This window comes from Solanum dulcamara, chromosome 11, assembly GCF_947179165.1.
Source record: "Solanum dulcamara chromosome 11, daSolDulc1.2, whole genome shotgun sequence".
NCBI lineage: Eukaryota > Viridiplantae > Streptophyta > Magnoliopsida > Solanales > Solanaceae > Solanum > Solanum dulcamara.
In genome coordinates, this window is record NC_077247.1 from 53655256 (window position 1) to 53765743 (window position 110488).

The following is a 110488-nucleotide window of genomic DNA, read 5'->3' on the forward strand; positions in this document are numbered from 1 at the left end:
ACAAAAACAAAAGCAGGTTTCTCCTGATGTACTACAATTTCCCTTTTCAACATTTGATCCTGCGAAAATTTATGATAAATTTATCATTTTTACTGGCTAATTACCATCAAATACTTTTACTTGATAAATTGAAAAAAACAAAACAATAACAAATACTTTTACTTGCTCTAGACAATGTTGGAAATATGTTGTAGACCGTTTTTTGTCTTTAACATGCCAGACAATTGAATTATTAAAGTGTGCATTCCATATGACTATATATGGTTCTTTTGGAGCAATACCTATTGAGAATTGCTTTTGCAATATAGTTTAGTTTTAAGCGGAGTCTTTGTTTAAATTTAAATTTAGTTGGATATATAAAATTAGTTGAGATAATTTAGATGTTTAAATTTTAAAATATGCAGATTTTTTTGTTTAAATTGACTATTTAAAGATCAATTTATGCTTACTAAAATTATATTTTGAGAGACGACAATTTCTATCACTTTTAAGTTTTAATATTGCGAGAAAGATTGAACATGCAAGAAATATAATACCAGCTTAAAGTTATCACCAAAGGTTTTGAGCCTTGGTGTGGAGGTTATCATGTCTATTCAATCAAAAAAAGGGTGCAAAGTTAGAATAGAACATTGACCAATTATCTTTAACATAGAAATGAATTACATGTAGACTTCAACTGATCACAAATATTTTTTCCCCACATTTTTCACATTTCTTTTTAGAAGTAAGAAATTATCATTTACCTAGTTGAATTAAACCTTTTTATAACGTCCTCTTGTGAAAATTGATGTTTGAGAAGAGTAGAAAGTTTCTATTGAACTAGAAGATGCCAATTTGGGTTAATAGTCCGCCACTATATATTTGTTTGGATTAGGTCAATTGTACTGACACTTCAACTTTTAGAATAATGGCCTACTTGCTCTCAGTCTATTTAATGAAATTGCAAAGGTCTTCAAGTCATACATAAATCTGGAACAATTGGAAGGATCTAATAATGCTCCTTCCAATTTATTATTTTGACAGTATTACAACATATTGCGAATTTTCACATTAGTTTTGTGTCTAAGAGTTCCACATCATCAGATAAAAAAAGGATGGGTGAACTTTTTAATAATATGACTTGGACATTCTGTGATTCTCTCCTGAGTTAATTTTTGGGGTTCAATTATACTCAAGGTTTATTTTTTACATAATATCAAAGTAAATGTCTAGTCATGGACGTGAGGTGGATTATTGAAATATTCTACATCGGATGAAAAAGGGTTAAAAAATCTTCTTAATATGACTTGAACAATCCATAACTTTTGTAGGATAGTTAGACTCAAGATCCACAACGTTATATTCTGCCAATGGATTTAAGTATAATGGAGGATAATGGATATTGAAAAACAAGACAACTTAATGAAAGGGGGTATAATTAGGGTTTTGTAGTATTAGGAGTAGGATTATATGCACTAGCATTTCATATTTAATATTATAGGAGTAGCATCTTTTCCTTTTAGGGTTATTGTTTTCTTCTTTTTAACAAAGCTGGATTACTAGGTTAATTAGTCTTATTTCTTTATAAAGCAAAAAATATATATACATATATATAGGAATCATCTCCAAACCCAAGGCAAGATAATGGAGTGGTCCCCTAGCTAGCTCCATTCCATAGGGTCAACCTAAAGTTTCTCAACACTTGAGTACAAGAATGATTGTTATTTGGATTGGAAGATCTGCCAAGAATTTTTTTTTTTTAAAAAAAAGAGTATTATGTAAATAAATGTGTACTCTTCAAAAGGAAATGAAAGAACATGCAGCAGCTTAGCCAGAACTGAAAATTCCATTGTTTGTGTTTTTTTCCAAATATTCTCGATGAAGCATAAGGTGATTTCATGGAGGACCCATGTTTTTTTTTTCTTTCTGTGGTGGGGTCAAATTTAATAAGTTGAATATGATAACATTGGAGCTTACTGTATATACGTGGAATCATGTGTACAAGGATGTGAAGGGTTTGCAATAATAACGTTGTTATATATGAACAAAGTTCCAAATATACACAGTTATATATATATACATCAAATTTTAGATCCAATGGTTCTAATAACTATTGCTAGTCGATACCTTGTACTGGCCGATAGGGTTATATAAAAAAAGGATAGCAATAGGCTATATCAGACTAGCAATGTACAGGAAACAGTGAACTCACATGACCCTATATACATACATATATACTCCTTTAATTATTATAAAAGCTTTTAGTTCTAGGCTTATTCTTACTCTGGTTTATTAAATTTGAAAAAATTGAGGGCGACAAAATTAGTTCATGGAACATTTAAAGTGTATAAGTTTGAACGAATTATTGACCTGTTAGCTGGTTTATTAACTCAATCCATCTAGTTAAAATATTTAAATAAAAAAAGATTCTTGTGTGGTATGTTATACATAACTATATAAAAAAGAATAAATTATTTGTTTGTTAATTAAACAAATTTCATTGTTTGTTTAGTTGAGTGTCTATCGAAAATTGCTTTTCTACCTTTTCAAAATAAGGCTAAGATCTGCGTATATTTTATCTTTTTCGAACTCTACACGTGGAATTACAATGTGCTTTTTGTTGTTGTTGATAATCAAACAAATTGTAAGGAAAATAAAAAATCAAAATTTGATATGAGTTGGATGGATTAGGTTATGTGACTCATTCCTTAGCTCATCTTGACCTAACTCATTTCATCTTAAATAACTTTGGACAAGATAAAGCAAATAAGCAATAACTTATTAATTTGATTCATCTCATTTTACTCATTCAAATCCAATTCAAACCGTCAATTTGTCACCAAGTAAAAGATAAACATGATATCTACATGTAGTATATAGTTTCTCTTTCCAATATTTGTTTCTTTTTTTTGGTAATTCCAATATTTGTTTAAACTGCTAGGGATGTTGGCACATGGGGGCGGGGGGGGGGGGGGGTCTTGAAGAAGACAGAGGGATTTATGGGGTGAAATTGGCTTATTCCTTTTTCAAAAGCCAGATTAATAATGCTCACTAGAAAAGTCAACAAGTGAATGGTTCTTTGAAAAATTGGTTAAAAAAAGTTCGAGGTAGATAATTCTTTTTATTTTCTCTTTTTACTCTGGCCATTGAAATAAATGTCTACTGACTAGTGTAAGTGTACTAAAGGGAATAATTGGAAAGAAAAAAAAAGAAACTCCACTTGTAATGTAGTTGGTAAAGAGAGTTGCACTTATTCTCCATCAGTTATTTTTTTTTTCTTTGTTAGAACTAATGGTTATATAAAACATATCAAATCAAAAAAAATCTCTTTGATAACTTTTTTGACAAACGACATTATTATAGAAGGATGTTTGACTGTATATAAATATTAGTAGCAAGAAAACAATTTAGTTGATATAGAATTTTAAGTAAGGTTGGTGTAACGTCTACTCTGAGATAATCTAATGTATATTGTTTTAAGCAAGGTAGGTCTTTGTGAAATGTGGAGAGTTGATGCAAAATATGGTTATCATCCCTAATGGTTCAACTTTGGCAAGCATCATTATCTAGTTGAATTGCTCTCAAATTATATCTGATTGGTGAAACTTAGCTCAGACTCTTTTATTATCGTATTATTCAATTATCCGTAAAGTTTTGTTCAACCTTCTAAGGTGTTGACTCTGTTAGAGCACTTATCTAGGGAAACAACACAAGCACAGTAGGATTCCTGCAGGTAAGTAGCTATTGGAGAGTGCATATGTTTTGAAATATTTAACCAGAAAAGAACTGAACTGTCTTTCCTTTCATATTGGACATAAAATAATAATACATGCCACACTGGAGTCTCTTCACAGATCAATACGTTACGCAATGGAACTATATTGCTATAAATCAACCTAGACATGGGGAAGATGTAGCTATGAAACATTAGACGAATAAAAAAATGCACAGATTTGAGCAAGATGTATATAGTGCACCTTGAGAATCGTCCTTGTAAGATTTCGAGACAAGTGAAAAAACAGCATCGAGGAGGAAATGTTGACAGAAAAGCTTACCTTAATCTAACCCCAAATATAGGGCATAGTTTATACGCAACAAGTCTGGAAGTAATATACAACTCAATCCTATAGGAGAATAAGGACAGAAGAAAAAAAGCTCTCTAAAAGTTTACAGCGTTCCAAGTCTTTTTCTCTGCTTACGAGTCCATTTGGCCTAACCGAAGCCCTTCCCCGATGAATGTGACTGAAATCCCATTGAGGTAGATCTTTTTCTGCACGAAGTCAGGGATCTCATGGCTTACGCCACCCTATAAACTCTTCAGTATGTTTCACTTGTCACCATTGACCAGAAGCTGCTCTAGGTTTTCCCTTTGTAGAATTTAGATACTGCGAGACAAAGAGCACTCCCATTACAATTATAAGGCAGCCAACGAGTGTGCTAAAGAAGAGTGCACCAGGTTGCCTAGTTTGAACAAAACCATAAACTCCACTTGAAGTGACAAGGATAAGATCAGTTAATCCATCATTTGAAAAGTCTTCGGACACCAAAGCATGAGTGGGAGGTGCAGGGAGATCAATAGTAGTCAACAGACTCCCTCCAGGAGATAATACTACAGCTTCTTGGTCTCCTGCTGCAAGGATCAATTCTTGACTGTCATGCACACGTAGAGGAAATGCCTTCAGCGTTGGGACTACTTTACCAGCTTCCATCATCCCCGCTGGCGATTGAAGGTTTGACCATGTGGCTCCCGTCAATACCTGCCAATTCCACAGAGCACCATGTCCATGCAAGCCCGGTGAATATGATGTTACCTGAAAAGAGTACGACAAGTAATCAGCAGTCAATTATTGAATAAAAATGAATGTGCCCAAACATCTCAGGGAAGATAAGAAATTAAGTATGTCCTTGGCATGATAACTCATTTCTTTCAGGATTCAAACTACTCACTGTGAAGAAACAATTGTGTGTTCCTGTCAAAACTAAACTCTTTTTCCTCAGTTAAGAGAATACCTCGCCACGATTTGTCAAGAATATAACATCTCCATGGCTTCCCTTACGATGTCGATGGCCATCATTTCTGGGGATGAGAATAGGCGTTGCTACCTCTAGTGAACTTGCATCAAAAGTGTGACCAAATCCTCTGGAAAATTCACCATGCTGGAATAAGTTAAAAGGAGAATGACGACAAATAGAAGCATTGAAAAGCTGTTCTCGCACTGGAACACCAGAGGTGGCAACAGCCCAACAGGGACGCAGCACCTCCATTGATCCACTAACAACAGTCTGTTCAGCACCATTGGCCCCCACAACCTGCAGAAGACCAAAATTAGAGAAGAAAAGAAAGGACATATTTTTGGATTTAGACTAATATGCTTGTTCATGGAAAGTGCTCGTATTAGAATGCTGATTGATTTCTTAGAATAACAGTACTACAGAGGCACCAATTTTTTCCCTTCATCATTCATGTAGAGTCAAAATACCTTACATAGCATTCTAATCTGCTAGTTCTTTGGTCTCTGAAAATATGGGAGAGATTGATTTCTCTCCTAATATTGGTTCTTATCTTTCACTTTCAGTTTTAACATTCAGTTTCCTCAGATATGTATTGCTCACTCATTTTTGTTCTTTTTTGCGATCAAAAATAAAATACACACATCATTCATGAAGACTGATAAGTTCAAGAGAAAAGAGTGCTCTCCAAAATTATCTCATCCTTGGCGCATATTTTATACTCTTCCTCAATAAACCTCTGCTATAAAGCTTATTTCCCCGAGTTCAGTTTTATGCAGTTATTTGGGGTCCCAAGATTTTTTGTTACTTCATCCATCTTATGCTTGTTTTCATCTAGCATTCATCACATGTTTTTCCGGTTTATGGAGCAATCTATTTGCTACTTTATTCTAAGATTCATTATCCATGTTTATTCCCATTTAAGCAAAGGCTCTTATATCAAAGCTAATAGACATTATCCAGTATTCTATATTAAAGCCCAAATGTGATAATCGATACTCGGACAATGTAGTTCATTTCAATCTGAAAAAAAATAAAGTAACTTCAAGACAATGCTTGACAAACATTACCATATTTTCACACCTTGAATTGAAACAATCATTTCAACTGGAAATGGACAAAGAAGAACGTGATACATCACAAGTTGTATGTTACCTGGACATGGTCCAACACTCCATCGCCATTAATATCTGCATGAAGCCCGCCTTCTAGGAGGTGAAGCTGGTGAAATCATGACTTCACATTAGACCATGAGCTAACAGACAAGAAGATGGAGGGTGAAAAGGATCTAGAGTTCCCTCTTAAAGAATCTCCTGGTTTAAGAAAGTGTGGAAAATCTTTTTTCACATGTTAATCATATTTGGCATATTCTATGGAAAAGCAAGATATTGCAGTATGCTTAGCAATTATTAGACAGCTACTATCTGAGATCCCGTTTACTCAGACAATGCAATCAAGAACTTTTATCAACCAGAATGTTGTACATATACACAGCAATACTTGAATCACCATAGTACACGGCGTCAGATATGTGATATGTGGCAGTTCATACCTTGCACACAGTACGTCCAGTTGCTATATGAACAGCTTCAATCCCTTCCTTCTCATGAGCCACGACAACGTTAGGGACCCACCAAAGCTGGGTATAATTGGTAATAGTAGGTATATAGGTCGAAGGCTGCACGAAGAAAAAGCTGAGAATGTGATAATGTGATCGAGTGCTGATATGTTTTGAGGAACGCAGTATAGTCAAAATATTCTCAATTTAACCAATTAAGTCTAGCTTATTATCTATGAATGATTCGAACTTCCAATTAATTGCCAGCGGGAAACAGTTGCTCTATTAGACGGTTCCATAGAAATACAGTTTCCATCACAAAACAGGCACTGTTTCAGTGAGCAATATTGTATAAACTTAGAAAAGATATTACAGTCTAAATGGAGATGAAGATCCGGATTTCATTGTTCATTTCTTGATGCAGTAAAGAAATGAACCACAATAATTTTATGATAACAGAAGCATACATGGAAAGTAGATTACAGATTTTAGAGGGCTAGTAGAAACAGTTTTGTTTCAGAATTTCCTTTCCAGATTTTAGCGCTCTCTCGCTAATCTTTAGCAACCACTACCTGGCCTACAAGTGCTTAATCCAGTTTTTGTATAATCTCGCCTCTACTGACCATCTCTATATGCCAAAAACAATACACAATACAAGACATTCTGGAGAAAAAAAAGGTGAGAGTGAAGAGAACTAAAAAACTGCTAAAAATTAACAGTAAACCATCACCTTTTTGGGCTTTGCCGATTTTGCATAAGTTACTGCCTTTCCAATAACATTTGAGATTCTTTTGGTAGTGTCCTTCCCAGGAGGATGCTTTTCCTCAGGCTTCTGGAAAGGGTAAGTAATGGACTTCCCAGGTACTTTCTTAACCGCCTTCCTTTTGTGTCGCCTGAAGTGTGCCAACTTTAACCTGGTGTCTTCTCGCCGATCCTGGTCCAAAAGAATTTGCCGTATTTATTAACACAACCACCAACATACATCGCAACGACTAGCAGAATGGAACAATAAGATGACATACTCACCCAGTTATGTGGCATAACTCCAAGAATAGATTCTCTAAATTCCCGACATTCGAACTAGTATTGCAAACAATTCAAGTTAGCTTAGAGATGAATATGTTTATAGAGTTGAATAAAACATTGTTCAACAAACAAGGCAGAAATAGTAGGGAAAGATAACATTTGTTGGTCCTTGAAAGTTCTAAGTTCTAACATTCACTTCCACATAACATTGTTGGTCTCATAACTATTCTATAAAAATTGGCTTCACATTGTTAGGTAACTAAGTCCCAACAATCACTTTGATATAACATTGTAGGTCTCACGATTACTCTATGGAACTTGCTTTTTGATGTTGTTAGGTATCTGTTTATTGCTACACTCTCTTAGGGCTCCTTTGTAGCAATCATTTGTTAAATTTTCACCTGTCATGTCACTCTCCTAAAAGACTAAGCTTAGATAATCTGCATAGTTTGTTTTTAAGCACTACAATCTTGAGTAATTTCTCTTCACTGTTATTGTGATTATGAAAACTAAATTTGTAGTGTAAATGCAGATTGTCTTACTTCTACTTTTTTTAAACACAAACTCTAAAATGCCACTTCAAATTTTGATTTATTTCCAATCTCTCCCATTAGGTTCATTACCTAACGCAGTATCATACGCGAATATAATACACACCATGAAATCTCATCTATATAGATACTGGTTCATTCATTCATAAATAGGTAAAAAGTACGGCTCAAAGTAGATCTCTCTTATGAAAGATTCTTTTGGCTATCGACTGCATCAACTTAATATGGAGAAAGAAATAACAAACAGAGTGGCTTCTTCTACAAGGTGACATCCCCATTTGGGGGATTTGGCAACTACATTTATTCATTTAACTTATATAATCAAGATTTTCTTTTATCAAGAAACTATTGTGGTATGATATATCTTATTTTTAAATAAAACAATGAGCTTGCCTAATATCTCACAAAAATTGAAAAAAATATACATTGGATGTCCCCGAAGGGACCCGATCTAGGGACCCGAGGATAGATCTTTTCAAATATAAGCCATAGAGCAAAAAAATTGTCAATAGATGCTCAAGGCATTCAAAATTGAGTTAGTATGTTGCCATACCTCCCCAGGATGACGACTGTTCAAAGCATGAGCATCAAGCTTGTAATTATGTTGTGGAATCAGAAGAGATTCATCAGAAGATGGCGACTGAATGTTCTGTAATATCAGGAGGAAAAAAAAGAAATGGAAGATCATTAATAGATTAAATATCTAAAAGATTTCTCTCAAGTTTAGTCATACCCAAACTGACCAAGTTCACATCACAAACTCTAAGCTAGAAAAAACACTAGTAAGTTCAAGTTGTATCGGCATGTGTAAGATTTTCGCAAATAATTAATCTAGCCAGCTCTGACAAGATATTCAATTCCAAATTGACATTAACTCAATGGTGCCCTTTTTCAACAAATAGCAGACCAGCAATGATGCAATTACAAATTGTAACATTGGTCTATGGTACAGATAACACTAGGATACACATACTTAACGAAATATTAGACCTGAAAGGTATTCTAGAACTAACAGAAAACAACAAGTCACAAAAGATAAATAAGGGACACTACTATATCATCTTTATTCCTTGGGGAAAAAAAAATAACATGAAACAGAAAAGGCTCCTATAATGATTTATGGGAAGGAGAGTTAGTGGGAAACCTCTATCTTCCTGCTCCAACGTAGTTGGCCAGTCCGACCAGCAAGTGCATAAAGTGCAAAATGGCGTAGATCCACAACTCCTGAATTCTCAGACACCTGGATTAAACAAGTACATCAAATTTTAAAACTAAATAAAAAAGACGCCTAGGAATACCTTGTTACCATAAGCATATATAAAAAAAGAAACAAACAAATTCACGAAAAGAAGATAACTATAAAACTGAGTATAACAACCTCTCACAAAGGAACAGATTCTTCATTTTCAGCATTCCCCCAATAAACAAAATCTCCACACACAAAAAAAGGGAATAACAGGCATATTGATTGTAATTTCCCCATCCTCCTTAGTTATGTGGAGGTGCACTAACACATGTGAATCACAACTCATGAGCACTATCATCTTAACAGTCGCATGTTTATAAGTACTTCACAAAGGACCCTGGAAGTCTATTTGGAAGAGTGTGGCACCAACAAAGGTGAAGTGCTTCCAGCCAGGAGAGCCTGTCTGACTCATGAAGCATTACAAAAAAGGGGACTTTGCATTGCTTCAAGGTGCTCATTATGTAAGGAGGCCTTGGAGACGAACAATCACCTTTTTTTCATTGTAGTGTAACAACATAAGTGTGGGCATAATTTATCAATTTGGCTAAGGTGAACTGGTCTATGCCAGAACATACTGGAGACCTTCTACGTTGTTGGATTAGAAGGGAAGAAAGCAAGCGTCAAAAGATATGGTGGAAACAGTACCTGCCTGCATTTGGTGGAACATTTGGAAGGAAAGAAATGAAAAGAATTTTTGAAGGCAAAGAATGTACAATACAGAAGATCAAGAGGAAGGTTATCACTTCTTTATCTTTTTGGTGTAACGAGCAATATATAGAAGAGGAAGTTCAGTTAGTGGACTATATAGGACTTCTGTAATTACTTTCAGTAAGTGTAAATTTTTGGAGGTGGACAAAATACCCTTAATGCTGAGGAATACAAGTTACCAGTTTTAAAAAAAATAAAATAATTCACCAAGGAACTTAATCCAAATCAGTAGAAGTGGCAAAGAATAAGGTCCAAGCTCAGACTTTTTGCACATGGAGAGCTATTAGTATTTCAATGAGAAGCAGGGTTATGTGGACTAGTGAAAGTATCTACAATTTTTTTCTGTGATATTTAATATGACTAAAAAAGGAAATTTACTTCGAAGTTGCAGAAGTACGTACAGGGAAACTACTTTGGCTCCCTTTCAAAAGAGTGCACTGAGCTACTTGCCTATCAACATTACATGCCAGAAATATTTATTTTCCTAAGATTGCTTTCACTTTCGATGTTTCGTTATGAATGGAAATAAATTACACAATCTAACTATTTTTTAAACTCGCCGGAAAACACCGTACTGTGCCTGAACATTCAGAAACCATACTCATTTTAGTATTCCCTTTTCCTTTTCTTTTTTCTTTTTAGTTTTACTCATCATATAGTAGACAACCTTTATATACTTTCTTCTTCTTCCTCCGGCGAACTCATATCGGAAAACGATTTAGTTGACTGAAAACGTTGCGCTCCGTTTACTGTCACTGTGCAACTGCACTGATAGAGGTATAAGAGCTATTAGAGAGAGAAGCAACCACGAGCTGCGACGGCAGCAGCTTCCCATCGACGGCAGCAGCTTCCCATCGACGGCAGCAGCTTCGATAGGCAGCAACGCCTCCGACGACGAGCAACCAGTTCCGCCAAAAATCCCTCCGTCGTCCTCGTCTCCAACACAGCGAGCAACGAGGTTAACAACAATCCCCTTTTCCCCTTTTCCTGTTTATTTTTTCTTTGTTTTGCAGGTGTACAGATCTGTACAACTCCGGCGAGGTTGAAAATCAGTGACCTAGAAGGAGCCAAAAATCCACGCACTGCTGCCAAATCTACTCCAGAAATTCTACCATCGCAAATCAGAGATACAAATCGTGCATCTCTCTCAGATCTGGCCTAGATTTATTGTTTTCGGTGTGAACAGTATTTTCCGGCGTGAACCAGGTTCATTTCGATTGGAGTTGGTACCTCCGATTTTCATATATTTTTTGATCATACACTTATCGTTGCATCTTGCTAACTTTAGACTTGTGAATAATTTACTAGTTCGTGCGTGTTTTCGTGGCTTTGGATAGTGATGGTAGACTAGGGTCATGTTCTCGCTCATGGACGGGGACGAGGGTAAGGAGAGGTAAGTGGGTTAAAGGAGCGTCTAGACTGAGAATAGGTTCTTGGAACATTGGGACGTTAACGGGTAAATCCATAGAACTGGTTAAGATTCTAAAGAAGAGGAAGATTAATATAGCCTGTGTCCAGGAGACAAAATGGGTCGGCTCTAAAGCTAAGGAGGTAGACGGGTATAAGCTTTGGTTTTCTGGTAAATCGAAGTATAGAAATGGGGTAGGCATTTTAATAGACAGTGATTTAAGGGATCAGGTGGTGGAGGTTAGGAGAGTCAATGATAGGATGATGTCGATTAAAATGGTCGTTGAAGGGATCACGTTGAACGTTATTAGTGCTTATGCGCCGCAAGCGGGCTTATGCGAGGAGGATAAGAGGCGCTTTTGGGAGGAGTTGGACGAGTTAGTGGGAGACATACCACCTACTGAGAAGCTTGTCGTAGGAGGGGATTTCAATGGGCACATCGGATCTATTTCGGGAGGGTATGATGATGTGCATGGGGGCTTTGGCTTCGGGGACAGAAATGGAGGAGGAACCGCACTATTGGATTTCGCAAGAGCTTTCGGGTTAGTGATAGCCAACTCGAGTTTTCCAAAGAAGGAGGACCACTTGGTAACCTTCCGTAGTTCAGTGGCTAAAACTCAGATAGATTTTTTACTCCTTAGGAAGGATGATAAGGGTTTGTGCAAAGACTGTAAGGTCATCCCGATCGACAACCTTACAACCCGACATAAGCTCTTAGTGATGGATTTAGGGATAAAGATGACAAGGACGAGGAGGGTCGGGGAAGAACGACCTAGAATCAGATGGGGGAGTTTGACAACGGTTAGTGCCCTTGAGATGGGGGAGAAATTGAAGGATATGGGGGCCTGGGATAGTAGTGGGGATGCGAACGATATGTGGGATAGGACAGCTAGTTTTATTAGGGTTGTAGCAAAGGAAGTGCTAGGAGTCTCGACAGGTAGTCGTAGTCGGCATCGAGGGGACTGGTGGTGGAATGGAGAAGTGCAAGGGAAAGTGGAAGCAAAGAAGGTGGCGTATGTTAAGTTGATGGAGAGCAAGGATGAGGTGGAGAAGTGGACGAATGGAGAACTGTATAAGATAGCGAGGAAGGAGGCGAAGTTGGCGGTTGCAACGGCAAAAATGGCAGCTTTTGAACGTCTTTATGCTGAACTGGAAGAGAAAGGTGGGGAAAGAAAATTATTTAGGCTAGCCAGGGCCCGGGAGAGAAGGGCACGCGATGTAGATCAAGTGAAGTGCATTAAAGACGAAGACGGAAAAGTATTGGCAGAGGAAACCCTTATCAAACAAAGATGGCAGTCATACTTCCATAAACTTTTGAATGACAAAGGGGACAGAGAAATTGTGTTGGGAAATTTAGAACATACAGGAAGGAGTCACGATTTTGGGGGTTGTAGGAGTATCACGGTCGATGAGGTTAAGGATGCTGTTCGTAGGATGCGCTGGGGAAGAGCGACCGGACCTGACGAGATCCCTGAAGAATTTTGGAAGAGTGCGGGCTCGGTAGGTTTGGAATGGCTGACTAGGTTATTTAATGTCATCTTTACGACGGCAATGATGCCCGTAGAATGGAGATCGAGCATCATGATCCCGCTTTACAAAAATAAAGGGGACCGCCAGAGCTGTGACAACTATAGAGGTATTAAGCTTCTAAGCCATACTATGAAAGTGTGGGAAAGAGTGGTAGAGATGAGGGTGAGGAGAGGCGTGTCTATTTCAGAGAACCAGTTCGGATTTATGCCGGGACGTTCAACTACAGAAGCCATCCACCTTATGAGGAGACTAATGGAGCAATATAGGGAGAGGAAGAGAGACTTGCATATGGTGTTCATCGACTTGGAAAAGGCTTACGATAAAGTCCCACGAGAGATACTATGGAGATGTTTGGAGGCTAAAGGTGTACCTGTAGCGTACATAAGGGTGATCAAGGACATGTACGAGGGTGCCAAAACCAGGGTAAGGACAGTAGGAGGGGACTCGGAACACTTCCCAGTTATGATGGGGTTGCATCAAGGATCAGCTCTTAGCCCATTCCTATTTGCTTTGGTGATGGATGGATTGACGCGACAAATTCAAGGCGAGGTGCCATGGTGTATGCTTTTTGCGGACGACATAGTCCTCATCGATGAGACTCGTAGTGGAGTTAACGCTAAACTGGAAGATTGGAGACGCACCTTGGAGTCTAAGGGGTTTAAGCTGAGTAGAACCAAGACAGAGTACCTAGAGTGCAAGTTCAGTGAGACACCTCAAGAGGTTGGCGCGGAAGTTAGGCTAGGGGACCAAGCCATCCAAAAGAGAAGTAGTTTTAAGTACCTTGGTTCTATCATGCAAGACATCGGAGAGATCGACGAGGATGTCACACACCGTATTGGGGCAGGATGGATGAAATGGAGGCTTGCCTCCGGTGTGTTATGTGACAAGAAGGTGCCACCACAACTTAAGGGCAAGTTCTACAAAGTGGTTGTTAGACCAGCTATGTTATATGGGGCAGAGTGTTGGCCAGTTAAGGTCTCCCACGTGCAAAAGATGAAGGTTGCCGAGATGAGAATGTTGAGATGGATGTGTGGGCATACCAGGAGTGACAGGATTAGAAATGAGGCTATTCGAGAAAAGGTAGGAGTGGCCTCGGTAGAAGACAAGATGCGGGAAACGCGACTGAGATGGTTTGGACATGTGAAGAGGAGAGTCCCAGAGGCACCAGTGCGGAGATGTGAGAGGCTGGCCATGGATGGTTTCAGAAGAGGTAGGGGTAGGCCGAAGAAATATTGGGGAGAGGTGATCAGACAGGACATGGCGCATTTACGACTTACCGAGGACATGACCCTGGATAGGAGGGTGTGGAGGACACACATTAGGGTAGAGGGCTAGTACATATTGGTTTTATTCTCCCTTATTCGTAGGCGTATTAACGCACTATGATTTCTTGTACTCTGCTGTATGTTATTTATGGTATTTATGTTATTATCCAATAATAATATGTACTGTTTTTTGTGCTTTGATTATACTATTGTTTGAACCGTTTTCGTTATCTACTTATTTACTCTAATATTCTTGTCTGACCTTGTTCTGTGTTTTTATTGAGCCGAGGGTCTTTCGGAAACAGCCGTCCTACATTGGTAGGAGTCAGGTCTGCGTACACTCTACCCTCCCCAGACCCCACGATGTGGGATTTCACTGGGTTGTTGTTGTTGTATATTTAATATGACTAAGAAAGATAACTACTTTTCTTATTTGATCAGACCAGAAATATTTAAGGGTGAAACCGGAAATACGAAAGAGAGAGTTATTTTACAGGCTTAGATGACAAGAACTGATATAAGTCATTTTCAAGTCAGACTCCTTGAGTGAAAGCCACAACACTAAGTTTTTTGTTTTATATCTTTTCTCGACCTCAATATGCAAGTGAAAAGCACATGTATTCTGCGTTCTATTTCTTTGTTTCCCAAATAACAACATGATTGATACAATGATATTATGTTTCTGTGATAGTTTGGGAACAAAATAAAACACGGCTATATAAAATAGTGACTGTATGATGAGCAAGAAGAAATGTGTATAGCAAACAGCATGAATGTTTACCTCCTTCTCAGCAGCACTTCTTCTATGCTGCTCTGCACTTTTCTCACCCATTACAATCTCTTCAAATGGATCAATATGCATCTGAAAAGGGAAAATATGTAATTTAAGAGAAATTTAGCTCCAGAAGTTTTACTTGCTCAAAGAAAAACTACAAAAGGGGTAAGAGACTAGCTAACAAATGCTACATGTGTCATTGAATCATATGAAGTTTTATTTCCTTCTGAGATTTTTTACTTTGTAAATACTACCATAAGTTGTATTTGAAATGATATTCTTACAGGGTTGATCACTTCTAGAAAACATATAGGGTAATTACAATTACATACATGAGGCTGCATTTCCATCCGTCCGCCAACAATCACCAAGCCTGAATCTCCGTGCTTTACAGTATAATTACTTATGGAAATTGCTATCTCCCTGTGATGAGCATTATGTGGAAAATCCTCCTGTACGAATTAACCAGGAAGAACGAATGGAACGTCAGTTTATCACAAAGTATATCAAAGGTCTCTGTAAGTCAAAATGTGAGAATCTCCATGCATAAAGCACCTGCAAGTTGACCTCCCATAGCTTTTTGAGATTGTGATCGAAACACATCACAGACCAACCTGAGGTAACAACAACTAGGACCTGTTTCCGAGGCTCCCTGTGATTATAGTTCCTATCTATCACACCAGTGGCCATCGCCACTGCTCGTCTTCCTGAGACAATACGAATTTTGTCAGGCAAGAGTGACACCTCCGCAAGCAAACGTGCTTCACTGAAACCTTCATCGACACGCCTAGAATGTGGTTCCAAAACCTAGCCAATACCCATATACCATATGATAAGAAACCAAACGACAGACAAGAAATTTTTCAGCAAAAAGAGTAGATTAAATGCTGCTCCGACATTGTTAAGTCTAGTATACGGTCCAGGCACAAAGAATAAATCAAAGACCTAATGCATGGCAGATTAACACTAATGCATTGGTGCAGTCGCACCCACGGATATTTCCCGAGGGGCAGGGTACAAGAACCTCTACTCTCCTAGTTCCTTCTATTCAAATGTCAGCAGTACTCTTCTATATCATATAAGTGGAAAAGTAGGTAGCCGCAAAGCCTAGTAGGTTTCAACTCGGCCTTTCTATCTTATTAACCAAACCAAATCGTCTATGTATTATATGTATAGGTATTAGGTAAGTCAATGCACTAGTCGGAACCCACCCACTGACAGTAAATCCTTAATCCGTATCTGATCCAAAATGATTGTAATGTAGAAAATTACCTGAATTTTGGCATCATGAGTGGCGACAAGGACCTCTTTCTTTCCATCACCGTTGAGATCGGCAACAATTGGGGGAGGGAGACGCTCAGCCTCGTATTTGATGGGATACTCTTCGAAAAGATGATACCATGCCTCCCTGAACGATAAATCACCTTCGTGCTGGTATTAACCACCAATTGACAATAAAATCAGTTTAAAGTACGATTTTTTCAATTAGGAAAAGTTCTATCAAAGACGTTGGGGTTTTTGAAGATCGGTAATTTTTCTAGCAGTATGAGAATGGGGTTGAATAGAGAAATAAGGATAAGAAAAGAATTACCTGAAGAGAAAAGAAAATAGCGAAAGCAGAAAGCATCAGAATAGCTAAATCGCGTTTCCTCATCTTCTTGTTCTTGCTTATCAACGAACGACTCACAGAGTCGGAAGGAGTGTTCTAGCGTTCTAAGCTTCAATGGAGAACAGAGTTATAACGTTTGACTACGGGTTGATTATTTTTTTCGGGCCAACCCGTTCCTACATTCTGGCCCAGTAAAACTGGGTTGAAAAATTATGATCTTACTACTACCTCACAAACGTGACAACATAGTTATAACTATCACACACATTTTCTATTTGCATCACTCTTCTTTCAAAAGAATTCCTAAATACTTTTTTTCCAAGTTTGACTGTTGTGAACAAATTTTTCTATACTTCCATTTTTGAGTGAAGGTCGATAACAATTTCTCTATCTCATAAAAAATAAAGATAAGATCAATTTGTCGTACATCTTACTCTCTCCAGATGAATATGTTGTTGTTGATGATGTTTAGACTTAAGTAGGTCTTTTCTTGCATCAATTCTTTTAAAAGAAGTTGGTGTATCACAGCATGGGGTATGAATAAGTATGGTGAAAAATAGTGGCTGCGATCAAGGCAGGGAAATGTTCAGTAAAGCGTCTTATAATTCATGTATAAATTGTTAGTACATATTTTCTTATATTAGTGCAAACATTCGTTCGATCTGGCTCACTTTTTTTTTTTTCCATCTTTCCTTTTATTATCATTGGCTGAATAAAGGGGATGGAGTACCATTTTTTTTGCAACTGCTACATTTGCAGATGAGGACAAACTATATAACGATTTTCTAAAGGATGCTTGTTAGTAGCAAAAAAAAAATGATGGGAATATCATAAAAGGATTACCAGCAACTTCTCAAACTTGTTCAAGAAACCCTTTTAATTTCAATTATATTACTGCAATTTCGAGGTTTTTGCCTGAATTGTGAAACATCTCCTGTCAAATGCAGCCAACACGACAGAGCTATGCATCATCTGCATATCATAGCAGGTCCTAATATTTGTTCCTGTCCTAGATATTTCTCCAAGACTGACCATTAGCTCAATGCAAGCTATCAGGTACTTGGTTTATCACTATATGTGTAAATCTAAAAAGAATGCCTACAGGATAACGAATAAAAATTAAGAATTTTAAGATAATCTGGGAGACGTGCCTTGGAGACAAAATCTGTATCGATGCTATGATAAAGCTATCATGCCTATGCATACTCCAACTTTCGGTGTTTGAAAGAATATCAATAAACTGGTGTCATAATTTTGGTGCACAGAGAATGACAAGATGAGGAAAGCTTCCACTTAACTTAAGTGGAATATATTGTTGGAATAAGAAGTTTATGCAAATGGGAGACATTGACTAGCGAGCTTGTCACATAGCAAATCTTAGTAAATGACGTGAAATGGAAGGTAGGGGACCTTACAAATATGCTCCTAAGATAGCAGATTGTCAACTAACAGAGATCATTTGATCAGAATGACTCTGAACTAGGTTAAATAATATCAGCGTGCTTTAGTCACCAACACGAAATATCTTGCGTACCTGAGAAGCATTCTCTTCCACCTTTATTTCACATACTCCAAAGAGTAGAACTTTATTTATCAAGAAAAAGATTGTTCCTATTTTTTAAAATAAAACCAAACTTAGAGGGGAGATGGTTTTTCAATTTTCCTTTAAATGAAAAAAAAAAATTGTAATCGAAGACCAACACAAACCAACTTAATAATTCACTCATCTAATGCGCCTGAGTGTTTGGTGATAGTTACTTGGTGGGGGTGGGGCAGCATAAACAGAAAACATCATACATGAAACTAAATGGTACAATAATTCAGGAGACTGATGAGCCCATGGAATTTGCTGTATAAAATTCACAAGGGAATGGGGGATAAGTAAAACACCATGTATAAAATTCAAAAAAGGAGGGGATGGGAGGTGGGGGAAGAAAAACAAGATATGAAATTGAGGATTTCCTGGAAGAGGCATTGAGAGGCCTAGGGCTATCAATTTGTGATGGTCCAGCTGAATGCATACAATTCACGAAAGGATACGACCCTTTGCTATGCTTTCTGTCCAAGTTGTTTCAAAAGTTTAAGCTTTTTCTGACTTTCCATGCGCGAAGAAAGCTCGGAAGATTTCTTTTTAGTGTCCTCTAATTCTTTCTCAAGCTCCTCTATCTGTGTCAAATATGTCAGATATAAGGTTGCATCACTAGATTAATTTCAACAGCATAACTTAGAAGAAAATTTAAAAGTATCAAACACAGACTCCTCATGGAAGTGCTACATACTGTACGTTTCAACTCGATTTCTCTCTGGATGAATGATTCGCACCTGTAGAGCAAAGATTCAAAATGTTACTAATTGACAGAGGCAATCAGTTTTAGTTGCTAAAGGAGAGGCCAAAAGCTAGAGATAAAGGCTGAGAAGTTTTATATCGTTTAAATCTCCTAAGGCAAATGTAAGTGCAAAACCAAATTCAAGAGACGGTTCAAAACATTAATCATGTACTCATATTGGAATGCCCATCCCACAAGAGGCAGCATGTGGTGGTTATCACTCATCCATAGATCAACAAAATTGAGAGAAAACAGTAGCACGAATTCTGCAGAATCTTTTCCCCTGAAATTCAGTTGTACACTGCAACCCTTTTTAAAAAAAATAGAAGTGGTGTCCAGGCCACCATATGCACACCTCAACTAATAGAAGTGAAGGTAACTCTGTCCACCAAGGCTTTAGACATAAGAGCAGAGTCACCTGCCAGCCATTTTCTGCCTCTATTGGGATACACCTCAAGTCTTCCAAGGTCATTTCAGCTTCATTGATTGCTAGAAAAGACACTTTGTGCCACTAGAACCATTGATTTTCCTGCCCCTCACCACGTTGAAGGCTTCTCTTTTATTCTAATGAAGGGTAAAAAAGATGACTTTTTGCATTACATCATAATCCTTTAATTTCCATCTTAAGTTGTTCACAATTAACCATGTGCAGCTTCTGCGATGTGTTCTCTGATCAAGTTTGACAATACTGGCAGAGTGGGATAAAGATAGTTCATGTTCTGTTCTGCTATATTTAGTAGTTATGATTGTTTACTTTGTCATAGCATCAGGTACAGGGTTCGCCTGGTAAGTCAACCCAGGTCACACCTTACAGTTTTTGGGTCGTGACACGTCGACAGCAAGAATGAGTAGACGAGAGAACCAGAAGATAAGCCTGAAAGGACTAACAAAAAGAAGAAGACACACCAGAAGAAGAAAGTAATTATTTAAAAAAGAAAAATGAAAGATTAGTAACATAACAAGAGAAAAGAAGCCAAAGAAGAACACGACGACAATCCACACTTAGGAGAATCCTACAGTAGCAAAAGAGAGAGAGTTGCAATTATCTTGAGTCTTTAATCCAAGGAAATGGGGAGATCGACAATGATGTCTCACATCGTATAGGCGCAGGGTGGACTAAATGGAGCCTCGTCGCCGGAGTCCTGTGTGACAAGAATGTACACACTAAAACTAAAATGTGAGTTCAACATAGTAGTAGTTAGGCCTACTATGGTGTACATGGCGAAGTGTTGGCTAGTTAAGAACTCTCATGTTTAGAAGTTGAGAGTGGCGGAAATGAGGACAGTGAGATGGATATGTGGGCATTCTAGGAGATATAAAATTAGGAATGAGGATATCCAGGACAAGGTGGGAGTGGCCTCCGTGGTGGACAAGATGAAGAAGTGATGTTGAGAAGGTTCGGGCATGTAAAGAGAAGATGCGCAAACGCCCCAGTGAGGAGGTGTGAGAGGTTGGCACTGGTGGGTTTGATGAGAGGTAGAGGTAGACAGAAGAAGTGTTAGGGAGAGGTGATTGAACAAGACATGGCGCATCTTCAGTTTATGGAAAACATGACCTAAGATAGGAAGATTAGGGTAGAAGATTAGTAGGTAGAGCAACATTGTCTCGCTTTTCTGCGGAATAGTATTGGTGGTAGTTTGGTAAACTGGTACATGTTTCTCCTTTCATATAAGTAGTATTAGCAGTATTCCCGTAGTTTCTTTTCTACTACTACACTTTGAGCATCGCATTATTTTGTTGTTGTTACTGTTGTTTCTTTCTAAATGTTATGTAATGCTTTCTCTAATATTTGTTGTGCCTTCTTTACTTCTGTGTGTTCTTTTTCATATTGCTTTGATATGCATTACTTGAGCTGAGGGTCTTCCAGAAACAACCTCGTGGAGATAGAGGTAAGGTTTGCGTACACTCCACCCTCTTCAGACACACTTGTGGAATTACACTAGGTATGTTGTAGCAGTAACCTTTGGGTAACAAATCTGTGAAATTGCTAAACATTGTCTAAAGGTCATTTTTCTCCTAAGATTTTATCCGAGAGTTCCAGCTTAGCATACATAGGACAGATATTTCAATTTAGCCCAAAAATTCCCTAATTGAAATACAATATGGATGAATATAATCCCATCTTATCCAATATGACAAAAGAATCCCATTATTAACAATTCAATCTGAGGGGATACAGTCCCATCTTATCCTATATGAGGTACCAAATGACTCTCAAGTGTATAAATCCATCATGATTGATGATCAATCATGTAAGGCAAAATGTATGGAGAGCTTTAAAAAAAAACATGTACCTCCTAAAGAGTTGGATATTTTCTTCACAAATCTGATCAATTGACATGCAACTTGAACTGGCTATTTGTGTATCTTTTTGAACAGGCCCCTGCAAATATACCAATAAAGAGATGAAACGGTCAACGCCAGTTTTGTATATACTCTAATAGATTGACACTAACCAATCAGACATTTAATATCTTTAGGAACATGAATGTAGTAACATTAACTTCTCAACAATGTAAAAGCACCATAAACAAAAAAGTGACTCAAACAAACACCGAGAAGAGAAAGAACCAGGTCCTACATTTGCATTCCCTGTCATAAGCTGTACAGCTGGCAATTCCCTGTTGCGGTTCGTTCTTCCACTGTTGCCACTCTGTGCAGAACGGAAATGTGGCCTGTGATGAGCTGCAAGACTTGTAACTGTTTGAAAGTCTGTCGGCGACTGTGTTTGAGCATTAGCCACTTGAACTTGAGGTGGAACAAAAGATTCTCTCTGAAGGTTTTGCAAATGCGGTTCAAGAGGCTTCAATCCTATCAGGTGACAATGACCTTTCCTGTATTACGATCGCAAGAAACACGTCAATATCACAAGTTGAGAAGTACTACTATTTTAATGGTCAACAGAGACAGAATACAGTGATGAAACATTACAATTTGGGAAGTAAATTTCAGACGTGTAGTAGCCTAATAAGTAGGTGGAGACGCGAAGGAGGAGAAAAGTACAGCCAAGGCTTAATCTTGGGCAGGAGCAATGACAATCATGACTGGCCACATGCGCTTTAGCTACTTCATGACTTCAAGCAGGGTTTGACTACGAATGAATTCTAAAGAAAAAGTGACAAAACTACTAGATCTCCATTAGTTTAAACTTTTTAAAATTCTCAGCATGAGCCTATTTGGATATTAGCCAACAAAATGAATTAGAACCACCTGAAGTCAGAAGCGAGGTCAAAATTACATGTTTCAGTTTTCGCTATTTAACATTTTGCAGTCTCTGTTCTACAGAACAAGACATCCTTTGAGAGCCACTTTTGAATTCAAGGCATAATTACCATTGAACTACATCTATTCCCCCTTTCAATAATACTATCATGCGTGCTTGCGCGATGCGCAGATTATTTCAAAGAAAAAAAAGTTAAGAAAAATAATAGAAACATATGTATATTAACCATGTGTGATATATTAGATATTTGTTTTCATTCTTTTGGATCATTCTTATTGCATGATAACATTTTGTATGATAATTAATATATATATATATATATATATATATGTATATGTACTGCACTAGAAATTATATTCACCTGTTAAAGCTTCGTTGATTTATGTTGTACTCAAATGCAAACAAAATACAAGCAGAACCTCTATTCCACAACCCCCATTTCATCCCAAAAAAAGGGGGAAATTACAGCACAGAACATACCAGTAATCCATCACCATTTGCTTTAGTTTATTCTCCAGCTTGAAAAACAGAGAAGATCGTTCAAAATCTTGCTTGTCGTGTGCAGGTTCTATGAAATTTGTTTCCAGAACACCTGAGTAGAGCAATTGAGTACATCATCGCCATCCCATAATGGGTAAAAGTGGGTCTGAATACTTAAAATACATACCAACAACACCATTTCCTTTGGAAGAACCATCTGCAGTAACTTTCCAGAATGGCTAAGAAAATCCAAAAGAACATAATCAGCAATAGGCAATTTCAAGTTACTTAGAAAAAAAAATTATTAAATAATCTCAATGTCCAGCAAAATTAAGTTCAGGCCAACTGCAAGTGTTTGGATGCCCCTACATGCCAGCATACATCACAAAATTTAGTCAGAGCTTCAACGTCTACTCAAATGTTTGTCCTCTTTCTTTTTCTCTTTTTCTGTTGGGAGGGGGAAGGGGTTAAACCAGGCCTAATCCGATAAGCTTTTTGTAAACATCTTCAGGTAAGAGAAACAAGATATTGCTATGTTAAATCTTCAAAAAAGAGAAGATACTGCATATAACATATTTTTTAAGTCACAACATCGCATACCCTGATGAGGCGATTTTTGTGGTAAACATTGAATCCACAAACTGATGATGGAGTATCCTTGACAAACCCAAGACTTGTTTCAACCAAGATCTGCAGTAGAAAAGCTGTTTGAATCCACAAATTTAGATGATAAGCAAATATAGCCACACACCCCACAACCGATTTGCAATTAGTAAGTACCCACAACACAAAATCATATACGAGGAGAACTCATTAATACTATAATGGCAAAACCGCTGTTTGTTCTCATTGTGAACATTTAAATCAATAAACAGTTTACAATCTAAAGTTGGACTTCTAGTCTAATTTGAACATACAGCCCCCTAAGCAGGAAAATAAAGAACCCATATCATTCTGTACCTCCTTTGATGTTCCAACAAGCTGTGGCCTGTACGTGATTACTTTTTTGAGCTTCAATTCATCAAGAATATCATACTGCTCAACGGGCTTCCCTCTTAGTATGATACTGAAATTTGTAAATTTTTTGAGGTATAATATGGATGCGTATGCCTAAGAAGAGATATAAGGAACCATTAAGATATATTAGCAAAATAATATGTTTAGTGGAATTAAGTAAAATTAAGTGGTTACTCTAAGAGAGTATCGTAAGCGGTAGGAAATATGGGATTGCAGTTCACGCCCTTTCTTGTTTGTTTTTGAGGTATTTCCATGATTAGCTTCATCTCTCAACGTTATATCCTGCATGACCAACAAAAGAAAGAATAGGACATCCTTTCAAATAGCAAGGGAAGGATGAGGCAGAAAAAAGGAGGAAATCTACAAAGAGCATTGGGAGCATAACCTGTGATTCCAAAAATATAACACAATACTAAACAGTATTATAAGAGGAATTGTTATCGTTAAGGTTAGAGGAATGAAAGTAAAATTATCGCCCAATGGAATGACATTTAGCTGTTTATCATATGAAGAGAATTATGGGTTTTGTACTACTTTTGGTGTAAAGATAAAAATATAGACGATGTAGAGTCTATTTTTGATCTCTTAGATTACATTTAGAATCTGTACATGCTGCATCCTTTTCATTTTTTGTCTTGTAAATTTAAGGGATAACTTCACAATTTGTGCAGCTTACTGTCACCATTTTATATATGAAATTGTTACCTTCTTCAAACAAAACAAAAAAAAGAACAATGAGTTTCCTCCATTATAAGAGCATTTGACAGACGGAATCATCAAAAACTATTTGTTTATCGAAACATTCTTTTCACCTTTTTTTCCCAATGTTAGGATTAAGGGATCATTTGGTTGGGGAACAAATTATCCTAGAATTATTATCCCACCCTCAATGTAGAAGAAAAATAAAACTACAATCCCGGGATAACTAATCCCGGGATAAGTTATCCCGCTATTTTTCCCAACCAAACATGGGATAAACTCATCCTAAAATTAATCCCAGGATTAGTTATTCCTTGTACCAACGAGCCCTAAGGGAAGCCATAGACAAACTAACCTAAGGTTTGTGCTTCACAGGAGTCTGAAAGCTGAGTCAATGTTTTCAAGAAATAGACATACCTCATCATCGTCATCAAAGTTCAGTTCATAAATGCCTTCATCGTTTAGCCATAGGTTGTAGACAATAATCCTAGTTCCATGTGATTTTGTATCATCAAACTGGAGAACATATAAGAGGAAAGACAGTGCATTCAGTAATAACAAATAAAAATAATTCTGGTAACAATAATTGCAGATGGAATCTATTCTATAGCTGATTTTCTGATGCCCAAGGATGAAATCTATTTCTAAGAAAGAATTTAAATGATTGGGAAATTGCAAGATTTAGTTCTCCATTACAGTCCCTTAGCACCATCATCCTGGATCAACACAAGGATGATTCTGTTATATGAAGGTATCATTCAGGTGAAATCTTCTTTATTAGTTATCTCAGCTCCAATTGGAGTGGAATTTTAATATGCTTTACATAATGATGAAAGCTAAATGTGCTCCATTTTACAGTTTTCCGTTCAACTTTTTTCTCCTCCATCCTTAAAATCTTGAAGTAACTAGTAGGCTACACATGTAACCCAATTTAACAGGAAGTAACACACACTTTTTCAACTCTAACTTTAAAACCATGTCATCTCAAAAATGTGTATACTAAATTTGAGATAGAGGAAGTATATGTTCACTAAAAATTTAGCGGATTCGTGCTTGGTGTGCTTAATGAGTTAATATACATGGAATTTTTAATATTTGATTGTTATATTGTGACCATGGCATGTTCTCATAACAAAAACAAAAATAAAACAAGAAATTCAGATACACATCAAAGCTCAGTCTGCAACAAAGAATTAAATCTATAAAAGTAACTTTCTATAAACAACAATTCATACAAAATAAATGTATAAAATAAAAATGTAGCTTTAAAGTATATGTATCAATTATCCAACCAACCTGTTGCAGAAGATCCATCTTTGTTGCAAAAGGGGACCACTCAAGGATTGTTTTCAAGTTAGTTGACCAATCATCGTGAGAGCCATATACTATTGGTTCAGCCCAATGGTCAGAGATATCAAAATCGATCTGCATTCATTTTCAATTAAAAAAAGAAAAACTGAGAATAGATGTTCATATTCAGAAATACTTTTCAAGCTTCAAGTGCCAAATATTACAATTTTCAACAGAATGTAAAGACTTTTTACCATCGGAACAATCACATCATCTTGCCCTGTTCTCCGAAGAAATGTATAGGACAGAAGGCCAACACTTTGAGTTGCTCGGCTAGACCATAAAAGTGCAGAAAATATCAAATTCATCAACATTCTCAGCACAACATCAATTCTAGCAACATAACTAATTGTATGGTAACACCAGTGAGCAGTAAACTTCAGAAATAGTAGGTGAATTCTTATTTGCCTAAGTCTCGGCACGCAGAGTTACTCAATAGTTGAAATGGTTAAAAATAGCAAATACCCAGTGGAATAGTCCAGATGTTGCACAAATTCCCCCAAGCACCACTATTGTCCAAAAGAATAATGATAATGATAAGCTTGTTCAACCGCTTCTAAAGATTAAAATAGTCGCACAGATTTTGTTTAAAAGTAGTACACTAAAATAAAACGAAAGAAGGAAATGAACTAATCACAAACTTGGCAGTCATGAGAAAGTAGTAAAAAGAGGGCTTCCCTTGTTCCCGAAGGTGAAGCACTTGATAACCTGAAGAGTGCTTTGGCAAATGTGTTTTTCAGAGTTTAAACCCATATATACTTCACTGCATTTAACCAATATACTCTAAAAACAAAAAGTGCCAAAAAAAAAAACACAAGACCCATGGGCTTTAAAAGCAAGAAGCAACTTGTACAATACCCGATTAAATAGACCGTGCATTCTTCTTCCAACTGATGTGCACAGCTTAAAGAAGCTATAGTAAATACCTAATGTGTCAATTCGGTACTAGTAAGATCCAAGTTGTAATTGACATCACTAGTTTTATATCTGATATACAATAGTGAAAGTATTAACAGATAACTAAAAATGAAAATAATCGTATTTTCAGTTTTCAATAAATCAACCATAAAAAAGAAATACCAAAGATTAACTTTTTTGTGTATGAATTAGGTATTTTACATTGATATCTGAGACGTTGTAATTTTTTCGATTAAGTAAATAGTGTATTGATGTTGTGGGAACACACCCACCCCCCACCCCCAATCCACCCCGTAAACAAGAAGTATACCAGTAAATAGAGAAACTACACAACAACATAGTTCTCTATGGAAATTGGAAGGCACCCTGTCATCGGAGAAATTACAAATGTTGTTATAAGGAAAACTTGCATTTTAGACACCAAAATCATAAGAGACGTCACTTCCTTTGTCTCGAATATCTTAGTTCCGTTTACATGTTTACTAATAGAAGAGTTTGAAAGGTGAGTGGTTTGGTGTTCGTTGCGGGGGATTTTTTTTGTAACTAAATGATATAATAAGCTATGTTTTGTTCAAGGGAAATAATATAAACCTTCAGAGTTGGTAATTCACAAAACAGCTCATAAAGTTTCTTTATTGAAACCAATGTGATCTCTTGAAGGACCTAAGGTTCCATAACTACTATATATATACACACAACAACAACATACCCATTGTAATCTCATAAGTAGGTCTGGGAAGGGTAAAGCGTACGCAGACCTTACCTCTACCTCATGAAGAATAGAGAGGTTGCTTCCGAAAGACTTTCAGCACGAGTAACGCACATAAAAGCAGTTTAAAATAGCATAGCATTCAAATAACAATGAGCAATGAAAATAACCAAATAATGCGATAACCGAAGCACAGGAAATAACAAGAAGTATCAAAAATCATAGGATAGACAACTACTAGAAATATGCTACTACAACGGTATGAACGGGGAAACTGGTATAGTACACCAAACTACCACCACGGTTATTCCGCGGAAAGTGAGACAACGCTCAACTACCTATTAACCATCTACACTAATCTGCAACCTCCATAACCTCCTCTCTAAGGCCATGTCATTGGTATGTTGAAGATGCTATACATACACAAACAATATACCCAGTGTAATCCCACAAGTGGAGTAAGGATGTACGTAAACCTTGCCCCAATCGTCAAGATCATATATATATATATATATATATATATATATATATATACCCTAAACCCTATATATATATATAGAGAGAGAGATAAATAGATACATAGATAGATAAAGAGAGAGAGAGATGGGAAGGGAAGATACCCTGAACGAGTTGATCGGCTGAAGACAATTACATCAGCACCTAACCGCATGGTACTCGTCTTGAATCCATTACCATCTAAAATCCAGGTTTAAAAAATAGCTTTAAAAATATCAAGTAGCCTATTCATCAAAAAGAAAAGTCAAGTAGAATAAAATGCCTCAAAACCTCACAGGAGTATAAGTGATTCCCAAGCATCAATGAGCGCAAAAAACTGATTATGGCAGTAACAAAAATTAATACACCAGATGCAATCATTTGAAACGCTAGGAAGATGCTTACATTGTCCAATTGTTGAGTTTGATGTTTTTGAAGAATAACCCAGGCTCATGCATTTGCGAAGGCGTTCTGGATCCATACCACCCCCATCGTCTGCTCAATATGATATAGTACATGTTATGGCAATTGTAACAAGGTAAAAAGTATACTATGATAGTGAGGAAGGTTAAATAACAGCAATACCACACCCTGGAATAGCAATGCAGGAGAGTTGTCCCTTGGGTTAGAGATTCTGTCAACTTTCACGAAAGTTGCACCACTACTTATCTAGCATGCAGATAAAGACAGAGAAAAATTGCCATTAGACAAAAAAAAATTATATAAGTGCAAGAGAGATTGGTTTCAACAAACAATCTTGAATTTTGATCACATTATCTAAGTTGCTTAATAAGAAATTACATGAAAGTGAAAGCACAGAATCTACCAGTGCAAGCCTGACAGAGATTTTTCTTTTTACAAGAAGGCATGGGGGAGAAAGATTTCATCCATATAAATCATAAGAGCTTCAATGTTGAAGGATGGGTAATAATGGCTTCAATGAGATGATATGAGTTTGTCAGCACATAAGCTTCAGTAGAAGGAAACCTCTCCACAGAACTACAGGATAGAAAGATGTGATGGGTTCAGGCTGAAAAAGCTAAATTTATCAGCTAAGTTGTCTCCATGTCATAATGAAGAAGAAAACACATCAAGAGATCTAGGCATTTATACCCTAAATTCAACCAATAAAACAATTTAGGTAGAACCAGCATAACAATTTCTATTGTAGGTCTAAAAGAAGAGGAGAAGTTGTGAAGCAAAAAATTGAAGAGATCTCTAGTCTAGAATAATGGAGGATAGCTACACACATTATTTATTCAAAAAAAATCAACATAAGAATGTTGTAGATCTTTTCTTTACTCAAAGAAGCCATAAGTTCAAGGCCCACTTTTTCATGACTAAACAGTATAAATTGAAGAGGGAATAGCAAGCGATTCCTTAGAATAATACCAATTGCAGCCCCTACTTTGTTGCAAAACAATAATACAGTACATATAGAATGTATCTCACAGCTCTTCCTTGTCAAAAAAGAAAAAATGTGCCTCAGTACTCTCGTCTCTGGCACATTAGACACCAATATAGGGCAATCTCAACTTGATGATGTTGTGTTCGAAACAACGATTGAAGAGAATGCACTTATTGTAAGTGAAACCTTATCCTTCCAAATACCAACTAAATTTATTCTGACCTTGCTAGAACAAAAAAAGAATGAGAAAAAAAATATTACAACTGCAATTACCAAACCGTTGGGAGCCAAACGAGATGACCTTGAGAATTAGAAAGTATAATTGAAGAAACCAAAGGTTAGTGAGAATTATTGTTAAGACATTTAAGTCTCTAAATAATTGAATTTCTATCAAAATGGCAAAGGAAGAAATGAAACAGACTGAAGGTTAGAAAGTCAATAAAGTTGTGAAGGTTTCCAAAACAAACCGGCATCTAACCTAAAGTTCTAACCAAACCTGATCTTCCATTTCATACTTAATAGAGAACAAGGGGGAGAGAAATAAGGGAAAACTTGTGCCGTTCTTGCTCTAATTATTTGATGCCATGGTAAATTAGAAAGTTGTTAATAACAAAATTCATGAAACCCAATCAAGCTTCCCTGTGGAGAGCAACAAAGTCTTGGCTGAAAAGATGATATTGTGATACCTAATATGTCTATCTCTTCAGTGAAACATAGACACAGGAACCATATTCTAATTGCAAAACCTCTACGGATTTTTATTCTCTGAAAAGTACCAAAAGAAATGTATCCACAACAAAGTCCGAGGGCCACAGTCCACTTGGACAACAAGAAGTCAAATGAAAATAATAATAGAAATAAAAAGAGAATGGTTCTCTTGCAAATAGTGACTTCCACCAATCCAGCTGTGAACATCTCTTTAAGACCCATCAAATAAAAAATATAATGTCAGTAAGAACAATTAAAAGCTATTTTTCTCACCAAAAACCAATTCAAAGAAGCCTAAATCTTAAGTAGTATCACAACTAACTTTTTTTATGAGGATACTATTGGCAAATAGGGGAAACCCTGTATACAGCCCCGTATCAAGGACACTATATGGTTAACTCAAGGAACCGTCCAACTATCTTTAAAAGGGGTATGTTATGTTGGCTCCAAAATACACCAAGAAGAAAATGTGCTTTAACTGAACCATTGAGCTTTGTTCGTCCTGCAAAAGTTCTTCTATTGCATTCCTTTCAAACTATCAAGAAGACAGTGTTGGATGATCTTGCGATACACCGATACCTCATTGTCTGTGAAACTCCAGCTCCGTAAGGATGTGGAGATCATTCTTGGCATTATTCAAGCAATACCGAAAGATTAAAGAGCAAGCTCCTGGAAGCAAATTTATGACTGAAGCTTTCAATCCAAATTATTGGTAAGATCCTAATTAAAATGAGAGGACTTGATAACATTTTGGTTAGATTGTGCTCGACGAGGAGGAAATGACATGATTCTATGACTAGAGAATTTCCAATTGAAAGAACTCCCACGTAAGACAGTGAGGAAAAGATGATGGCTTCTGGTGGGAGAAAGTAAGGGTGCATGGGTTAAGTTAACCAAAACAACAAAATTAGCATAACTCTCAAAGACATATGGGTGACAAGCTGTAGTTTCAACAGAAACCATATTTGAAGTAGAATCGATATATTATACATGAAATCCTGAACATTTTCACCTCATAAAACATAATATAACAGAATAATCAACATTACAGTAAAATACCTCATCAACAGCATTATCCAAAAGCTCGGCTATTGCTGCAATGACATTGAAAATATCAGTGGTCATGCAATAGTAAGAGCAGAATGGATTCACACGGAAACATACTTATTAATTAACTATCTTCCATCACCATAAGACTATGACTAATAAGATTGGCACTATGCTCTTCTATCAAAATAATCCAAAGTTTTATAGTAGATCAAAGTGCCACATGTAAATGAACAGCACACAATAATACTTAGACAACCTCGAAAGAATCCTTGGGTAAGTTTTTATATTCTGAAGTAAGGCACAAAAAGTGCCATGCAGGTTTTCTTTAACAATCCCATTAAGACAAGAGTCCCTCATTAACTAGATAGAAAATAGTTCTTATTATAAAGTGCCATGCAGGTTTTCTTTAACAATCCCATTAAGACAAGAGTCCCTCATTAACTAGATAGAAAATAGTTCTTATTTTAAGATAAGTACAACCAACAACAGACAGCATTCGAAGGATAACATGAAAAGAACCTTGCAATATATACAACAAAAAGCATTTGACCTTAACCTGATAAATCCTACTCAACCATAAAGTTTACCTCCAAACGCCCATTTATGAGAAGTAGCATTAGAATGCAGAAACTTGGGATGAACACGCGCATGTTCCAATTCACCTACAGGTAACCAACCAACCAACATTAGGTAAAACAAAACTTACTCGTCACTCATATTGCAAGTAAAATTAACCTCTGAATTGCGAAAAAAAAATTAAATAGAACAACAGAAGATGAGAAATGAACCATGTATAGCAGTTGATTTGATACGACCAACTTCAAAATTGCCAGCTTTCCAGAAACTTCGAGAATCCAGTGGCCTGTAATTAGATTCCGGTGGAACAACGGCGTTGGACTTTTCTATTACCGGTGATTTATTCAGTGAGTTACCACCGTGAGGCATGTCTGGTTTTTTCATTCCGACTACGGGAACGCCGGTATCCTCGTCGTCGCTGCTATTGAGTTCGACGACATCGATTGGAAGTTTCTCTTCCTTAGGCGGCATTGAGTAAGAATTAGATTTGACGGAATTAGTGATCCGTGTCACGAGAAGTACCGATTGGCTTTGATCACTGAGATTTCTTGAGGGTTTTACAAGACTACTGTCAAGTCTGTTTACTGTATCTTTTGGATGCTAAAATCTGTAAAAGACCGTTTGAACGGGAGCCTGCAACTATTTATTTTTTTTTAATTCAGTTTTCAACTTATAAGTTGTTTAATACTCACTTCTTTTTTAAAACCAAGAGCACCGATTAGCTTTGTTCCCAGCTTGGTTATGAATAAATTATTTTGAGATTAATTATTTCAAAATAAATTATTTTATTATATGTGATAATTTATTTATTATTATTAGTATAAATTGTGGCATAAATAATTCAAAAATTATCTAATATTTTTTATTAAAAATATAATAAAATAATTATATATTTTATTTCGAAATTATTATACCTTATACCTAACATTAAACTATTTAATATATAATTTTAGTCTTTGTCCTAAAGTTTAACTAGATAAAAATATAAAATGTAATTTGATAGAAATGTCAAAAATATTTTCTTTTTCCAAACAATACTCATTATAAAATGAATTTTAATAGTGTTTTCTCTTTCGTAATTTGACATTCAAATACCTTTTTTAAAGAATTGATCAGATATAATTTATTACTCTTTCTTTTTCTATTTATATTTCATCATTTTAGATTTCACGTCCCTTAAGAAACAAAATAAGTTTATCATTATAACTAACAAAGGTGAATTCATAACCCCCCCCCCCCCCCCCCCCGTACCCATGAGAACTCGAATTCGAGACCTCTAATTAAGGATGAAGAAATATTTATCACTTCACCACAATCTTTGTTGGTATGTTCTCTTGAAGTTAGTTTTCAATAGATGAACATAAATTATTTTTTAAAAATTAATAAAATTAATCAATGAACACGAATTTAAAATAAAATATACTTCTTTAGTTTTAATTTATTTGACATATACTGGCTTGACAAGTTAAAGAATATAAAAAATAAAATTTAAATTTCATAATCTTAAATTGAAGATATGTCAAATGTATCAAAATATTAATCTTTTGTCTTATTGTATCAAATATGTAACATGGAAAATTAAAATTGGATAATCGCTAAAAGAAAAAAGAGTTATTTTTTTTTGGAGTGAATTAAAAACAAACTTAGGTCAAATAAATTGTAATGTATTTAAAAGTTACAACTTGGCAGGAGGCTTTAGATGTTTGTATGAGGTAAAATCTACCCTTGACAAACGGACACATCAACATATAATACGTGGCTGAATCGAAATCAGAGATACGATGACCCTTCTTGCCTCAACTCGAGCACAGTCCTAACATAACTTGGATCGATATCGCCTCGGTCAAATCATAGCGTCGATCAAACAATACAAAGACTTTTTAGCAAAAGCACAAATAGAAAATAATATAATGTTACGAAATGTTCATAAAATAAAAATAATGATGACTAACATGAAAAGAACTCTATGAGTGTAACGCAAATAAAAGAATCAGAACAATAATGTGAATTGAAGGTCAAAGGTATTGATATTAATATTTATTTAGGGATAAAGTAGTAAATTACTATTGTCTTAATGAGTTATCGTTTTACCCAATAATCTAATATTAAAAAACAGTATTGAACCAATAACCCGATAATTTTTTTTATAAAATCATTAAAAAAAATTGCGCACCTCTGTTTAAAGGTAAATTTTATAAAGAGGTTGTTGGACTTAAAAGGTAAGTTTTCAAAAAATCCATTTTAGTTAAGTAATTTTAGAGAGGTATTTTGTGTTTGGATGTATAAATGTTTCTAAAAAGTATTTGATACTACCTCCGTTGTTGTTTGTGTATCGTCCTTACTAAAAAAATATATTTTTTAATATTTATAATTTCACAAAATTAATACATGAATAGCACTATTTTTCCTATTTTTTATTTTTTTTTTATTATTATTTTTTTTATTTTTCCTATTTTACACTTGAGAGTTATTGGTTTATTATTGATTTAGCTTATTTTAAAATCGAAAATCGATAAACTAAACCGATAATACATAAAACAAAACGGAACCGATCAATGCACACCATTACCTTTAAGCCTTGGTGATGTATTCGTATCGCACAAAGATGGCGAATGCAGTCCTATTTCATTTACCCCACACTAATAAGACGTGTAATATCATTGTCAATCTTCAAAATGCTTCGGAGAGTTGAAAATAAACATAGATTCACAAATTTCTGAATAAGGCAACCATTAGAGCTGCTATTGAATTCATTGATAGGCAAAAGATAACATGACGAATTCAAACATCTTAGTAGCCAGAGAAAAAAAAAGCACAAACGATTCTCATAGTAATGGCTAGCAAAATAAGAGCAACCTAAATTTTTCTTAATTATTGATCCAAGATACTTGCAACTTCCTTTATTAAAAATGATTTATATATAAATCTACACATCCATATTTATCAAGTGAGTTATATCACTAAACTCACGCCCCCAATACCCTGTTATCGTCATGTCCAACCTCTGGAATCACTAGGATTTGCTTAAGCTTTTATTGTTAAAAAAGTATGAGCCCGTTTGAATGGGCTTAAAAAAAGTAGTTTTTATGTATGAAGTGCTTTTAGAACTTTGAAGTGCTGAAAGTTATTTTTATAAATAAGCAGTTGAGTGTTTGGATAAAAGTGCTTATGATGTGAATTTTAGGGTTAAAAGAATAAAAAAAGGTAGTTTGAGAATTTAGTTAAAATATAAGGGATATAAAAGTAATTTCCATGGTCAAAGAAAATGACTTTAAACACTTTGGAAAAAAAAGTTAGGAATCCTAACTTTTCATTTTTGACTGACTTTAAGAACTTTATGGCTTAAAGTCAGCATTAGGCAAACACGTCCAAAAGCTAAAAAGGGGCTTTAAGTTGGTTTTGACCAACTTAAAGTCAATCCAAACGGGCTCTATATATGAAATCACTAGGAAAATTAATTAATCTTCATTCTAAAATATTAAGAAAGTTATGTTATAAAATCAAAGATCTCAAAAAAAAAGGTAAATTTTACCTAAATTTCATAATGATTCTTCAAAATTATACTTTATTTTTACTCTTTTAAAAATTATCCCAAATTCCTTCTTTTTGATCACTTTTGAATACATCACGTACGTCGTGATTCGTACGTGATAAATCATGTAAAGTAATATATCCGAATATAATGGCGTTTCAGAGAATAGAAATTTTTGTATTTTTTAAAATGATAGAAAATTTTAAAAAATATAGTAAAATAAATTATGTATTTAAGTAATATTTTTTTTAAAAAATGAAATTGAAAATTTTGTTTGTTTCCGTCCACGCTTTCCATGGGCCTAGGTGAAAAAAAGTGCGAGTAGGGACATATATGTAAATCTGTAGAATCTTGTTGCTTCCACCCTAAGCTAAGCCCTATATAAGACGGAGAGAGCCAATCCAGATGCGCAGAGCTTTCTTGTTTGGTAAGCTAATTTTTCGCGAAGCCCATAGAAAAAAGAACAACTCAGAGAAATGGCAGAGGAGGGACAGGTCTTTGGCGTCCACACCGTTGATGAATGGAATGAGCATCTCCAGAAGGGCATTGATAACAAAAAACTGGTAACACTTGTCTTTTTTCTTTTGTTATTTTTTGGTTGTTTTATCCTGATTTAGTTTTTTTTCTTTTCTTGTATGATTAATTAATTTCTTCCTTCACCGTTGAATTAGGCGTGGGTTTGTCGAGATCGAGAATTGAAACTGTTTATAAGAAAATTGGGTTCTGATCATATCAACCAATTGCATAACGTTCAGTTTCGTTTTAAAATTAGAAAACATCTTGTTTTTTTTTTAATCACATGTTAATTTCTTGTTCGGTTTGACGGTCTCCATTATGAGGAATCGAAGATTAAAATCTCGATATCGTTTCCCAATTTTTTTAAGTTTATTTTGACAATGTAGGCAATATTCTATCTTTGCGCACACAATAAAAAAAGGGGATAAACCTTTATGTTGCCATGTTTCACATCGAGGGCGTACTGGGATGACAACAAATTTTCTTTCGAAAAAAGAGATTTTACCCGATGAATAAATGACTTTTTTGTAGCAAATCACTAGCTTCATAGTTTCTAAAATCTTGCTGCTCTTAACGCCTGTTCTTGGTTTCTTGATTGATTCGTATGATTATCGTTTGGGTGATGCTCTGTCCATATTCATGGACTGTGATGCTCCAAAAGAACAAAGCAAAGTCGTATTTAATTGATTGATCTAACTATAACAGCTAAAATACTCGAGATCTGTAGCATCGTGTCTAGTTTCTTGCTAAGAATAACGATTTACTACCAATCTGCTTCAGTGAAGCACAGTTTGCTAAATCTTTCATATAAACAAGTGGTATCATGTATTTTTCTTAAAACTGTTTGAGGTTGGTTTGTGACATAGTGTACTAGACACATAGCCCTCTTCTACTACTATATTTTTCTCATATTTTCTAATGCTGCAGATAGTTGTGGACTTCACTGCTTCTTGGTGTGGTCCCTGTAAGTTCATTGCCCCATTCCTTGCAGAGTTGGCCAAGAAGATACCCACTGTTAACTTCCTGAAAGTGGATGTGGATGAATTGAAGGTAAAATTATTGAGTCAAACATTTAATACGTTTGGTGGCATATAACCAAACTCCATTAATGTTACCAAACATTATGAGTATTGATGTCTTATTTATTTGTTACAGTCAGTAGCTACTGATTGGGCCGTGGAGGCAATGCCAACCTTCATGTTCATCAAGGAGGGGAAGATCGTTGATAAGGTGGTAGGAGCCAAAAAAGATGAGCTGCAGCAGACCATTGCCAAGCACATCAGTAGTACCTCATCAGCCTAATTAATATGCTTTATTCTATAGTATATTGCACTTGGTTTATTGACATATATCTTACTATGAGAAAGAGTTGATTTGATTTCTGTTGGATATTGCAAGTTCTTACTATTAAGACATATTATTCTGTAGTTTGAACTGTTTCGTATCTATATAAAAAAGTGATTTCTTGCGTTGAATGATAAACATGTTGATTAGTTATTTCAATAGGTATTATTCCATTTAAATTATTTATGCTGACCGTGTTATAATAACACCCATGTGCACTGGTAGTATTATGAAGTCCAATTAATAAACTTGAAATCGCATCCTGCCATGGTTAGCCACTTGCCTCGAATGACACAAGTCATTCAGATTGGTCGACTTCAATCTTCAAAATAGCACATTCCATGGATAGATCATTAGACACTACTACATTTTGAAAAGGTAAAAATCAACCAAGATTAAGCACTAGTTCTAATTTCTAGACCGAGTTGAATGGTTATTCGTATAATATTGTAGGATGATCCTTAATTAGACAAGGATAATGTTACTTGGAAGTAATGGAGTAAAATCAGATATAGATGGTTCATCATATAGTTAACTCCAACTAATTGGTGACTGAAGTATAATTGATTGAGATTGAAATATATACTGGAGAATTTTGCTTATGAAGAAAGATTTCCTAGAAATTTGAACTGCAATCCAGTTGACGAAAGTTCGGTTCAGTTTGTTGTAAGAAGAGTTGAATAACCCAAGCATAAAGTAATAACATCAGCAATAGCACCATAAGAAATGGATGCAGGGTTCAAACTCATAACCGAACTATGGTATATTATAACAGAAGGAACAACACTTTGGTGAGTCCCTGTACTTCTCTTTTGGCGTTATTAACATGCTTATCTCATATGATGCTAGTTACATGAAAAGGAAAGACAATATGGATGCAAATACACTTTTCCATTGAATTCTTTCTACCAACTGCACAACACAGATGATTATAAAGGGTCATACTAGGATCCATTCCTAATATGAACCTAAGGGATTTGATTTTCCCAGGAAGACAAGCTATCACAGACTAAACAGTACATAACCGACGCTTATCTGGTCCACATTTCCAATTTAAAAGCAGAAAGGAACCAGACTGCACTCTAAGATGGGAATCGCATTTTGGTACTCCCAACGATCTACAAACTCTTGTATAAATATGCTATCTTAACAGAGTCCCCTCCGGCACCCCAAAGTTAATATTACTACCTACTGAATGCATATCAGGAGTTTTCCTCGACAACATTCATCAACCAAACTACGACCTCCTATTTCCTTTGCTTCACAGTTTATTCTTACCTCACTAGCCAGAACCTCATGGGTGTACACTAAGTTATGCAACATTAGATCAACTTTTTCTTTTTTACTCTTCAAATCTGGGTAGGTGTACAATGTGCTTCTACAGACAGCCGCTTCAGTACGTTGGGGCAGGGATCTTCTCCAAAGTTGCTATTTGATATTGTCACAGCACATGTTTGCCGGCCTAGACATTTCTGGAAAAGTTACAAGAACAAAACGTGAGTCGAATGAAATTAAGCGGCCTAGTAAGTGGTTGAACAAAAAGTAAACAATTTATTCTCATCCCTTCAACACTGATAGCAAAACAAAAGGGTACCTTTTCTACAACGACGTGTGAGTTAGGAGCATGGCAAGTTCCTTCCTTGAAGCTCCCACAGGTTCCAAGAGGAGTTCCGAAGCTTGCAAATTTAATGGAGGAAATAGATTGACCAGGAGCGCAGTGAATGTGAACTTTAGGTAGGTGAAACTCTTGGGTTCTGCCATAGTTCTCAATTTGCCAGTTCTTAATGTTTGGATGATATTCAGCAACATTGGAACATACGTTAGTGACTGATCTCTTCACAAGAGAAATTCTTGTGGGATCTCCTCCAAGTTCTTCAAAAAGCACCAATAGATTTTGAGTGGGTTTTAACCAAGACCGAGGAACATGGTACCTGAAAAAACAAAATCTTCAAGTTGCCAGTACAAGGACCTCCAGTTTTCAGTTATTAATGGTGTTGTGTGCAATTATCAGAAAGCAGTGCACAGTTGGGAAGAAGTGGTTTACCATTTTTGAGTTGGTTCCCCACATCCCAGTTGACATTTTGGAGGCCGAAAAGTTCCAGAATAATGACAACCATTGCAATCTCCAGTAGCATATGCAGTCCAATATCTACCGATACTCTGACCATTAATCCATACTTGACCTTTACCCATACTGCTCATGTCCAAAGCCAATGGCTCATCTCTGTCGGGTGTATTGAAGTAAGCCTGCAATTTGATGAGTTGTAAGATATGACTACCATCACTTGCATCTATGGAACTTATCTCCTAATTTCATACCTTATGCCATGTTAAAGGTTGTTGTTTCTGTGCAATTAATGAACCCTGCATCCAGTCAACAGCAGAAATACCATTCGTCGAAACAAGATTCATGGCCTCCCCTTTAAGCCCAACCTGTTAGTTAGTCCAAATCAATATAAAATGTTGCAGTTGAAACAATTGACGATTGATTGAACAATAGTGCTATAAGTTAGCCCACCTGATATGTCCACTTTGCCCAGGACAAGTCCCATTTTCCCTGGTCTAATCCATGAATTGCAACAGGACCTAGTACTCCAGTGCTCCATGTTTCAAAATGTCCACCCATGTTCTTCAGAAAACAAACAGAAATATTAAGAATTTAGAGTACATTGAAAAATGTATATATAATCTCAGGACTGTAAATAGGCGACAAATTGTTGCCTCAACGTATCAGTGATCGTGATGATAATAGCTAGAGTTGCACTGATGAGCTGGTTTCCTATCCCTTCTTTTTCTGAGAAACTTTTTCCTATCCCTTTACTGCTGGGAAAGATGAATTGATGTTATGTTCCTTTCACACAGGTATATAGTAATCAAAGAATGCACAATGGCCTTCTTACACTGCAAGGCAAGCAGCATGAAGCCATATTTGTCTTGTGCGCTTAAGTTTCAAGCCTTTGCCAATCCCAGCAGAAAAAGGGAAAAAACCTTGTCTATCAATTATCATTAACTCTACCGAATGTAGGCATTAACCCATGCTCAATAGTTTTAAGCTATGCATCATTTGAATCCCTCAGAATTACTCCTTTCTTCACTTCCTGGTACCAGCATTTTAGTTTTTCACTAGCATAGTAATCAGTGATACTATGTAACTGATTAGTGATTGTGGGATATATTAGTGATGCTTGACACTTATTGTTGACTTTCATTGAAACTATTGAACTGTAAAATCTTATTTTATCTTCCTCGTGAGTTATTTGAATATTAGTTGATCTCAAGTATGCACGCTATTTGGAAGACCGAAGGTGAGGATTGAACTAACCGGCAGTCCAACAGCCACGCTAAGCAGTGCAATTCTGTTTGAGCCAGCACGAAGATTTACTTTTCCTCTGAATACGAATCTCCTATTCTTCCTTGTCCCAAATGCAGAACCTATAACATGTGTAGGAGCATTCATTGAAATTAGCCAAGTTTAAGCATATATCATAGATAACTTTTGATGAAGTAACGTTGACTGCATTACCTGAGAGCTGACCATTAATAAACACATGCAGAGCATGGCCTGATGTCTCAACTATAAGAGTAGGGAGCTCTCCTCCATGCAAGAAGGACTCAGTTGAACCAATATCAACACTGTGCACAGGAAACATCATACATGTCAAAGGTAGAATTTCAGCTTACAGGTCACAAGTGTTAAATGCAAAGAAGTAGGAGAGGCCCCAAGGTTAAGTAATATGAGAACAGAAAATGACAACTGATCTAAGAAATGCTACTCAAGTGAGCAGAACATTTACTTAATTTCCTAGAGGATCAAAACACATTATTCTCTGTGATGGTACTTTAAGACATCCGCCCTCCACCCGTAACCCCTTCCCATTCTCACCCTTCCCCTCAAGACACGTCTTGCAGGAAAAAGAAATGAGCGATAAAACACTCAAATTGACATTTGCACTGGTAGACAGTCCAATTCCTCGTGAAAAGCACACCTGGTTATGTACCACAAGTAGTCACTTGTATCTCTGGTTACATTTATTTGCTCCAAGAGACCAAAGGACCTAATTGATGAGCTGTCATCTAATGCAGATATATCTTCATTGTAACTCTCCCAAGATAGCATCTCTGAGTTAGTCGGTAGCATTTCCATCTTGGATGTTTGAACTCCGACCTGCACATGGAATTTAAAAGCAGTTAAGTCCTTGCTATCGGAGTTAGTGGGTAGCATAAATGAACTCTAACTTTCGGAAGATGCTAAAGCAGCTCATGTGTACTGTTGAATGTACAGGAAGTTCCCAAGCAGGTGTATTACGTACTTTGGCTGTGTTGAAGACTACATTTCTGCAATCAGGAAGGATGCTAATGGACCAAGGAGGCAAATTATAGTGCATGTTATTGAACATTACTCTAGCAGCAGATTTCCAGTCATTGTTCGACAAGAAAGCTGCACAACCCCCTGTCTCTGAAGAGTACACATATGCCTATAGCAACAGAAAATATTCAATTAGAGACTGATTATAATGAACCATGGCATTAAGAATGCTGATGTTTATGCAGAAACATATACTTGTTGAAGGTTCCCCAAGGATGTGATAGCTGGATCTGCAGAAACTATGGATTTCTCACACATCTTGACAGCTCTATGAAGCTCCTTGAGATGACCATATTTTGGCTGTCTGATCAGACCTGTCAAATGGAAGGGGAGTTAAGAGGACTTTTCTCTTTCAGTTAAGCGGAACTGAATAATAACATAGGCAAATTTTTATGCTACAAAGCTTTTTAAGCGCACACATCAAAGAAGGAAGCTTCGAGAAATCCTTATAGAACAAATATCAGTGAAAGAAACATGGTCTCACTGAAACATTCTACAATTTCAAAGACCATCACAACCCCCTTAATAATACTCAAGACCTGTGAGTATAAATTTACAAGAGAAGCGAAGAGATGAGTACAGAGGAAACGAGATCTCAACACTCACCATACTCATCAATTGGAGCATCATAATCATAGCTAGTAGTGATAAATGGCCCCCCTGCGGTGCGTCCAAAGTTTGTGCCGCCATGGTACTGTTAGGCGAAAAGAGGAAATGTCGTTACTATATGAGACTTCATGCATGCTTTTGATTTATAAAGAAGTACTATGACTTTTCTACATCAGGCATTTGCCAAAGTAATGAAATGGAACTAACCATGTAATAGTTAACAAAAGATCCTCCTCTTTGTATAAATTGGGCAACAGCAAATGCCAAATCCTGAACTGGCCTCTGATGAAGGGGACCACCGAATTCCGAGAACCTTATATTTATTGAGAAAAAACAAGTCAAAAATGACCCGACTTCAAACATAATCAAAAGTTAAAAGGAAGAGACAAGATTACATACCAACCACTCCAAGCTTCGGTCCAAATTGCAGGTTTGTATGGTTTGTTTGGGAAGAAATTATCACAGTAGAAACCATTGCATGTGTTGATCTGTTATCATCAGTAAGAAAAAGTTATTTAAGAGGTTATAGAACTATTTAAGAGCCTTGAGAGTTAATCAGTTGTATAATTTTTGGATTTTTATTAGAAACTGAAGCGAAATAGCAGGAGGATCAAGAAGAGGAAAAACAGATTGGTTCATACTAGTAGGAGTTCAACTAATATACACTTATAGTGTAAAATCACGTCATTTAAAATCTAATTACAGGTAATTTTTATAGCAAGCATGAACTGGCAAGTTGTCATCTAAACTGATAGGTGTATTTAAGTTAAACTAAACTAGAAAATGCTACAGAACAAAGATTACAGTCACGCATGCTACAGAAAATGTTAGAACAATGCCAAATGGAAGCTCTAACAACTGAGTTTTCTTACCACAGGATCTGGGGCATCTTCTTCCTTGCACATCACCCATGGGACGCCTGTGTCCAATCCAACTGCCATATTTGCAGCCCATGTTGCATACTGATGGCCCGGTGCTCCGAGAACCTTGGCTTGAGGTCCATACTCATTCTCAATCTGCAGTAGCAGAGCAAACAGAAAGTTTACATGAGAATTGAACTGGTTTTAGTGGAATTTGGCTTCAGCAAACACAAGAATAGTATAATGAATTAATTGGAATTAAAAATTCTGAAAGATGAACAACCTGGGAGAGTATGATTGGACCACCCTGAGACTCAAAAAGATTATGACTCTTCATCAAGCTAACAATTTTCTCAGCATACCCTTTCATTGCATTCTGCCAATCCATAAAACAAATAAAATTTCATTAACTATTCACCATAAAAACTGATAAATCTTCTTTAAATGGTGATTTTCTTTTTCAATTTTTCTCAGGACAAGGCTGAGACCTTGAAAGGTTCGTTATCTGCTCTGAAGCTAATGCCTGGTACATACTTCAGCCATACTGGAAACCCTCTGTGGAATTGACAGTAAAATTAGTATAAACATGAAATACCTCTTGGTATGAACATGTTTTATAGATCCAGTGAAGAGCTAAAAAAAAAAAAGAAATGTACCCAAAATTCCACTCTGCACAAACATAAGGGCCAATTCTAAGATGAGCATAGAGGCCTGCTTTCTGAATTGTTTTTACAAACCTCACCAGGTCATATCTTCCTTCAAAATTGTACTGAAAACCCCACAAAAACATGGAAAAAAAGATTTAATCTTTGAGCACAAAACATGAGTGAAAACAAGCTAATTTGTACAGAAATAAGAGAGAAATGAACTACATTGCCAGGAGAAGGCTCATGAACATTCCAAAAGACATAAGTCTCAACCACATCCAAACCTCCTTCTTTTGCCTTACTTATCAGATCTTCCCACATCTACAAAACCACATTTTGAAGCTCATTTCATAAACAATTTCACAGTAGAAAAAGAAGAAAAAAACAAGAGCATAAATGGGAAAGAATTGGAGTACCTCAGGGGTACTTCTGGGATAATGTATAGAACCAGAAAAAAGTAATCTTCTTTGCCCATTAATCACAATGGCTTTCCTATCATAGGTAACATCACAGTGAATCAACCCACAACTGATAAACAACACTATACACCATAGCAGAACCCACTTCTGAACTGAGTTAACCTCCATGATTCCACCTACTCTACCTCCCTTTTTTGCTCTTTTATCTTACAAACACATCCAAGAACACAACTTTTCTTTCTGGGTGGAGGGAAATATGAAGCAAGATCAAGAATCTTGGGGAAAAAAAAGGTTTAAAAAAGTGAAAATTTGTGAAGGGTAGGCTTAATTGCAATGTGGGTGCATAGAAAGTCAGTCCACTTTTGCTTTGATGAGCAACCACAGTGCTTCTATCCAAGTAATTGCCTCTTCCTCCACCTCAAAAATATAATGTGCAAGTCTTGGAAGTGATGGAAATACAAGTTTATATAGAGAGACAGTTGTCATGTACAGCTTTAATTTCACTATTGCCGAGGGAAAAAAAAAAGGAGAGAGAAAGTTATCAGTGCGTGACTGTGAGCTCAACACTCAAAAAAAATAAAAATTAATTAGTTATTTATATTTTTTATTTTAATTTATTTATTATATTTTAATATAATATAAATTAAATATATATTAAATATATCAAAATATCATTTAACCCGGAGAGTATTTACGAAAAGCACATGGTACTAAAAGAAGCTGACAAAAAGAAAAAAGGAAACTAAGAATATCATGTGTAAATCTAAGAAGCTTTCCCACTGTTCTCTTTTTTATTTTTTATTGATTGAAAATTGAAAATAAAGTGTAAGGTTTGGAATTGGAGGGAGAGAGTGATTTTGGCGCATTAATGAAATGAGTGCAGGTTTTACGGGGTCATTATTTACTTAGTGCGAAATTGGTGGCTAGATTGTATTTTCATAAATCTTTGTTGAGCCTTTTTTAATGTTTTGCAGATAAGGAGTCGTATTTTACGTATTTGTTACAAATGTTTTTCTTTTTAAAAAAAATCTGTTTTCCTAGCTGTCACTGCTGATGATCAAAATTGTACACCTGGATTTATAGATTTTAGATCCACCGAGCTGACACATGAATATATTTTCAGGTCTCATTTAATTGTGATTAGTTGACATTTAATTAAAAATGAAATTTTTGATCCTTAATCTGACCTAAGGGGAATTATTTTAAATGATTTGAAAATGTTAACTTCTGAATAAGTCTCGTGAATGTATCGATCGGTTCCACTTTATTTTTCTTTGTCAAATTAATTGATGTGAAAGTTTCCTCTTTATCCTCGATAGATTTTGAAAAATAGTTATCTAAAATAATTTTCTTTAGATAATCATTGAGTTTAATTTTTTTCAATATGCCAATAAGATATATAACTTATTATATGATGAAGTAGTAAATATTCTTTTATTTTTAATTAGAAATCTCAAATTTAAATAATTTTGTTAGGAAGCTACCAAGTATCATCCGTGTGTAGTTGTGATTCACCAGAAGCAAAAGCACATAAAATGTGAAAAAGGAAACGACAAATAGAGTTTTAAATAAACGTGAAAGCTTTGGCATACTCTGTGGACAGAAATAGTTACCTATAACTTTTCATATGTACAGAAATTGCTTATTTTTTGAAGCCCTCACCGACACAACAATTACAAGTATAGTAGTAGTACATACAATACAAGAAAGTGATTTGTGTCAAACAAAGAAGATGGTCAAGTGTCCAATCGTAAGATATTAGGCATGATGAATTAATGTCACTTTCCCAACTGATTCAATTCACATGATTCCAAATTATACTGGGGTTACTAGCTTAGCTAGTGGTTTGATGAATTGACTAATTTTAAAATGTTTAATGTTTTTAAAAAAGTAAAAGAAAGTAATTGTTAATTATATATACTCTCTTGGAGTCTTTTGATCTGTTGTTTAATGTTTGGCACATACACTTAAGAAATTCATTTGATTATTCCAAATGGTAAACTTAACTTAGATATTTAATTTAGATAACTCTTAAGTCTTATCTTGAGTAATGAATGCTTTGCTAAAAAAATTGCTGGTTAAAGTAGCAAATTAACAAGAAGGATCGGAGGTACTGTATCCCCCACCCCCACCCCCAAATTAGCAATGTTTATTAGGTAAAAGGCCACTCCCTTCGTTTCATTTTACTTAATTTTTTATACTAAAAAAAGAATTTTTACATTTCTATTTTAACAAATTAAGAAATCATACTATTCTTATCATTAAATAATTATATAAAGTAATAGTAATCACATTCAAATTTCCAAAGAGTAATTAATCAAGTTAAATTAGTAAAATAAACTCTAAAGCGGGTGCACAAAGCATCGGGCTGTTTTTTTTTAGTAAAATAAACTTCCAATCAATACTTTCTTAATTATGGAAATATCAAATCAACATGGATGAAGTAAAATGAAAGGGAAAAAGTAATTAACTAGAGATTATCACAACCACAGTATACCCAGTGTAATTCCACAGGGTGGGGTATGGGAGCATAAAATGTATACAAACCTTATCATTATCTTGGGGAGGTACAGAGGTTGTTTCCGAAAGACTTGCATCAAACCCGCACAAATAAAAAGGAAGACAATGAAAAACATAGTCGATAATAAGGAGAACAGTGTAAAGTCTACAAGGAGGAAGTAATAATAACAATGAAATAATCTAAACACAATACACAAAATACAACAAAAACTACACGGGTATGATTAGTACTATGATAGATACTAATGAACCTACACCTATGCACTCCAAGACAAGACTCCACTCCTACTAGCTTTCTACCCTGATACGCAACCTTCACTCATTCCTATCTAGAGTCATGTCCTCGATAATATAAAGGTGAACCATGTCCTGTCTAATCAATTCTCTCCAATACCTTTTTGGTCTACCTAAAACCAACTTCTCGCATCTCTTCACTGGCGCAACAGCACACCTCCTTTGCATAAGTCCAAACCATCTGAGTCTGGCTTTCTTCATCTCGTCTGCCACAAGATCCACTCCTACCTTCTGTCGGATAACCTCATTCCTAATCTTGTCGCTCCTAATATGTTCACGCATCCTTATCTCTGCAACATGCATTTTCTGAACATGAGATTTCTTGATCGGCCGGCACTCCATCCCATTCAACAAGACCGGTCTAACTACCACTTTGTAAAACTGACCTTTAAATTTATGTGGTACCCTTTTATCACACAGAACCCTAGACGCAAGTCTCTATTTCATCTATGTTGTCCCAATACGATGTGTGACATCTTCATCAATATCCTCACTATCCTGGAGTACAGATCCAAGATATTTAAATCTTTAACTCTTGGGAATAGTTTATGTAGCAAACCTCACTTCCATGTTCACTTCGTCTATCTCCATACTGAATTTGTACTCTAAATACTCTGTCTTGGTCCCGCTCAGCCTGAACCATTTGGACTCAAAAGTTTATCTCCAAACCTCCAGCCTAGCATTAACGTCGTCTCGTGTCTCATCAACCAATACTATGTCATCCGCAACTAACATACACCAAGGAACCTCCTCCTGAATAAACCATGTCAACTCATCCATCACCAGGGCAAATAAGAAAGGGCTAAGAACCGATACCTGAATAGCCCCATCTTAACTGGAAAAGGCTCCGAGTTTCCTCCCACTTTCCTAACTCGAATTTTTGCTCCATCATGCATGTCTTTTATCGCCCTAATATACACCATCGGAACACCTTTAGCCTCCAACTCCAGATGACATCCCTCGAGACTTTGTCATAGGCCTTTTCGAGGTCAATGAACACCATATGAAGGTCTCTCTTCCTTTCCATACACTTCTCCACAAATCTTCGCATAAGGTAGATAGTTTCAGTAGTCAAATGCCACGGCATGAATCCAAATTGATTCTCATAAATGACCACCCCTTTCCTCACCCTCATCTCCACCACTCTCTCCCTAACCTTCATAGTGTGGCTTAACAGTTTGATACCCTATAATTGTTACAGTTCTGAATATCACCCTTATTCTTGTACAATGAAACCATTGTACTCCACCTCCATTCGTCGGATATTTTTGATGTCTTAAAAATAGCATTAAACATCCTAGTCAACCACTCCACACCTACTTTGTCGGCTAGAGATTAAAAATAATAATTCAATAAAAACCACTACAAGAAAAATAAAATTCAACTACAAAATTTATTGCTAATCTGTCACTTAATAACCTATAAATAACATAATTACAAATCCGTAGTTAAAAAGGATTAGTGACGGATTTTTACTATTTTTTGAGTGAATGATAAATGTGCCAAATTCGTAAAATACATGAAGTACTAGAATTCATTCACAAAAATGTTTTGACGGAATTGTGACACCATAACTATAATCCATATTGAAGCAAACTAGCTAGTACGTCTGAAGTTGCCTGTGTTACATTACAGCCAAAGCTTTTTTGGTGTGTCATTTTCATTTAAGAAGAGTAGAACTCAATAACTACTCTTCTTTTACGTTACAGCTTGGCCAATATATATATATATATATATATTTCAATCTCATGGATGGCGTTTTTCGAATGCGTGATATAACGATTCAGTAGTATTGTCAGTGTCTCCCAAAATTATGTCATTTTCTAGTGTCATGGCGTTCGCACCCCGCCCCCACCATCACAGCTAATTGCTTAGCTATGATCACTTCTTACTAATTGAGTGTGAAACTTGCCTACCATTTTGTTTTATTAATCACTAATTAACACATGTCAAGATTCAACAAGAAAATGTCAATTTGTAGAATGAAAAAAATCATGAAATGGTGGGAGCGACTATTTGTTGGACGTTCAAAAGCTATTCTACTTAATTAAAGTTTCCTTCTTGTTTATGTTTTTTTGTTTCGATTTTATAGTCCTAGCCAACCTTTTGAGCGGCCAAAAATACTTTTTTGAAAACAGAAAATCAATTTAGAAATATTTTTAAAAAATTTGGTTAAACACAATCTATTTCTCACAAAAATACTTTTTTTTAAAAAAATAAATTAATTTTAGAAATCCGACCAAATAGATTATTAATCTTTTCTATCTTAATATTAAAGTAAAAGGAGGTCCCACAACTCACAAGGGGAGAACTAAGGTAAATTTGACAGTCAGAAATTAAAGTAATAGCACCACTATATGGTTCCACTTCAATATTCTAGTTTTAAAATCGCTTTATTGGCATATATAATGGAGCAGAATTTTATGTTTATATACTGAAACTTTTACATGAAAACGAATATATCTACATATATATAATATTCTCCAATACCTGAAACATAGCATGAAAATTCGCAACGATTTCTTGATATAATGCTTTTCCTATCATAAATGTCAGTTGTGATAACATTATCAAATACAATATTAAAATGGGTAGTAGGAGTAGCTTTTTCTTGCAATAAGGAGAGCATCCCTAATTACGTATTCTGGCCTAACATATCACTTCATGATATCGGAGTCCATAAAACAAACAAATGAATAGTCAAACTTTATGGGTTCAATTACACAAAGTTTTTTTATTGTATGCTAAGGAATGTCAAAGTTACTATTGAGGATATCAAATGAGTATTTGGGTTGAATTTGGATGATTTACACTTTATGATATAGTCTAGGTCAATAAATAGATCTCATATTTAGACATATAATGAAGTTGAAAAAATTTAATTTATACATGCAACACCAACTAGTTGACATTTAAACTTAGTTGTGAAGTAGATCAGATGTTGTCATGAGTTGTTCTTTAGTGCATTTAAATAGTAGTATCTAGAAAATATAGAGAACGTCTAATATTAGAAAACTCATGAAATTATTAAATATTGGAATATTGAAGTAGGCTTAATTAAGTAACCTTGCAAGTTGAAGTTTTTCTTTATTGTCAAGTTAACCTTAATTAAACTAGACCCTAATTACGAGACTTTTAAGTAATGGTCAATCTCAAAAGAGAAGTAAGATTAGAGTGAAGTTACAACTTATTAGTTGTTACAAGAAATCTATACATGCCTTCTAATTGTCTCAAGACAAAAATGGGTATTTTAAACTTTGTCCTTGGTCAAAAGAAGCTAGGCAAATGGAATTGATTATCAGGGAGGGGCCAATTCTTCTTCTTCTTCTTCTTTTATCCGTCTAATTAATTGTTTGATTAATTTAGAGTGCAAATTGTAAATTAAATTAATAAACATTGGATACTAAGTGGTTGATGCAGTCTTTAGAGAGTCAAAATAATAGGAGTAGTAAGCCTTTTTGTTGCTTTTGTTAGCTTTTCCATTACGCCTTTTAAGCTTTCGACGGCGTGATGAACGGGCAGATTGCAGATTCTGTCTCGCTAATGCTTCTTTGCTTAACACTAATCATATCAATTAATTAATATTAAACTAGCTTCATTTGTAGTCCACCAGTAGCTACAAGCTCATTTTTAGGTATTCTTATAGAATTTGTTCAAAATTTTTATGTTAAGTTGGTACAAGAAATTCAATAATTGTTAGTTATAAAGGAAGTAAAAGAAAGAATCAGTGGGATGAATGTGGCAGAGAAAATGACACTTATTTTCTGAGCGATTAAGCATGGGATTATTACTAATATCATGCTTTTTGGTTAATCATAGGAAACCATTTCCTCAATTATATAAACTTAACTGCTGTGATTAAGATATTTAATAATTAACTATGCTTACATGAAAAAATTGTATGTTGGAGTACATGTTATCATCTAGCTATTAATCTGATGTAAACATGTTTTCTTATCCTGAGAAGAAATGTAGAGTTTGTAAGTCGTGAATCAAATAATTTGTAAAATTTGTATGCTTGAATCAAAGAAAGGCGGATCATTAGCGAGTAGGGTTGTACAGGGCAAATCGATAAATCGCACTAAACCGACAAATCGAACTAAACCGAAAAAAAAAAACCGATTAGTGGTTTGATTTGACTTGGCTTGGTGTTTGAAAAAAAACCCGACCATTATACGATTGATTTGGTTTAAACTAAAAAAAGTCAAACCGAACCCAAACTGACCCGATTATAGATATACTACTTTTAAATTATGTTATACATAAAAATATTTATTAAAATGTAATTTATAAATATTTTTTTAAAATTTTTCATAATTTTTATTTTCTTTCTTATATTTAGATTTGGACTTGAGAAACCCATCTAAATAATATACAAAAAAAGTCCATCTTATAAAGTTATATTATAAAGTTAAAACTTCAAACAGTGTTCTGCCTCATCTTATATGTTCATATTTTGTACTAGAACTCTTTTTAAGAAGCACTGCTCTGTGCTTTTTATTAGATACTATGAAAAATCCGAGAAACTCGAAAAAATCCGAAAAAACCGAGAAAAATTGATATAAAAAAATCCGACTTTTATTGGTTTGGTTTGATTTATAGATTTAATAACCCGACACAAATGGTTTGGTTTGGTTTGTAAAAAATTCGAATCAACCTGGTCCATGTACACCTCTATTAGAGAGTATATAATTTAAAAGAACAAATGTATTGTTTTATTTGTTTTCCTTTTATTGCAAGCGACTATAGGAGATTATTTCCTCCTTAAAAAAAATCGCGTTAGTTCATATTAAGTGAATTGTTGAGGTATGATACATCATTTCTCAAGAAAAATATTTAAGGACAACGTGATTAATGATTATTTTTCACTATTACCATTTTGTTTATAAAAAGTAAAGTAGTTAAGAACATCATTAAATGAAGGATAAATATGAAAAACAAATTAACAATTTTCTTGAACCTTGTAAAATACTTATTTTGAATTATAAAAAAAATTACAACAATTTATTTAATATAAAATAGAGTGAATAATAATTTTGAGCAGTTATTTAGGGATCTTGTTAGCTAGTGACCCAATAGTAATAAGTTAGTTATCAAACATCTTAATTCCCGTAAAGCTCTGCCATAACTAACAATTGGGACCATCCAAAGGTCAAAATTTACGTTTTAATTTGCACATGATCATTAATAGTACTCCTATTAATTAATTTCAGGTTTGCAGCAATGAAGAAATTAATATGTAATTAGCTAGGTCCTATCCTATTATAAAAGACTGTTCCCTGTTTCTACACAACACCAGGACAAAAACGATGAGTAATTAACATAAATGGGTCTGATGAAGGTTTGGTCTAAAATAAAAAAGCAAAAATAAAATAAAAAAGTACATGCTAGAATTCATGAAGACTCTTTTAACTTACACATAAAAGAAAAAGAGACCATTCATCTGATTGGTTCTCGATCGATGACCATCTTACAATTAATAAAATTCAATAGTATCTCATCTCCAAAATAATAATATAAAAATACAGCAAAAAGAGTAACTAATTAAGCAATTAAGCGTGGACGAAAATGGATGGTTTGTCAGTCTTTGTCGAATTGGCAATTGAATTAATACTCACTGTGTTTCTCTTTATTTTGTTTGAGGTTGTGTTTTTTGCAGCAGACAAATGTCCCCTTGCTGCATCATTGTAAATACACCCCCACCCCCCGCTCTCTGTGTATATATACTATAAATATAAATAACTAGTGAAACTATTCGTGCGATTATAAAAAAAATAAAAAATTACTATATTACATTATTTATATGTATAAATTCTACACATGGATAGTTTCTTATTTTAAATAAAGTATTATATAATATTTATACTTAGGTTAGTCTTAGAAAATACAATATAGATCTTTATCTTCAATATGTAAAATAGAAATTCTTTGTTATTTCTTTTAAAAGTACAAATCATTCATATTTACATAATAAAATAAAATAAATATATATATAAAAGTGGTAAAGTAAATAAAATAATTAGAGGTTATATTTGAAACAATAATCTAAAAAGTAATTAGGAGTAAAGCTCTCGTCTATGAAAGTGTGATAGGGCCTGCCTATGCGTGATTGCTGATAAAAGTCTACAAGCCCGAAAAAAAAAAAAAAAGAAGTACGGTAGGTTGTTGACTAGGGTCCACTTATAGAACAAGGGGCACGTGGCAGTCATAATTGGCGCCAATAATTATTAACGCTGTGACCCCTCCTCAGATTTAATTACTGCAACCCAACTTTTCTGTCTGCTTACACTGTCGAAGATGCCCCCATTCTGTTAGCGTCGGTGGGCTGCAGAGCCGTTAATTCTCACCCTTAATTTGGACTTGTATCTCTTTCCCAAGTATCAAGAATATTCTTTCCAAGTAAGTATCGATTATAAGACCACTTTTTACTATCTTTTCGAATCTTCTTTTTTCCTTTTTTTTTTCTTCTTATTTTTATCAAGCTAAATTAAATTAAATCAAATTAATTATATATGTGTTAAATTATAAAAATTACGATTCTTCTCATCTTAATATGATAACAAAAATATATTTTTAATTATTGATTAAGATTTACATAGTTTAAATATTGAAAAACAAAAATTATCACATAAATAGATATATCAGAGTATTAATATTTACATCATTCACCCCCTAACCCCTCTTCTATAAGTATTTATTTTACTATGAATTATTAATTGAAAAATGTTTTGCTGCAAATGAATACGTCGAAGATTAAATGTATTTTTGGCCTTTTTCTTCCTACAACTCCAAACCCATTATCTTTTTCATAACTTGGAGAGGTATTTTTAAAAAAAATTGTTTAGGATAAAAAACCATTATATATGTGAATACTGTAATTAATTTTAGGATTATATGTTAATTTATTTTGGTCGGACTCTCGTGGTTTTGCAAAAGAAAGAGAATCTTATAATCTTTGTGAAGGGTAACGTGGTTAGATTTGGTTCCCTTTGACTTCTGCTTGAGCTGCTCTTTAATTTATTTAAAGGAGGAAAAGAAAAAGTAGTACCGACTTCTTTTTTTATGCTTTCTCATTGCTACTTATTTGGTTTTAATACTATCTTATAATACTTATGATTTTAGGAGTGTTCAAATTCTCTTTTCAGCTCAAGTGGATAAGCATTAACGGATAATAAACATGCATAATTATTTACCGGAATTAGTGACGTGATTGCTTCCTTTCGGTAGGACTAATGACATAATTTCCTTATTCATTAATCATTATGTCTTTATTTATTCTCTAACGTATTACAAAATTAATATGTCTGAATTATTAGTTATCGACCACGGTGCATAGCATTATTCTGTTTTAACGGTAAAACAAGAAATAAGAGGAGTTACTAATTGTGACATTTCAACGGTTATGTTTTTAATCTTTTGATCTTATTGACAATATAACGGTTGATTAATAGTAGTAAGTTTTGACATCTTCAATGATTTATAATTCATAATTGGTGCTATCCACTTCCCGCATTCATCGCATAAACGTTGGTCAGTTTTTTTTTTTCCCCATTAAAGTATAGCAAACCTTTTTTTTTTTTTTGCTTAAAAATGTCACTATAAACTTTGACATAACAAGTGATTTAAGGGATTCTAGAATCTAGGATTTGACAGTTGATGATTTAACCGATCAGATAACATGAGACAGTAGGTTTTGGATTGTTATTACTACTGGTGTTTATTGTATAACTGTTTGGGAATGATGTATTTTTCCTAATTAATTACATATGAAATTGCCACTTACATAAACATCACGAGAACATATTTTGATTCAAGTATTTATGATATGTTTGATTTGGATTTTGATTTACTCATTTTCTACTTGGTTTTATCGACCAAACTCATTGTTTGGTTATTATACATACACTAGCTTTGAGAGTTTAAAAATAATCATTACCTGGTAATTAAATGCCTACCCTTTTTTTCATGATAAACTAATCGTCTTAGTCACTTTTTGGGTAACTTTTAGTCTTGATGATGAACTAAAATCATGTAGACTTAACTATTACACAAATACTAGATAAATTTAATGTCGTAGAACTAGCCATTTTGGTTTAACTAATGAAAAGTGATAAATAACCGTCAAGCTTGGAAATAAATCACTGATTTTATAATTAAAATATTTATCTTGATTCGAAAAAGTTTACTAGTTAAACATATAAATAATTTAAAAAGTGTTTATAAATCAACCAGACTATTTTTTAGACCTACCCAAATACCTTAGTGATCATTTATTTACTTTGATAACTTCAATATCAGCGTTGATCATGTAAACCATATTTATAAGACTTGTATAATTTTTCAACAAGAGGGTTTAATTGAATCCCCTGACCACATGCATGGAGCAAATTAGCAAAATAAGGACAAGTTTAAGTTTTTGCTAAGAACAATTATGATTGACCCTTCATGAGGGCAGTAGTACCAACCAACCAACCAACCAACAATAGGATATCTAATTAATTAGGATATAGCACGCCCCCCCACACAAGATGGTTCCTTCAAATTCACGACTCGTTTATTATGTACTGTAACAGATTTATGCTTCCAATTACTCTATTGCATGTGATTGCTTTGTCAGTCTCCTAAAATTTGGGCCTTACTTGTTTCTTCCTTTTGTTACTAGCACTATTTTTTTCACATAATTTTCAGTCCACGTCTGTATTTAGTTCTTTCACTTTTTACTTTTCTTCTCTCTTTTTTCTCCTCGGCTTCCTCTTTAGCACTTTGGTCCTCTAGCTAATACCATAACTAGCATCTAAAGTAAATACAAGTTTTTGCCACACCTAATGAGAAATTTACATTTTTTCCCTTTTTAAATAATAATATGTAATTGAAGCTCTATGTACTAAACTGTAGGGACGATGCTACATGGTACAAATTAAAGGGACCGGTTTAATTGATTTTTTATACTTTTAGTGTAGAGGTAAAGGAAGATCAGAAATTGCGCGCTTTTAAGTATAGTAAGTGTGACATTCTTTCATTTCAGAGAAAAATAATTCCCTGTATAAAATTTCCAACTCTAAACCGGTTATCCACTATCATGTTTTATTTCTATGATGTTGGAGGATTATTTTCTTGCAGAATTTAAAAGAGAATGTCTCTATAAGAATTAAACATGGCAAGTGAAACAATTACCAAACAAATGCCCCCATACTGTGCAAAGAGAGTTGATGAAACTAGCTAGCAATTTGGCAATATAATGTAAACTTTAGAGGTTAATGAGGAATAGTAAAGAATGGGACCAGCATGGAGATAACGAAATATAAAGTATGGGGACCTTCTCCAGTACGAAAGAGTTATGGGGACTTTGTTTTTCCCTCAGAATTGATTGGTCTATTACCATGCTTCCTATCCTCTTTGCTTCTTCTTTAAGAATTTCTAGAGGCAATCTTATTATTCATAGAATATGTATACTCCAGTAGGATATGTCCAAGTTATTTCATTTTTTAACGTATCTTGGTATCAAATTAAAGATGGTCTGATTATAATTGAAGAACTTATAGTCGAGAAAAATATCACTTGAGTATGTCCAACTTTTGTCCTTTGTCGATGATAGCTGGAACATTGCCAAACGCGCGATTTGTTTAATTTCATTTTTCACTCACATATATAGTTCTACCTAAGTTTTTCGTTCTTACAATATTTTGTCCTAAACTTTTAGTTTTACTTGAAAATCGGTGAGTGCAATTATTTACTTCAATGTTTTTATGCTGATCAAACTAACATATCAAAATTGTGTAATCACATCTAATTACCCTTAAAGACAATTCTTTCCAACTATATATTGCATTTTAAAATTATGATAGCTAATATAACAATAATCGAAAAAATTAAGGAGTAGAAAAAGATGATGCATATCCCAAGACTAGCCAGGCGTTAATTAATTAGTTGAAACATTCATACGTTTATCAGATCTCAATGTTCCTTTAAACTTATATATCTAATATACATCATCACTTTCTTAACATTAATCTGCCAAATATAATTACACAGAGTGGAATTACGAAGTCCCATCAGCCCATCACAGCTGAAGAAAACAAAAGGGGGAGTTGTTTGCATAAAGAGGGGATCTCAGTGCTAATTAGTGACAAAATGTTGCGAACTACGTAAAGGGGTGTGAGGAAAAAAAAAATAAACGATGATTTCGTCCGGCTATTTGTATGACGATCCCGAAATTCTTCGGTTTCACAAAGGGTTACGCCTAATCTCAGTACCTTTCAATCAAACACTTGCTATGATTTGTATGAAAAAGACTCGACATCTACAAATTATTTAGTATTTTTGAAAAACACTCTTGAAAGAATATTACTGAGACAAAGATGAAGAACATTATTACTAGTAGTTGAGCTTACAAAAAAAGGTGATTGAGGGCCTTTTTTTGTGTATGAACGTATGACATAATGATGTGAGCTTGTTTGTGTAGTCATAATTACGAGCCATAATTTGTGACCGTCGTAATACAACTAGCTCCGCTACGGACTCACTTGTTGTATATTTGACTGGCCTTGGAGAATAATTACGGGACTTCCATGCTTGTTTAGCAGTATTTGAAGTTCTAATTATATCACCAATTGTTCTTGTCCTTTTTTATCATCATAACTAGAAACGAGTACTAAATCAAAATAGTAAAATATTATACTAAATGTACAACAATAACATATTTGGTGTGATTCTAAAAAGGGTTAGGTCTACCTAGACCCTACCTTGTCTTGGAGGTAGAGAAACTATTTTAGGATAGGCTCACTCGAGGAAAAACAGTTCACTACTGTTCAACATATGACATAATAAATTGTTGTTAAGTCGTATCAGTAGAACTTTTTCATTACATTATGTTACTAAAACGCAAGGTTTAGGTAGGCCTTTCTTTCCATAGTAGTTGGGCCAAACCACTGGCCCGGAGAAGCAGTTATTCATACTTTTGGGCCATTCAATCTGATCTTGGCCCATATCTGTGAACTGACCTGGGCGAGCAAACATTTTTTCTTTTCTCTTTGGCGCTTGGAACTTGAAGCTCATGAATTTCCCCAAATCTCTCCAACGACAATGCTTCATCGTATCAAAATTTTCTCGAGCAAACTAATCATTAAACAACATTGTCTCCAGCGAAGTTGTCGTACGAAGTCTACTCGCCACTTCAACAACGTCAGAGATGAAGATGAAGAATATCACAAAGTCAGAAGAAAAACTGAAAATGAAGAACCACAAATATATTTGCTTAAGAGTAGAGGTCAACATCTTCTCATGAATCCTCGAGTCCTTAATTCCATAGTCCAAAAATCCAACATACTTTCTACTGATACCGTTCTAGAAATTGGACCAGGCACCGGAAATCTCACCCTCAAGCTTCTAGAAGTTGCCGAAAAAGTCATAGCCATTGAAATTGACAAACGTATGATAGAGATTCTTCACAAGCGCGTCTCTGAACGAGGACTTCAAGACCGTTTAACTGTAAGTTTATATGCGCGCATAACGTTCGACGAAATGCCTTATGACTTGTTAAAAAAATAATCTTAGTGTAAAATTCTGCATTATTGTTATAATGTGTTGTTTTCTGTTAAAACTAGGCATAAACTAAATGAAACTGTATTTGTCTTAAGAAATTCATTGAACTTGTTCAAATTATTAATTTAGAACCTACTAAACTAACTTAAAAGGATTAGAATCCTGAATCCATCAGCTTAAAATCCTGGCTACGTCTCTGATTTTATACCGCGATTGAATGAGATATATGACTAGGTGTATTAGTAATACATGGGTTAGGCAAATTCTTGATTTTGGTACATTCATTGCTGCATCTTATATTATGACAATCCGTGTATGATTGTCGCAATGTATAACAACCTTTATATTATAATCCTTGTATAACGTTTCATTGAACCAAAGGACCGCTTAGTGCAGTTGAGTATGACTTGTGTAGGACTTCGTACTTAGTTCAATTGAGTAGTTGTCATTTGGGTTTTGCAGGTTATATGCCAAGATGCTTTAAAGACTGAGTTTCCCCGGTTTGATCTTATGGTAGCCAACATCCCTTATGGAATTTCCTCGCCTCTTGTTGCTAAATTAGTTTATGGAAAGAACTCATATAGGAGTGGGACACTACTGTTGCAGAAAGAGTTTGCAAGGAGGCTATTGGCAAATCCAGGGGACTCAGAGTTTAATAGATTAGCAGTGAACGTGAAGCTGGTGGCTGACGTAGAGTTTGTCATGAATGTGAGCAAGAAGGACTTTTTGCCATGTCCAAAGGTTGATTCTTCTGTTGTGAAGATACATCCTAAAACTGAAATTCCAGAGGTGGACTATGAAGAATGGTGTGCATTTACAAGAACTTGCTTCACCAAGAAAAATAAAACATTGGGTGCGATCTTTAAGCAGAAAAGAATGTTGATGGAGTTAATGAAACTGCAAGAAACCAAAGGAGATGAAGAGAACAACACATTGTACAATGATTATCATGTTAATGATTCCGAAGATGAAGACGGGCTGAGCAATGAAGACAATGTTAATTTCTCTTCCGATGTGGGGAAGAACTTGAATATGTTTAGAGAGATAATCAATGACATTTTAAGAGCTGGTGGATTTGAAGATAAGAGGCCTTCAAAGCTCTCCCACGTGGAGCTGCTGGACTTGCTTTCTTTATTCAATCGAGCTAGGATACATTTTCACAGTCAAGTAAATCCCAAGGATGAAAGTGATGCAGATCTTGCTTCTGCATTTGGTCCATTATAGAGCCTTAATGCACCTATGCTTGTGTAAATACATGCTGCATGGTTTCTTACCTCATTTTCGTAAATGGAAATTCAACCAACTTCATTGATCTATCCATAGCTGCAGATGATCAATTGTTTTTGCAAGAATCTTGCAGAAGATGTCACTTCAACCTCAGAAAGTTCATACTTTGTAGGTGATTGATTGGTCTGTGCCTCTCTCAATCCTTTTAGTAAAAGATAGCACGCTTTCATCACTCATTCTTAGTCATATCATGACTACTGCATTCTGGGCACAAACTTTATGTTTCTCTTGATTGAATTTGATTGGTGGAATGCCGAATGGGACCTCATGGTGTTGTTTAACTATTTAATATCAGTTATATTTAGCAGATGGATTGACTCCAATGGAGCCCAATATCGAGTTGTGCACTAGGGAAATAAGTTTCGGAGCCTTGAGATGGTTTATTGGGCTCGTTTCCAAAATCCTCCTGTCAGGCCTGAGAGTATCAAGTTGTTTGCTAGCACCTTGTTGTCCATCTGCAGAACTGGAGCTCCGGCTGGTATTTGGCACACTTCACCCTGAGCTTTTTATAAGATTTTGCCATTCAATAGTTTTCAGCTTAACCGACAGTCACCAGAAAGGGAAGGGCCAGCACAAGCTTTGTGTGAAAAGAACCAGCTTGGAACCCCCAGCTCTCTACCTTCATGTTGTTATTCTACTCATGCTGGAATATTGGGTTTTGGCTGTCCTATTTAACTGTCTTCTTCTTTTCTTGTTTGGGTAAATTCTTAATAGATTTTTTCTTCCAAGTTCTTAATCATCAGGATTATTTTTAATGTGTTCTCCCTTTGGTTTTACCAAAGGCCATGTTGGATGTAATATGGAGTTGATATAGCTCAATATTGATCAAAAGGGAAATCATCTATCTTCATTTTTTCTATTGTTTTGTTTACTTTTCAGGAAGAAAATTCATTTTTTGACAGTGGTGATGTTAATATCAAGGGAATCTTGCTTGTGACTATCCAGAAAAGGAAAAGAAAAAAAGGATAAAAAATGATTGAAAATTATTACTGTTGAATGTCAAAAACCATGTGTGGTATAAATACTTGCCTGCTAAACCAGTAAGTCCAATTAACAAAAATGAAGTGTTAAGCGCCACCACAAGGCTTTTATATTGTGAGTGAGTGCATAGTCTTCTCTTTTGAAAATCTGACCATGATTGCTCCTTTGATTTTCTTGAAACCTTTGAACTATCTATTGAGTTCAGCTGCTGAGGGTATTAATAGCGCGTGCGCGCTCACATATTTGATAGTATCATGTTCTGATAACTGTGTGATGATTAGAAGTTCGTCTTTTCCAGAGAGTGGTCCCTTTTTTCCAATTTTCATTGTTATGACATTTACGTATTTTTCTTCCATGTAAGTTGCACATCCAGGTTGCTAAACCTTCCTACTCTCAACATGTTCCCGGATCGAGGTGTTACTTGTCTGGCCTAACAGATGAACAACGAAGCACGGTCAATTGTCTACCCTGTCAACTTAAACCTGAGGATCATTAGAAAAATAAAATTAATCCTTGCATTTTAGCTCCCTGAAGTGATATCAGAATATGAATCTGTGTGATGTCAGCTGCTTCCTAAGATAAGTGAAGTGAAGCCAAAGAGATCATAACCATTTTCTTGCATGTGTTTGTTAACAAAGAAAAAGGAAATTCTAAAGTTGTAGGAATATTTTCAACTTTTTTAGCAAGTACGTAGAGTTTCAAAATAGTGGCTATTCAAGAAAAGTTTTGAATTTTCAACTTCTTTTTGTCAAAAAAAAGGAAGGTAACGCCCACCGTGGGGCTCGAACCCACGACCACAAGGTTAAGAGCCTTGCGCTCTACCAACTGAGCTAGACGGGCAGATAATGTTAACAATAGTCAATTAGTATAAATCTTTTACTTTTGCTAGATCAGGATTATAGGAGCACGGTTAAGGCAGTTTCTAGTTAATTTTAAACCAGTTTCTCAATACTTTTGGTTTCAGCAGATAACATCTCGGACATGAATACTTGCCGCAAACACTTCCAAAGGTGCTTTCTACCATAGATAGACACCATTGGAACAAGAGTTTGTGCGGTAAACTGATGCTGTGAGGTGGAGATAGCTGCACTTCTTGACCAGAGGGGTACTAATATGATAATCATTCTTTACCTATAATCCTAACTCGTGAGTTCGAGTTACCAAGAGCGGAAAAGGTGGAAGGTCAAAGTGCAACTCATATAGGTGTTGTTGAGCATTGGTTCCATTAAATTTTTGACGATAGCTTGTATAAATTTTGTACATTTTGTCTGATTTACCAACCAAATTATTTGTTAGGCGAGTGACGCACGTGTGGCAGAGGACCCACCTTTCTACTTCATTCTACATATCTAGTTTACAGCCATTACATATTTTATTTTTTTGTGGAACAAAAAGGACATAGAAATCTTCCAAAATTTGATGATAAGGATCAAGATTAGGAATTAATTTTTCCACTACCATATATTCCTCATACGCTAGGACTATAATAATGATAAGAACAATCATCCACCCAAAAGAAAATTAATAATAAGTTGACATTGAGCTAAATATTAATCCTAGCAGACGTCCCTCGATCAATTTTTTTCAAAAAATATAAAACCTTGTACTTGGTTTGCTACCTTAACATAGCGATATATATTTGGTTGAGATAATAAAAGATGTTGGTTACATAAATAAAATTGGAGAAATTAAGGATGGAAATAATAAAGAAAAATTTAGTTTTGTTTGGTTTGAATTAGTGGGTTTTGCTGAACGGGCATGATGTTGATAGGCAGTTTGTTCTTCATCTTCACTGTTGGGAAATAGACAATCTCATCCTTCTCTGCCACCCATCTGTTTATCAGCACAATAGAAAGTGATTGCTCATTAGCCTTCAATAATTCTTGCTATTAATTATTACTCTTGTATTATTTTCAAACACCGCTATCTTTTGGTCCTTAGCTACTTGGTTAAAAAATAACAAAAGAGTACTATTTCCACTTCTTTTTTTTTTCCTTTTCGAATTGCAACAACTATGTCTCAATCCGAGCTAGTCAGAAATATATTTGCTTAAAGAAAATGGAGAGCGTGTTTTTACCGGTAGGTGGTGACAAGATGGTGGAGGAAAATGGAGATTTCTAGTCTTGAAAGTTCTAAACCAGGACATAGCCTCTGTCCTCCACCAAATGGTGTAAATGTGTTGCTGGTCACAGCAACTCCAACTTTCTGCCGAGCCAAACAATTAGTTAGAATTCTAACTACAATTGACAATTTCACATATTTGGGAAACTTAAGTTATATATAATTATTAATTGTATAAAAGGAAAAAGCTGACCTCCCATCTGGAGGGATCAAAATTGTATGGATTTTCATAATTTTCTTCATCCATGTGAACTGAAGTGAAGGATGCCAAAACACACCATCCTTTTGGTATCAAATGCCCTGCAACTCACAAGCCCCGAATTGATTATATTAAACACTATACAAGTTCGAGTTAGTTTAATGAATGGTTACGCAACTTTTATTTTATTGCACTACAATTAAACTATTTTTTGTAATACAATAGTTAGGAGGCTAAACAGTAAACACATATGGGAATTGGGAAAATGGTGGATCATAAAGAAAAGAAATACTGACCTTTGATTTTGACATCTTTGAGAGCTTTTCTCCAAACTGCATTAATGATATTAGCCAATCTCAACGTTTCACTGATAACCTGTCATTCCATAACAAGTAATCTTAATCTTCTCATTATTGTGAATTTCAAAAATTTGATTAAATTTTCAACGCATTTATATAATTTAAGAAAAAGACGGAATTAAAGATTACGTATAATTTTTTGAGACATTTTTTGGGGGGTAGGGGTGTATACTGAAAAAGTATGATAATTTATTTATAACATAAAAATAGAAATGGAAACTAACATTCTGAGTGAAGGGCATTGACATATAATCTGTCCAACTATAATCCTCACAGCAACTTATCTTCTGCTGCTTCAATTCCAAATTCTCCTCCTGCCATCATTCAGTAAAACAACAAATAAAATTGGTCCACAACTGACAGTCGTTAAATCAGATCGTACGGCTAAAACATAGTCTTCCATACTTTTTTTTTTTTTTAAAGTATTTTAAAAAGTTTTGTGTGTCCCAGTTTTGAAAATGACTTGGTAGTAAACGTCAAAAAGATAAAATTCAATAAAAGCAGAAAATATTAAACGATCATGTGACTATGACATATAATTCCCCACGACCCACACGTGGGGGCAAGTACCATTGCTCCCGACCGTTGATATTTTAGCCCAAGCAAGCCTATCCGTCCATTATTATATCCCAAAAGAGTCACTTTTACTAAGCAAACTATTCAATTTTAGTGTTTTTAACATTTCTCGTTTTCATGTAACTAAGAAGACCTTGGTTTTATTCTTTTCAATTTTAGTCGTATTTAAGTAAAAGAGTGTTTTATACCATCAATACATCTTTTACTTTAGGAGTGTGTAATTTTCTGATGCCCAAACTAAAAACACTATTTAATTACTTATTATAAACGGAAGGAAATATCCAGAAAAAAAAAATTAAAATATTTTTATTTTATTTTATTTAGTTTCATTTCACATTAAATAACATAATTTTATAGAAATGATCTAATTTTTCATTTCTTTTTTCCATAATTCGGGTACAATGCAACACATGGATAAAAACTGAATTGATCTAATTAACATACTTTTATTTTATTTTCATTTCACATTTAATAACACAATTATTTGTAGTTGTATGTTGTTTTAATTTGATGGTGTAAATTTATTTTTAATACAATTAGTTAACTTTTTAAATAAAAGGATAACGACATCATACCAGCAAGCGAGCTAGAGCGACGGGATTGTCACTTAGAAATTTGACAGCTAAGGTGATCGCCGTTGGTACAGTCTCTTCTCCAGGGATCATCATCTCTATTAAGTTGCCACTGATGAAATCAGACGGCAGAGGTTGCTTTGCCCCATCACCATTCCCTAAGAGCGCGTCAATTGCATCATTTGGTAAACCCTTCTCTTTCCTTTTCTCCATGCTCAATTTTCTCTCCACTACCATCTTCCCTACCATTGTTAATAACCTTTCTTTGGCCTAAATAAACACTTAAAAGTAGTGTTAATTACAACTCACAAATACAAAACAAGTTACAACCTTGAGTTATATATACAGGTAATGTAAATACATTTTATACTATGTCAGTGTATATAACTTAAATTCAAAAAGAAATTAGTACGGAGTAACCAACGGGAAATTACCTTTAAAGATTTGTAGAGAGTGGTTCCGGGAAGTTTAATGGGCAAGCAAATCAAGCCTTTGGTGAATTCTTCAAATTCTATCTTGAGCAAGTCCAATTCTTCTCCAGGGTCCACGCTTAGTATCAGTTTGACCAGTACCTCAAATGCAATCTTCAATGGCCAACAACAGGAAAATATCACACAAAAATGAACCTCATATCATATATAGATACCCAAAAAGATGGTAATGTCTGTGTATATATTTTATTCTTTTCAGACTTCACTTGTGAAATTATATTGAGTATGTGTTATTGTTGGACTACGTTTTGATTATTATTAATTATCACATATAAGAAATTGATAGAAAATACGATAGAAATATTATCAAAGGACTATATAACTCTTATGAATAATTGTCGTCAAATGTCATAATTATGAATGTCAAAATAGAACACGCAATTTAGGTTGTACTAGCCCCAATTTAGTTGTCATATGTCACTTTTGCTTAATTGAATAATTGAAAGCTGCGTACAAATTCACCTTGGGAATAATAACAACCCACAAAATTCGCTAAACAACAAAAATCTCATATTAAACCCATTAAGCTATGAATTAGCGATAGAATATAAGAAAATTCAATTAGCAAGATGTTTTTTAGCAACAAATTAAATTTCATAGCTAATTCCATAGGACGTGACATTGGACGAAGTGGGCTCATATGATATATTTATATATACTACAAGTGGTAGTGTGGTACGAACAGACATAATATAAATGCATGCATGTGCAGCAAGAATTTAGAGAGAGACCTTTTTGGCTTCATCTTGTACGTAGACAACGCAGTGTTGTTTTTCCAGCCATGTTGACAAGAAATGGCGGACGGAGGCTTCGATGTCCCGTGTAATACGGGCCTTGAGTTGCGGTGATTTTAAGAAGCTCCCGATCAGTCCGTGTAGTTTTCTATGTACTGGCCCATTCATTTGCAATATTGAATTCTTCCCAAATAATTCTGTTATTGATTTAGGATAACATGGTATAAATACATCCCCATTGTTCTGTAGAACCACTTTGTTCACCTCTGCATCTGTTGATACTATTATTCCTTTTCCCAGTATATTACTTTTGAACACTTTCCCGTACCTTAAAACCAACCAAAAAAAAAGAGTTATTGTTAGTCTTTTTCGTATATCTGCAAACTAACAACAATAACAATATATTTAATATAATCGAATTGATGTGTACACGATTTTATCTCTATCTTACGAAAATAAAAAAAAATATTTCAAATAAATCCTCGCCTTAATTATCAAAATATATGTGCAAATTAGGTTGGGGAAAAGGGATGACAGAATTTTAATGAGGAAGCCTGATTAGGCTCTCTGCAAATTCAGTTACTAGCTAGCTAGAGTGGAAGAGAGGTACAGTTAACAGCAAAAGAGAGGTGTGGCAGCTTTATACAAAATGTCCTACTTAATTGATTGCCAAATCTTTTTCATGATTTTGGCCAAGGCATATGACATGGTACCATTGGTTAAAATAGCGGTATGAACAATGATTCTGCAATAAAATCTTACTCCCAAGCCCCAAAATTTTAGCTCATTTTCAATTTAGTGAAGAATTCAAGGCATATTTTACTAAATTATTTCTATTTATGTAAATATTTTATTAATAGTTGAGCATTATTATGAAAAAATAGTTCCTTCTTAATATTAGATATATAGTTAAAAACAATGAGTACTATATTTTATTTTGAATTTTAAAAAAAACACTCATTTTTAAATTTGTTTTTGCAATTCTTATTTCGAGACAGATGACTCACGTGTTTCTTGTCTCATCGTTTATGAACTTGAGCTTCTAATGAAAGCTTAGAAACCATATTCTATATACATCTATAGAACATAATTATAATAATTGAGGGGCGACAAATTTTGGAAGTGTATATATTATTAGCAAGTGTCGGCAAAATAAGCAATGTATTGGAGAAGAAAAGAAAAAGATTATACAGTTTCAAAAAATTATGTAAAAGAGAATAAAAATGAAAAGTGATACCATCGAATATTACTCATTAATTTAAATACTATTCTCACTTCAGTCAACAATGGGCACTTAGACGTATTATTAGGTAGTATTACTTTTCCAATTCTACTTTTTGTTTTTCACTTATTATAGAAAATGAAAAGGGCAGCTAATGTTACTAGTAGTAATATTTTAATCTTGTAGAGTACAAAATAAAAAGTTTATTCTTTTAATTCGTTCAAAATATATATTTTATTTTTATTCATAATTTTTTAATTCTAATTTTACATATGATATATTTAAAATTTAAAATTTTAAAAATATTTTACTATATTTTAAACTTTAAATCACAACAAATAAATTAATTAAAACAAATGAAGTAATATTTTTAATCAAAATGCCGTGCAGCTGATCTAAGTCAACTGATTAAGGCCCACGTGCATGACCACGCCATGACCCTTTATTTAAAAGAAGAAAACTCCTTTAAATAATACTCCATCCTTTCCGAGTGTTAGTTTACTAAAGAAAATAAAAGGTTATTCCAAAATAATAATCGTTTTAGAAATTTAAAGATAAAAAAATAAATATTTGTAATAATTATCTTTTATTAATATTCTTATATTAAAAAATATTTTTTCTTTTTAGTCTATTTAAAAAAAATAGTTCTTTTCTTTTTAATTATTTTTTAATTTTAATTTTCCATACGATGTTTAAGCACTCAAATAGGTAAATAAATTGAAATTGGAGAAATACTTTTTTCAAGAAATATTTATTATAAATAGAAATGACTTATTAGTTTATTTTAATTTATTATTTTTTATATTAGATGTGAATTCAAAATCTTTACTAACTCAATTGAAATCAAAATCTTACTGACTCAACTAATTGACTATGAACTTTCTCCTTCCTTATTATCCCTTCCCACCCCCAATTTTAAATAAGAAAAGAAGAACTTATTGAATATGAAATAAGTAAAAATGTCACTTATTTTGGGGTGGATATATGGAGTAGTATACTAAAACATTTTTAAAAGGGCAAAGGGTCTGATTTATCTCCGAAAGTTATGATATAGAGTTGATATATTTTTTATTTAAAAATTAGCTTATGTTATTGAAATGACATATATATATATATATATATATTCCTACATGAAATATCAAAAAAATATTTTTTTACTTATGCGAGCTATTTTTAATTTATAACGATATATATGTCATTTCAATATATGAGCTAATTTTTAAACGAAGAATATATGAGCTTCATGTAATAAAGTTTAGGGGTAAATGAGATCTTTACCCTTTTTAAAATGACCGATCTTAGAAACCAAAATGCAGCTTTAAGAATTTAAAACCATCACCACAAAGGTTCAAATAATCCATTAAAAAAATAAATGTTTACTAGAAAGAAGATGGAAAAGATTTTACTTGCTCTAGAACTGGTAAAAAAAAAATTTTAAAAAAATCTGTTAATTCGATTTCTGAAAAGATAAAAGAGAGAATTTTAAAAACTAAATGAGGCTGAAAGATAAGAGAAAATGTGCTCACATCGACTTTCGTTTTTCCATGAAAGTGACAGGACGAGAAGTGTATCCAGAAGCAATGAAATCGAGCGTTTCTCCTAAAAGAGGCCAACCAGAATTTCCTCTTGGAACTCCACTTGCCCTTTCTTTCTCTTCTTTTTGCTTTTTTCTCATCTTATAAATTAACCACAAAACTCCTACCCCTGTTCCTATATATATCCAAATCCAACTTTCTGCTTTCTCTTCCATTTTCACATATACACAGCTTTGATATATCTATATATACCAAGAGAGAAGAGAGAGAAAGAGAGGTGGTGGGTTTTATTTTTGGAAGAGAGATATATAAATACAGACTCATCTTCGTGTGGGATAATTGAGAGATGAAACTGATGTTTTATTATATTCAAATAATTCCCATAAATAATGATAATTGTATATGCTCTATTCCTTTTGTCTTCATTCCCCTGCTTCTCTATATATACTAACGACAATAAATTCCTAAATTTTATACATCTTTATCCATATTTATTTATTTATTATTGACGTAGACGGTCTAGATCAATGAAATGAAAAATTAGTTGATAGAATAAATAACAAATACATGAGAAAACTAGACGAAGTGCGCTAGAGAAAAAAAAAAAATATATATATATATATATATAAACGGGGAAAATCATTTACTCTTGTTTGATATATTAATTTATCCCCTTTGCTGATCAGATCTTAGTTAATATCGTTGACTCTTCATTTAGACTGTTATAAAGTACTTTCTGAATTATAAATGCTCATAAAAGATTTTCCTAATCAAGTTTTTAATATTAGTAATATTTAGATCAAGTCAAATTATAACCTTGCCAATCCATATGAATTGTTTATTTACTAATTTTGGGCGAGTTGTTGCCTCAATATTATGAGGTACTATTTTTAATTACAAATCGGATTATTATTACTAGAATCGGACTATGTACAACTAACAATTACGGGTGTTCATTATTTGATTTAGATCGGTTATTAGTTAAAATTAAAATTAAATGAATTTAATCGATTTTCAAATTATTAAAACCAAATCAAAAAAATAATTGTCGGATTGGTTCGGTTTTGTTTAATTTTTTCAGTTTGAAAATAATAAATTTGTTGAAGTCATCTGCATCTCAATAGACACAAACACCTAGTACATGAACAATCCACGGAAAAGCTACTATGGATTCAATTAAGCAATTAAGCAATATTAGAGTTATTATTACACGAAAAAAGTGATTTAGTTAATTAATACTAAAGTCATTTTACACCAAAGATCAAAAATTAAATCTCTATGGCAAAAACATAACCTCAAGCTCAACAATTGAGACCCGAGGGAGGGATACAAGAAACTTATATACCAAAATTTAAGTGTTGGGCTTGAGAAAATGGTAAAGTTAAAGACCTAAAATAGTTAAAATTTAATAAAATATTTATATTTATTTATGAATAATATATAGATAATTATGAAAATTATATATATAATTTCTCAGTTTGGTTCGATTATTTTTGCGGTTTATTTTTAGTAAAATCAAAATTAAATCAAATAGTGTCAATTTTCAAAATTTAAAATCAAATATCATTTTTTTTAATCGATTTAGTTTGAATTGCGATTGAGTTTGATTTTTTAACCATAAACATGAAAAACCCTACTAACAATCATAGTAAGAAGGGATTTTTTTTTGACTTGAATGTTTTGTTTTTATATAAATTTCTCGAACATTTTCACATGTTATTCAACAATTGTTTTTTTATGGGTGTGTATCGGTCGGTTTGATTTGGTTTTGTGTATTATCGGTTTGGTTTATTAATTTTTTATTTTAAAATATGCTAAATCAATAAGATATTTTTTATCAATTTTGATTCTTAACGATTCGATTTTCGGTTTAACCAATAAAAAAATATTAATAAGATAATTATATGACTTCTCCAATATTTGGCGCGACAAGAAGATTATATAACTTTACAGAATGCTCATAAAATAAAAACAATAAAGACTAACATGAAAAAGAACTCTACAAGTACAACACAAATAAAAAAAACTAGGACAATAATATGAATTGAATGTTAAATGACAAAGGTAATAACCAATTGGTATTGATAATATTACTTAATATTTATTTAGGAGTAAAATATTAAATTACTATTGTCTTATTGAGTTATCGATCTACCCAATATTAAAAATCAATATCGAAACAATAACCCGATAATTTTTTATATATTAAATCACCAAAAGCTCATTAATTCAATAATCCCAAAATAATAACCTAATAATATTTTTTTATTCAATTTATTGATCGATTTAATTTTTACACATTCCAATATTTTTCTCCATCTTTGTATTGTTAATTACTTTAATCGGACATCATGGCATATGATATTGCGCCTAATTATTCCTTCTCCACCCAACATACCTTAATTATGAAGGTTTTGGCATATAAAAAAAGGTGATCTCCGTCGAATGGAGTTCGTCTTTGAAAATGAAAGAAATTACGCTTATCATTTAGAGGTAGAAAGTATTAAAAGTAATTTATGTATTTTAATCTCAATACGATAGACTTATCAAAAATAAAAAATAATTTTAATATTACTCATGTATCCGATTTAAATCTATTCTCATTTTAATCTCAATACAATAGACTTATCAAAAATAAAAAATAATTTCAATATTACTCATGTATCCGATTTAAATCTATTCTCATTTCCTCTGTCAAATTATCAAAATTGCCAAAATCCAGGGTTATGTGGATCCAATGAGTCAAATCATCATTACTTTTAATACTAAAAAGTAGAATCTGGTCAAATGCTATCACATGTCTGGATTATGATTTATGAGACGTAATCTTTTGTTCTTCCAATACATCCAAATTGAATATTTGAAGGAGATTACGAAAAACTCCAGCAAGTTCCCATAAGCAATTTTTAAAATGGAGAACTATCTTATTAAAAGTGAAAATCGTTTACGCCCTCAGAATTTTGATTTAAAAATCAAATTTCCTTTTTAATTATAAATAATAATTATTCTCCCTCCTCTTTTATCTTAATTAATTTTTTAAAATATCTATTTTATCCTTTGTATGATCAATCTTTGGTTTTTTCTTTTTACTTCTTTAAAATTATGAATTTTTATTTTTTATTCTAGGTAACAAATTTTCTATTAGAAAACAAAAATTATTTTTTCTATTTTAAAAACTAAATTAAAAAAATCCTAATTGAATATATAAATTATTGACGTTCTATAATGAAATAAATTAACAGAGTAAAAAAGTGAACATTTTAATAATAATCAAAACTCTAATACCTATTTATACAAATAAAAATAATAGGTTATATAATAACTTTTAAATATATTTCAAAAATACTACAAAAATATTAATAAAAATAAAGGTATATCCTATAAAAAAAATTAAAAGATTATCTATTAGTATTGTAAGTAATTTTTTATTTTTTTAATTTAAAAAATACTTCATTATTGACAAATAAAAATCGAGTATCTATTCAGATATTTAAGAATAAGAAAGAATTGAGACATTCATTTATATACACACACATATTAAATGCATGTAATATTAAAATAATAATTATAAATAATAACATAAATTTTAATGACAAACTGATAAAAAAATTATTCTACTTATAATGTTAATGTGCTTAAATAAAAATCTATAAATACTTAGATTAAGAAAGATAAATATTAGACATAGATGGAAGATTGAAAATCAATGGCAACATAGACGTTGCATGGGATAAGGGGGGGAGAATGATTATTGTTCATAGTTGAGGGGGAGATTTGATTTTTAAAACAAAGTTCGGGGGTGTAAATGATTTTCTAGTTTTGTTTATATTTTCAAATATAATTATGTATTTTACCATTAATTAAGATTTTTTTACCATATACTAATGAAAATACACTTTGGTACATATATTTTTGCTATCAGCTATACTGAAAATAGGAAAAGCTATGTATATTAGATATATGCGAATCACACTAGATACACTAAAATCTAGATACATGTATTTGTATGTATCTGATGTGATTAACATGTATCTGAGATGCCTAAAACATATGAGAGTGGCGAGAGAGATGGAGGGAAACGAACAAAATTTGTTTGTATATGCTAGGTACATGCGAATTTACCTGAATACAATGTATCTAGAATAAATCACACCTAATTTTGACTCATGTATCCTTAGATACATGTATCAGGAAGTGTATGCACCAAAATTTGATAAGATTTGTAATATTGTATAATAAAATGTATTTAAGCAATTAACTTCCAAACTAGCGAGATTTTTGAAAGTTTCAGTTTTTAAAAAAAATTACTATAAGTAGTTGATATTCAAAACATACTAACTTGAACATATTATTTATTAAACGAGAAAACATTGTCTATAAAAAAAACCATTCCCAAAATTGAAATTCAAATTTTCTGAAATTTAAATTCGAAACTTTATTTAACGATCAAGCAAGTATATAATAATCCTACCAAGGACCACATGGACTTGAGCTAGTAGCATGTAAAAGTTGGGAGTTGGGACCGGAGAGGAGAATGATGATCCCAATTACTTTCTCCTCTACCCAATTATATCTCACCTCATTACTATTTTTAGAGTCCAAAAAATATTTCTTTTACCAGATGCTATCTCCCGTGCTCTCCAACTTTTTTATTTGATACATACTAAAATAGGGGGGGTAATGTAAGCAAGGGATCAATAGTTTTTCCCTTGCATACAAATTTTCTAGAGGCCCACGAGCTTCTATACAATTCTTTAGTATGAACAATGAGCCGTTCTCAACAATCATTTCCTTTTTTTCACTCAGTGTCTTTATTATTTTGGATTCACGCCGGAAAGAAATAAAGAATAGGTGAGGAAGGTCAACCCCAAGCCATGCTGCAGATCTTACAAAAATAATGGGCCTAACAAATCCCCACAAAAGAGAGTAGATACGGGTGACAGCAAAGATGCAAACCTAACCGTAACATTATTGATCATTACCAACTTATAACATATACTAGTAGCTAGTACATGTAAGTGTTCACATTGCTCCATCTTGTGTCGACTGGACTATACTATTTTCCTCAACATTTATGAACCTTTTTTTTTTGCCGCTGATTAATGATCAGTTACACACCAAGAATAAATATTAGACAGTAGAATGAATAAATCGAGTCTAATTTAATATTTCATGGCAAAAATGGGTTATCCGAACTAGAATTTGAACCTTATGAGTTCCACATTGTAATCTTTTAAGTTATTGAATTCAAATAAATAATTTATACTTTTTGATGAATTTTGAATTTCTTAAAACAAATACGAGTTTTGAATCAACACTACACCTAGTAGAGAGGGGGAGGGGAGGGGGGGACACAAAGGCTTTGTATGCTACATGTGAAGCCAGCATAGTTCATTTTGATTAATATGCCTTTAGGTTTTATCTGTAAGGGACTGTTAATGGCCAGACAAAGTTTCAACTTGTGAAAGACAGTTTGATAGGGTTATCATAACTATTATCGAGATCAAAATTTTCGGAATTCCCTCCAAACAAGTGAATAGCAACAGATTTTCAAATATTATTAAGCTAACAAGAGGCTCAGAGATCTTGTTTGAAGATTTGGATCCTGAAAATTAACCAGCTCAAAAATGACTGCTCTCTGTGGCCGGAGCTATCTGGAACAGCCAGATATAAAGCTCCAGTATGGAAGGAAAAGATCTTTAAGCTACCAAGAATGCTACAACTATGAACAATACTCTGTGATTTCAAAAGAAAGGTAAGATGGAATGGAAGAGCAAACTGTAGTACAGAGGCTTTGATAATTGCTTAAGTTCTGCTGGCAAAGGCAACAGCTTCTTCATGTAAAGTGTTGTAAAATGAGCTTAATTTGGTTATAGAAAGTGCTTCTCCAAACAGTGATGCCCTTGTGGAGTTCGTTATGTGTACTTCAACATAATCACCAACCTTTGGATTGCGCTTTCCATTATTATCAACCTTATCTGGGATAGGCAGGTTCGTAAATGATACCCTATGGCCTCTGTCGCTCTTACCAATTAACTCTGTGTCTGGGGCTCTCTTATTGGGCCCTTCAACTAACACAAGTTGGAGAGTGCCAATTTTAGCGTCATAGCACTGACCTTTACTCCCACGAAAAACCTCTATTAGTTCTGTGAGCCGCCTCTGCTTCACATCTTCAGGAACATCATCAACATATTTTCTGTGGGCATGTGTTTTCTCTCTCATGCTGTAAGCAAACATGTATGCCACATCATAACAAACAGTCTTTACGAGGCTTAGTGTGTCTTTGTGATCCTCTTCCGTTTCTCCACAGAAACCTGAAAGAAATGTATCAAAAGAATTAAAAGCCAAATAAGTGATATTGTATAGCTCCTATGTAATGCCATCTGCCTATTAAAAATGAACAGTCAGTCCTCTCATGACATTAGAATAATTCAGATCAATTTCTCAATGCGAGTAAGTCAGGAAGCAGAAGTAGTCAGCTCGTCTTGTGTAAATACTTATAAAAAGCTGTAGCAACTCTTTGTATAGTCGACACTTATTCTTGAAAAAAGAATAAACTAAACATTGAAGTATCATAAAATAACTGGAAAAGAAAATACACATATTTCCCGAAAACCTGAAGTAACAGACCATGTCGGATTATAGAATACTGTAGAATGCGTGGTCGGCCTTAAGTGAGGTCCCTGTAGTTAAGAAAACACAATGCAATGAGATCTTACCACATATGAAGTCGCTGCTTATGCCCATATCCGGAATTATATCCCTTATCTTCTTCACAAGATCCAAGTATACTTCGCGAGTGTATCCACGACGCATTCTTTCAAGCACTGCACTGCTGCCTGACTGTGCTGGCAGATGAATGCTTTTGCAGATATTGTACCTGTCCCGCATTACGTACAACAAATCATCTGGAAAATCTTTAGGATGTGGGGAAGTGTATCTGAACCGCATTTCAGGAAATTCTACGGCAAGTCTATCTAGGAGATCAGCAAACCGTAGACCAACATGTTTTACTTTACACATGCTGGAGAATCCATCACTAAGTTCCCAACTGACTGCTGGTTCATCCAGATTTTCAACTCCAGATGTATCATTATAGCTATTTACATTTTGGCCAAGAAGCGTAACCTCTTTCACTCCCTCTTTCCAAAGTTCAGCGACCTCTTTCATAATTGATTCCACTGGGCGAGACCGTTCTCTCCCTCTAGTGAAGGGGACAATGCAGAATGAGCACATATTATTGCAACCCCTCATCACAGATACAAAAGCAGATATAGAATTTTTGGAGATGCGAACTGGATTAATATCTGCGTAAGTTTCTTCAAGTGAAAGTAGAGTATTGATACCTTTTTGACCATAGTCCACTTCTTCCAACAGACGTGGCAAGTCTCGATAAGCGTCAGGTCCACAAACTACGTCAACCATCTTATCTGCATCCAATATTTTGTCCTTCAACCTCTCAGCCATACACCCCAGCACAACTACTTTGGGAGGATGTGCAGACTGTGACCTTCCAGAGGCCACATTGCTCTTCCATTGCCTCTTAAGAAACCAAAAATAATTGAGCCTCTGCCAAACCTTAAGTTCTGCATTGTCCCTTATAGCACAAGTATTTATAAATATTATCTCAGCATTTTCTGGGACTTCCACACTTTCAGTGTATCCAGCATTTTTCATGATGGATAAAACAATCTCCATATCATTGACATTCATTTGACATCCATAAGTTTCATGATAGATGCGTCCTCTAGGCATAACATCAGATATCATCGCAGGCCTACAGCAAAAGAACACCCAATTCTGATAAAAACAAAGATTACTAATTTGGCGCTATGAATGAAGATGAAGTTATATATCCTTTATAGAATCATAGAAAATTAGAAACATAAAGAACCATTATCATATAAAATTGATGATAGATCACACTTCAGTAGCTCTACCAACTAAAGTATTGAATTATCCCATTCAGTAACACCCAATTAGAATGTTTCAAGTTTTCCGACAGTTCTGGGTTTGTAGGTTTTGAGTTGAAACTTTTCTGCTTCCCTTTAGTTTGAATAATTGGATTTCCATGCAATTATTTGCTCAAATAGCTCCTAATAGTTTTTGTGGAGCTTGATATATCAAAGATAAGTGGCAACCAGAAGACAGCATTACAAACAAACTGTTCAATACCTTTATTCTACTCTAATAAAAAATTTGCTCGCACTGATGACCTCAATTTCTTAGTATGAAGGCATAAGTTACTTGAGAAGGAGATCGTCTCATAATCTTTCCATGCCCCCCTTTTTCTTTTCTTTTTTTCCCTTTTCAATTCCTATTCACAGCTTTCTTTTCATCACTATTTCAATGACACTTAGTTTCAACTTGCACAAGCAACTGTGGACTTTGAAGGATAATATGTACATTCAAAGGAAAATCTAAATCGGTATTAAGGGAAAGATGATAAAGAAGAATTCAGACTTCAACACAATCAGAAGCGTCGTTACGAGATAAGCTAAGAGGTAATAGTGAGGCCCTTTAGCATGGATGAACACGATTATCATTCATATTGGCAGACATCCAAAATTGTCAAATGTGTATCGACAATATTTGACCAAAATGCGACACACAATTATGGTAGTTAAGAACCTCACAGGTACTTGTGAGGTCCTAGACAAGAGTGGTGCCGCTGTTGGCTCTCCTTAATGCAGCCAATTGATCAAGGGAGCATCATTGTAACAAAGACAGAAAAGGTTCATATTAAGGACATAAGGTAGTTTTCAGATGGATTTTTTTTTTCTACAAGCAGGGATAGCAAACGATTTGACTTCAGGTTTTAACCCGAATAAGGTTGAGCCTAACATCTCAAAGGCAACCTCTTTAGTTCATCAGGACGGTAAATACTCAGAAAACATCACCTAAAACCAGATTAAATTGTTTCTCTAGCCAACATAGAATGGCAGCACGTTAATCACACATAAAGGGTGTAAAATGAGACAAAGGAAAGAAAGGAACTTACTCTGGCTGAACATCGGAAGCAGGAACAGTCTGAGTAGCTTTGGGTATGAAGTCGCGGAGGCTTGGAATTTGGTCCTTGCTTGTTAAACAAGTGCGAGAGTGAAACTGCGAGAAATTCCTAGACATCTTTATAGAGAATGTAGAACTCCTTCGAAGAGCGTTTGAAGTGCGGTGGCGGAGGCGACAGGAGGTTGATTGAACTTCTAGAAGCTTCGAACAAAGGAATCTGACAGAATATTGTTTAGGGAATTTGATGTGCACGGCACAGTGAGGTTGACTCAACATGGTCGATAGAGAAGACGCCATTTTTGGTTTGTGTTTGTTGTGGTTGAAGAGTTTGGATAGGGCTACGAATGGCCACAACCAATCCGGCGAACTGGATTCGGCGCCTTTGGAAGGATTAAAAAAAACCCGGTTCTACTACTATTTCGTTCGATATTCCGGTTTTGGGGTTCTCTTTAAATTTAGTTTTTCTGTATTCTAATCACTTTAATTTAAGTGATATATATTCTTATTCTAATGTTAATTAAATTAAAGTTAAGATAATTATATGCTTTTTGAGTTTTATTATGAAAAAATCATGTATTTTTTTTATATAAATTTAAATTAATCGAATTTTAATTTGAATATTAAATATCATATGAGAAATGATAATAAAAACTTTAATTACACGTAAGTAATAGGATTCTATGTTTGCCGTACGAATATTATACGAGAACTTACGGAAATTAACTTAGTGTGAATTAATCCAGATTCATTACTTCCTAATGAAATGAAGTGCGACTTTTCCTTGCGGTCACGCTTGTGAAGGAATTGGAATAAATGGTATCATATTGGCTGATACTTTGCAGTTTCACTTTCCCTTAAATAGCTTTGGAGACACCTCATTTGACATCATTTAATATTCCGGAAAAAAAAAAAATATTTTTAAATTATGTGAAATTTAATAAAAATATCATAGGTCAATAATTTAATTTAAAAATATTCTTAGAAGTATATTCACACACTTTATTTTTACATATCCAAACCATTTCAATCTTATTTCTCTTTATCTTATCCACCACGACAATAATTTAAAATAGAAAAAATCACACCATGTATATATTTAAGAGTCAACATTACAAGTTTTAAATGCAGTTTTAAGTATTTACTACTTATAACATTTTATTTGCAGATCTTAGCATATCTGTATTTAGTTAAAATTGGTTTAAATTAATTCCCTTTTAATATATTTATTTAGAACATAATTAATAGGAGATAATTATATGAAGAGAGTGTTACATTCTGATTTTTACCTTTATTAGGAGATAATTATGTTGAAAGGGATTGTTACATTCTGATTTCTACCTTTGTCGTGTAGTTTTCAGTTTTTCTTTCTCTTTCTACATTACCTTCTCTCTTCAACTTCATTCAAAACAGTTTCCACTCTATTCAAAACATTTTGTGTTCAACACGATTTCAATGGTTCTTTTGAGAATCCAACTCGTCAAAAGAAGAATTCAACTCCTCCGAAGATTACATCCAAGAAGAAGAACAGAGAAGGGGAAAAAAGGGAAGATGTTGGAGTCTCATTCATCCGATTTTTCGGATTCAAATTTCGTAAGTAGAATAAAACAAAAAAGGCAAAGATTCTGGAAAAGGATGAACCTTCAAACCCTCTAGAAAAAGACCCAATAGTTCAACATTGAAGGATTCAAAAATCCTCGAATAAAAAAAAGCCAAACATGTTGTGAAGATATTTATATTTATGAACAAATTCTTTTTAATTTTTTTATGCATACCCCTGTTATGAAAGTTGTATGAAGTTATTATGCAATTGGTACAATTTATGTCTTGATTTTATTATTTTTTGGTGAAAATGGGATGATTTTGGTATACATTTTGTATATTTTTAGATTGTTTATTGTTATTACAGACTACATTTTTTATTGTGTATTTCATAGTTACATTTTAAATATATATTATTTTTTGGCATAGAATGTGCTCCAGATAACTTTGAATTGAAATATGCACTCTAAGTGGTAGGAAAGTGTTATCCGAGCTAGAATTTGAACCTTATGAGTTCCACATTGTAATCTTTTAAGTTATTGAATTCAAATAAATAATTTATACTTTTCGATGAATTTTAAATTTCTTAAAACAAATACGAGTTTTGAATCAACACTACACCTAGTAGAGAGGGGGGGGTGGGGGAGGGGGGGGGGACACAGGCTTTGTATGCTACATGTGAAGCCAGCATAGTTCATTTTGATTAATATGCCTTTAGGTTTTATCTGTAAGGTACTGTTAATGGCCAGACAAAGTTTCAACTTGTGAAAGACAGTTTGATAAGGTTATCATAACTATTATCGGGATCAAAATTTTCAGAATTCCCTCCAAACTAGTGAATAGCAACAGATTTTCAAATATTATTAAGCTAACAAGAGGCTCAGAGATCTTGTTTGAAGATTTGAATCCTGAAAACTAACCAGCTCAAAAATGACTGCTCTCTGCGGCCGGAGCTATCTGGAACAGCCAGATATAAAGCTCCAGTATGGAAGGAAAAGATCTTTAAGCTACCATGAATGCTACAACTATGAACAATGAATGCTACAACTATGAACAATACTCTGCGATTTCAAAAGAAAGGCAAGATGGAATGGAAGAGCAAATTGTAGTACAGAAGCTTTAATAATAGCTTAAGTTCTGCTGGCAAAGGCAACAGCTTCTTCATGTAAAGTGTTGTAAAATGAGCTTAATTTGGTTATAGCAAGTGCTTCTCCAAACACTGATGCCCTTGTGGAGTTCGTTATGTGTACTTCAACATAATCACCAACCTTTGGATTGCGCTTTCCATTATTATCAACCTTATCTGGGATAGGCAGGTTCGTAAATGATACCCTATGGCCTCTGTCGCTCTTACCAATTAACTCTGTGTCTGGGGCTCTCTTATTGGGCCCTTCAACTAACACAAGTTGGAGAGTGCCAATTTTAGCGTCATAGCACTGACCTTTACTCCCACGAAAAACCTCTATTAGTTCTGTGAGCCGCCTCTGCTTCACATCTTCAGGAACATCATCAACATATTTTCTGTGGGCATGTGTTTTCTCTCTCATGCTGTAAGCAAACATGTATGCCACATCATAACAAACAGTCTTTACGAGGCTTAGTGTGTCTTTGTGATCCTCTTCCGTTTCTCCACAGAAACCTGAAAGAAATGTATCAAAAGAATTAAAAGCCAAATAAGTGATATTGTATAGCTCCTATGTAATGCCATCTGCCTATTAAAAATGAACAGTCAGTCCTCTCATGACATTAGAATAATTCAGATCAATTTCTCAATGCGAGTAAGTCAGGAAGCAGAAGTAGTCAGCTCGTCTTGTGTAAATACTTATAAAAAGCTGTAGCAACTCTTTGTATAGTCGACACTTATTCTTGAAAAAAGAATAAACTAAACATTGAAGTATCATAAAATAACTGGAAAAGAAAATACACATATTTCCCGAAAACCTGAAGTAACAGACCATGTCGGATTATAGAATACTGTAGCATGCGTGCTCGGCCTTAAGTGAGGTCCCTGTAGTTAAGAAAACACAATGGAATGAGATCTTACCACATATGAAGTCGCTGCTTATGCAAATATCCGGAATTATATCCCTTATCTTCTTCACAAGATCCAAGTATACTTCGCGGGTGTATCCACGACGCATTCTTTCAAGCACTGCACTGCTGCCTGACTGTGCTGGCAGATGAATGCTTTTGCAGATATTGTACCTGTCCCGCATTACGTACAACAAATCATCTGGAAAATCTTTAGGATGTGGGGAAGTGTATCTGAACCGCATTTCAGGAAATTCTACGGCAAGTCTATCTAGGAGATCAGCAAACCGTAGACCCACATGTTTTACTTTACACATGCTGGAGAATCCATCACTAAGTTCCCAACTGACTGCTGGTTCATCCAGATTTTCAACTCCAGATGTATCATTATAGCTATTTACATTTTGGCCAAGAAGCGTAACCTCTTTCACTCCCTCTTTCCAAAGTTCAGCGACCTCTTTCATAATTGATTCCACTGGGCGAGACCGTTCTCTCCCTCTAGTGAAGGGGACAATGCAGAATGAGCACATATTATTGCAACCCCTCATCACAGATACAAAAGCAGATATAGAATTTTTGGAGATGCGAACTGGATTAATATCTGCGTAAGTTTCTTCAAGTGAAAGTAGAGTATTGATACCTTTTTGACCATAGTCCACTTCTTCCAACAGACGTGGCAAGTCTCGATAAGCATCAGGTCCACAAACTACGTCAACCATCTTATCTGCATCCAATATTTTGTCCTTCAACCTCTCAGCCATACACCCGAGCACAACTACTTTGGGAGGATGTGCGGACTGTGACCTTCCAGAGGCCACATTGCTCTTCCATTGCCTCTTAAGAAACCAAAAATAATTGAGCCTCTGCCAAACCTTAAGTTCTGCATTGTCCCTTATAGCACAAGTATTTATAAATATTATCTCAGCATTTTCTGGGACTTCCACACTTTCAGTGTATCCAGCATTTTTCATGATGGATAAAACAATCTCCATATCATTGACATTCATTTGACATCCATAAGTTTCATGATAGATGCGTCCTCTAGGCATAACATCAGATATCATCACAGGCCTACAGCAAAAGAACACCCAATTCTGATAAAAACAAAGATAACTAATTTGGCACTATGAATGAAGATAAAGTTATATATCCTTTATAGAATCATAGAAAATTAGAAACATAAAGAACCATTATCATATAAAATTGATGATAGATCACACTTCAGTAGCTCTACCAACTAAAATATTGAATTATCCCATTCAGTAACACCCAATTAGAATGTTTCAAGTTTTCCGACAGTTCTGGGTTTGTAGGTTTTGAGTTGAAACTTTTCTGCTTCCCTTTAGTTTGAATAATTGGATTTCCATGCAATTATTTGCTCAAATAGCTCCTAATAGTTTTTGTGGAGCTTGATATATCAAAGATAAGTGGCAACCAGAAGACAGCATTACAAACAAACTGTTCAATACCTTTATTCTACTCTAATAAAAAATTTGCTCGCACTGATGACCTCAATTTCTTAGTATGAAGGCATAAGTTACTTGAGAAGGAGATCGTCTCATAATCTTTCCATGCCCCCCTTTTTCTTTTCTTTTTTTCCCTTTTCAATTCCTATTCACAGCTTTCTTTTCATCACTATTTCAATGACACTTAGTTTCAACTTGCACAAGCAACTGTGGACTTTGAAGGATAATATGTACATTCAAAGGAAAATCTAAATCGGTATTAAGGGAAAGATGATAAAGAAGAATTCAGACTTCAACACAATCAGAAGCGTCGTTACGAGATAAGCTAAGAGGTAATAGTGAGGCCCTTTAGCATGGATGAACACGATTATCATTCATATTGGCAGACATCCAAAATTGTCAAATGTGTATCGACAATATTTGACCAAAATGCGACACACAATTATGGTAGTTAAGAACCTCACAGGTACTTGTGAGGTCCTAGACAAGAGTGGTGCCGCTGTTGGCTCTCCTTAATGCAGCCAATTGATCAAGGGAGCATCATTGTAACAAAGACAGAAAAGGTTCATATTAAGGACATAAGGTAGTTTTCAGATGGATTTTTTTTTTCTACAAGCAGGGATAGCAAACGATTTGACTTCAGGTTTTAACCCGAATAAGGTTGAGCCTAACATCTCAAAGGCAACCTCTTTAGTTCATCAGGACGGTAAATACTCAGAAAACATCACCTAAAACCAGATTAAATTGTTTCTCTAGCCAACATAGAATGGCAGCACGTTAATCACACATAAAGGGTGTAAAATGAGACAAAGGAAAGAAAGGAACTTACTCTGGCTGAACATCGGAAGCAGGAACAGTCTGAGTAGCTTTGGGTATGAAGTCGCGGAGGCTTGGAATTTGGTCCTTGCTTGTTAAACAAGTGCGACAGTGAAACTGCGAGAAATTCCTAGACATCTTTATAGAGAATGTAGAACTCCTTCGAAGAGTGTTTGAAGTGCGGTGGCGGAGGCGACAGGAGGTTGATTGAACTTCTAGAAGCTTCGAACAAAGGAATCTGACAGAATATTGTTTAGGGAATTTGATGTGCACGGCACATGGAGGTTGACTCAACATGGTCGATAGAGAAGACGCCATTTTTGGTTTGTGTTTGTTGTGGTTGAAGAGTTTGGATAGGGCTACGAATGGCCACAACCAATCTGGCGAACTGGATTCGGCGCCTTTGGAAGGATTAAAAAAACCCGGTCCTACTACTATTTCGTTCGATATTCAGGTTTTGGGGTTCTCTTTAAATTTAGTTTTTCTGTATTCTAATCACTTTAATTTAAGTGATATATATTCTTATTCTAATGTTTATTAAATTAAAGTTAAGATAGTTATATGCTTTTTGAGTTTTATTATGAAAAAATCACGTATTTTTTTTTACATAAATTTAAATTAATCGAATTTCAATTTGAATATTAAATATCATATGAGAAATAATAATAAAAACTTTAATTACACGTAAGTAATGAAATTCCATGTTTGCCGTACGAATATTATACGAGAACTTACGGAAATTAACTTAGTGTGAATTAATCCAGATTCATTACTTCCTAATGAAATGAAGTGCAACTTTTCCTTGCGGTCACGCTTGTGAAGGAATTGGAATAAATGGTATCATATTGGCTGATACTTTGCAGTTTCACTTTCCCTTAAATAGCTTTGGAGACACCTCATTTGACATCATTTAATATTCCGGAAAAAAATAAAATAAAAATTAAATTATGTGAAATTTAATAAAAATATCATAGGTCAATAATTTGATTTAAAAATATTCTTATAAGTATATTCACACACTTCATTTTTACATATCCAAACCATTTCAATCTTATTTTTCTTATTTTATTCACCGCGACAATAATTTAAAATAGAAAAAATCACACCATGTATGTATTTAAGAGTCAACATTACAAGTTTTAAATGCAGTTTTAAGTATTTACTACTTATAACATTTTATTTACAGATCTTAACATATCTGTATTTAGTTAAAATTTGTTTAAATTAAATTTTTTTTAATATATTTATTTAGAACATAATTAATAGGAGATAATTATGTGAAGAGAGATTGTTATATTCTGATTTTTACCTTTATTAGGAGATAATTATGTTGAAAGGGATTGTTACATTCTGATTTCTACCTTTGTCGTGTAGTTTTCAGTTTTTCTTTCTCTTTCTACATTACCTTCTTTCTTCAACTTCATTCAAAACAGTTTTCACTCCATTTCAAAACATTTTGTGTTCAACACGATTTCAATGGTTCTTTTGAGAATCCAACTCGTCAAAAGAAGAATCCAACTCCTCCGAAGATTACATCCAACAAGAAGAAAACTCAAGTAAAGAACAAAGAAAAAAAAAAGGGAAGATGTTAGAATCTCACTCATCCGATTTTTCAGATTCAGATTTCGTAAGTAGAATAAATCAAAAAAGGCAAAGATTCTGGAAAATGATGAACCTTCAAACCCTCTAGAAAAAGACCCAATAGTTCAACATTGAAGGATTCAAAAATCCTCGAATAAAAAAAAGTCAAACATGTTGTGAAGATATTTATATTTATGAACAAATTCTTTTTAATTTTTTTATGCATACCCCTATTATGAAAGTTGTATGAAGTTGTTATGCAATTGGTACAATTTATGTCTTGATATTTTTTTTTGGTGAAAATGGGATGATTCTGGTATACATTTTGTATATTTTTAGATTGTTTATTGTTATTACAGACTATATTTTTTATTGTGTATTTCATAGTTATATTTTAAATATATATTATTTTTTGGCATAGAATGTGCTCCAGATATGAAATAACATGAAATTGAAATAAAATTGACATATAACTTTGAATTGAAATATGTACCCTAAATGGTAGGAAAGTGGCATGAAATTTTTATAGACTTGGCATGTGATTAGTATGAAAGTCGTGTGACTTAGCTATATTGTTTATATATTTGTCATTAGGTTTGATATTTACTTTCAATTGTGTTGACATCAAGTTATAATGAAATATCTTTCATTGCTGCATTTAAACTTGTATAATTATGATAGTTTTTGTAGTTCTATTATGTGTATTTTTATTGAACTGTAAATGGTATGAAGTTGGCGTAATATGATAAGTATATAGTAGTTTTTTTGTATGAAATTTGTATATAAAAGACATGTAACTGATATGATTACAGTTTATATATCATAGTCCTAATTTTATGTTTGTTTTATAATTACCCAAAATTGGATTGAACTTAATAATTTTTTTTATTTATCATGAAATTGAACAGGCTCCGGACACCACGAAGTATCCCACGCCGAAATCAAAAAAAACCTGCGCCAGATAAAGAATGGACTCCTTTGTTGCTTTTGTATTCTAGTATTAGTGCGTTTTTTCTAATAAAACAACAAAACATATTATGTTTTTTGATTTTATTTTGTGTTATTTCTAAATACTGTTTATTTTACGTATGAGAATGATTTATGGAAGTGTATTTGTTGTTTTATAACATATGGCTTCTAATTTAATACAAATATTTTCTGGTATAACATATCTGATAGTGATCTTGGTATGAAATTTGTATAATTTGAATATTTTTCAACTGAACCTTTTTTACTGTGTATGATAATATCATGAAATTTGTATACTTTGATCTTTTTTCAACTTCATTATATTTTAAAATTTGATTATGATCTTGGTATGAAATCAATATATGTTGAATATTTTCACCGTTAATCATATTTAATAAGCGTGGCTTCAACAGCTAACAATTTTATGGCATGAAAGTATAGTGAGTAATGAATTTTAATAGGATTTCAACTGTATACACCTGCAAAAATAACTAAACAAAATAATAAGTAATTTATAAGTTCTTATACACATTATTTATTAATCAGAGTAATAATTCAGTAGTCTTTATTGAATTTTTAAAGTTTTTGTTTATGTGTACAATGTTGGTGTGAAATTTGTATATTTTGAATATTTTTTCAATATTGAATCATTGTTCCGTTAATGATATTGATATAAAATTTTATACTTTGATTTTTTTTTAACATCATTATATTTACACGTGATTATATTTTAAAATCTAATTATAATCTTTTGTATGAAATTTTCATACTTTGATCTTTTTTTAAACATCATTATATTTTAAAATTTTATTATGATCTTTGATATGAAATTTGTATATTTTGAATATTTTCAACACTAATCATATTTAATAAGTGTGGTTTCATTGGATTTACAAATTCTGACAACTTTCATACTCAAATTTATTACTTAGATACAAATTTCATTCATTGTTATACACAAGTTTTATACAAACACTTCTGGAATTTAAATTTTAACTAAATCTCATACAGTGATGAATAAAAACTTGTATATTCCAAATTCAAATAAATTTCACACACAATACAGAATGTTCTGCACAACTAATTGAGAAAATTAAGGATAGTAAATGTGAATTACTGTTACAACTAAATCAACTGAATGCGAAAAATAAGGGGTTTAATTCTTGAATTGATGGTAATTCTAGATTTTATGATAACTAAAATTCATTATCCTTTTTTATTCCATTTTAATTAATTCTTTATATATTTAAATAATAAATCTGAATATCTAACCGCATCAACTAATTGAGAAAATTAAGGACAGTAAATGCGAATTATTGTTACAAATAAATCAACTAAATGAGTAAAATAAGGGATTTAATTTCTGAATTGATGATAATTATGTTACTTTACAAAATTTATATAAAAAATAAATTAATTTAAAATCATGGATGAAAGCCTAAAATTTGTATTGAAGATAAATAAGGAAGAATGGTAAAAAAAAGTGCATGAAAATTTAAAGAAAAAATAACTAACGTGGGTATATTAAGGAAGAAAATCGTGTGAGAATATTAAGAAGAGATTTAAAAAATAAAACAAATAAAAAAAATAAGAATACTAAATTAAAAAAAAATGATTTTCAAATTGAAAAAATGATATCAATTTTCAAAATAATAAAAAAAAGGTCGTAGAAAGAAGGAGGAAAGATAAACTAAAATAAGAGATTGATATTATTAATTAGGAGATTGATAACAATCAAAATAGTGTCCAACTAAATGAGAAAATCAATGATTGATATATCTGACCATTTATAAAATACTATATTTAGAAAAAATATATTGCTATTTAATTACTTAATAAAATATAATTAATTAATTTATAAATTAAAACTAGAGTCAATGGTAATTCGATATTACCATTAATATATTTATTATCTTTTTTTAATCTATTTATTAATAAAATTAAAATTTATAAAATCTCATTCTAATTTAAAATATAATATCTTAATAATGACATTTCCAAAATTTTCTTACTTAAAACTACTATACTAAACATCAATCAATCTATAATTCAGAAGATGTACAATTAACTTTTTTTTTAAGAGCAGTTCCTTGGAAACTTCAGGAAAGCTTAGGTTCACAAAAACTGATACCTAACACCTGTTCCAATCGGCAAGTAGATGATCTTTTGCTAGTTGAAGTAGGACAGAACATATTCCACTTTCTCATTTCATTGAATCATATCCTATCCTTTTCAATTTATTTATCGAATTTTAATTGATGCGATATTTATGAGAGTAAATAATATTGATAAATCTTTTTTCAAATGGTAATGATATAGTGAATCAAACTTTTAACGAATAATATAAATAAATCTTTTCTTAAAGTTTAATGACATATTTGAGCCTTTTCCCTTATTAAAATGTATATATTACTCGTATATTCTAGGAAAGATAGATTCTATTCTCATTTTCTGGATTGAAATGCTCTTTTTTTCTTCTCATCTTATTATATACTTTACAATTATAGATTATTATTATTAGTTAGTTGCAATAAACAAAAGGAGGGACCAATATGAGTTATGTTGAAGTGATTGAATTGCTTCACCGTTAATCAGAGGTCTCGAATTTGAACTCCTGTATAACGGTGCCACCCTCGAATGGATCCTGCCGTGCGCAATTCGAATTTAGTCAGACTCCAGATGTCATCCCGGTAAAAACAAAACACAGAGCAGTACAATATACTTAGACGAATCTGCCAAAAAAAATTAATACTGCTCTAATTTGTTTGGATTTATTAAACATAAATTATCACACCAAAAAGATCACTACTTTATCCCCAAAAAGCTTCATAATTATATATCTCAGCCTCTTTTCGAACTTTAACTTGTTAATCATCTCAAGATAAGAATAAATAATTTACCTGTTATACATAAGAAAATAATATGCATTATACTTTCATAGTTAAAAAGAGCAAAAGATATTTAAGTATTTAAAAATATATTATCTCATTTGTTTTAATTTATGTGACATCGTTTGATAACATATAATTTTTTTTTCTTAAAAATAAATTAAAACTTATGGTGCAAAACATATCTTAGAGCCCGTTTGGATTGGCTTTAAGTTGGTCAAAATCAACTTAAAGCCCCTTTTCAGCTTTTGGACGTGTTTGCCTAATGCTAACTTTAAGCCAGAAAGTTCTTAAAGTCAGTCAAAAATGAAAAGTTAGGATTCCTGACTTTTTTTTTCCTAAGTGCTTAAAGTCATTTTCTTTGACCATGGAAATTACTTTTATATCCCTTATATTTTAACTAAATTCCCAAACTACCCTTTTTATTCTTTTAACCCTAAAATTCACATAATTTTTCTCATTTAAGCACTTTTATCCAAACACTCAACTGCTTATTTATAAAAATAACTTTCAGCACTTTAAAGTTCTAAAAGCACTTTATACATAAAAGTTACTTTTTTAAGCCCATCCAAACGGGCTCTTAGTCATTTATATAACAATAAATCATCTCATTAAAAGTAAAACAAAATTCTAAAGTTACTCTTATATATATACATATACTAAAATGTAAAAATATGCTATATAAATTGAGATGAAAAAAGTAGTATTAGTAAACTTAAGAGGATGATTTTTTTTTCCTTATAATGGTGGAGTCCAATTTATTTACATGTAAACTTAACTAATATATGGTTAGATATCTGTTATCTTTCACTTTAATTTTTAACTATTAAAAGTTGTTAGCTACTCGACTAAATGAAGGAAGTAAAATGTAACCAAAATATAAAAAACAACTAAAGGAAGTAAAAGGTGGACGGTAATAAATACTCCTAGTAAAAAAAACAAAGATTGGAAGAGGGGCCAGTGAATACATGATTTTTCAAGCCTTTTCTTTTCTTCTGTTCTGTCATTTGTGTGTATAGTTCTCATTGACATCGTCGTCGACGACCCGACGCTGCTGCCAGTCATGTCCGGTTCATCCGCCTCTTCTCGCAAGGTTCTTCTTCTTCTTTCGCTCATCTCTTTCTCTTTTTGCCTTTTTATGCATATACATATGATCTTTATCTTCTCTTGTTATTTTTTTCTCCGCCTTTGTGTCTTAATTTTACCTCTATTTGACCCTTTGTTACCGGTAATTCCGATGTGGGTTTTTCTTTTTTCGTTGGATTCTTGATCAGACATTAAGCAAGATAGCATGCAATCGACTCCAGAAAGAGTTGGCGGAGTGGCAGGTCAATCCCCCTGCTGGTTTCAAACATAAAGTCACTGATAATCTTCAAAGGTCTCACTCTTTCTTGTTTGATTAGGGTTTTCAGTGAATTTGATGGTTACCTTTATACCCCACTGGAATTTATGATCTGGGGTACAATAATTCACTAAAGATTCTTTGTTCATTTTTGCTTTCTTTGGAATAGAGGATAACTATATAGTTACATTAAATTTTGATTGATGTGGTTCTATGGTGAGAAGGTGGGTAATTGAAGTGAATGGGGCTCCTGGAACGCTCTATGCTGATGAAACCTATCAGCTTCAAGTTGATTTTCCAGAACATTATCCTATGGAAGCTCCGCAGGTGGGTACAATTTTGTGCCTTTTTTGATATTGTAACCCTAGCTCCCATCCCCACCCCTCTCTACTCTATCCAGAAGCAAACAAGCCTTTTTTTTTATCACTTCACTCTCCTGGTGACTTGAATAACCAACCTCATAGTTGGAGATGGTAGGGCCTTCCACTATGCTAACACTCCTTTGTGTACGTGATCGGTTGATACTGATTGATGTTATCTCTTATGGGGGTCTAAGGATCGTTGTTTCTTTTAAAGATTTCTATTGAAACTCATATCCTACTTATTTTGGCTGACTACCATATTGATGCAGGTGATTTTTGTGCCACCAGCTCCGTTACACCCTCATATCTATAGCAACGGGCACATTTGCTTAGGTAGTTATATATGTAAACAAATATCTTCCATTCTTACTATCACGAGACATTTATTAATTTGGTCATTGCATGTTGTTCAAATGTTCGATTTTCTATGCCTGGTCATGTGGTAAATGATTCTTGGTGCATACTTGTTTCACTGTTAAAGATTAGATGCTTGGTATTGTGGTGCTTGAAGTGCTTTTATGAGTTTTAACTTGTTTTTTTCTAAGAATTGGTGTTAATAGTAGATTGTTGGACGATGTCAACATTATTGCATGGTCTCAGTGTATTTTTCTTTTTATTGACTGATTTTGATTCAATTCCAATTCTATTTCTTTATACATACCCTCTAAGGGAGCAATAGTCGACGCCGGATAACAAAAAAGAAATCCTTTTCTAATGTAAAACTCTCTTTGCTAAGGGTAGTTTGTATTATGCGGTTTTAACTGAAAATTGTAACAGTCTGAGTAGAATGATAATTTAAACTTGGTCAAAACACCATCACCTAGGTCACGGGGAAAGCTCTTGCACTTCCTTTGAGTAGATCCAATTTGGCACTCAATAGGCCGAGCTTACAATTCTGAAATTGCATAAGCAAAGAGAAAGGTGTTCGTGCTACTTATAAAAAACGTATGCCTTTTCATTGGATTGAGGGTTTAGTAACTGCTTTTGACTGTGATGCTCTTTCTGGAAGGAAATCTTTTTCTTTTCCTTCTTTATAATCGAAGGCTGTGCAATTGTTTAAGTGCTTGACAAGATCTCCTTCTTTAAGATCAATATCACTACCAAAGACAACGTGTACATTCTTAGTGTTATTTGTTTTTGATAACCATGGTTTTTGGGCTAGCTTGCTTGCACCTCAACAAACATGTACATTCTTATTTCCAGAGTTCGTTTGTGAGAATCCAATTTTTTGATTTTCTAAAAGATAGAAAAAAACCCACTAAATTGAATAATTATAATTTTTGAGCTATCATATGGAAAATATCTAGGCATGATTCTGATCATTGTCCTTGTGGCTTGAATCACCAACAAGATGTGGTTTAAGGCTTCATTTGATTAAGTATCCTAGGTTCCCAACGACAAGATCTCCTTCTTTAATGGCTCTATCACCACCAAAGATAAGTCGTGGTCATCAGTTTTCAGTAAAAGGAAAGAAAAGGAAGAAGAAGAATGACTGAATAAACCAAAAAAACAAAATTTTGAGGTATCGTCTGGAATTTTTTCGAGGATTACTGGAAAAGTGAAAGTTGGCTACTCACATGATTCTGGTCATTATCTATTAAGTTTGAATCACTGAACAAAATGCGGTTCAAAGCTTCAAGTTGCTTTCGTTTCTCAAGCATCATGGCTCCCAGATAAGATTAGGAGGTCTCTGTTTTCATTTTTTTTGATGAAGTAGGAGGTCTGTGTGTTTCTAGTTAAAAAAGACGAGCAACTATTCTTTTGCAGTACCTTTTTGGTACTTGCTTAAATAAAATTACCATTACTTATCAAAAAAGATATGAGTAAGGACAAGAGGGGTTACTCGGATGGCAACCACCCTCCACCTCCAACCCTGAATTTTGGGTTGGAGTCACCAAAGGAGCAAAAAGGGTGGGAGCTCTTGGGGAGGGGTAAAAGAAGAAGAAGAAGATATGAGCAAGTAATTGAGCCCCATAGAGACAACCACATTAATATCTAAATAAGCTTCGCATATTCATATACCTTATCAGGGATAGAGCCTAGTAGCATTTAAACTTCTTCAACAATCCACTTGTGTAATTGGAGGTTGATGTGAAGTTGTGAACAATCACTGCACATAGGAGTTTGGAAGGACAACATTTAGGACGATGGCAGATAAGAAGGCCAAAAGAAACAAAAAAAGATGCCCAAATTGGAAAGGGAAAATCAGAAAAATCAAACCAAACGGGAATATGATCAATTTTCCCATCTACAAATTGTAAACAAACAATATTAACCAAAATAGCTCAAACCAGAACTGGACCGACCACATTTAGACTCTTACGCATTGCACGAGTGGAATAAGCATTGCCTCTTCATTTTGTCTGTTTTTGGGTCCTTTCTACTGTCGTGATTCACACAAGTAAAACAGAAAAGTCATTTTACTTTATTCTGAAGTAAATTTGAATTTTTCTGTCTCCTTTTAAGATAAAAAGCATAGTAGCACCGTTCTACAAAAGCAGCAATCCCTTTATCTGCCAAAAACAAGCTTCTTTTTTTATATTAATATGCCTGCAGTTTCTACTTTTGCGTGACATAATTGTGGTAAATCTTCTTCTTACTTGCCTAATTGACAAAGAGCCGTATTAACTTAAAGTTGGACTATTCACTATGATACCACATAAGTGATTACTTTTTTGGCGCTTTCTATAATGGTTCATTTACACACCAGTTCATTCTCGTTTGGATCAAAGTTACATACTTTGTACTTACTATCAAAATCATGACTTCCACCAATTCCCTTCCTTCCTCTTAGGTGGAGTTGTGTGCTAGGCGAATGAGCAGTTTAGCTTCGGTAATTAGCAGAAGTAGATATAGCCAATCAACATTTAGAATTCGGATGTGAACAGTTTCGTCATTAGACAAATTAAAAGGTGTCAGTGTTGTGCTAAAATTCGGCACAATAGATTGAATTTGTGTATCAACGAATGACAATGTTTTCCAGCTGTCCTATAATGGTTAAACAAAGATTGAAATAAGTTTTGAGAAACTGAAAGATGACTGTTTGGCTTTGAATATGGCATACCGTGTCTGGTCTTATGGAGATCAGTGAGTTGTTATTTACTATGTTTTTCCTTTTCTGGTGAATATTTTTGCCATCAATTCTTGCTTAAAATAGTGATTTAAGTAAGTTACTGTGCTGTATCAGTTTGTGAAGTCTATCTTATCAAAATCTTTCAAAATAGTCTTATCTTTACCATAATGACTGTTGTTACAATGTGTGTAAAAGTTGTATGATATGCAATAGAGGAGATGCTATTCGTATCTCAACTAAATGGCCCTTGTATCCTAGGAGAACATGTTTTTGGAGGGTTCCAAACATTAATGCACACACATTGAATCTAGACTCACAAGTATATAAAACCCGGCATTGGAGAATTAACCTTCATGATGTATGTTACATTGACATCAACATGATACCAGGTTTGCTAGCATCCGCTATCAATTCTTTTCTAGTATCTGGTATTTTGTTAGAGGCATAAAAATACCCATATCCATGCCTATTTGTTTGACTTGAGTGTATCAGCGGAAACCAAGAGTCTGCTTGTGTCAATAGTGGGATTAGTGGCAATCCGCACACAGTTGCTTTGTGAAGTCCAATTATTCCAAAATTAGTTCCAACTAGGAGCAGAAAGAATGGGTCATTTGGTGAACGTTTCGTTTTGTTGGAACTGAATCATCGTGGGAATAACTTATGTTTCATCTGTTCTTTCTAACTTATGTTTCATCATGAGAAAGAATTGGTATTTTGTTGGAATTTCCTTGTACATATGTTAACTTAATCATTGACTAAAATAAAACTTCATTTCCTAAAACTAAATTTTGTATCAAATAAACTTCAATATTTATTAGAAAACCTTTCACCTACCTACTCTTATTTACCTCTAAGTGAAAGTTGTATTTATGTTAACAAATAGTAGTGAGTCTGAATTCTCTTGTGTTGACATGACCTGTGATCTCATTTTTTTATCACATATTACCCTATTCAAACTGAAAGGTTTTTCAAATACACTGGGCAGGTTTGTAGAACCGTATTCACATAACTTCATCCTTAAGTGAACTCTGAATTAGGATGGTGCTGAAGAGGGAAACTTTCGAATTCCATCTTCTTCACTTTTTTCTTTCTATCTGTAGTTTCTTCCTGTCATGTGGGTTTGCAGAAAACATATTCATGTAACATCTTACCTAAGTGACCTTTGGAGAAGAGGAAAACTTTGAAATGCCATCTTTAGTTTCTCCTGTTATTCTGTTATATAGCAGATTTTTGTTTATTCTGTGGGTGAAAAGTGTAAATGTAAACGTCCCATACCATATTTTGTTTTTCTTTCTCTAGTCTCTCCTGTTATGCTGTTATATAGCAGTCCTTTTGTTTATTCTGTGGGTGAAGTGAAAACTTCAAGGTTCATGTGCAGTTTACTAATTGGTGTGCTAGTGCTAAGCTTCCATCTCATGAAAGATTTTTCGACATCTGATAGAAATTGGACATGCATCATTAGAACCAGCAGTTGACAACAGCCTTTTCATCTCTTGCAGATATTCTTTATGATTCATGGTCTCCTGCCATGACAGTCAGTTCTATATGCATCAGCATTCTCTCCATGCTGTCAAGCTCAACTGTGAAGGTGCATTTCCTGTATTCATATTAATATTGTTAATTTGAGTTACTTTTATGAGATCCACCATGCAGAAAGAACTTTTATTCCAAATATGTCAGAACCTATTTCCTCCTTGTCTGTTTAAATATGTACAACAGCACATTGTTCTGCCAAGCTTCTCTTGCTTTATTTTAGTTTTAGTTCTTATTGGTTTCCATCACTTGTGCAGCAACGCCCTGAAGATAATGACCGCTATGTGAAGAACTGCAGAAATGGCAGATCTCCCAAGGAAACCAGGTGGTGGTTCCATGATGATAAGGTGTGAAGGGTGTCCATCTGACCCTTAAGGCAACATTGTTGCTTTGGCTTAATTTAAATCAAATGCTAATGGAAAAACAATTCTGCAAATCCATGGCCACTGCCAGCGCATAATGTGCAGCAAATTGGCCTTTACTGTCCAATAATTGTAAATTGAGATGATTTTCTTCTGAGCTCCTTGTGCAACATTATGTACTCTTATGAAAATACACTACAACCTAATTGATAGCTCATGAAGAGTTTTCTGTTGTCTGAATGACAAGTTGGCACTTATTTTGCTTTGTTTTTATTGGTGACTTTGTGTTCCTTAGCCTGCTGAGTAACATCAGATAAATGATAGGAATGCGTCTAGTTCTTTGGACTTTCTGCTCCTTCTGTTGTTGGTGCTGTCTGCAATAAGGCAGCTTTCACCCAGTAGTGTAGTCTACTGGTCAATGAGAGGGAGTAAAAATCATGGGAAATTAGGGTTCAAATTTAATTAGAGACGAGATTCACTTGGTGATTCTCTCTCATCTCCCCAAGTCTTGGTGGGAAGAGTTATGCTAGTGGGAGGTAAGCAAGTACTCGGTGAAATAGTTGAGGTTTGGTGATTTTCTTTCATCTTCCCAAGTCTTGGTGGGAAGAGTTGTGCTAGTGGGAGGTAAGCAAGTACTCGGTGAAATAGTTGAGGTTTGCATAAGTTGATCCAATTGAGGTTTGCATAAGTTGATCCAATTGAGGTTTGCATAAGTTGATCCGGAACTGTCATTTTCACAAGGGGAGAAAAAAGGAGCTATTGTGTGTGTGGACATTTGTACTGTTGCACATGTTATGAGTTGAGGACTCAGTTTTAGGGTTTGTGATTTTGATATCCTAATATGCAATCATGTCATGACTTATTTCCGCAGAAACTCATCTGAAATCTAAATCTTTTGGTCTTTTACTTGAACTCGCTAAGACATAAGTCTATCTCTAAGCAAATTACATGATTAGTTTGATGTCTGTTTGTTTTATTGGTAGGTTAGTGTGACGTCTGTTCATTTTTTTGGTTTAGTTTGATGTCTATTCTTTTGCCACATTTTAAATGATAAGACGCGTCATCTTAAACCCACACATTAATTTGTCAAAGTTGCTAAAACATGCGTACTTCTGTCAATTCCAATATAATACTATATCTCACCAACATATGTACCGGATAATTTTATCCATCAAGACTTGAACAGATGAAAAAAAATCACCCAGTGTTTTTGCTTTCTCTAGGAATTGAACGTTAGATCATATGGTTCTTAACTCACTTCATTGACCACTTGGCCACACCTTGGGTGCCTTCAAGTCTCCCTTTCAAACAACCAAGAACATGCATTTAACTAACGAGGTTCACATACAGTATTATTAGATGTCAAAGCATAGCAATTCCATCAAATATTGTTGCTACAGAAGCAGCTTCGTGACTCGTGAGCACTTGAATAGCGACTCACAAAATTATTTCTTATCTGATAAATTACAAAGACTAGAAATATTGTACAAGTACACCAACCATAAAATTGTCCACTTTTTACAAACTCTTAAGCAGCATCGTGATTCGATTTGTACTCCTGTCAAATCTGTGAGTACTCTTTTTCCAGATAGTGTTTCACTAGTGTAGAATCCTAGTGCTACAGCAGGAATGGGAGGCAAAAAAGAAGTAAAAGAACTAATACTCTCTCCTAGATAATTTTAGCAGGTTTAGGACGTTCTCATAGACAATGAAGGTAACTGAAGCTGCAGGGACATTTTTCAGCATGTTTGGCGTGATACCTCTGTAGAAGCCTCGTACACCCTCAAACCTGTAAGCTCAAAAAAAAAAAAGATTAAAAAATGAAGGGGTAATTTTAGCAATAAGGAGGGGGGGGGGGGGGGGTTCTACTTTCTTCTCTTATTTAGCGATTTTGACGACTTCATTCTATTGTATGTAATAGATGAGAGGAAGAGGCAGGACAGAAGAAATTCAGGATTGAGAGAGGACTTGGAAAATTTTGTTTGCTTCCCCTGCATATCCTTTTGAATTGAAGTAAGCTTTTAAAGAATTCGATCATGACTAACAACCTTTTTCTAAACTTAATGGTCTTAAAAAGAATTACACTGTCAGAGTAGAAAATTAAATCAAAGGAAATTTGACTTTCTTCAGCTTTTGTTTATTCTCAATTTGATTCCCTGATATTGAAAGCCATTGTTAAGAGCATTAGACGAACTTGTATTTAGATTCTGAAAACATTTCAATATATAGCAAACTCAATGCTTGACATTCGTGTACAATTAATCAAGTGCATCAGCTGTAAATAAGTCCGAATTTCATCCTGACCTTGCAGTTTCCTTCACAACATGCCAGCTATCCATGTATCTCGGAACTCCAGTTGTACTTGGTCGTTGCTGTTCAAAGAGAAGATAGATCTTTAACTTATCTATAGAAAAACAAAATCAAGAGACACTAGATACTTGAAGAGTTGTATCAAGTGTTGCATAAAGCAGCAATATGAAAAGCAGTTACCTGCAACCGAGATCGTACAACCTGAAAAGGTTTCATTTAAATACATTATTAGTTAAAGAGAAAAATGAAGGGGCACAGGGTAAAAAGATTGTTAGAACTAATAGGCGCATTAAGGTGGGTGCTCCATAATGCTCTCAAAACCTTCTGTCACCAAACCCATATTCCCAAGAATACAGAAAAGAAAAAACTGATCACGCACCTAACATACCTGAAATGGGTATGTTGTAAGAATGGCTGCCAGCTTAGAAGAAGCTCCTAGTGTTGCATAGTCAACTGAATCCTGATAAAGAAATGTAAGAGTAAATACTAAGGTGTTTACCAATGTCATTTCAAGGCTAAGAGAAGTTAAGATGTTCTTTCTTATTGGGAATTGAAGTGGTCAATTTTCTACAACAGAGTATTCCATATGAAAGAACTAATCATTACAGTGATCACAATATCATTGACATCTGATAGTGCTCTTGAGTAATAATCAACCTCCAGACATGGTACAACCAATTATTTTGCATTAACATTGAGCCTTAACGATGTCTTCTTGCTTTACAGACAAAAACGAAGATACAATATATCACCACTTAGCAGCAAATAGGTTTCCATTAATTGATCAAAGAGTGGCAGTTCACTGGTTCAAAATAAATCATCTCTCACCACATAAAACAATAACAAGAACCACATAGTCAGTTCAGAAAATAATTCAAGCATTCTTCACTCTGATATGCTTATCAAAGAGAAATATTCCATTTTACATTTCTTCTAGTAGTTGGAGCTTATCTCTTTTTCTTTTTTCTTTTTATATTACGTTTCTAATGGGGAGGGGTTGGGCAGGCTAGTGTCACTCTGATGCAGTAAATAAGGGACTGAAAAGAAATCTAATGTGCCTTTGGATAAACCGTATACATGAACTAGAAATAATATCTTGCCTGATCAAGGAGAAAAGGTTTGAAAAGTTAGCGTACAAGATTACCTAAGACACCTACGTGATGTATCTGCACAAAGTACCATGACAATATAACGAGGAAAGGAAAGCATAATACTAAGGGTGTGTTTGGTATGGAGAGAAATATTTTCCTAGAAAATGTTTTCTTGGAAAGCAAGTGGATTTCTTACTTATTTTCTAATGTTTGATAGGTAAGCAAGAGAATATTATTTCAAGAGTATTCATATGTTATCTAACAAAAACAATATGGGGGTGGGATGTGGTGGAGAGTGGGGCTTGGGATGGTCGAGAGGAGGGGGGTGGGAAGAGATAATGAACTCGCAATGTCACTTACGTAACTTGTTTTCCCTACTTTGATTAAGGAAGTCATTTTCCTAGAGAAAATATTTTCTGAAGTATTTTGACAAACCAAACATGGAAAAATTGAAAAATATTTTCTTCCATACCAAACATACTCTAAGAGTTGGACAGTGTATTCTCATATGGGCCATTTGCCCATTAACTTAAAAAATCCTGCCCAATTTGTACTCATTCTTATCCGGCTAACCAAATCTGAATTCCAATATCTACTATACATACAGGGATTAGTTTTGCTGGTCATCCGAACATAAAAAGAGCTATTGAGTTGAATTACATCCAAAAAATGTAACAGACATTGCTTTTAGAGCCTCACCAACAAGTCAGCAGCTGTGGCAAGTGTGTTCTCATTTTCCTGAGCTTTCGAGCTAACAAGAACTTTGCGAAATTCCTCATATGCTGTGAACTGAATAGCACCATGTGTAACCTGCTGAAGCAAAACAACAGATCAGCGCATTTCATAAATTAAGGGTTACATGTCAGCATTAGATTGGCTGTATATTGTTTAGATAATCTATCCAAAAGGTAAAATAAGCTATGAGGGTCAACTTCAAAATTTTACGTCATTTACAGAATGAAATTATGTGCAAGAATTGAAGAAAATGTAATTCTAACCATAAATAGGCCTGGCATAAGCCCCTTGTAAAGTGCCCTCCATCCTTCTTCTTTGATTATGGTTCTTAAAGCATCTGAATCAATCCATAAACAACAAAGTTCATGTGAAGTTAATAAGTAGGATAGTAAACGTAAAAGAGGCCAATTGGATAACTAAATGTGCATGCACATACAAAAGAGAGCAGAAGTTGCAATAGAACCTCAGTAAACAAAAAGAGGATACAAAACTAAAGAAACTCAAAATTGCAGAAATAAAGGTTGAATTCTTATACAACATTATGATGGAAAGAAATGGCCCTAGAGTGCTCAAAGTTAGATGAATACACAATGAAACATGTTGACAAGTTAATATGAGAGTGAAGCAGACCATGAAACCCGGTGTATGGATGAATCTGATTAGGAGTCTGAAGTTGCAATCTTGTTTTCACAAGCCAAAGAGGGTTGGTGCAAAAACAGACCTGAATTCCGACAAACGCACCTTTTAAGATATGACAGTCTGCAATATTAGAGGTATGTGCTTAAAGTTACTGAAATAAGCACGTCACATATTTCGTCTACCTAAAGATTTTCATGTCACTGGTAAACCGAAGAAGTCATCAATCTGTTGTCATCAAAACTGAAAAGGAGGGGGGGAGGTGGGGTTGTCCACAAAAAGATCAACAAAATCAAATTTGTTTGTCTTTAAGATTCTCCAGTTCCTGTATTTAACTAACACCTAGCACACACATTTGTGGTTTGCCAATGATCAATGGGAGTCAATAACCCCCCCCATCCCCACCCCACCCCAACACCGCCTTTTCTTCTGTGTGTGTTGGAGTCCAAAAGAACAGGTTTATTATTAGACCTTGCCTTTCTTTCAGGAAAAAGGTTTTTTTATTGGTAACACTTTTAACAACAGTAAAACTAAGGGATTCATCACCAGCAAGACAATTATAATTGCACTCCTAGAGCAAATACAGAATCACATCATCTAACTATCTGTCTTTGGCACTCCTGTCAAAAACTGGCCAATTGAATGCTGAGCATATTAACACATGAACTACACATTGTTCTTTCATTAAACCATCAGAAATTTGACTGCTGACCAGCGCTCCTGCTTCTGCAGCTGAAGCAAGGTGAAGGCCTGGACTCAGCTCGTCCCTGGTCCTCAGATATCTTTGCTTAGCCTTGCTATAGCTACAGAAGGAAAATTCCAAAAAATGTATGAGTTAGAGAAAGATGTGTCTCAAGCCTAGAAATGTACGTAATCAAAGAGAAAGCAACCTAATGTGTTGACTGCTTCCTACAAGGAGAACATTGTCTCTTACAAGCAATCCCATGTATGAAATAATGACTGTTGCCTCTTAACTAACATGTTATGGATGTAGATGTTAATATTAAGCACCCGTAAATTCAGTATAAAAAACAGTAAAGTAAATTCTGTGTCAAGAAAATCAATTTTCTTTTAATTGATAAGTAAATGGATTATGTTAACAGAATAATACTTACAGCTTGTCAATCATTAAAATTGACTATACCAGATCCAAGTGAAACAATCAATCAACTGATACTGAAAGACCTAATGGGATCTTCCGATGTATCATTTCTAAGTGCAATGGATTTCATAGGTATAATAAGAAGCTCTATCAATCAAGATTTGTTCCTTCACTATATTTCGATGTTGTTGTCTCTTTTTTATTGCTTTACAAAGGGTAATCCAAACAAATATAATAAAATAGGAAAAAACTGAAAAGGGGAAACCCCATCAGGTATTGAATGAGTCTAAATAGTGTTTCCCATACTTGTAGACACAACTTGCATAGAGCAAAATCTTCACAAAAGAGAAAAAAAAGGATTCACTGAGAGCAGCCTTCTGGAAACAGAATATGTTACTTACAAGAACTTTATCAACAAAAGGAAAAAATATTACTTACAAGAAAAAATATAAACCCCATGAAATAGTTGACCCAAGAATAGCAGGGTAAAAACCAGCATAAAGTCCTCTAAAACCCTGATGCAAAGACAATATGATAACAAATCGGTCAATTTGGTGGAAAAATGAGCACATATATGAGTGATAAGGTAAGCATTCAACAGTCTGCAGCAAGGAAAGGAGCTTCATCTTCAAAAGCATATGTCAGTGGGATGTTTGATTGTGATTGGCAAAGTGTGATGGAGTTTCTCACTATGACATAGTCATAATGAGAAACTCTACCTGTGAAAACAGGTAAATGGAACAAGAAAGCACTAGGTCGAGATTTGGAGTAAAACCGGCGTATCCAAGCTGGTCATGCACCACTGTGATAGAAAACAGACATCCCACCCCACTCTTAACATTCAAATAAAGGACTTAACCATATTTATAAGAAATCAAATAACCTATCTTTCCAGTTGGAGTAGCCATATACAAACTCTACTAGGATACACTTCCTCTCAACGGTTCCTAAAAGATTCTTGAGGGAGAAACTGATTATTGTTACTGTGGATTGGATATCATAATGTGGATAATTCACAAAACAACCATAAAACCCCATAGGTATCAATTGTACCTAGTCCAGGGGAACATGGCCTCATATATCCTTAGAAGGGTACTTGCCGCCAACATGCCGAATTGATTTCAGATATTAGTATTTATTTGTCTTTCACCAAAGCTACGTACTATACGAATTGAAAAGCAACTTCCATTTCTAATCATGAACTAGAAGGTGACTTTTGGAATAGTAGCAATGCATATGTAGATAAACTTCAATATTTGCAGAAATTGGAAAGATTCAGAAAAACAAACCTCACTTCGAGTAATAGCAAATAAAGCATGAGGTGTGTTCCTATAGGCGGGGACGTTGGAGATTCTTCCGTCATAAACTAAGATTAACATTTACAACAAATCAAGCTCCAAGGAAAGGAACCAACACGAGATCATTCATTTTCTATAGCAGGAAAGCATAAATAACACTTACCTTGGAACCTGGTACGAACAACGTCAAGGGGTTGAGAGAAAGTGACAGTGGCGAGTCCCGCGGCAGCGCCGGCAACGGCATTTTCCCATTGCCAGTCTGCCGACGGCAAAGCTGCCATTTTTTTCATGGCTCCGTCTACCGTTGGCTTCCCTTTCCTTTTCGCCGTTTACTTTAATGAGATGGACCTTCCTACGCAAACGAAGCGGTGTCGTATTGACCTCCTGGTGAACGCCCGACATGTCCGCAGCTTGCGCCTGCTCAGTAATTGTGCAAAATTGAAACAGCCAATTTAAACGTCAATTTGTGTCGAGGTGTATAAATATTTTTTTCGGGCAAGTTTATGTACTTTTTTCTTTGAAATACAAAATGTATATTGTAACTGATAGTGTTTTGGACTGAAAAAACCCGATATTTTTGAAGTAATTTTTACTCCAATAATAGTGCAAGTAGGAGGACAAAGGGGTTTGGATTTGAAATGAAATAAAATATTAAGACCTTTTTTCTTGTCTAGTATAGGTGTGTGTTTGCACATGGTATATATTAACATAATTTTTTATCAGGTGAATAGTAAAAGGTTACATAATGTGAAAAATAAGTTCTGAGATAATAGGATTCCACATAATTTAGGTGCGTAACACTATAATTTAGATGTTTTAATACAAATATTTGTAGCTTCTACTGGCTTGGTCCAATGTTAAATTTAAGGTGCTAAAAAGCAAGATTTGCAAGTGTTGCAGGCTTATGGTAGACAATTTCAAACAAAGGGCCAAGTTTTTAAGATAATGTATATGAACCCATGGATTCCTGTTTATTACACACTTAAAACAAACACAACTCAAAAGGTGGTCTTCAAGGATGGACACTAGCAGTGAAATCCTCAAGGATGAAAAAGAGAGCTAGAAGATTTGTTGGAAAAAGAACAAAAATAGAAAAGACATAACAAATTGACAATACAGGCACAATCATTGAGGTAATGTTCTCTTCAAGATAACAAGTTGTTCTCTTTCAAGATGAGTTGATCTTCCTGCAATTCTTCCTGATTTCCCCACTGGAACCTGTCAAAGGAGAAATGTTCCCCATCTTAACCATAGACTTAGCAAAGTGGTCGAAGAAAAGGGCATTGTTCTCTGCATATTGCTTCACCAAGGCTAATGATGCTTGACTCTTAGTAGCAAGAACTTGGTCAGAGTTCAGCAGGCCCTTTGAAGCCAACAAGAGCTTGAAGTAGCTGTTATCAAATTTTGTTGGGGAAACAAAGTCCAAGAAGAATAAGTTCTGGTCACCACCAGATTTTGGACACCTATTGCGCAATTGGGCAGCAAAAGATTGATCTAGAGTTGAGTCTGGTTTATTATTTCCTGACTGGTTGTAGAGCCTTTGTCTGAAGCTGGTACATCTTGAATTTCCAATTGTGTGGCTCCCTGCATTACAATTTATCCGTGTTAACTATGATTTCATGTGTGATAGCTAATCTCACTAAAATTTAAGCAACGTCTGGGAAAGAGATAGCAAAAGAAAAAGAGTAACATTTACCAGACAAAGCTACAAGGTCAATAAGATCAAGTCCTTGTCTCTTGAACTTTGAGAGAATGGAATCAAATGTGTTGTTTGGAGCAGGAATATTGTTGTTGGAGCCACTTAAACTGGCGCTTCTGGAGTCTCTTCTTCCCAATGGAACCTCCCAGCTCGGTCCACCAGCCTGTATATGAACTAAAAAAGTTAGCTCGTGTTTTATTTATATATTCTTAAGGAGGTACTCTGATCAAACTATATATGCCGTGGCAGTACTTACCAATACAGTAGAATCCCTTGCAGCAAGTGCCAAGATATCAGCGCAAGAAACAGTTTGAGGACATTCCTTCTCCAGTGCAGATTTAATCTCGTCAAGGACTTCGAATCCACGAGCTGAATTCTTGTTGAGGTTTGATCCTTTTTCTGTCACAATACCTCTACTATTATCCAGAAGCAAAGATGCATCACATCCCTACATGACATAGTGAAACAATAGCTAGCCATCAGTTTTCACTTCCTGATAGGCTATAATTAAGAAGTTCAAAGCCGCAAAATCCGAAAGAAAAAAAGGCTATATTTTTTATATACTCAGTGCAAAAGTAACTTTAGCAAGTGTATTTTTGCATGCTAGTATGCTAGTGCACTTCCTGTTCAGAGTGTTGCCAACTTGTAATTACTTTCTGCCATGTAGATATTGTCATGACACAACTTTTATTGCATGTATTTTCAACAGGGTATAGTCAATGGACACTCAGTTATTATACTTAAGTGTCATAATTATTTAGTCACTGGAAATATATATGATTTACCTTGACAAAACAGTCGTGGAAATGGAGCCTCAACAGGGAAGCAGCCATTCGGGCTTCTTTGGCAACAGCCTTGACAACTACAGACTTAACAATTTCTTGCGCTCTTGGGCATGATTTATAATAATATTGCGGGTATAGGTTATCATTGTTACTCTTAAAAGAGAAACAAATTGGTGCAAAAGCAAGCAGTGCAATGAAAATGAAGAAGCTCATGGACTGAGCCATCTTGAAGTTAAGTTATAAGGACTTAGTTTAGAAGAAATTTAATTTGATTAATACTGAGGAAGGCTAGCTTTTGCTGTGATGAAATTGATATGGAGTTCACGAGTTTATATAGTGTGTTCAGTGAAAGGAGTGTTACGATGGACAAGTAAATAAATGGAGTTGGTAGCCCTTTGGTTTGGATAAAATACAAATATGCCTGATTTTAATTTGCCAATCGAAGAAGACTTTTGTTCTACAAGTAAATGACGATTGATTTGGTCCATAACAGACACAAGACTTTCACCAGCTACGTAAATTTTCTAAGATTAACTCAATTGTTATGCAGGACAGGAGGTTGATTACGACTCTTCATCTTACAAATAACCAACTACTACTTGACTTGGTTATTTTCGAGCCTTTGTAAAGTTGATGAAGTCCACTTCTGAAGAAAATAGAAGTGAAAAGAATCAAGGCTTCTTAAACAAATAATTCTTGGGAGACAATTGTCAAAGTTCATCTATTTGAAAATAATATATGCATAAATCGGCCTATAGTCCTCCCCTAACCAATATCAAACTTAATAAATTGTACGCAGCTATCATGCTATAGAGGAAAACCTTGACTAGTAATACTAAAAAATTAAGCATGAGAGAATGACTTGATCTGGTCAGCCCCACACGCCTTAATTGCTCGAGGCATGAAATGTATAAAGTAACAAAAGAGTTTTATTATATATAATAAATACAGAGAAGCCGCATCTGCTTTCTTGACAAAGAGGACCTCAACATTATTTGTCTTTGATTACTCCATCCATGTTATTAGACAAGTATTGCGAAAGAGTAAGGTTGTAAAACATATCAAAGTTGGAAATATTAAACATATAATCTAAACAAGACTAAGAAAAAATTATTATGTCAAACAAGACGGAAATGCTGGTATTAGTATAATTTGTTGTATTTTCTCATGCGTTACTTAAGCATAGCAAGCTAAGCTGACCTGCAAATGGATAAGTGAATTTGAATATTAGGTGAATCCAATTTTGGTCCAATAAATGGACAAAAATATATTCAGGTAAAAAGGGTTAGGAGAACTGCTCTGCTAGACTGCTACTATTTTCAAACATGAACAGAATAGGATTTTTGCTTAGAAAAAACTGTTTTAGTCGCATGAGGAGAATTAATTAATGTGGTTAAGGATGATAAATGGACTGACTATGTCTTTTATCAAATATATTTGCAGGCACCCGAAGTGAAGAGATACCCGATTTTGGTACCACCATTTTAAGTTATATCCGCAGTGCTTAAAAATTTTGCAAGTCTATTTACTTTGGAGTTGTTCCGAATTACGAAAACTTGATCTTAGCGTCTCCTTTTCTTCGCGTGCATCACATACACAGATATATTTCCAACTTAATTAGGTGAGCTATTTCAATCTTTAGGTTCAGTTCTAGTTCTACTAGTATGTTTTAGATGAATTGGGACTCAGAACCATAGGCATGAACGATCTGCGCTCCAAGTCTGGACGGCTAGTTTCCACATTATATTGCATCAAGTAATTAATAAGATTGTGAGCTACAATAACAATAATCCTATGCTAGTTGAGGCACAGTACATGAATTAATCCTCTCTATTCATGTCGCTCCATTTAGACTCGTCTTAAATTAATATTCAATAATTTATATTCTTCAACATTAGAAGTTCTCCACTGGCATACTGATCTCTAATAAGATCAATACACTTTTTTCTGGCCTTCTGTGATTTAATTTTTCTATCATGGCAACAAAAAGACATGCATAGATCTGCAGCTTGCTTTAGCTATGCTTGTACCTTGTCAAAAATACTCTCAGAAAACTATTCTTCAACCAACTAGTACTGTCGGACGCACAAAAAAATCGCACGCGGCTCCAAATAAACGAGGCGAAGGCACATAACTAATTGGGTTGATTGACATGTATTTGTTCAAAAAAGTAACCAAGTAAATGTCCATTTGATAAAAGAAGTATGGTAAGGCAAGAAACAACATATTGATCAGTTGCAACACAATTTTTAAACCTTGAACATATTTATAGTTTGTTTGGCCAAACTTCTAAAATTAGACAAGTGTTTTTTTCAAAAGTGTTTCAAAATAATACTTTCGTTGAGAAATAGGTTATGTTTGACCAATAAATTTTAAAAACTCTTTTGAGCAACAATTAGTGTTTGATCAAACTTTTTAAAAGTACATCTAAGTAGTGTATTTTTCTCAAAAGTATTTTTCAAAAAAGTGTTTGGGGAAAAAACTATTTTTGTTAGCTTCTAAAAAACAGTTTCTACTATTCTCAAGAAAACTTATTTTCTCCCAAAAGCTTGGCCAAACACCTCATTTTTTTTAAAAAAAAATAAACACTTTGGTCTCCCAAAAGCTTGGCCAAACAGGCTATTAATCCAGAATATTTGATTGAGAGAATTATATGATATGATTAGTTGAAAATTGAATATTCTCTCAATCAATAGTATAATATTTTCTCTAATTTGGTCTGGAGGTATGAGATTGTTACTTATATATAGTTCCTGTATTATAGTATCCTTTTCACTTAATTCACTTTGTCCAGAGTTAAAATGAAGTGTGAAAACTGCTAAAAGTAAGATCCAAGAATGGTATAGATTCTTGATTAACAACAGATGGTACAAACGATGTGATCTCAAGGACGAAAAATGAAAGAAGCTAGGAGAATATAAAAAGAACAATGGAAAGATACATAACAAAACAACAATAAAGGGATAATTATTGACTCTGTTTCTGCAAATGAAAGTTGATGTGCTCTCTTAAGACGAGTTGATCTTCCTGCAAGTCTTCCTGATTTCCCCCCTGGAACCTGTCAAAGGAGAAATGTTTCCCATCTTAATCATAGACTTGGCAAAGTGGTCGAAGAAAAGGGCATTGTTCTCTGCATATTGCTTCACCAAGGCTAATGATTCTTGACTCTTAGTAGCAAGAACTTGGTCAGAGTTCAGCAGGCCCTTTGAAGCCAACAAGTTCTTGAAGTAGCTGTTATCAAATTTTGTTGGGGAAACGAAGTCCAAGAAGAATAAGTTTTGGTCACCGCCAGATTTTGGACACCTATTGCGCAATTGGGCAGCATATGATTCATCCAGAGTTGAGTCTGGTTTACTGTTTCCTGACTGGTTGTAAAGCCTTTGCCTGAAGCTAGTACATCTTGAATTTCCGATTGTGTGGCTCCCTGCATAACAATTTATTGATGTTAACTAAGATTTCAAGCATGTTGATAACTATGTAGTAACAAGAAAGGGAGTAATCTTTTACCAGATAACGCGACAAGGTCAACAAGATCAAGGCCTTGCCTCTTGAATTTAGTGAGAATGGTGTTAAATGTGTTGTTTGGAGCAGGAATGTCATTGTTGGAGCCACTTAAACTGGCACCTCTGGAGTCTCTTCTTCCCAATGGAACCTCCCAGTTTGGTCCACCAGCCTAAAAAACAAATTAAAATTAGCCGTGGTTCTTTTTTGTTGGCGCCTCGCCTAGAAGCTAGGAAAGTAGTGTGATCAACTTTATGTGACTCTACTTACCAAAACAGTGGAGTCCCTTGCAGCAAGTGCCAAGATATCAGCACAAGAGACAGTTTGTGGACATTCTTTCTCCAGTGCAGATTTAATATCATCAATGACGTCAAATCCACGAGCTGAGTTCCTGTTGGGGTTTGATCTCTTTTCAGTTACTATGCTTCCCCTGCTGTCCAGAAGCAAAGACGCGTCACACCCCTACATGACATAGTAAAATAAACAATTAGGCATCAACTTATCTCTATCAATTAATCCTATATTTTGTTCATAGCAAAAGTAACTTTCAGTAGGTGCATTCTTGTGTACTGTGTGCATTGTTATAATATCAAGTGACCCAAACATTTAGTAACAGAGAGATGTTTTACCTTGACAAAGCAGTCATGGAAATGGAGCCTCAGCAACGAAGCAGCCATTCGGGCTTCTTTGGCAACAGCCTTAGCAACAACTGACTTGACAATTTCTTGCGCTTGTGGGCATGATTTATGATAATATTGTGGGTATAGATAACCATTGTTACTCTTATAAGAGAAACAAATTGGTGCAAAAGCAAGCAGAGCTACGAGAAGGAAGAAGCTCGTGGACTGAGCCATCTTGAAGTTAAGTTCTAAGGACTTGTTGTAGAAAGAAGATAGTAAACTATTGAAGAAGGCTAGCTTGCTGTGATGAAATTGAAATGGAGTTGCACTACTATATATAGTGTGTTCAATGGAAGAAGAGTTACAAAAAAATGGAGTTCGTAACTTTTAGTTGTGATTAGTATATTAATTTCTTCACCAATTGATGCAGACTTCTGTTTTACAAGTAAATGATGGTTGATCTGGTCCATGACAGTAAAAACACCTTCACCTGCTACGTAAATGTTGCAACATCAATTCAATTGTAATGCATGACATGAAGTTGATTATGACTCTTTATCTTACAAATTGTTGACTTAGCCATATTTTCTAGCTTTCTCAATTAGTCGATGATGTCCAATTTTATTAATACAATCAAGGCTTCTTAAACAAATGATTCTTGGGAGAAAATTTTAAGGTTCTTCTGTAAATCAATTGATAATAATATACATTAATTGGCTTAGTCCTCTCCTACCCAAAATCTAGATTTATTAATTGTTGCTATCAAGAAAACCTTTGGTGAAACTTAAAAAATTAAGCAAACTTATAAAGTGTGATAGAATGACTTGATCTGGTCAACCCCACACACACCTTAATTGATTGATTTTGATTAAAGGGATATTACTTAGATGATAAACAATATGCATGTCAGATAAAGAAACAAAAGAGTTGATAAAAGTGGGGGACAGAAGTTACCTGCTTTGTTGACAAAAGAGGACCTCCACAATATTATTATTTGACCTGAATTACTCCATCTCCTACTACACACGCCATGTTTTCCTCCTCCTTTTTATTTGTTTTATATATCAATATATGATCTCATGAAGATTACCTTTTCGTGTTTTTCCCCTTCTCATTTTTCACGTGAAAGTGTTGAACTTCAATTCATTAATAACTGGAAGTAAATGATTATAATTTAAATTAAATTTACCTAACGTATACAATTTGCTTATTTTGAATACTATTTACCATATGATATATTCAACTTTTTCAGCTAAATTTTATTGCATTCACCTAAACTGAATTAGCTAGTTAGTAGAACTACTGTAGAAGTATAAAAGTTAGAAATCTTAATCAAGGTGGTCAAACAAAGAGAATTTTTTTTATTTTTTCTTACGTACTTTGAACTACGC

The 110488-nt window shown here is 34.3% G+C and overlaps 12 protein-coding genes, 1 long non-coding RNA gene and 1 other non-coding gene across 18 annotated transcripts; 4 read left to right on the forward strand and 10 right to left on the reverse strand.

Annotated features, from left to right (window-relative positions):
* Positions 1-4017: 4017 nt before the first annotated feature.
* On the reverse strand, positions 4018-16828 carry LOC129872115 (uncharacterized). Its single transcript, XM_055946992.1, has 13 exons — positions 16647-16828; positions 16328-16486; positions 15611-15862; positions 15388-15507; positions 15062-15142; positions 9269-9364; positions 8678-8773; positions 7574-7627; positions 7278-7481; positions 6542-6667; positions 6145-6210; positions 4990-5289; positions 4018-4790 (listed from the first exon to the last, which is right to left on the reverse strand). The coding sequence occupies exons 1-13, from the start codon at positions 16707-16709 to the stop codon at positions 4314-4316; spliced, it is 2094 nt and encodes a 697-aa protein (XP_055802967.1). The 5' UTR covers positions 16710-16828; the 3' UTR covers positions 4018-4313.
* A 1579-nt stretch (positions 16829-18407) lies between these two features.
* LOC129873066 (protein MICRORCHIDIA 2-like) lies at positions 18408-32250 on the reverse strand. Its single transcript, XM_055948065.1, has 18 exons — positions 31837-32250; positions 31636-31710; positions 31058-31092; positions 28473-28551; positions 28288-28377; positions 28008-28083; positions 25955-26033; positions 25707-25835; positions 24828-24926; positions 23886-23993; positions 23655-23804; positions 23295-23384; positions 22882-22933; positions 22695-22806; positions 21573-21825; positions 21286-21374; positions 18944-18986; positions 18408-18830 (listed from the first exon to the last, which is right to left on the reverse strand). The coding sequence occupies exons 1-18, from the start codon at positions 32093-32095 to the stop codon at positions 18714-18716; spliced, it is 1935 nt and encodes a 644-aa protein (XP_055804040.1). The 5' UTR covers positions 32096-32250; the 3' UTR covers positions 18408-18713.
* A 3300-nt stretch (positions 32251-35550) lies between these two features.
* Positions 35551-37147, forward strand: LOC129874981 (thioredoxin H-type 2). Its single transcript, XM_055950395.1, has 3 exons — positions 35551-35719; positions 36600-36722; positions 36828-37147. Exons 1-3 carry the CDS (start codon positions 35633-35635, stop codon positions 36972-36974), a joined length of 357 nt encoding a protein of 118 aa, XP_055806370.1. The 5' UTR covers positions 35551-35632; the 3' UTR covers positions 36975-37147.
* A 741-nt stretch (positions 37148-37888) lies between these two features.
* On the reverse strand, positions 37889-44362 carry LOC129871996 (beta-galactosidase 3). The gene is made up of 19 exons (XM_055946817.1): positions 43915-44362; positions 43724-43819; positions 43508-43620; positions 43340-43406; positions 43135-43227; positions 42864-43007; positions 42391-42479; positions 42199-42304; positions 41989-42076; positions 41578-41696; positions 41327-41491; positions 41003-41181; positions 40540-40649; positions 40339-40448; positions 39535-39645; positions 39336-39449; positions 39061-39263; positions 38611-38947; positions 37889-38488 (listed from the first exon to the last, which is right to left on the reverse strand). Exons 1-19 carry the CDS (start codon positions 44083-44085, stop codon positions 38366-38368), a joined length of 2538 nt encoding a protein of 845 aa, XP_055802792.1. The 5' UTR covers positions 44086-44362; the 3' UTR covers positions 37889-38365.
* A 13380-nt stretch (positions 44363-57742) lies between these two features.
* LOC129875091 (ribosomal RNA small subunit methyltransferase, mitochondrial) lies at positions 57743-60413 on the forward strand. 2 transcript variants are annotated; one of them, XM_055950522.1, is made up of 3 exons: positions 57744-57997; positions 58091-58218; positions 58735-60413. In XM_055950522.1, the coding sequence occupies exons 1-3, from the start codon at positions 57814-57816 to the stop codon at positions 59494-59496; spliced, it is 1074 nt and encodes a 357-aa protein (XP_055806497.1). In that variant the 5' UTR covers positions 57744-57813; the 3' UTR covers positions 59497-60413. The 2 variants fall into 2 exon arrangements, with proteins under 2 accessions (XP_055806498.1, XP_055806497.1); XM_055950523.1 differs by having other exon boundaries at positions 57743-58218.
* Positions 60414-61307: 894 nt separating this feature from the next.
* Positions 61308-61380, reverse strand: TRNAK-CUU (transfer RNA lysine (anticodon CUU)). The gene has a single exon. It is a non-coding gene; the product is annotated as a tRNA-Lys (tRNA).
* A 665-nt stretch (positions 61381-62045) lies between these two features.
* On the reverse strand, positions 62046-68684 carry LOC129874352 (3-epi-6-deoxocathasterone 23-monooxygenase CYP90C1). Its single transcript, XM_055949621.1, has 9 exons — positions 68341-68684; positions 65590-65920; positions 64802-64951; positions 64371-64637; positions 63444-63533; positions 63157-63235; positions 62855-62961; positions 62618-62745; positions 62046-62373 (listed from the first exon to the last, which is right to left on the reverse strand). The coding sequence occupies exons 1-9, from the start codon at positions 68562-68564 to the stop codon at positions 62256-62258; spliced, it is 1494 nt and encodes a 497-aa protein (XP_055805596.1). The 5' UTR covers positions 68565-68684; the 3' UTR covers positions 62046-62255.
* A 5198-nt stretch (positions 68685-73882) lies between these two features.
* Positions 73883-77777, reverse strand: LOC129873288 (CDK5RAP1-like protein). Its single transcript, XM_055948353.1, has 3 exons — positions 77351-77777; positions 75069-76126; positions 73883-74663 (listed from the first exon to the last, which is right to left on the reverse strand). The coding sequence occupies exons 1-3, from the start codon at positions 77653-77655 to the stop codon at positions 74155-74157; spliced, it is 1872 nt and encodes a 623-aa protein (XP_055804328.1). The 5' UTR covers positions 77656-77777; the 3' UTR covers positions 73883-74154.
* A 2150-nt stretch (positions 77778-79927) lies between these two features.
* On the reverse strand, positions 79928-83641 carry LOC129874091 (CDK5RAP1-like protein). Of its 2 annotated transcripts, none has more exons than XM_055949315.1 (3): positions 83224-83641; positions 80942-81999; positions 79928-80536 (listed from the first exon to the last, which is right to left on the reverse strand). In XM_055949315.1, exons 1-3 carry the CDS (start codon positions 83526-83528, stop codon positions 80028-80030), a joined length of 1872 nt encoding a protein of 623 aa, XP_055805290.1. In that variant the 5' UTR covers positions 83529-83641; the 3' UTR covers positions 79928-80027. The 2 variants fall into 2 exon arrangements, with proteins under 2 accessions (XP_055805290.1, XP_055805291.1); XM_055949316.1 differs by having other exon boundaries at positions 80942-82022; positions 83224-83305.
* A 5941-nt stretch (positions 83642-89582) lies between these two features.
* Positions 89583-95560, forward strand: LOC129873883 (probable ubiquitin-conjugating enzyme E2 18). Its single transcript, XM_055949069.1, has 6 exons — positions 89583-89741; positions 89923-90026; positions 90215-90317; positions 90622-90685; positions 94925-95013; positions 95216-95560. Exons 1-6 carry the CDS (start codon positions 89712-89714, stop codon positions 95309-95311), a joined length of 486 nt encoding a protein of 161 aa, XP_055805044.1. The 5' UTR covers positions 89583-89711; the 3' UTR covers positions 95312-95560.
* On the forward strand, positions 91509-94105 carry LOC129873884 (uncharacterized). Its single transcript, XR_008762807.1, has 2 exons — positions 91509-91874; positions 93684-94105. It is a non-coding gene; the product is annotated as an uncharacterized LOC129873884 (long non-coding RNA).
* Positions 95561-96675: 1115 nt separating the features above from the next.
* LOC129873521 (folate transporter 1, chloroplastic-like) lies at positions 96676-103336 on the reverse strand. Of its 3 annotated transcripts, none has more exons than XM_055948633.1 (11): positions 102656-103336; positions 102489-102560; positions 101633-101709; positions 100805-100895; positions 100087-100177; positions 99720-99793; positions 99421-99534; positions 98019-98090; positions 97811-97831; positions 97625-97692; positions 96676-97109 (listed from the first exon to the last, which is right to left on the reverse strand). In XM_055948633.1, the coding sequence occupies exons 1-11, from the start codon at positions 102734-102736 to the stop codon at positions 96977-96979; spliced, it is 894 nt and encodes a 297-aa protein (XP_055804608.1). In that variant the 5' UTR covers positions 102737-103336; the 3' UTR covers positions 96676-96976. The 3 variants fall into 3 exon arrangements, with proteins under 3 accessions (XP_055804608.1, XP_055804607.1, XP_055804606.1); XM_055948632.1 differs by having other exon boundaries at positions 99421-99531; positions 102484-102560; XM_055948631.1 differs by having other exon boundaries at positions 102484-102560.
* Positions 103337-103426: 90 nt separating this feature from the next.
* On the reverse strand, positions 103427-105308 carry LOC129873520 (peroxidase 49-like). Its single transcript, XM_055948630.1, has 4 exons — positions 104977-105308; positions 104448-104639; positions 104189-104354; positions 103427-104076 (listed from the first exon to the last, which is right to left on the reverse strand). The coding sequence occupies exons 1-4, from the start codon at positions 105199-105201 to the stop codon at positions 103661-103663; spliced, it is 999 nt and encodes a 332-aa protein (XP_055804605.1). The 5' UTR covers positions 105202-105308; the 3' UTR covers positions 103427-103660.
* Positions 105309-107801: 2493 nt separating this feature from the next.
* LOC129873151 (peroxidase 72-like) lies at positions 107802-109460 on the reverse strand. Its single transcript, XM_055948185.1, has 4 exons — positions 109107-109460; positions 108748-108939; positions 108484-108649; positions 107802-108400 (listed from the first exon to the last, which is right to left on the reverse strand). The coding sequence occupies exons 1-4, from the start codon at positions 109329-109331 to the stop codon at positions 107985-107987; spliced, it is 999 nt and encodes a 332-aa protein (XP_055804160.1). The 5' UTR covers positions 109332-109460; the 3' UTR covers positions 107802-107984.
* Between the last annotated feature and the right edge of the window lie 1028 nt (positions 109461-110488).

Bases quoted from the DNA above. Each gene is read 5' to 3' on its own strand.
- LOC129871996 (XM_055946817.1), bottom strand. From the start codon at position 44,085: ATGGAGGTTAACTCAGTTCAGAAGTGGGTTCTGCTATGGTGTATAGTG. The intron at 41,492-41,577 runs GTATATGTTTCT...CTGTTGCTATAG, and splicing joins CCTTGGGGAACCTTCAACAA to GCATATGTGTACTCTTCAGA. The intron at 40,449-40,539 runs GTAATGCAGTCA...CACATGTTATAG, and splicing joins TATTAATGGTCAGCTCTCAG to GTTCTGCATTTGGGACAAGG.
- LOC129873288 (XM_055948353.1), bottom strand. From the start codon at position 77,655: ATGGCGTCTTCTCTATCGACCATGTTGAGTCAACCTCACTGTGCCGTG. The intron at 76,127-77,350 runs GTAAGTTCCTTT...CTTTTGCTGTAG, and splicing joins GCTTCCGATGTTCAGCCAGA to GCCTGCGATGATATCTGATG. The intron at 74,664-75,068 runs GTAAGATCTCAT...CATTTCTTTCAG, and splicing joins AAGCAGCGACTTCATATGTG to GTTTCTGTGGAGAAACGGAA.
- LOC129874091 (XM_055949315.1), bottom strand. From the start codon at position 83,528: ATGGCGTCTTCTCTATCGACCATGTTGAGTCAACCTCCATGTGCCGTG. The intron at 82,000-83,223 runs GTAAGTTCCTTT...CTTTTGCTGTAG, and splicing joins GCTTCCGATGTTCAGCCAGA to GCCTGTGATGATATCTGATG. The intron at 80,537-80,941 runs GTAAGATCTCAT...CATTTCTTTCAG, and splicing joins AAGCAGCGACTTCATATGTG to GTTTCTGTGGAGAAACGGAA.
- LOC129873521 (XM_055948631.1), bottom strand. From the start codon at position 102,782: ATGAAAAAAATGGCAGCTTTGCCGTCGGCAGACTGGCAATGGGAAAAT. The intron at 100,896-101,632 runs GTAAGTAATATT...TTCCTTCTGTAG, and splicing joins TGGGGTTTATATTTTTTCTT to CTATAGCAAGGCTAAGCAAA. The intron at 99,535-99,719 runs GTTAGAATTACA...GTTTTGCTTCAG, and splicing joins TTATGCCAGGCCTATTTATG to CAGGTTACACATGGTGCTAT.
- LOC129875091 (XM_055950523.1), top strand. From the start codon at position 57,814: ATGCTTCATCGTATCAAAATTTTCTCGAGCAAACTAATCATTAAACAA. The intron at 58,219-58,734 runs GTAAGTTTATAT...TGGGTTTTGCAG, and splicing joins GACTTCAAGACCGTTTAACT to GTTATATGCCAAGATGCTTT.
- LOC129872115 (XM_055946992.1), bottom strand. From the start codon at position 16,709: ATGAGGAAACGCGATTTAGCTATTCTGATGCTTTCTGCTTTCGCTATT. The intron at 15,143-15,387 runs GTATGTAATTGT...TTCCCTTTTCAG, and splicing joins GGATGGAAATGCAGCCTCAT to ATGCATATTGATCCATTTGA. The intron at 7,482-7,573 runs GTGAGTATGTCA...CTTTTGGACCAG, and splicing joins GAGTTATGCCACATAACTGG to GATCGGCGAGAAGACACCAG.
- LOC129874352 (XM_055949621.1), bottom strand. From the start codon at position 68,564: ATGGAAGAGAAAGCAGAAAGTTGGATTTGGATATATATAGGAACAGGG. The intron at 63,534-64,370 runs GTATGATGTCGT...GAATGATGGCAG, and splicing joins TCGCTCTAGCTCGCTTGCTG to GAGGAGAATTTGGAATTGAA. The intron at 62,962-63,156 runs GTCAGTATTTCT...TGTGAGTTGCAG, and splicing joins CAAAGATGTCAAAATCAAAG to GGCATTTGATACCAAAAGGA.
- LOC129873066 (XM_055948065.1), bottom strand. From the start codon at position 32,095: ATGCCGCCTAAGGAAGAGAAACTTCCAATCGATGTCGTCGAACTCAAT. The intron at 26,034-28,007 runs GTATCTTCCCTT...TTTATGGTCTAG, and splicing joins AGCCGATCAACTCGTTCAGG to CCGAGCAACTCAAAGTGTTG. The intron at 18,987-21,285 runs GTACATGTTTTT...TTTGCTCTACAG, and splicing joins AATATCCAACTCTTTAGGAG to GTGCGAATCATTCATCCAGA.
- LOC129873151 (XM_055948185.1), bottom strand. From the start codon at position 109,331: ATGGCTCAGTCCACGAGCTTCTTCCTTCTCGTAGCTCTGCTTGCTTTT. The intron at 108,940-109,106 runs GTAAAACATCTC...TATGTCATGTAG, and splicing joins TCCATGACTGCTTTGTCAAG to GGGTGTGACGCGTCTTTGCT. The intron at 108,650-108,747 runs GTAAGTAGAGTC...TTTGTTTTTTAG, and splicing joins CAAGGGACTCCACTGTTTTG to GCTGGTGGACCAAACTGGGA.
- LOC129874981 (XM_055950395.1), top strand. From the start codon at position 35,633: ATGGCAGAGGAGGGACAGGTCTTTGGCGTCCACACCGTTGATGAATGG. The intron at 35,720-36,599 runs GTAACACTTGTC...CTAATGCTGCAG, and splicing joins GCATTGATAACAAAAAACTG to ATAGTTGTGGACTTCACTGC. The intron at 36,723-36,827 runs GTAAAATTATTG...TATTTGTTACAG, and splicing joins TGGATGTGGATGAATTGAAG to TCAGTAGCTACTGATTGGGC.
- LOC129873520 (XM_055948630.1), bottom strand. From the start codon at position 105,201: ATGGCTCAGTCCATGAGCTTCTTCATTTTCATTGCACTGCTTGCTTTT. The intron at 104,640-104,976 runs GTAAATCATATA...TATGTCATGTAG, and splicing joins TCCACGACTGTTTTGTCAAG to GGATGTGATGCATCTTTGCT. The intron at 104,077-104,188 runs GTAAATGTTACT...ATTGTAATGCAG, and splicing joins TGACCTTGTAGCTTTGTCTG to GGAGCCACACAATTGGAAAT.
- LOC129873883 (XM_055949069.1), top strand. From the start codon at position 89,712: ATGTCCGGTTCATCCGCCTCTTCTCGCAAG. The intron at 90,318-90,621 runs GTGGGTACAATT...ATATTGATGCAG, and splicing joins ATCCTATGGAAGCTCCGCAG to GTGATTTTTGTGCCACCAGC. The intron at 90,686-94,924 runs GTAGTTATATAT...CATCTCTTGCAG, and splicing joins CAACGGGCACATTTGCTTAG to ATATTCTTTATGATTCATGG.